Source organism: Quercus robur, chromosome 6, assembly GCF_932294415.1.
Source record: "Quercus robur chromosome 6, dhQueRobu3.1, whole genome shotgun sequence".
NCBI lineage: Eukaryota > Viridiplantae > Streptophyta > Magnoliopsida > Fagales > Fagaceae > Quercus > Quercus robur.
The window spans coordinates 42,291,586-42,435,764 of record NC_065539.1 but is presented as its reverse complement, the minus strand read 5'-3'; the positions used below and the strand labels follow the sequence as shown (position 1 = coordinate 42,435,764).

Here is a 144,179-nt window from a genome sequence, read left to right as displayed (position 1 = left end):
GAATACTATGAAGAATATCTTGATATAAACAAAGTTACTCCGCAGAGTCTACATTTTGTCACTTACAAGGCCAATGAAAAATCGGACAGCTACATCCCCAGAGCGAACAGCCTCATATTGCATCCAAGACCTCCTCAGTGCCATACGACGCTCAAAATTATTTCCCGAAGAGAAAATCCCAATCAACAATATAAGTCGTTTTCTTGAAACTGATGGAGCTTTGAGGTGCTCTACTTCAACAACCAAATCATTATCTTCAGAAACAGGTAAGCCTTTAGCCAAGGCAGATAAGAGATCCAAACCACCCGCCACTTTGACTCTGTTAACTGACCATGGTTCAAGTTTCTGCATTGGTAGAAATTGCATCCAGGGTGGGAGTGATCACTCCTATCAAAATGCATAATTTCAAAGTATTACCCAGCTTCTCACTTTAATATGTATCATATAAGTAATCTCACACCTTACCTCCCTATATGCAAAAGACGTTTCATGCCTTCCATTTACAGTCATATGAAAGCCCTCCAGACCAACCCACAATGTGGCAGTGAAGGGATTCCCTTCAACAAATGGGAAACTCACACTTCCATGGGCACTTTCCCTGGAAACATTTGTAAACATGTCACTTGTAGGATGACTCACATTCAGATTATCTTCCACAGTGCCCCTGGCAATTTGTTCATTGCAAAGAACAAGTCCATCAACTGCAAAATTGTCAACATATGTTAGATATTAATGGCAAGAATCATTCTTTTGAATCTGTTAAAGAACACAAAAGAAAAAGAAAAAGAAAAAAAGAAGATAATTAGTATTGAATATGTGTCTAAATTTTACACTTAGGTACAGGAAACACATGATATGAATGATTCTTCCTATGTGACTTATGTGTTTGTTCTCTGCCAATACAAAGGATGAGAGACTTGAGAGTAAGGCTCAGTCAACAATAAATCTGAAGTAAAGTTTTGAATGCACGCAAGGCTGCAGTATAATTGGTTTGCACTAGTCACACTAGCAGTACTCTGACATGATGCAAATCTGGCTAATAAGAAAATTGTAACGGAACATACCTTTGATGAGGTTAGCAGAACCATGAGCAGGACATCTTTCCTCTTTGCCCCAACCAGCTTCACTAGTCCATGTATTCTGAACTATAAATGGCTCCTCTGTCATATTATCTCCAGGAAGACTGACATTGAAATGCAAGTTAATAGGAGGTGTTGGCTCCCTAGAAAGTTGTGATCCTACGAGTTCAATTTGAAAGCTTCCATTTTGTCCATTGGGAATGCCAACTAAAGTAATTGAAGAATCCCCAACTAGACCACAAGGGAGCTCAAGAATGACTCCATCACTCATTGCTGTCTTATCAAGTGTACTAACAGAGTAAGGACAATTTTTATCGTCGGAGTTGTTACTGTTGCTAAACTTAGAGGCTTTTTCCTTCTCAATTGTGGAGAGTAAATATTTCCATGCTATGGAAGCCTCTTTGACTCCATCAGCTGTTTCAGGAAAAGTGTCATTCCTGGAAAGTAGCATACGCATGTGAGCCCATACAAGCAGGGCCTTTGATTCTTCCTCAGAAATATTTTTAGAAGCATACAGATCACTGAGTCCTTCAATATCTTTAAGAGGGGGCTTTTTTAACGGCTTTGATACTTTTTTCACTTCCATTTTAGAAGACTTAATGGTGCCACTGTCCCTCATTTGAGAATCACTGGTTGGATGGTTTCTAAAGAAATCATATGCTGACTGCTTCTGTGGCTGGATTCCTATAAGGCTGTAACGGAGAACCAAGATCACCGCAAGAGCCATGATACACATGCCTCCAGACCACTTCTTCATTTTCAACAAATTTAAGCTAAATTAAAGTAAGAGGGCTGTAAAACCATAGGACTCTTCTTTTATCCATTTCATAAGGAATAATTGTGACTAAATATGTAGCCCTGTTCATGGATTGTCATCTTCTGTCATTGTCAAATAGTTCGGATCAAAAGGAAGCTGTAAAACAGTTTCAAATGTCAAAACAAAACAATTGGTAACATACAAAAACAAAGCATTTTGGGCCAAGGCTCGGGTAATTGAAGGTGTGGGTGGGACTAGGTTATGTCTTAGGATCAAATCTTACAAATTAAAACTCCCAAAAAAAAGATCAAAAATTTTGAAAAAAAGAGAGGGTAAAATCAACATTAATTGAAAAGCCCCGTAATTTGCAGAGGAAGTATAGAAAAATGAAAGATATCATAAAATTCTTTAACATTTATTATTCATGACCCAAGACACAAAAAATCCTCAACCAAGCTTAATAAATCCATTTGAGTTATTTAAGATGAATCCCAGTTTTGGACTTAAAACACACACACAAAAAGAGTAAAGAACCTAAGCAGCTACGCTTCACTTTTCTTTTCCTTTTGTGTTCTCAATGACCAATTGATCGAAAATTGGAAACTGCACGGCATGGCCAGTGAAACACAACCACAAAGTTATAACAATTTCAGAAGCTACCAAAGGAAATCAAACTAAAAACTTCCTAGCTTCTGTTAAAATAATGATTAATTAATCAAATTCATCCTTTCTAAATAATTTAAGCTTTTATGACTAATGGGAATTTATCGTGTTATCAAAGTAGGTGGTCCTTAATTTGAACAATGTCTCCTCAGTCCTCACTACCTCCCATTTAATAAGTCAAAAATCCCACATGTTAGGCCGATTAATAATCCAATGGTAATGGCATCTTTTGTGCTGCTGGTTCAAATGCACCTCTCCCTCCTATACTATCTACTTATATATATATATATATATATATATATATATTTATATTTTAAATAAATAAAAGAGGAAAGATACTCTTAACCCCACGGATCAAAATTCACCTACTCTCCATGTATGTAAGCAAGCAAGTCCACTAACATTAGCATAGCATTGTCAACAATATTAATTTAATTAACCATTTGAACGATCCAGATCAAAAATAAATCATCCAAGTCCATGTTTGGTACTTAAGAATCATCTTGATGAGTTTCTAATCTTAGCTATAATAGCCAAAGCAATGTACTTAAATATACAACTAAAAAGCTTTAAAACCTTCACAGAAATATAGAATCATGCATACCTTACATGGGTTTTCGTTCTTCAGTGGGAAAGAACTTGAAGATCTCAAATCTGAAAGTGGAGCAACAAAAACTTCTTTGTTTTTGTTTCAGTTCGTTTTAGAACTCAACCAACTAAACTGACCTTTTTTTTTTTTGTCTAAAAATAAAATTTTTAAGCTTCAAGTTTATCTGAAACCTTTGAGGGGAAGAGTTTTTTGAGTTGTGTTTGTTCAGGTGGGAATGAAACGAGGTCGTTTTTGGAAGGTGGTTTGTCAAATCCTAGTCTTTAGCAGTTGATTACTTGATAGTCTTGTTTAATGCTTTGTCGGAACATGGGGGTAGAAAACAGTGACTGGGATGTTGGGATTAGGATCTGGTGCACTACTTACGATATTGCACCGGTGCAATTCACCTTCCTCTCCCTCACAAATTTTGTTTACATTTTACTTTTTAAAATTTTATTTTAACTTTTTTTTTTTTAATCAATGATTGAGATTAAAAGTTACTTTTTACAATTATTAATCTTAATCATTGATAATAATTATATCAGGTGCAATTTCTAAGATATTACACCTGATCTCAATCCGGAATATTGAAGGCTCGTTTGATGGATACGGTTAAGTGTTGATGAGTGCCATTAAAAACACATGTTTAAGGTTTATAAATGTTTAATAATGAGAAGTAATGCATACTAAAAAAAAAAAAAAAAAAAAAAACTTTGTTTGGAAATTCATAAAGTAATGAAAATGAAACAAGTAATGAATATTTTAAAATAAATAAATAAAAATTAATGAAATGTAATAATTTTGTAATTACATTACCATTATACCCCTATTTTAAAATTAAATGCCATATGTTTAGGGGTGTTTTGCGAGAAAGGAATGTATGTTTGAGATTATAACTTTATAAGAAAACATGGAGGCATTAGTGTTCTTTCGATTCCTTTTTATTCATTTTATTCTCTTCTATTTAAATTATCAAATAAAAGAATCAATTTTTTATTCCCTCCATAAGACTCTCAAACAAGGGAATTGAATAAATATTCCCAAAATGTTTTTTTTTTTTTTCATTCTCTCCTTTCAATTGGAGTATTAATGATTTTATCTTACATCCTTACGCACATAAATTTTTTGTGGTTGTGTGTGCTTTATTAGATATACTAATAGTATTTTCTCAAAAAAGAAAAAGATATACTAGTAGTATGTCCCGGCCATGGACATATTTAATTAAAATTTATATATAAAATAAAATATAGATTAAATTATCGAAATGCACACATATATTGAGTTACTTGGTGTAAGGATGGTATGTAATGTGTAAAATTTATTAATTTTTTTTTAAAAAATGATGATAAATAATCAAAATAAATTATGGAAGAAAATTAGATTTCTATAAAAGAGAATCGTGTAAGGCTTTCACAAAAATTCTTGTAGAATCAAGAATGAAGTTTTGCAAGTTATATAAGTTTAGACTTTAGGGTTTGTTTGGTTGGAGGGATGGAAAAGTTGGAGAATAAAAAATGGTGAATGAATAGAAAAGTGAGAGAATATAATAAATAGTTAGTTTTCTCTCATATATGTTTGGTTGGAATGATGGTAAAGTGGAGAAATGGAATTCTCATTTGTTTGGTTGAGAAAAAAAAAAAAAAGAGAATGGAAAATGAAATTGGTATAAATTTACAATTATATCCTTATTAAATAAAACAAAAAGAACACTTTTAAAAAAAAAAATTTGTATATGGATATTTCAATATATATATATATATATATATATTTAAAAGCACAAAGCAAAGAATCCAAAAAAAAAAAAAAAAAAACTGAAATTGATGGGTCATAGGTAGGAAAACTAGAACTGATGGGTTAGGTCAGGTCATGATTTTTTCATCCTTTTGCTTATTTGCCTTTTCCCCTTTAATTTTCTCTCCAATTTGGGAAGAAAATGTTTTGATGTGCTCGTGGAGAAAACTCTCGGACTCCATTAGTTTTCTTTCCACCAATCCACTCAACCAAACACTCCAGTAAATTTCTTTTCCCTCTTATTTTCTTTCCTACTTTTTTCATCCCCTAAAATCCACTCAACCAAACGGAGCATTAGAATATGATTGCACCCTTTATAAAACATGTACTCAATTTTTGAGTATGGTGTGGTTCACCGTGCTTGATTTTCTTCCCAATCTTCGTCGCCCTCAATAATTATTACGAAGACAGATCATTCCTTTAAGGCTTAAGCAACTAAAAATAAAAAAAAAAAAAATAAAAGAAGAAGAAGAAGATCATATCATTCCTTGTCCCGGAACTCGGCATTGGCGCACGTTGTCCATTTGGGCCCTCGAAACAGGCCAAGGCCCATTCGTAACCCAATTGACTGGGATCAACCACACGCCAACCCCTACTGTGGAAAATTCTGTGACACTACGTTTGTGTGTTATGGAAAGTTTTATGAACCAATGAAAGCTGAAGCTGCAGCTTGGAACCTTTCAATATCAAATGGAAGAGAGACCTGCCAATAAATGGTGGATTTTAATTTTTGTGAAGGAGTAACGATTAGAACACAGTTTTTATCTCAACGATTCACTTGAGCTATTTTGATTGGAATGGAGCATATCACTTTCATTTGGGTCCACATGCCAATCACAATAGACCATGTCAACAATTGTGAAAAAATTTTGGAAAAATGTTTTGTTCCAAAGCTTATTATTTATGAAAAATGAATGGTTAATACTAGAGATACGACAAGGTTTACAAAATTTTTCAAGCCCAAGGATTCAAGCCAGCATTGGACAAGATGCGAGACCATCACGTGTTCATTTAGGACATATGTTGTGTGCTAATCAAATACTTTTTTGTGCAACTTACTACTATGACAAGTTATGATTGATGCAACATTACTTTCACATAGAACCATTACAAACACTACTTTTATTGTATTCTCATAACATGTTACTTCAACAATTATTAAAATTTGAGGTATATTAAAATCTGTTACCTCGTCGAATTAGTCCCATGTATCAAATTGTTTTCAAAATTTTATTATTTAGTTTTCAATGACATACAATATCTATCTCATATTCACATGAATCCTACAAGCATGGGACTCACTTCTATGTGAGAGAAGATATTATATTCACATTTGAGCCCTCTTGTACTTAAGGTAATGGCAATAAACACAGTGCCCATGACCAGCACTTTGTTTACAAGTTAAGCATGATCATAGCCTTGGAGGTACTTAATGATTGCCTAAAATTAAATATACTGGAATTACTTACAAGTATGGGCATAACTTATCAATAAAGAACCATATCAATTGAAGATTTCAGTCTATTAAGTGGAGGAGCTATGAACTCTATTATAACAAGATTGTTTTTACATAGTATTATTGGGAGTTTATAATACAAAGGGCAAAATCAGCAAGGCCACCTCAATGGTGCCGTCCCTGTGTAGACCATAGAAATGGGATAACAGATCATGATTCATGATGCTAAATGTAAATAAAGTGCAATAGCAGCAAATCATAACCATCTAGTCTGAAAGAAAAACTTGAATCGATTTCCCTTGATGCTGGAGAGATCTAGTAGTCTGATCCACATCTAATGAGACTAGTCATAACCTTCACCTGTGCTGTACTCATGTATAATTGTATCTGAATACTATAAAGAGACTAAGGGGATTCTAATCTAATAAGATTCGTAAGAGAGATTACTCATTGGGCGTTTATTAAATGGGAGGTCCTCAGTTGTGTGCAGAGATGGCAATATACATTTCTTTGACATGATCAACTCCACAAAAGCACTACGCGTCAAGCTTGACTTGACTTGCACTAAATCGTGCATGTGGGTGCAAATCATAATAACATGCTCAGAATCTCAAAATATGTACATGACCTTGGAATACAAAATGATGCTTGACATAATGTAATTTTAGCTTTACCAAATATACATAAAGGGATTTGACTAGGGTCATTACACAACCGTTATAAGAGACCACAATCATAAACCAAGTTTCAAAATAACTAACCAAAAGACATTCAAAAGCTATATGGTATAATGGCAATGCAATCAAAAGTCACAGACATCATAGGTGATTTGATTCATGCAACCTAACCAACAAGTGAAGAAAATAAAGCATCAGTTCAAGATCTCTGGTAATGCTAAAATGCAAAATCAAGACAGTTGCTGCCTTTTCCAATAGTTCTGTGGCATTGCCTTCACGGGTTAAATAGAACAAAAAGAACTGAAAGATTTATGCTTTTCATACCCTTTTAATCTTCATCTTCATCTTCATCTTCATATGAGTTGCATGAGTTGCTTTGATTCCAACTCCGAGTACACATCAAAGCTCCCATAATATCACGCCCTGAGGACATAAGAGTCCAATCAATCTGCCTTGCTGTTGTATGATACGCATCATACGAAGTGACAATTGAAATGGGGATTGCCAATAGGTCACGAGCCACCCTAGAGAGGATTGGATATTTTGAGCTCGAGGCTCTCCACCAACTAATAATGTCAAAATCCTGAATCCATGGTAGGACAGGTTCTTCCAAATAAAAACCCAGTTCTGACTTTGGGTGCTGACCTTTAGATTGAATGAATTGTTTGTATTCCTGCACCCAATCAAAACCATCTTTAGAACTCCCACAGCCTTCCTCAACACGTCTGATTTTAGGACAAGGACCATCACTACCTTCACACTCAAAAGAAGCTGAAGATTTACTCATAGGCTTCTCATTTTCATCAATAGTGTTTGCATATTCATCGTAAAGGGTCTGCAAGGCATCCAAAACAGCAGCGACCTGAAATTTGCCATCACTGTCCTCATATTTTAAAGAAGAAAATTCAAAATATTTCTTCTTAAAACGAGGATCCAACAGCGTAGTAAGTGCCAATAGCAAAAACATATCATTCCAGTACTTATCAAACTTCTGAAACATTTTCTCAGCTATAGGTTTGATGAACCTATCTGTGCTCATCGATTCATGAATTAAACTTGCTCGAAGCTCTTGAAGATTATGAAGATAATTGTTAGCTGTAGGATATTTTGCTTCAAACAATTTTTTTGCCACATTATAAATGCTTCCTAGAAGTTTAACAAAAGCCTCAGCTTTATGCCATACATCAGCAGGTGGTAGTTGTATCCCATGATACTCATCTCCAAAAAATTCTCCCATGGAATATAACTCTGAAGCCTCTTTTAGCCCCACATATGTTAGATGCCAAAATGGGCTTGGTTTCGCACAAACCGCAAAATCAAGCACTTCATCAATGATGTCTGCTATCTCAGCCAATGCATCCCAAACAATCACACTTAACATGTCAGCACAACAATACACATGAAATAGCCGACCATTGAGCTGGAGCTTTTTCTTTTCTTGAACACGATCTTTAAGTATCTTAACTGTAGCATCATAATCATTACCATTTTTCATAGTGATCGTGAATATCTTGTTCTCAATTTTCCAGTCCGAAAGACACTTCAAAAGCACCTTGGAAGCATAATCTTCCTCCCCCCAAATACGGAAAAGACTAAGAACCCACTTTTTCACTTCCCAACCATCCTCAACAAAATGTGCTGTTAAGCACATATACTCATCACACACTGGAGTATTCAACACATCAACTGAGAGGCTGATTTGACCATTGAAATCAGCTAAAACTTGTTTAATTTTCACTTTCTCTTCCTTGAAGATTTTCAAGCACTCAGCTTTAACCATTTTGACATTGAGAGGATTGGCAAGTGGGTTCAGTGTATGAACAAGATCAAGAAAGCTGGGAACTTCAATGGCCCGAAGTGGCACATCTTCAGCACAGACCCATAATGCAAAAGCTCGGGCTCTTTTTGTGTCATCAAAAACCAGATTCTCACCCACATTTTCATTAGTACCACCAAAACTTTCATTGTCCAAAGAATGGGCTCTCACTTCAGCATCCAAAGCATTCTTTTTTGCATGCTCCCCAGACATTTCTGAAAAAAATATCGCTACCAATTGAATTTTATCATGTAGATAAAGAGCTCAAATAAATTAAAATAATGGCAGATGGAAAGAAAAATAAGATCAATCCCTTTCAAATTTTCTAGAAACTAAATTACAACCATTTAAATTTGAGTGATGTAAACTGAACTCGAACAAATTTTAGGGACAAAATATGTATTTTAGCCGAGAGTAATGCTACAAACACAAACTATTTTATAACATTTTTACAAGCTGATATGGCTTTAGCATTTTCCAAATAATTATTGTAAGTAAAAATGTGATGTTAGTGATGGGCTTATATTAGAACTAGTAAGAATTCGCCACATTAGCAATTTGTAAAAATATTGTAAAATAGTTTGTGTCTGTAGCATTACTCTTTTAGCCAAAACTGTGATTATGATACTCTAGTAACATACAAGTGTTATTGTCTATTAATATGGCTTAAAAATGAAATTAAGCCCGTTGATTCTCTAAAGTACAGCTTTTTAAAATCTGACTTTCATTCAAATCTCAACTTATTTTCAGCTCGCCAAAATAAGTTATACCAAACATATACTAAACATGTCTTGAAAAGTAAACACAAATGTTCTTTAAAAAAATCCTGTTGTCTTTGCTCTTGAGAGAGAAAAAAAAAAAAAAAAAAATCCCAATTAGTGGGCTTTTCCCTTTTTTAAAAGAAGAATGTGACATTTCTTATGAACCAAGGGATAGAAAATGAGGCTTTGATGTTTTTTTCTGTCATTATCTATCACCAAACTGAGACTATTTCAGTTGTTCTCTGTGTTAGAGATATTGACTCATATTTTGAATGGGAATGTAACATTGGTTGGTCTCTAGTCTAGACGCTAGCAGGTTAGGGTTTCTTCAAAGTCATTATAAATAAAGTCATTGTAACCCCTTTATTTTCTGATATTAATGTATTTGGATACCGCTTATTTTGCTGAAAACTGAAAATACTATAGCAAAATAATTTTTAAACATGAGATTAGTGCCGTAGTACTCATTTTTAATGAAAACAATGGCCTTTTCATCAGTATCCAAATGGGTACTAAATTTTGTTGTTGTTGTAGCGTAGCCATACTGCCGAACCATGCCACGTAAATCATTGTGATGCTTTTCTCTCTATTTAATTAAAATATCTTTGAAGAAAAGGAAAATAAAGACAGACCTTCCTTTATACTTCACTTCAGTCCTAAGAAATATTAGTCCCAAATTATCAAGTCCTAAAATATATATTTCTACTTGAAAAAAAAAAATATAACCTTAAATCATTATCCAAACCAAACACCCCATATATAAAGCAAAAACTTTAAGCACATTAGCATAAGAAATAATTTCATCAGAGCGATATTTAACTAGCAAAGAAACTACGTTACATTTTACTTTTACTACTACTTTCTTATTTGATTTTTGTACTTTTTTTTTTCCCAACAACCAAACAGAATCTATTTCAAAGTAATGAAACGACATTGATATTCAGATTAACGTATGACATACCTTATGTCGTCTTCTGAGAGAGAAATGTCTAAGAGGCTCTGCTTCAGAATTCAGACCTTTTCTTTTGGGTTTTGTGGTGTTCTTTGATTCGTTTATACTTTATAGTGACAAAGGAAGTGAGGGAGAGAGAGAGAGAGAGCACCTTGTAAAAACGAGCTGTCGTTTGGTTGTGCGCGGGAAAAACATATCATGGATCACTAATGTTTTCCACGTGGCCTCAAGTATTAAATCGGACGGTTGAGGGTTTTATTAGTGATGGGACTGATGGGCACAAGTACGCACAAGCTTACTTGCTGATATTGTTCAGCTGAAAATTGTTAGTTTTGGGGGTGGAGAAAGTCCACCAACGCCAAATATTTGAAAATTTATTGGTGTAGTTAGAAATAAGTAAAAAAAGAATCACAAAAAAAGAAAAGAAAAGAAGTAAAAGTAAAAAAAGTAATATAAGTAATGAGTTTATATAATATAACCAACTTATCGCGAAAAAAGTTACAAGTTTTTTATGTATATAATATTATTTTTGGGGGTTTTTCAGTATAAAAAGATGCTGCCAACCCACTAACTTGATGATCAAATTCATTTTTCATTAGTTGGATTGGATTTGAGTTGGGTCAAATTCAAATTTATAGTTTTTTTTTCAACTAATTTGGCCTAACTCGACCCATCATATATATAAATTTATTTTATAATCTTACTTTCATTTTCAATTTGATTAATTTTGGTATCTTGATCATTAATTTTCATGAATTTGAAATTTTGAAATATAATTTAGGCAAATTATATGAATGACAATAATTTATTTTTTAAAAAGTACTTAAATAGTTGATGAAAACCTAAATTTTTACAGAGCAAGAAATATATATGCACAACCCTTTGACAATCCAACCTAGGCTTATACACATGTAATAAGTTGAGTTGAGAATTTCTTAATTCAATAACATAGAGCATAAACTTTTGGGATTAGAGTATATATATATTATAACCCCATGAGCTCAAGTAATTGTCTAATAGTAATGACATTCTTTATGGTAGTCATGTATGTAGCTTGAGTCTCATCTCCTCCTCTCTTACTATCTACCTCCAAAAAAAAAAAAAAAAACCCTAACCCCGCATGGTGATCTAGCACTTGCTTCCATCCCACCCCCCTGATTTACTTTCCCCCTTTATGCATTTTGTTTTAGCATCTTGAAATTCCTTGCATGTTGGGATTTTTGTTAAGTAACAAGACTGTTTTGCCCATAAAGAGCTGCTTTTTATATGAGAGATGAACATCTCTTCTCTTCCTATTTGGGTCTTCCTCTGGTTCTAGAGATGGTGTGGGCCCTCCTCTTCTCTTTCTTACGTTAATATTATCCTTGTTTATTACCACACACAAAAGCAAGCAAGTCCAGTAACATAAACATAGCATTGTCAAAAATATTAGCTTTTAATAAACCATTTGAACAACCCAGATCAACAAATTAATCATCCAAGTCCATGTTTGGTACTTATGAATCATCTTGATGAGTTTTTAATCTCAGCAATATTAGCCAAAGCATTGTACTTTAGTACTTATATATACAACAAAAAAGCTTCAAAGCCTACACAGAAATATAGATTCATGCCCTACATGGATCTTCAACCTTTAGTGTGTAAGAACAAAGAACTTGAAGATCTCAAATCTGAAATTGGAGCAACAAAACTTCTTTGCTTTTGTTTCTTTTCTTTTAGAACTCAACCAATTAAAATGACCTCTATGTTTTTTTTTTTTTTTTTTTTTTTTTTTTTTTTTTTTTTTAATTCTTTGGCAAAATATAAATATCAAGCTTCAAGTTTATATATCTTTCTTTTGAGTTGTGTTTGTGTAGGTGGGAGTGAAACGAGGTCGTTTTTGGATGGTTGGCTTGACAAATCCTAGTCTTTGGCAATTGATGAATGCTTTGTCGGCACATGGGGTTGAAACAGTGGCTGGGATGTAGAGTAGGAGGAAAATGCTAAAAGCTTAAAACTACTATAAATTCTATATGCATGTTGGAGAAAAAATATTTCTTAAAATTCTAATATTGATTCTTATATAATTTGATTTAAACTATCTCATCATTCAGAAGATGTAAACAAATATTGATGTGTGTTGTTTTAATTATAACAAGATTTCAGTACGTCAAGTGCAGGAGCTATGAATCCCAGTATTGCCTTCCCTGTATCTATAAGTACACCATAGAAATGGGATAATGCCTCATGATTACCATAAGCACACGAGCATGCACACGCGCGCACACAGTCTGAAAGGAAAACTTCAATCAATTTCCCTTGAAGCTGGAGAGGTCTCGTAGTCGGATCCATGTCTTCTGAGACTAGCCATAACCTTCACCTGTGCTGTACTCATATTATCTGGATGCTATAAAAGATACTATGGGGATCTTAATCTAATTAAAGAGATTGCTCATTCTACTTTTATCAATGGGTAATCTTCACTTGCATGCAGAGATGGCAATTAAAATATTCTGGACATGCTCATCTCCACAAAAGCACTACGCCAACTAGTCAAGCTTCACTCGACTAACACCAAATTGTGCATGTGGGTGCAAATCAATAACATCATGCTCCACGTCTCAGATGAACTAAAAAACATAATGATGCTTGACATAAGTAATTTTAGCTTCACCAAATATGCATAAAGGGATTTGACTAAGGTCATTATGCAACCATTATAAGAGACTACTATCATAAACCAAGTTTCAAAGTACATAATTAAAAGACATTCAAAAGCAAGATATATGGCATAAAGGCAACGCAATCAAAAGTCACAGACATCATAGGTAATTTGATTTATGCAACCTAATTAACAAGTGAAGAAAATAAAGCATCTGTTGAAGATCTCTGGTAATGCTAAAACACAAAATCCAGACAGTTGCTTCCTTTTCAAATAGCTCTGGGCCTTCTGGCATGCCCTCACAGGTTACATAGAACAAAAAGATCTGCAAGATTCATACTTTTAGTACCCCATTAATCTTTGTCTGAGTTGCTTTGGTTCCAACTCCGAGTACACATCAAAGCTCCCATAAGATCACGCCCTGCTGAGATTATATTCCAATCAACCTTCCTTGCTGTTGTATCATACGCGTCATATGAAGTGGCAACTGAAATGGGGATTGCCAATAAGTCACGAGCCACACTAGAGAGGATTGGATATTTTGAGCTAGAGGTTCTCCACCAACTAATAATATCAAAATCCTCAATCCATGGTATGACAGGTTCTTCCAAATAAAAATCCAGTTCTGACTTTGGGCGCCGACCTTTGGATTGAGTGAATTGTTCATATTCTTTCACCCAATCAAAACCATCTTTAGAACTGCCACAGCCTTCCTCAACACGTCTGAATTTAGGACAGGGACCATCACTATCTTCACCTGCAGACAAAGCTGAAGATTTACTCATAGACTTCTCATTTTCATCAATAGTGGTTGCATATTCATCATAAAGGGTCTGAATGGCATCCAAAACAGCAGTGACCTGTAATTTGCTATCACTGTTCTCATATTTTAAAGAAGAAAATTCAAAATATTTCTTCTTAAAACGTGGATCCAACAGTGTAGTTAGTGCCAATAGCAAAAACATATCATTCCAGTACTTATCAAACTTCTGTAACATTTTCTCAGCTATAGGTTTGATGAAACTATCTGAACTCATCGATTCATGAATCAAACTTGCTTGAAGCTCTTGAAGATTATGAAGATAGTTGTTAACTGTTGGATATTTTGTCTCAAACAAACTTTTCGCCACATTATAAATGCTTCCTAGAAGTTTAACGACAGCTTCAGCTTTACTCCATACATCAGCAGGCGGTATTTCTATCACATGATACTCATCTCTAGAAAACTCCCCCATGGAATATAACTCTGAAGCATCTTTTAGTGCCTGATATGTTAGATGCCAAAGTGAGGTTGGTCTCCCACAGGCCACATGATCAAGTACTTCATTAACTTTTATCTCAGCCAATGCATCTAGAACAATTGCACACAACATGTCAGCACAACAATACACATGAAATAGCTGACCCTTCAGCTGGAGCTTCTTCTTTTCTTGAACATGATCTTTAATAATCTTGACTGTAGCAACATAATCACTATCATTTTTCATAGTGATCGCGAATATCTTGTTCTCAATTTTCCAGTCCGTAAGACACTTCAGAATCATCTTGGAAACATCATCTTCCTCTTCCCAAACACGGCAAACACCAAGTACCCACTTTTTCACTTCCCAACCATCATCAACAAAATGTGCTGTTAAGCACATATACTCACTGCACACTGAAGACTTCAACACATCAACCGAGAGGCTGATTTGACCATTGAAATCAGCTAGAGCTTGTTTAATTTTCACTCTCTCTTCCTTGAATATTTTCAAGCACTCAGCCTTAACCAATTTGACATTGCCAGGCTTAGCAAATGGGTTCACTGAATGCACAAAACGAAGAAATAAGGGATCTTCAATGATTCGAAGCGGCACATCTGCGGTGCAGATCCATAAAGCAAGGGCTTGGCTTGCTTTTGCTTCATCAAAAACCAAATTCTCACCCACATTTTCATCAGTGTCACCAAAGTTTTCATTGTCCAAAGAATGGACTCTCGCTTCAGTATCCAAAGCAAGCTCATTTGCTTGTTCCCCAGACATTTCTGAAAAATATACAACCATTTGAATTTTATCATGTAGATAACGAAATAAAATAAATTTAAATAATGGCAGATTGACAGAAAAAAAATAAAAATAAATAATGCCTTCCAAATTTTCAGAAACTAAATTGAAACTTTTAAATTTGTATGGTCAAAATTGAACTCAAACAACCTTCTTTGTGTTACTTTTCTCTCTATTTTCACTAACCTTGCTAAGATCTGAAATATTCAACACTCTGTTTGGTTAATTACAGCATCTTTGAATAAGAGGAAAATAAAGAATAAAACCACTTCTTCAGTACTAAGAAATATTACTCCCAAATTATGAAGGTTTCAAATAAAAAAAAAAAATCATTTTTTTTTTACCTTAATCACCATCCAAATGCACCATATTAAAGAAAAACTTTAGGCACGTTATAGCATAAGATATGTGATTTCATTTCATCATCTGAGCAATGTTTAACTAACAAAGACACACTACGTTTTACTACTACTTTCTTATTTGATTTCTTTGCTTTTTTCTCAGCAACCAAACAGAATCTCTTTTAAAATAATGAAACGACATTGATTATCAGATTAACGTATGACATACCTGGTGTCGTCGTCTTTTGAGAGCGAAACGTCTAAGAGAAGAGGCTCTGCTTCAGAGTTCAGAAACCTCCATTGTTTTTTTGGTTTTGTGGTTTTCTTTGATTCATTTATAAGAAAGAACTCAAAGAAGTTAGGGAGAGAGAGAGAGAGAGAGAGAGAGAGATCCTTGTAAAACGAGCTGTCGTTTGGTTTTGCGCGGGGAAAAAAAAATCATGGGGTCACTATTGAGTTCCACGTGGCCTCAATATTAGATCGGACGATTGAGGGTTTTATTAGTGATGGCCACGACCCACGAGTTTTCATTGACAAATGAGTTACAGTTTTGTTAATGGGCTTTTCATGTTGATTAATCAAACTAAGATCCAATACAGCCCAGAATAAAAATTCGATTTGTTGATAGTAGAGAGAAGTAAATTAATTGTGGTTGTATTTTGATTTTTGCTAAGTTATGTTGATTAACCAAACTGCGATCCAATATAGTGCAAGAATGATTCAATTTGATGATAATATTGTTAGTATAATAGTTACATACTTACATGATCAAATTCTCTCTTTCCTAACCAATTAAACTTTTAAAGCAGTTGATTGTACTAGATTTTAAATGGTAATACTCTCCAAGTCTTTTGCATTGGGTTTGTATTGGTTTTTCCAGCCGAAATACTTTATAATTCAGCTTCTTAATTAATACACACTAACTCTTTGAACAGAAAAACCAATGCATTAATGGTTTAAAGAACCAAGACCACAAATTTTCACACATTTTGTCACAACTATTTTATGTGGCTGACTATGAGTGGTGGAAAAAATGTGACAAGTCTATGTAAAAGTGATAGACAACCAGTCACAGTCTGCCACATAAAATAGTTGTGAAAAATGATATGATAAAAGTGATCTTAAAATAACTCTTCTAGACTTCTAGCACACTGTCAATTTTTGTTGGGAGAATAAATAGGAAACAAGAAAAATACCAACAACATTGTAAACTTATGCAGAGTAATGAAATTTGACAACAGCAGAAGTAAAAAAAGCTCACAAAATACTTGACTTGAGTAACGTGAATCTTCAGCATATTACAGTTGCTCTACCAAATCATTCCGAGTCACTTAGAACAGAACAAATAGCTTACATGACACTAGCAGGACACAACTGTGGACTACACAATAAGGCATTCTTTACTGAGGAAGCCATCACCCTTAAAGTAGTATAATATGCATTCACTAAAGTAACTAGGCATATTAAGTAAACCTTTCAGCAAAAGTAACACAAAAAGTATGAGCCACAAGAACCAACAAAATGCACCCAATTCTAAATTAATTCATCTACCAATTTGATGTCTTCCAGCATTTCCCCAAACCCCAGAGAAGATTCAGCCATGGATTTGAGTTCAGTAGGGACCCAACTCTGAGTACACATTATGGCATTTATCAAGTCTGGTTTGAAGGAAGCATAACGTCGTGGACTGATTCCTCTTTCCATGGTAAAAAATTCATCTATGGAAGTAACAACAGACACAGGAACTGACAAATAATCACGAGCAATCCTGGAAAGGATAGGATACCTTGGGCTTGCAGCTCTCCACCAACTCAAAATGTTAAAATCCTGGGTCCAAGGCAAGACAGGTTCTTCCAAATACAAATCTAGCTCCGACTTCAGAGGTTGATTATTAGATTCAATGAACTGCTGGTAATCTTGTAACCGCTTAGAAGCATCGGAACTAAGGCACCCCCGCTTAACCGGCCTAGGAGTCTCACTTTCTGAATTAGTGGGACATCGGGTATTATAATCATCATAGAGACTGCGAATGGCCATAAGTACGGTAGAAACTTCAGTGTTGCCATCTTTACCACCATATTTTGAGGACGAGAACTCAAAGTACGTTATCTTATACCGAGGATCCATCACTGTAGCAATTGCCAATACCAAGAACATTTTTTTCCAATACTTCTCAAACCTCTTATGCATTTCTGCAGCCACATCTCTAATAAAACTGTCTGAAGAATTAGTCTCCTTGGTCAAAGTAGCCCGTACCTCTTGAAGATTCTGAAAATAGATGCCTGCCGTTGAATCTTTTGTTTCAAAGACAGCTTTTGCTGCATTATATAAGCTCTCTAAGAGTTTACAAATGCCTTCAACTTTCTTCCACTCATCAGCAGATGGCTTGTCCCGGTCATACTCTTCTTTGAACTCTTCCTTAGCCTCACGCTCTAAAGCCATCTTTAGCCTGTCATATACTGCATCCCACCTACTGCCACTGGATGGTTTCCCAAAGTACATTAGAAAATCAAATCTGTGAATTGTCATCTGTATCACTTCAAATGCATCCTGCACCATACGTTTGAAAATGTCAGCACAGCAATACAGACGAAATCGCTGACCATTAAATTGGAGCTTCTTCGTCTCTTGGACATAATCTTTGATCTCATCAATCTCTTTGTTTTCTACTGAGCCAGTTAGAAATGTAATATTGGCTATCTTGTTCCCAATGTCCCAGTCTTTCAGAACCTTCAAAATGGCTTCAACAATGCAATCATCGCCCACTTCACTTATACGATGAAAATTGAGAACCAGATTCATCAAATTCCAATCTTTAACAATAAAATGGGCTTTTAGGCACATATACTCACAAAACTTTCGACAACTCAGTATATCTACTGAGAGGCTAATCTGCCCGTCAAGATTTCTCAATAATGGTTTAAGATTCCCTTTTATGTCCTCGTAAAATTTGAAGCATTCATCTTGTACAGAAGCAAAACGCACTCTCTTAAATACGGGATTACTGCGACACAGTGTCTGCATTAACAACCCCCTTCGAGGCAGCACATCTGTAGTGCATGTCAAAACTGCAAGATACCGGCTTGCATTTCTTTGCTCAGAATCATAATCGTAACCATTAACACTATTTTTATCATCTGAAGAGGATCCATGAGTGTTACCATGACCACTACCATGGTCAAATTCATGACCACAAGCATCACTGTCTCTTTCAACATCATTAGTCTGATAATTTTCATTATCTGCCTCCATATCTAACAAGCAAGTAAAACAACAGTTAATGATAAACACTGATTCAATATGGATCTAAGAAACAACAAATCTCAATTTCTGAATCTTAATGAAGAGGAAAAGAAATACACAAACCACTTTAGAAACCTTAAGGTTGAACACAAGTACCCAATGGATCTTGAACACACGACCTCACCCTCCCCCTAGAATTTATAAGGGGAGGAGGTGCTAGTTGAGCAAGAGTTCATTGGCAAGAACAATTAATAGCATAAATTCCCTTACAATTTTGACAATAGATGATGGATTAAACTCTTCACTCATGTTTGGATTTGAGGATTTAAAACCAAGGATTGGAAGTCCAATTGCTAGTATAAATTCTTTGATGTAAATTTAACAACACAAAGAGATTTGAGCTTTAGAGATTTTGCCCAAACAAAAACACCCATGAAATTATAGATTTGAAATAACTTCTTCCACCTTATCATTTCAAATCCACATATTAATGCAACTTAAATCCATCCATAAATTTCATTAATGAAAAACATTTGCTAGTGATAAATTATCAGTTGTTCCAAAAGCTTAAATAATTAGGAAATAATGAATTTAATCACTTAACCAATATTCTAACAACTATTTCATACTTTATACAAGTCATTTAAACTAAATTGGAAATCCAAAATGTTTCTCTTTAAATACCTCTATCCAAATGTGCAGTTGAGGATTTTCATTCAACAAAACACTTCTGACATATGGATTTGAAATGATATCATTACATTTTATCATTTCAAATCCACATAAATCCACATAAGTAAAATACAAAAGCATACATGAATTTCATCAATAGAACAAATTGTCCTTTCATAGTTCATTCTTTATTTATCTCATTCGACCAAAAATCAAATCCAAATACAACTCCTTCACTTCAAACACTACCAACCAAAAGAACCATAAAAATTCTTGATTAAGGAGCAATGTTGATACAAATTGAAACAACATGTTCAAATTAAGACAGGTTTAAATGACAATCTCTTCTTCAAGAAATATCCCACAGGCACGATTGTTCTACACCATCTTTTCACATAAGGGTGGATCCCATTTGTGAAAGCCACATGCGGGAATTGGGATCCATCCTTATTTAAGAGAAATGTGTAGTACACTAGCTACGCTGAATAATTTCAACTCTAACAAAATCCAAAAAGTTCCACTCTTCTGCTACATTTTTAGTAGCTAAACAAATATATAACTAACTGAAAAAAGTGAGGGGCCAAAAAAAAAAAAGGCATACACCAAAAAACTCATAATCGTAAGTATGTTTGAACTTTTATATAACAATCTATATCCCATTTAGCGTCTACAAACAAAAATGCAGAGAGAGAATAAAAAAACTCCTAAATCTGAACTGAATAAAACAAAATTTCTTATCATTAATAAAGAACCAATAATCATACACTAACAAGTAAAGTTATTTTGATCCTAAATGACGTATTCTTTTTAAAGTAATTTAATGTTGCATACAGACACTATCCATTTGAAACAAAAAATCACAATCAGCAAGTGAAGACAGAAGACCAATCCTGGTTTGTGGGAAGAGTACATGTAATTGGTTTGATGGGATAGAAAGATTGTAAATCAAAATAGAGTATTATAAATGCGTACTCCCTCCTCTCACATGAATGGTGAGTCTCACTAATTAAATTCATGGTACGCATTAATGGTATTCCGGGAGTACCTAATAATTTTCCTAGAACTAGAAACCTTAAATAATATAATGAGAAATAAATATACCACTACCAATTGAATTTTAACATGTAGAAAATGAAATAAAATAAATTTAAATAATGGCAGATGGATGGAAAACAAAATTAATATCTTTCACATTTTCAGAAACTAAATTGCAACTTTTAATTTTGAGTGACCAAAATTGAACTTGAACAAATTTTAGGGATGAAAAACGCATTTTAGGCGAAGTTGTAATTAAAAAACTCTAGCAACATACACGTGTGTCTTTGTTTAATATGGCTTAAAAATGAAATTAAGCCAGTTTATTCTCCTAAGTACAACATTGTAAAATATCAGTTTTGTCCAGCTAAAGTTCAGTCAAATCCCAACTTATTTTCAGCTCGCCAAAATAAATTATTCCAAACATAAACTACATGTCTTGAAAACACAAGGGTCTTTTTATTATTATTTTTTTTTAATATATTAAAGAAGAATTTGACATTTCTTATGAACCAAAGGATTGTGATCTGTGTTAGAGAGAGTGGCTCATATTCTAAATTTCTTTGAAAGTGCTATAAATTAATTGTAAACCCTTTATTTTTTGATAGTAAATTTTTAAGCTGCAGTGTAGGCACACAGCCGAACCACTTAAATCTGTGTGTTGTTTTTCTATATATGTGCACTAACCTTGTTAAGATCTGAATATTCAATGCTCTATTTTGTTAAGGGTCCTATTAACAGTACCCTTAGGAAAATTATTAATAAACCAGAAGATTTTGACTCCACTTTCATGATAAATATAAAAATCGTCAAAAAATTATTTGCTCTTTTCTTTTCCAATAAAAAGTTTCCAAAATTATTTCCTAAATTAATACATTTAGACATCCGTTAACTTTTCCCTTTTGTTAACTACAATATCTTTGAAGAATAGGAAAAGAAAGAATAAAACTTCTACTTCAGTGCTAAGAAATATTAGTACCAAATTATGACGGGCTTCAAATAAAAAATTTCCTTTTTTTTCCCAAAAAAAAAAAAAAAAATCAAACCTTAATCATCATCCAAATAATGCACCATATTAAAGCAAAACTTTACGCACGTTAGCATAAGATATATGGTTTCATCTCATCATCAGAGCAATATTTAACTAACAAACAAAGAAACTTCATGTTTTACTACTACTTTCTTATTTGATTTCTTTATTTTTTTTCTCTGCAACCAAACAGAATCTCTTTTAAAATAATGAAACGACATTGAGATTAATGCATGATATACCTGGTGTCGTCTTTTGAGAGCCAAATGTCTATGAAAAGAGCCTCTGCTTCACAGCTCAGAATTTTTTTTTTTTTTTTTGGGTTATGTGATCATGTGGTGTTCTTTCATCTTTGATTCATTTATAACGAAAAAGGAAGTAAGAGAGAAAGAGAGAGAGAGAGCTCCTTGTAAAACGAGCTGTCGTTTGGTTTTGCGCGGGAAAAATAATAATGAAGGGTCACTAATTGCGTTCCACGTGGCCTCAATATCAAATCGGACGGTTGAGGGTTTTATTAGTGATGGCCACGAGTTACAGTTTTGTTAATGGGATTTTTATGTTAATTAATCAAACTAAGATCCAATATAGCTCAGAATAAAGATTCAATTTGATGTAGTAATGAGAAGTAAATTAATTTTGGTTGTATTTTGATTTTTGCTAAGTTATGTTGATTAACAAAACTACAATCAATATAGTGCAAGAATGATTCAATTTGATAATAATATTGTAAGTATAATGGCTACATGATCAAATTCTCTCTTTCTTTATTACTTGAACTTTTAGAACAATTGATAATTTATCATAGCATCAAAACATATGATCTGGAGCTTTAATTTTGAATCCTAAGCTATGAACAACATTCATTTATTAATAATTCTTTTTCACGGTCAAAAAGGTAATGACTTTCTTTTAAGAGTAGAAGAGAGTTAAATCTCATTTCTTTACCATCTTCAAGACACCAATTTTTATTTGTGTGTGTTCCGTGGTCTTATTTGAGAACAAGAAATTTAACCAATAATAACAAATAAGTTAATTGGAAAATGAGGAGTACCATGTCATCAAAGTATTGAGGCATATATTGATTGAAATACCTGCTCCTTTACATTTGCAACAATATTGTGAAGATAATTACCTAGTCTATAACAACTCCAATGATCTTGGAATGAGTATAAAAAGAATAGCAAGGCTCAAGATTCAGGGTTCTATAATTCAACATCTAAAATATTTTTAATCCTAGGTATAAAGCCTAGAATTTTGAATGATATATACTCTCCCAAGTCTTTTGCATTGGGTTTGTATTGGAGTTTCCGGCCGGAATATTTTATACTTCACCTTTTTAATTATGGGAAATGCTAAATGATGTCCTTATGATAATGATTAACTATCTATTTAAAGAATTTTTTTTAAAAAAAAGAAAAGAAAAAATAATTAATATTTTGATAACTTTTTTCATTTTTTATAAAAGTAATATCAAAATTTTTTTAAAATAAATTGTTAATCATTGTCCTAAGGTAACTGTTAGCATGACCTTTTAATTATTACACATTAACTTATTGTCTGACACACTGAATATTTGTTGGGAGAATAAATAAAAAACAGGGAAGAATACCAACAACATTGTGAACTTATGCAGAGTTAATGAAGTTTCACAAAAGCAGAAGTAAAAAAGTACTCTTAAAATACTAGACTTTAGCATCGTGAATCTTCAGCATATTACAGTTGCTATAACAAATCATTTTGAGTCACTTAGTAAGAACAGAACTAATAGCTGACATGACACTAGCAAGACACAACTGTGGACTACAAAATAAGGCATTTTTACTGAGGAAGCCATCACTCTTTAAAGTAGTATAATATGCATTCACTAAAGTAACTAGGCATATCAAGTAAACCTTTCAGCAAAAGAGAGACACGAAGTCTTAACACAAAAAGTATGAGGCATGAGAACCAACAAAAGCACTCATTCTAAATTAAATCATCTACCAATTCCATGTCTTCCAGCATTTCCCCCAACCCCAGAGAAGATTCAGTCACGGATTTGACTTCAGCAGGGAACCAACTCCGAGTACACATTATGGCATTTATCAAGTCCGGTTTTAAGGAAGCATAACGTCGTCGACTGATTCCTCTTTCCATGGTAAATAATTCATCTACGGAAGTAACAACAGACACAGGAACTGACAAATAATCACAAGCAATCCTGGAAAGGACAGGATACCTTGGGCTTGCAGCTCTCCACCAACTCAATATATTAAAATCCTGGGTCCATGGCAACACATGTTCTTCCAAATACAAATCTAACTCTGACTTCAGAGGTTGAGTAGTAGATTCAATGAATTGCTTGTAATCTTTGAACCGATTAGAAGCATCAGAACTAAGGCACCTTTGCTTAACTGCCCTGGGAGTCTCACTTTCTGAATCAGAAGTAGAATTGCTCACAAGATTCTCATTAATGGGGAATCGGGTATTATAATCATCATAGAGACTGCGAACAGCCATAAGCACGGTAGAAACTTCAGTCTTGCTATCATTACCACCATATTTTGAGGATGAGAACTCAAAGTACGATATCTTATACCGAGGATCCATCACTGTAGCAATTGCCAACACCAAGAACATTTTCTTCCAATACTTCTCAATCCTCTCATGCAATTCAGCAGCCACATCTCTAATAAACTGTCCGAAGAATTAGTCTCCTTCGTCAAAGTTGCCCGTACCTCTTGAAGATTCTGAAAATAGATGCCTGCCGTTGAATCTTTTGTTTCAAAGACAGCTTTTGCTGCATTATATAAGCTCTCTAAGAGTTTACAAATGCCTTCAACTTTCTTCCACTCATCAGCAGATGGCTTGTCCCAGTCATCCTCTTCTTTGAACTCTTCCTTAGCCTAACTCTCTAAAGCCATCTTTAGCCTGTCATAAACAACATCCCACCTATTGGATGGTTTCCCAAAGTACATTAGTCTATCAATTATGTGAATCGTCCTCCATATCACTTCAAATGCATCCTGCACCATACGTTTGAAAATGTCAGCACAGCAATACAGACGAAATGGCTGACCATTAAATTGAAGCTTCTTCGTCTCTTGAACATAATCTTTGACCTCATCAATCTGTTTGTCATCTACTGAGCCAGTTGGAAATGTAATATAGGCTATCTTGTTCCCAATGTCCCAGTCTTTCAGAGCCTTCAAAGTGGCTTCAACGATGTAATCATCCTCCAATTCACTTATACGACGAAAATTGAGAACCCAATTCATCAAATTCCAATCTTCATCAATAAAATGGGCTTTTAGGCACATATACTCAGACAACTTTCGACAACTCAATATATCAACTGAGAGGCTAATATGCCCATCAAAATTTCTCAATTCCTCATAAAGTTTCAAGCAGTCATCTTGAACAGAAGCAAAACACACTCGCTTAAATACTGGATTACTGTGACACAATGTCTGCATAAAAAACCCTTTTCGAGCAGCACATTTATAGTGCATGTCAAAGCTGCAAGATACTGGCTAGCATTTCTTTGCTCAAAATCATAATCGTAATCATTAACACTATGTTCAACATCTGAAGAGCCTTTATGAGAGTTAACATGATCACTGCCCTGGTCAAATTCATCATCGTCTCTTTCAACATCATTAATCTGATAATTTTCATTATCTGCCTCCATATCTAACAAGCAAGCAAAACAACAGTTAATGACAGAAAACCATCAATTCAACACTAGTTCAATAAGGATCAAAGAAACAACAAATCTCAGTATCTGAATCTTAATGAAGAGGATAAGAAATACACAAACCACTTTGGAATCCTTAAGGTTGCATGCATGCACCCAATGGATCTTCAACGCACGACCTCACCCTCCCCTAGAATATGTGAGGGTAGGAGGTGCTGGTTGAGCAAGAGCTCATTGGCAAGAACAATTCCTACCATAAATTCCCTTATTATTTTGACAATAGATGATAGATTAAACTCTTCGCTCATATTTAGATTTGACGATTTAAACTCAAGGGATTTGAAGTCCAAATGCTAGTATAAATTCTTTGATGTAAATTTACAACACACAAAGATTTGAACTTTAGAGATTTTGCTCAAACAAAAACACCTGTTAAATTATAGGTTTGAAATAATTTCTTCCACCTTATCATTTCAAATCCACATATTAATAAAACTTAATCCATCCATAAATTTCATTAATGAAAAAGATTTGCTATTGATAAATTATCAGTTTTCCTCAAAGCTTAAACAATTAAGAAATTGCCAATTTAATCACTTAACCAATATTCTAACAACTACTTCATACTTTATTCAAGTCATTTAAACTAAAATTTGAAATCCAAATTCTTTCTCTTTAAAAAGCACCATCCAAATGTGCCATTGAGGATTTTCATTCAACAAAAATGACTCTGACATATGAATTTGAAATGATTTCTTTGCATTTTATCATTTCAAATCCACATATAAAGTAGATTCAATACCATACATGAATTTCATTGATAGAAAAAATTGCCCTTTCATAGTTCATACTCTATTTATCTCATTCAAACAAAAATCAAATTCAAATACAAATACTTCACTTCAAACACTTCCAACCAAAATAACCATAAAAATTATTGATTAAGGAGCAATGTTGATGCAAATCGAGACAACAAAATGGTCTAATTAAGACAGGTTTGAATGGCAATTCTCTTCTTTATGAAATTATCCAGTAGACTCAATTGTTCTTCACCATCATTTCACATAAAGGCAGATCCCAATTTCCAAAAACCACATGTGGGAATTGGGAACCATCTCTATTTAAGAGAAATGTACAGTACACTAGCTACACTGAATAATTTATAACTCTAACAAAATCCAAAAAGCTGCACACTTCTCTACATTTTTTATTAGCTAAACAAAAAGCACAACAACTAACTGAAAAAAGAGGGAAAAAAAGTAATGCTAGTTTTTTTTTTTTTAGGAAGAAGTAATGCTAGTTAATGACAAGTAATTACTGGTTCTAATCTGGGCCTACTACAATTTTTTTTTTTTTTTTTTTGGCCTAGTAACAGTCAAATATAGTAATTCGAAGAAAAATAAAAAGAAACTCATAATCGTAAGAGTATGTTTGAACTTTTATATATCAAAACCATTAAGGCCCGTTTGGTACTAGTGTTTAAATAATAGTTTTCAGTTTTTTGTGAATAGAAAAGTGTGTAGAAATAAGTGTAATGTTGTTTAAAAACTGAAAACGTGTGTTTGAAATAGCATAATAATGCGTCTACAAATAAAAAAGCATAGAGAAGAGAGAGAGAGAAAAAAAAAACTTAAATCTGGACTTGAAAACAAAAGAAAATTTGTTATCGTTGATAAAGAACTAATAATAATATACTAACAAGTATAGTTATTTTGATCCTAAAAATGACAGGTTTTTTTTTTTTTGGAATGAAGTAAAGAGACTAAGATTATGAAATTTAATGTTACATACAGATACTATACATTTGCTAAGGAACCAAAAAAGCAAAATTAGCAAGTGAAAGACAGAGAACCAAGCCTGGTTCGCGGGAAGAGTACATGCAATTGGTTTGATGAGAAACAAAGATTGTAACTCAAAATATTAGGTTTGTTTGGTACACTCTTCACTCTTCAGAACCAGAACCTTAAATAATGTAATGAGTAAATTTTTTTTTTTTTTTTTTTATGGGAATCGGAATCGATGTCTGTCGCTTTCTCTTTTGGGCGGGAAGGTCATTAGGGCTCTATAGCATTGTGATTTTTATTTTTTAACAATTGCTGATACGACTGTCGTTTTTACTTTTATTTTTTCATTATGACCTACTACAATTGTCATTTGTCCAATAATTTTTATTTTTTTTGAGAGAGTTTCAACCTAGGAAACTTTCTTAAAAAATAAAAATGATCGAAATTATTGAAATATGACACTTTTGAAACATATGATAAAATTATGATTGTTGTATTTGGATTCTCTTTCTATGAATGAATGAAATTTGATTTTTTTTTTATTATTAAAATGAAGTTTGATTTTGGTTTCAAAAAAAAAAAAAAAAAAAAAAATCTTGTGTCATCTAATAAAAAACTTGGGATACACAAAACAAAACATTTAATAAGGGCGACTTTCAAAAATAATTATAGTAAAAGCTCTATCTTTTAGAAAAGTAACAAATGAGGCATTCTAAAGCATGCCAGCTTGCATGCAAGCAAATGACTATTGGTAGTAATAAATAGCTCATTGGGCAATTATTGGTCCTTTAGGGAGTCTTTTATAGTATTTTATAAAGATTATTCATGTCCTTGTTTACGTTTCTGGTTGAAACAAATTATAACATTTCAATTCTATATTTGTTCAAATACAATGCTTAGCTAATTTAATGAGTCTAACAAAAACAAAATTTCTTCCAACCTAACTATTTCCCCATTCATTACCCATGGGCCATTTCATCGCTCCATTGGAAATTCCTTTATTGAGTTTGTACTCCAGCCTGGTAGTTTCTATCGCTCCATCCCGAGCTTGGTGATTAAGATCTATTGTAATGACAATACTTTAGGGGAGATCCTTTGAAAAAATAGCTTGTTGCCTTCTTGCACATGGATTCAGCAACAGTTTGAAAATGTTAAACCTATTTGAAGCAATAGTCCCCTAATTGTTTGTGGCTGCTGGACAAATGTTTTTATGTATAATTATCCTTTGTAATCACTTAATATAATGCCTATTCATCTGCCTTGAGAATCGCCAGATTAATGCCACTTGTCATTTCCCTAGGTTTTTTTTTTTTTTTTTTTTTTTTTTTTTTTTTTTTTTTTTTTTTTTTTTTTTTTCTGGATTTTGTGAGGATTGTTTATCATTGCTCCTTCCACATGGCCTTACCGCATTCTGCCACATGTTCTATTAATAAATTTATTATTTGGCTTAACAAACATAATCTTTATCTTTGGTATAAGCTAACTTAGTCTCCAAAGGGTATTGTAACTTAGAACCTTTCCATTGATTGTATGAGATCTTAAACAATAATACTCTTAAAGTAATAACATAAGTAGAAATGAAAAAAGAAAAAGAGAAAGATAACAATTAAGGAAGTAAAAGATAGTATGACTTCATAGAGTAGAATGGGGAAAAAAAATACGAAAGTAGAATGAAGGGGAAAAAAATATAAATTGACAGTCCCTAATTAATTTGTTGATGATTCATAAAAAGCCTATAATTTTGTGATTTAGTGTTTGTTGTGCTTCTTGTTGTTGTAATACTCGCAAAGTGTTTTGCATTGGGTTAGTATTGGAGTTTCCACTTTCCATTGAGAAGAATTTGTAATTCACCTTATTAATTAATGCAACACCAACTTTTTTGAACAGAAACCAATTCACTAATATTTTCTTATCTAGCACACTGTTAGTATTTGTTGGGAGAACAAATAGGCAACAGGAAGGAATACCAACAACATTGTAATCCCAACTGCGGCAGAGTAGTGAAGTTTCACAAAATAGATGTCAAAAGAACTCTTTAAAATGCATGATTAGTATCATAAATCTTCAGCCTATTACAGTTGCTCGACCAAATCATTCTGAATCACTTAGAAGAGAACAAATAGCTGACTTAACACTAGCAGGACACAACTATGGACTGCACACTGAGGCATTCTTTACTGAGGAAGCCAAGGATCGACCAATCTCTCCTTCAGTAGGATAACATGCATTTACTGAAGTAACTAGAGATAGGAAGTCTAACCCTTCAACAAAAAAGAGAGATGATGTCTAACACAAAAAGTGTGAGCCACAAGAACCAACAAAATTCGTTCGTTCTAATTCTACAAATATAAATCTTCTACAAATTCCATGTCTTCCAGCATTTCCTCATATCCCAGTGCAGAGGCGATTATGGATTTGAATTCATCGGGGAACCAACTCCGAGTACACATTATGGCATTCATCAAGTCTGGTCTTAAGGAAGCATAACGTGGACTAATTTCTCTTTCAATGGTAAAAAATGCATCCATGGAAGTAGCAACAGAAATGGGAACTGGCAAATAATCACGAGCAATCCTGGAAAGGATAGGATACCTTGGGCTTGCAGCTCTCCACCAACTCAATATGTTAAAATCCTGGGTCCAAGGCAAGACAGGTTCTTCCAAATACATATCTAGTTCTGACTTCAGAGGTTGACTAGTAGATTCAATGAACTGCTGGTAATCTTGTAACTGGTTAGAACCATCATCAGAACTAAGACGCTCTCGCTTAACTTGCCTGGAGGATTCACCTCCTGAATCAGAAGAAGGATTACTCACAGGATTCTCAGTCTCAGGAAATTGGATACTATAATCATCATAAAGACTGCGAATGGCCATAACAACAGTAGAAACTTCGGCGGTGTCATCATCAACACCATATTTTGAGGATGAGAACTCAAAGTACGTAATCTTACACCGAGGATCCATCACTGTAGCAATTGCCAACACCAAGAACATATTCTTCCAATACTTCTCAAACTTCTTATGCATTTCTGCAGCCACAGCTCTAATAAAACTGTCTGATGAATTAGCTTCCTTGGTCAAAGTTGCCTTTACCTCTCGAAGATTCTGGAGATAGATGTTTGCTGTTGCATCTTTTGTTTCAAAAAGAGCTTTTGCTGCATTATATAAGCTCTCTAAGAGTTTACAAATTCCGTCAACTTTCTTCCACTCATCGGCAGATGGCTTGTCCCAGTCGTTATACTCTTCTTTGCCAAATTCTTCTTTCTCCTCAAAAGCTGTCTTTAGCCTGTCATATGTAGTATCCCACAGATACGATGGTTTCCCAAAGTACATTAGGTCATCAATTGTGGAAATTGTCCCTGCTATTGCTCCAAATGCAGCCTGCACCATACGTTTGAAAATATCAGCACAGCAATACAGACGAAATAGCTGACCATTAAATTGGAGCTTCTTCGTCTCTTGGACATAATCTTTGACCTCATCAATCCCTTCATAATTTAGAAATGTAATATTGGCTATCTTGTTCCCAATGTCCCAGCCTTTTAGAGCCTTCAAAATAGCTCCAACAAGGCAATCATCCCCCCACGATGCATTTATACGGCGAAAATTGAGAACCCAATTCCTCAAATTCCAATCTTCAGCAATAAAATGGGCTTTTAGGCACATGTACTCATAACCCTTTCGACATCTCAGTATATCTACTGAGAGGCAAATCTGCCCATCAAATTTTCTCAATACTTGTTCAGTATACTCTTTCATTTCCTTGTAAAGTTTCAAGCAGTCATCTTGTACAGAATCAAAACTCACTCTCTTAAATACTGGATCACTGATCTGCAACATATTCATGAACATCCCCTCTAGAGGCAACACATTTCTAGTGCATGTCAAAAGTCCAAGAAATTGGCTAGCATTTCTTTGCTCAAAATCAAAATCATCATCATCATCATCATTAACGCTTCTTTCACCATCCGAAGAGCATCCATGAGAATCACCCTGATCACTACCATGGTCACATTCATCACCACAAGCATCACCGTCACTTTCAACATCGTTGGTCTGATAATTTTCATGATCTGCCTCCATATCTAACAAGCAAAACAACAATTAATGATAGAACATCTCATCAATTCAAACACAAGTTCACTCAGGATCAGAGAACTAAAAAATTTCAATATCCGAATCTTAATCAAGAGGAAAAGAAATACACTGACCAATTTGAAAACCTTAAGGTTGCATTTGGACTTATGACTAGTGTTTGGATTTTGGCAAAATGGTCTAATTAAGACAGTTAAGACTTAAATACACATTCCCCTATATGAATTTTGACAATAGATGATGGATTAGACTCTTGGGTTGCATTTGGATTTGAGGATTTAAAATCAAGATATTTTTAAGGCAATTGCTAGTATAAACTGTTTGATATAAATTTATCAACACATGAAGCCTTAAGCTTTAGAGATTTTGTTCAAACAAAAACTCTTGTGATATCATGAATTTGAAATGACTTCTTACTCGTTATCATTTCAAATTTGCATATTAGTAAAACTTAAATCCATCCATGAATTTTAGTAATGGAATTTTTTTGCTATTTCATACCCTGTCATTTAAACTTCTTCTCAAAAAAAAAAAAAAAAAAAAAAAAAATTTAATTTGAAATTTAAAACCCAAATCCTTATCTTAAAATACCAATCATTAAAGATTTTTCATTCAACAAAAACACTTATGACACATGGATTTAATCACTTCAAATTTACAAATAAGCAAATAAAATCCATACATGAATTTCATCAATAAATAAGGGGGGGGGGGGGGGGGGGAATGTATTTTAACTGCTCATGAGTCATTTAACCCAAAACTCAAATCCAAGTCTTTTCACTTCAAATACTTCCATCCAAATAAACCATAAAAAATTTCTTAAAGAAGCAATATTGATACAGAATGAAACAACAAAATCTAAGAAGTTCCACTCTTCCCCTACATATTTCAGGAGCTAAACAAAAAGCATAACAACTAAAAAAAGGGCATAAACCAAAGAACTCGGAATGGTAGAATATGTTAGCCTTAGAAGCACGCGATTAAATGATTAAATTTACTAAATCTCAATAGTTTAAACTTTTGAAAAAATTGAAAATTTAATACAATAAAAAAGTAGTGGGGTCAGGAGTTCGAACATTTCTATAACAATAAATATATATACCATTTTGAGCCAAGTGAAAAATCCCTTAAATCTAAACTTAAACAAAAGAAAATTTCTTATCATTGATAAAGACCCAATAATAATACCACACACATAAATGTGTATATATTGAAGTAAAGAGTTGATGAAATTTTATGTTACATACAGACAATAGTTTTGCTTGCAAAGGAAGCAAAGTAAGCACAATCAACAAGTGAAGACAGAAGAAAAAGCCTGGTTCGTGGGCAGAGGATATGGAACTGGTTTTGATGAGAAAAATGTAAGATTGTAAAATTATATACTATTATATGCTTGTTTGATACTGCTCCGGACCATGTACTTGTAGGGTTATATAATTACGGGAAAATATTCTTTGGGATTTGGGAGCGAAATATATATTGTTTTATTTTATTTTTCCTTTTGCGCGGGAAGATTATTATTATTTTTTTAGGATGCGCGGGAAGATCATTAGGGCTCCGCAATAGTTTGATACGACTGTTTTTTTTTTTTTTTTTCCCCAAAATTCTATGGCCACATAAAACACCACCACTTGTGCCAAAACTGTTCACCTGCCAGTGTTAGATTTTGAACGGTGAAAAAAAAGTTAGTTTATACTTTAGAAAATGACATGTAGTTAATTATAATCTGACACATAAAATAATTGTGATAAAAATTGTGATATTTTATGTGTTGTTAATTTTTTTTTCAAGTCATGTATGATTGTGATTTGTGAACCATCCGAATAAAGTCTAAAGTCTAAACCCTTTATGAGAAAATAATAAATTTTGTTGACAATTTTTTATATTTTCTATAAAAATAGCCCATCTTTTATTACATCCATCTCTTCAGCCTTAATATGATTTTTTTTGCCCCTAGTTTTATTTTTTATTTTTTATTCCCTAACGTTGGTGTCTAGTGTTTTTCCGAGTACTTGACTATTCTTCTTAATGCTTGTTACTATTCTTCTTAATGCATGTTAATCTCGTCTTGAATGTTAGATAATTACAAGGAAGAATCCCTTAACTCTTGGGGGTGACTCTAAGATATTGACTACAAGTTTTCTTCTTATTAAATGTTAATATGCCATAAAACTACTAATATTATCGAAAGTATTTGATTCTTTCCAAATTGTAATTTTATTTTTTGTCATTTTTATCAACTTAAATTTTAAAATATTAAGAATCTATTTCCTATAACACACTATCCTATGATATGAAGTGTGTGTTTGGATTGCAGCAGCCCAGGGATGAACGCGCGTTTTGCATTTTTTTGGTTGGTCCCATGTCACTGTTCATGGATCAGCCAACCCCCAACAAACGCAGCAACAGTGTTTTATGGTTTAAAAATTATTTTTTTATAGTGTTTTTAGCAATAAATTTTCAGTTTTCAGCAAATAAACAGTAGCTAAACACATCCGAAATAGCTAGCTCCATGTCTATGTTTAGAGATGATAGGAAATTTTCTTATAGATGCTGTAAAATTTGACGTGTGATAGACATTCCATATTATTTACTCTTTATAATTAAGCTAAAATACTAATGAGTTTCTTTTTAGTGTAAAAGTGTGTTTTGATTTCAAGTCCCTTGTTGGATGACCAAGATCTTCATAAGTTGAGCTAATTAGAATTCTCCACCCAAAATTTTAAAAAAAAACTTTGAACTTCCAGCTTCCAACCAATTCAATATGTTGAATGCAAGAAACAATTACAGTTTGAAGAACTTATTCCATACATAATTAAAAAAAAAAAAAAAAAAGTTATGAGCTAATTGCTACAATATTCAACGTGCTCCTAGTGATTATGTAACCAGTTAGAATGGTTAGATTTTGTCTCAAATTTCTATTTTGAATTTATTTAGGTTTTTATGGCGTCAAATAGAGTCAATTCCTTGCCTCCTAAGGAAAGATATTATTTGTCCATCAAGAAAAGTATTACGTAAGATTTCCTTCTAATCAAATGACAAGAAGGCTGCTATAAAGTGTCCAAAGCTCATCGACAGCATCATGACCAGAGTCCAGTATTTTAGCAACGAGCCTCATCTAAGATTATCGTACCCTCACCCGCATAGCTGGTTGCCAAGAAGGCCTTCACACCATAACATAGACCCAAAAACCTACATGTAGAGGACTCTCAAGTTTCTTTACTCTTCCAAAATATAAGCTTTAGAGATTTTCAAAGTGTATAAACCTAAAAGATTAAATATGGTCATTCGCACAGAGAAGTTTGGTTCTAGGAGCTGAACATTGAGTAAACATATCCAGCACAGTAAAACCAAATAGCCCAAAAATTTACAGCAGAAGATTTGATAGGAAACTCTATACAAAAGTAGGAACTAACATAGCTATATTAGAGAAAATGCTTGATTTTAGTATTATAAATCTTCAGCCTGTTACAGTTGCTCTACCAAATCATCCTGCGTCACTTAAAAGGGAACAAAAGAAATAGCTGACTCGACACCAGGACACAACCATGGACAAAACGCCAAGCATTCTTTACAGATAAAGCCAAAGTTCGACCAATCTCTATTCAGTAGTATAATATGCATTTACTAAAGTAACTAGAGTTATGAAGTCTTAACACAAAAAGTGTGAGCCACAAGAACCACCAAAATACTTTCGTTCTAATGCCTCAGGCTCAAATACAAATCTTCTGCAAAATCCATTTCTTCCAGCATTTCCTCAAAACCCAGAGAAGAAACAACTACGGATTTGAGTTCATCAGGGAACCAACTCCGAGTACACATTATGGCATTCATCAAGTCTGGTTTTAAGGAGGCATAACGTGGACTAATTTCTCTTTCAATGGTAAAAAATGCATCCATGGAAGTGACAACAGACATGGGAACTGGCAAATAATCACGAGCAATCCTGGAAAGGATAGGATACCTTGGGCTTGCAGCTCTCCACCAACTCAATATGTTAAAATCCTGGGTCCACGGTAAGACAGGTTCTTCCAAATACATATCTATCTCTGACTTCAGAGGCTGATTAGTAGATTCAATGAACTTCTGGTAATCTTGTAAATGGTTAGAACTATCATCAGAACTAAGACGCCCTCGCTTAACTTGCCTGGGAGACTCACCTCCTGAATCAGAAGAAGTAGGATTGCTTACTCGATTCTCAGTCTCAGGAAATTGGATATTATAATTGTCATAAAGACTGCGGATGGCCAGAATCATGGTAGAAACTTCAGTGTTGTCATCATTACCACCATATTTTGTGGATGAGAACTCAAAGTATGTTATCTTACACCGAGGATCCATCACTGTAGCAATTGCCAACACGAAGAACATATTCTTCCAATACTCCTCAAACCTCTCATGCATTTTTGCAGCCACATCTCTAATAAAACTGTCTGAAGAATTAGCCTCCTTGGTCAAAGTTGCCCGTACCTCTCGAAGATTCTGGAGATAGATGTTTGCCATTGCATCTTTTGTTTCAAATAGAGCTTTTGCTGCATTATATAAGCTCTCTAAGAGTTTACAAATTCCTTCAACTTTCTTCCACTCATCAGCAGATGGCTTGTCGCAGTTGTCATACTCTTCTTTGCCAAATTCTTCCTTAGCCTCACACTCTAAAGCCATCTTTAGCCTGTCATATGCAAGATCCCACAGATAGGATGGTTTCCCAGAGTACATTAGTTCATCAATTGTGCGAATCGTTCCCGATATCACTTTAAATGCATCTTGCACCATAGATTTGAAAATGTCAGCAGAGCAATACAGACGAAATATCTGACCATTAAATTGGAGCTTCTTCATTTCTTGGACATATTCTTTGACATTGTCAATCCCTTCATCATACACCCAGTCAGTTAGAAATGTAATGCTGGCTATCTTGTTCCCAATGTCCCAGCCCCTCAGAGCCTTCAAAATAGCTCCATCAAGGCAATCATCCTCCCACGTTGCATTTATACGACGGAAATTGAGAACCCAATTCCCCAAATTCCAATCTTCAGTAATAAAATGGGCTTTTAGGCACATGTACTCATAAGCCTTTCGACATCTTAGTATATCTACTGAGAGGCTAATCTGCCCATCAAAATTTCTCAATACTTGTTCAGCAGTCTCTTTCATTTTCTCATAATGTATCAAGCAGTCATCTTTTATAGAATCAAAACTCACTCTCTCAAATACTGGATCTCTAATACGCAACGTATGCATAAACATCCCCTCTAGAGGCAACACATCATTAGAGCATGTCAAAAGTCCAAGAAACCGGCTAGCATTTCTTTGCTCAAAATCATAATCATCATCATTAACGCTATTTTCACCATCCGAAGAGGATCCATGAGAGTTTCCATGGTCACATTCATGACCACAAGCATCATTGTCACTTTCAACAACATTAGTCTGATGATTTTCATTATCTGCCTCCATATCTGACAACCAAAACAACAATTCCTGACAAAACATCTCATCAATTCAAACACTAGTTTGATAAGGATAAAAGAAATAAAATATCTCAATATCTGAATCTTAATGAAGAGAAAGAATAAACAGACCAATTTGAAAACCTTAAGGTTGCAATTGGACTTGATGCTATAAATTCAAGGAGTTTGAAGAACATTTAGTAGTATAAATTCCATTATATAATAGATGATGGATTAGACTCTTGGGTTGCTAGTATAATTATTTTGATATAAATTTAACAACACATTTTTTTTTTTTTTTATAAGTACCAATTTAACAACACTTGATGATTTGATCTTCAGAGATTTGTTAGCAAAAACACTAGTGAAATTATGGATTTGAAATGATTTCTTACACCTTATAATTTCAAATCCGAATATTAATAAACTCAAATCCATCCATTAATTTCATTAATGAAATTATTTTTGTTGCTATTTCGTACTCTATTCAAGTCATTTAAACTAAAATTTAAAACCCTTCTCTTAAAACATCTCTATTCAAAAGAACCATTGGAGATTTTCATTCAACAGAAACACTTGTGACACATGGATTTGAAATGACTTCTTTACATTTAATCATTTCAAATTTACAAATAAGTGAAAAAATGAAATCCATACATGAATTTCATTAACAGAAAAAAAAAAAAAAATTGTCTTTTAAATAGTTGACAAGCCAATTAACCAAAAACTCAAATCCAAGCCTTTCACCTCAAATACTTCCATCCAAATAAACCAATAAAAATTCATGATTAAAGAGCAATTTTGATGCGGATTGAAGCAACAAAATCTAAGAAGTTCTTCTATTTCTCCTACATTTTTTAGTAGCTAAACAAAAAGCATAACAAGTAACCGAAAAAAAAAATCCCATTTGGCAAAGAGAGAGAGAGGAAATAATATCCCAAAATCTGAACTTAAATAAAAGAAAATTTCTTATCATTGATAATGACACACTTTGAAGCAATAAAATGAAGTTTACTTTGCCATGGTAATCCAAAATAAGCTCTATTTTTTTCTTTTTTGTTTTTTCTAAAAGAGTAAAATACTTCAAAATAAATATATAAAAAAAAAGTAGAGAATTTATGATTCGTTATGTTCCATACAGACACTACATTTTCTACGGAATCAAAAAAAGCTCAATAACCAAGTGAAGACCAAACCTGGTTCACGGGCAGAGAAAATGGAATTGATTTGATGAGCAAGAAAGATTGTAAAATATAATAAGGTGTGTTTGGTAATGCTTCAGAACCACAAACCTTATATACTATTGGGAATTGGAAGCGTGTAGTTTTTCTTTTTGCACGGCAAGGTAATTATATGACTGTCGTTTTTATGTCACGTACGATTACGAGTCATTTGTCTTTTATTTACTTTTTTTTAAAATTTATTTTTAAGTTGTTCATAAAATACAGCACTTTTGAAAAGTAAATCCTGGTTGTTTTTCTAAAAAGAAGTTTTTTTTTTTTTTTTTTTTTTTTTTTTTTTTTTTTTTTTTAAATTTTTTATAGTTGTTATTGTAAGGACTCAATTTGTAATGATCCCAAACCGATCTTGGGTTCGTACGTTAAAAGACCCAAACAATAAAATTTGTAGAACGTGGGTGTTCAAGAACTAGATTAACTTCTTTAAAAGTAAAAAGATTCAATCTCACATTTATAGATGGACTAGAACCGATATAACAATCTGTTTTCCTTTGAAACAAATACAGTTCTTTGGCTTTCAAGCTTTTTTCCTGAGTGTTCTTTGTGTTTTTCTCTACATTCCGATCCCTTTCTGCATGTTTTTCTTTCATGTTATATACCGCCCTCTTCATACCATCTTCACCACACACGTGTAGGTTGGGTTCAGGAGATCTCTTTTTATCTCATCTAACACCTTCTGGAACCTCATTCTAGCAACTGTAAGACTGCTTCATCACTGTTCAAATATCACTTCCACATTAATGCGGCCAGAGAGTTGGTTGAGAGGCAATTAATGCGGAGGCAGCTGTTGCCATAGATATTTGTTTGCCTTTTCTCTCTTACCTTTGGTCCCTTATCCCACATTTAGTGGTGACGTAGCTCCGAAGTATGTTTGTAACAAAATGGCGTCCTGATCGTCCTCGGACTCATATTGCCGAGAAGGATTTTGTCCTCGGACGAATACTAAACTCACCTTTCGTGATATTCACTCTTCCTTTCGTTTGGTTACCCCTTCAATCTGATATGGGCCTCTTCGGACAGGTTTGCATCCTCGGATGGGCCACAGGCCCGATTAACTTGACTTTAATAATTTTAATGACCTCGCGGCCCCCACAATAGCCCCTCAAAATCTTGCTTTTCGACTCCTCAGGAGAAAAGATGGATTTTGACGTCATAATCCCACACCCACTCATGTTTTGGGGCATGCTTCTGACGCTTCAGCATCCCGATCTTGGCAGCATTAAATTTTGGCGATGCCCTTGTCTCCCACGTTCGATGGTGAGATGTAAATCGAACGGTAGATGGCCTATCTCGTTTAGCAAGCGGGAATTTTACCGCTCACAATTCCTACACGACTACAAAGGCGTTCTCAAATCAATTCTCTTTCTTACGTTCGGTGACCACACAGTTCCAGAGCTCATACACTAAACCTGCCCTTCTCCTTTTTCATCATTTCCTTGGCGTCTACAAACAATTACATCTTGTCTGAGGTCCCTCTTTCAAACCTGTAAGTCTTCTTAAAATCTTTACCACTTTTATTTTAAACTCGTTACTTTTTTCTGCTAAATCCTTTAGAAAAATGAGGAAAAAGAAGAGTTCATTTCGATGTCTAGTTGAGTTCGAGGAAAGTATCAGAAATTTCCGCTCTAAGTATAGGATCCCCTCTACGGTGGGTATGAGGTACGCCGCCCAAGGGGAATGGGTCAATGCTAGACAAACAGAGGAAGTGGTTATTCCCATGATTGCTTTCATAGAAGGTGAGATGACCATCCCCATGGGTAGTATTACTAGGAGCTACCTTAGTTTCTTTAGGTTATCCCCCACCCAGTGTGCCCCAAATATGTTTAGGGTCCTGGGAAGTATAAATGCTCTGAACGAGAGAATGGACCTAAAACTGACCCACCATGACGTGAATTGGGTGTACAATCTCCATCACTTGACCGGGCAGGGGTATTACCTCAGGTCGAGATATCCCGAGGTAAGGCTGATTTAGTACCTTCCCACTTCGAACAAGAATCTAAAGGAGGATTTTTTTATTTTCTCTGGGGAATGGCACAATGGTCTGCCATGCCCCATGGTGGAAGGAGTACCAGGTGGGAGTGTAGTCATAGATTCATAACGTTTGGTTTACGCATACATTTTGTGTTTTTATTTTTTTTTTTTTTTTGGTATTCCTATCTTTAAACGCTTCGCTTCAATTCAATGGTTTTGTAGATAGACGTTACATAAAACCCAACATTAAGTTAATCAATAAGGCGAGCCTAGACAAGGTATTGAAAGTCGAGATATACGTGAATGAAGCTGACAGCCAACTCCGTGCAGCACATTTAATTCTCGGCTATACTCCTCTATCGTTTGCTTTCCAAGCGCCGAAGTGCGTGATTAGAGCCCGCGATCCTCGGCTTCACCGTATCAGTGTTGCCTACAAAGGGTTCGTTGTTCCAGAAGGTATTCCACTTCCCCAATACACATCTCGTACTGAGCCTCTTTTTGTGGCTAGCGTCTCGGCAGGAGCCTCTTCATCCCAGCTTACCCTTAGAGAAGAGGAAGCGGAAGGGAGAGAGGAAGAAGAAGAAGGTGAGGAAGAAGTTGTAGAAGTCTCTGACTCCTCGGACGACTTTGGGATTTTTGATCAATCTATACACTCTGGAGAAGGTCCTGACGAGATGAGGATACAAAGAAAGCCCCAAAGAAGCTTGTTGGAGTTGATGGAAGGTCAACCCGGGAAGATTGTGCCGGCAAAATCAACACAATCCCAAGCTCCATCTCTTCCCACTAGGTCTCCTCCTCCTGCTCCTCGTTAGCCTTCTCGTCAACCTCCTCAGCCAGCCCGTCCTGATGCTGCCGAATTTAAAAGGCGCAAGAAGCAGAAGGGCAAGGAGGTGGTAGACGTTGGCAAGTCTCATCCTACTCACAAGGAGGATGCCCAACGAGCTGCAAAGCAGCAAAAAACCAGGCACCAAGCTCCGCGAGGCCAGGAAAGGTCTGATTCCCAACTTTCTAAGCCACAAGCACGGTTGCCAGCACCTATGCACGGCGGGGAGCCCCCGCGAGATGATGCATCTATAAGGGACTTTAACGACGGCATAGGGTGTCACATAGCCTCGGCCATAGAGGAGGCCTCATTGCTCCCAAAAGATATGGCCGAAATAAAGAATATGAGGAAGAATGAACTCATCCTCAACAATAAAAGATACTTGGGCATGGTAAGAAGCTGACTCTTTTCTTCTTTCTTTTAGCGATCATTACTCACCAATATGTACTTTTCACTGACTATAGTGTTAACCTCTTTCCTACAGATTATCCAAAATACTTTCAAGCTGGATGAGATGCTCAATATCTGCTCCAATCAGCTAGATGATGAAAGGAAGAGACAGGCAACAGCTGCGCAGACCTTGTCCAAATTTGAGCAAGACTTGGCCGATGTGAAGAAAAAATTACTTGCTGAGGAGCAAGCTCGCAAGAGCGCCGAGTCGGCCCTAGAAAGCTATCAAAAGCAAGTCGAGGACCAGGGGAATCGCTTGCGTTAGGCGAATGCCGAACTGAAGAAGGCTCAGGAACAAGTCCTAGCTCTTAAGAAGCACTCGGAGGAAACCCAAAAGCTAAGTGAGCAAGTTGAAAAGTCCAGGAAGGAAGCTGAGAAAGCAAAAACCGAGGCTGAACGAGCAATGAATGAAGCTGAGCAGAGAGGCTATGAGGTTGGTATAACTGAGACTGAGGAGGCTTTGAGAGCCGAGGTTCCAGTGGTGTGCCGTATCTACTGTGCAAAAACTTGGGATGAGGTCCTTAACCGAGCTGGGGTTGAGGCTTCATCTGAGTTATGGAGGCCAGAGAACGCATTCTATCCTGAGGCGATCCGTCCCTCAGCTCCTCCACCCCATCAAGCTGAAGCCCCTCCTTCAATTGTTAATCCCAATGAGGAGGTTTTGCCCCAAAATCTTCCTCCCTCTGGCCAGCCAGAACCAGCTAAAGGGGGTATTGCCCCTCCAGGAGCTTCCTCGGACAAGACTGCAACTGCTTCCGAGGCAGAGACGGCCTCCCAAAGTTTTCAACAGGATTTGGCTTCCACGGTCTTGCCAACTGGGGGAGCTACTAAGGATAAAAAGGAAGTCACTACCTCGGAGGCAGACAAATCAGCCAGCCAGGCCCCGAAGATCCAATTTAAATTGAAAAAGTAGGATTTGTTTTGTAGTCTGACTAGAAATTTTGTAAGGACTCTCATGTTTATTTTCTTACCGCTTTTGCTGCTTTATATTATTTTTGTACTTGTTCACTGTGTTACTGTAATTTGGATGGGTTCATTTTGACTATCCTTTGTTTGCATGGGGAAGTTTTACTTATAAACATCACCAATTGGCAATTAAAAATGGATGATAAGCATTAATACTGCGGGGTCTTAGGGAGACATTTTAGATACGCACTTATTCTTTCCAATCAATCGAAGCTTTATAAAAAGTTCAAAAACTGAATAAAATTGGGCCTTTAATACTTCGATTGTACATTAAATGACGTTCATAGATTCCTCTTTAATACTTCAATAGATGTTATAGGGCATTAATTTCCACTAAGTTTGTGATCCGAGGACCTGACACAACTTAGTTTCTGTTCAACACTTCAATACACATCATAAGGTGTTAATTTCTACTAAATTTGTGGTCCGAGGACCTGACATAACTTAGTTTCTGTTTAACACTTCAATACACATCATAGGGTGTTAATTTCCACTAAGTTTGTGGTCATAGGATGTTAATTTCCACTAAGTTTGTGATCCGAGGACCTGACATAATTTAGTTTCTGTTTAACACTTCAATACATATCATAGGGTGTTAATTTCCACTAAGTTTGTGATCCGAGGACCTGACATAACTTAGTTTCTGTTTAACACTCAATACATATCATAGGGTGTAGGAACACAGGATGTATGGTTAACGTAAACTAAAAAAAAAACCAAAATTGAACTACTTTTATTAATAATAATACCTCTTGAGATTATTTACATTCCAAGGATGAAGTACAGCTTTTTCATCTAGGTATTCTAAATAATAGGCTCCTATTCCGGCTACTGAAGTAATCCGATAAGGTCCTTCCCAATTAGGCCCCAATTTTCCCCAATTTGGATTCTTGGTGGTTCCCAGAACTTTTCTCAGCACCAGATCTCTTACGGTTAACGGTCTCAGCTTCACATTACTATCATAGCCTTGCTTGAGTTTATGCTGGTAGTAAGCCAGTTAAACCATCGCGCTCTCCCTTCGCTCTTCGATCAGGTCCAAACTTTCCTCCAACATTGCGTCGTTATTGTCCGAGGAAAATGTATTGGTCCTTAACGTTGGGAATCCAGTTTCCAGGGGGATGACGGCCTCGGCCCCATAGGTCATGGAAAAGGGAGTCTCCCCCGTTGAACGTCGGGGCGTTGTTCGATATGTCCAGAGAACATGTGGCAATTCTTCCACCCATTTTCCTTTTGTATCATCCAGCTTCTTCTTAAGCCCATTGACTATTACTTTGTTAACAGTTTCAGCTTGCCCATTCCCTTGAGGATAAGCCGGAGTAGAATATCTGTTTCTTATACCCAAGTCCGAATAGTATTGCCTAAAGGCATTGCTATCAAATTGAAGTCCGTTATCCGAGACAAGAGTGCGTGGAGTTCCAAATCGCGTGACAATATTCTGCCAAATAAACTTCTTAACATCTACGTCTCTGATGTTGGCCAAGGGCTCAGCTTCGACCCATTTAGTGAAGTAATCTGTGCCGACCAACAGATACTTTTTGTTTCCTAGAGTTTTAGGAAAAAGGCTAACAATGTCCAGCCCCCATTGAGCAAAAGGCCAAGGGCTGGAGAGAAGGTTAAGAATTCCTCCTGGTTGGTGGATATTTGGAGCGAATCTTTGGCACTGATCACATTTCTTAACATACTCCTGCGCTTCCTTCTGCATATTTGGCCACCGATATCCTTGTGTGATGACTCGATGTGATAGAGACCTTCCCCCTGTATGACTTCCACAAATACCTTCATGCAACTTTTTTAAGATTAACTCTGACGTCTCAGGAGGCACACAGAGCAGGTATGACCCAGAGAAGGACCGTTTGTATAACTTTTTGTCCTCAGATAACCAGTACCGAGGAGCTTTCCTCCGTATTTTCTTAGCTTCTACTTTCTCTTTGGGCAAGATGTCACTTTCAAGGAATTTCAATATGGGATCCATCCAGCTCGGCGCTAGACTGGTTTGATAGACTTGGCAAACGTCCTTTTCTGGTGAGGTGGGGGTACGCAAGTCTTCAATGATGATCAATCGAGGAAAATTCCGTACCGAGGAGGTGGCAAGGGTTGCCAAGGAGTTGGCGTGACTATTTTCACCTCGGGGAATATGCGATAAGTCGAAAGACTCAAACTTCGTTTGCATATGTCTAACTTGGCCCAGATACCCCTGCATTCTTGGATCCCAGGCCTCCAGCTCTCCTCTCACTTGGTCGACTACCAATCTCGAGTCCGAGAATAATTCTGCTATCTTTTTGCCCATTTTTTGGACCATACTCACTCCCATCAACAAAGCTTCATATGCCGCTTCGTTGTTAGTAGCCAAGAATCCTAACCTTAATGACTTCTCGATGATGACCTCTTCGGGAGATATCAAAACTAATCCCAATCCTGCTCCCCGCTGGTTTGCTGCCCCATCCACGTACACCCTCCAAGAGGATCCTCCTTGTGTGGATATTAGGCCAATTGATTTTTCATCCATGTTGTCTTGCTTCATATTAACTTCTTCTGGGCACTCAGCGAACTCGGCCACCAAATCGGCAAGGACGTGGCCTTTCACAGAGGTGCGAGGCATGTACTTGATATCGAAAGCACCTAGAATTGTGCCCCATTTAGCAATTCTTCCGGTGTAGTCTGCACTTCTTAGTATGGACTTGAGAGGTAACTGGGTCAAGATAACCACAGTATGGGCCTGAAAGTAATGCGGAGGTTTGCGTGTTGCATGGACCACCGCCAAGATGGCCTTTTCTAATGACAAGTATCTCACCTCGGCCTCATGAAGGGATTTTCTTACATAGTAAACTGGCCTTTGGACGCCACTGTCCTCTCGTATCAAGACGAAACTAACTGCATGAGGGGCAACTGCTAGATTAGCGAACAATACCTCATCCACCTCAGGACTAGACATGATAGGTGGCGTGGACAGGTATTCTTTCAACTATTGGAATGCCACAGCACACTCCTCAGTCCATTCAAATCCTTGCCACTTATGCAATAGACAGAAAAAGGGACGACACCTCTCGGCTGACCTAGAGATAAACCGGTTCAAAGTAGCAGTCATTCCAGTCAGTTTCTGTACTTCTTTTGGATTCCGAGGTGCTTGTAAATCGTTAATGGCCTTAATCTGATCTAGGTTCACTTCAATTCCTCTATGGGTCACCATGTACCCCAAGAACTTCCCGGAGCCCACATCAAAGGAGCACTTCGAAGCATTCAAGCGTAACTTATGTTTTCTTAGTATCCCAAAGATATTCGTGAGATCTTCCACATGCTCGGACACCACTTTACTCTTCACAACCATGTCATCGATATAAATTTCAATACTTCTACCAAGTTGTGGTTCAAACATTTTAGTCATCATGCGTTGGTAGGTAGATCCAGCGTTTTTTAAACCGAAGGGCATCACCTTGTAATGGTAGTTCCCAATTGGGGTGACAAAAACAGTCTTTTCCTGATCGTCCGCAGCCAGCGGTATTTGGTGATATCCTTGAAAGGCATCCAAGAAACTCATCCTAGGATAACCAATGGTTGCATCCACCAACTGGTCTATCTTCGGCATAGGAAATGGATCCTTGGGGCAAGCCTTATTGAGGTTCGTGAAGTCCACGCACACCCGCCACTTTCCAGTCTTCTTTTTTACCACCACCGTATTGGCCAACCATTGAGGATAAAAAACTTCCTTGATAGCCCTAGCCTGTTTGAGCTTGGCCACCTCACTCCTAACAGCCTTGGCATGCTCCTTCGATGGTCGCCGATGAGGCTGTCTCCTGGGAGTAACGGCGGGATTCACATTGAGTCGATGACAAATGAAATTCGGGTCCACACCTGGGGCTTCATACGGGTTCCATGCAAACACGTCTACATTTGCTCGGAGGAATTCCAGCAACCTTTCCTTCTCTTGCAAAGGCAACTTAGCCCCAACCTGGAAGAATTTTTCCGGATCATCAGCAACAGTTACCCTCTCCAAATCTTCACACTCTACCTCATCGGTTGGTACATCCAAGCGTAATGCTGGGGGCTTTAATTGCTATAATTCATTATCAGCCGTAGTCGAGGTCTCTGCCTTTGGCCGATGTTGTATAACCGCTACTAGGCATTGCCAAGCAGCCGCCTGGCTTCCTACTATCTCCAACACTTGGCTTTGGATGGATACTTCACTTTCTGATGTAGAGTAGACGAGACCGCTTTCAGGGTATGAAGCCAAGGTCTGCCCATAAGAGTCATGTATGGAGAGAAAACGTCTACGACAATAAAGTCCACCTCCACCACATCTGTACCAGCCTACACAGGTCTGATCAATCCTTTGGGAGCGACCATCCTTCCCTCAAAACTTACTAGAGGGGAGTTGTAGGTTGTTAAATCCTCTGGCTTCAGACCTAGCCCTTTATACAAGTCTGGATACATTATATCCACAGCACTACCTTGATCTACCATTACCCTTCTAACATCGTACCCACCAATTCTCAGCGTGACCACTAGAGCATTATCATGGGGCTGTATGGTTCCAACCATGTCCTCATTCGAAAAGCCCAGAATTAGGGGGACATCCACCTTGACTCTCTTCAATGCTTGGGAATGATCCTCGACTGGGGGTCGGAACACCGACAGTACCCTGGAGGGGCAAGATCCAGTCCTCCCTGGGGCAGCAAAAATAACGTTAATCGTACTCAGGGGAAGTCTTGAAGAAGCGTCCCCACGCATCTCTGAGCCTGCTTGACTTGCCCTACCGCTGTAGTGATGCAAAAGTTGCTTTAATTTCCCTTCTCAGACCAACTGTTCCAAGTGGTCCCATAAATTCCTGCAATTTTCCGTCGTGTGCCCATGATCCTGATGATAGTGGCAATATAAGTTCGGGTTGCGTTTCCTAGGCTCTCTCGCCATCTTGTTCGGCCATTTGAAAAAGGGTTCATTCTTTATCTTCTCCAAAACCTGCTGCACCGGCACTCGAAACACTGCATTAACCACCTGGGTGTCCGCAGAACCCGACTGCCCGACGAAGTCCTTCCGAGGTCGGTTATTGTTATAACGATCCGACCTGAAATCCCTCCTCTCCTGAAGGATTACCTTGGCCTTTCCTTTTCCCTGAAGTTGATTCTCCTCTACTCTTCTGTACTTATCTATCCTGTCCATCAACTGGTGTACACTGATAACAGGTTTACCCGTCAGGGATTTCCTTAAATCGTGATCGGCTGGGAGGCCAGCTTTGAAAGTACTTATGGCCACATCATCGTTCTTTCCTTCTATTTCATTAAACATTTCCTAATACCTATCCGAATAAGTGTTGAGAGTCTCGCCCTCTCGCATAGACATAATCAACAAAGATCCCAAAGGCCGAGGAACCCTGCTGCATGTGATAAAGCAAGCACTGAAAGCCCGGGTCAGCTTTTTGAAGGATTTAATAGAATTGACCCTTAAGCCGTTGAACCATCTCATCACCACCGGACCCAAACTTGATGGAAAAACCTTGCACATCAAAGCCTCATCCCTGGAGTAGATAGCCATTTTCTGGCTAAAATAGCTTACATGTTCTACTGGGTTCGACCGGCCATCATATAGGGAGAACGTAGGCTGATGGAATTGCCGAGGAAGGACTGCATCTTCTATATTCCTCGTAAAGGGTGATTTGGAAATTTGGCTCAAGGCTTTGTTCATGGCATTGTTACCTAAGCCCCTGCTAGGCGGACTTCTGTGCCTACATCGATAGCCGTGCTCCTCTTCATAGGAGAAAGTCTCGCTAGGCGGAGATCAAGAACTCCGCCTATAACTAGCTCCATCCGACTCCTCAGATGATGGTTCGGAGCAAGGTGGGGAGCGTTCTCGCCGGGCATGACGCAACTTTCTCTTCAAATCGGCAATCTCACGTTGCAGATTCCCGTCATACTTTGCATGGGAGACGTGACTCTTCCCACGAGAGTGACTTTTAGTGGTATGAGCTGTGCACACACTCCCCTCACGGCCTTCTCTCCGTTCGGAACTCCTATGGGGATCACTATGCTGAGAGCCCCTTGACTCTGCCTGGTACGGGTTGGCATCTTCCTAATGTGGTCCTGCCGCATAATGATGTGGACCTACTTCCTCCATCATAAATGTTGCACCGGAAGTCTTTTAAGTTAAAACAAGCTCTTCCCATAGACGGTGCCAATTGTAAGGACTCAATTTGTAACGATCCCTAACCGGTCTTGGGTTCGTACGCTAAAAGGCCCAAACAATAAAATTTGTAGAGCGTGGGTGTTCAAGAACTAGATTAACTTCTTTAAAAGTAAAAAGATTCAGCCTCACATTTATAGATGGACTAGAACCGATATAACAATCTGTTTTCCTTTGAAACAAATACAGTTCTTTGGCTTTCAAGCTTTTTTCCTGAGTGTTCTTTGTGTTATTCTCTACGTTCCGATCTCTTTCTACATGCTTTTCTTTCATGTTATATACCACCCTCTTTATACCATCTTCACCACACACGTGTAGGTTGGGTTCAGGGGATCTCTTTCTATCCCATCTAACACCTTCTGGAATCTCCTTCTGGCAGCTGTAAGGCTGCTTCATGACTGTTCAGGTATCACTTCCACATTAATGCGGCCAAAGAGTTGGTTGAAAGACAATTAATGCGGAGGCAGCTGTTGTCATAGATATTTGTTTGCCTTCTCTCTCTTACCTTTGGTCCCTTATCCCACCTTTAGTGGTGACGTAGCTCCGAAGTATGTTTGTAACAAGATGGCGTCCTGATCGTCCTTGGACTCATATTGTCGAGAAGGATTTTGTCTTCGGACGAATACTAAACTCACCTTTCGTGATATTCACTCTTCCTTTCGTTTGGTTACCCCTTCAATCTGATATGGGCCTCCTCGGACAGGTTTGCATCATCGGATGGGCCACAGGCCCGATTAACTTGACTTTAATAATTTTAATGACCGATCGGCCCCCACAGTTATATATATAAAAAAATCTATATATATATAAAAGAGAAATGTAGGATTTTTTTCAATTTGCTAAGAGAATCCCTTCTCCCTCCACCAATCTATGTTTTGCTTTGCGCTTTGATCCTCGCTACTTAGGTTTGTTTCTCTCTTCTCCAAATCTGTAACTTGCTTTCTTCTTATTTCTTCTTCTTCTCCAAATTTATAACTCTGGCTTCTTCTTTGTACTTTACACTTTATGGAACTCGAGTCTTAGAGTCTCTAGTTCTCAACTTCCACATAGATAAAAATCCACATCAGCTTTCACCAGAGCATCAAAAACTAGTCTATGAGACTCGAATTCCATACTGGAACTTGAGAGTTTGAGACTCAAGATGCTACATAACTATATATTTGTGATACTTGAGTTCCATGCTAGAACTTGAGTGGTTCCAAATTAGAATTAATAATAACTTGTCACCTAAAATTTATTGTAAAATTATTGTAGAGTAACATTTCTTAAAAAGTAATTAGATTTTCTATCAAGTTTTCAAAGCTACCATAATATCACAATATATTTCAAAGACACTAGAGGTTGTCAACTTTCAACAAAATGCCTCCATGATTGTTTATTGTTGTTTTAATTCTTCGAGTTTTATGAAGCAATATAGGGTTTAGGGTTTAGATAGCATTTCAAATCATTTATCCGACGATAAGAAACCTATTTTGTAAAGTCATGCATGTGTAACTAATTTATTATTTTGAGTAATGACGGCATACAATATCTCATGTTACATTAGGTGACTTTAATCTCATGTGAGAAGGATGAGAGTATATAGTTTTTCTTTTGCGGTGGATACAACTATTATACAAGATACCGCCTTCAAAGAAAAACTATATAAACTGAAAATTTCAGCACATAAATTTTCAATTCGTTTTACAATTTTACATACCGATATTAATGGGAACTTGTTATACAAAACACAACATTAACAGATGATAGACCATTGCATCAGAAAAGGTAAAAAGGTTGGTCAAAGATTTTTTTTTTTTTTAAAGGTAAAAAGTTAAAATGTTAAAAAGTTGACAAATTTTTGTGAGTGATTTAGAAGTATTACAAGTAGGGGTGTCTACGGCAACCCGTAAACCGACCCACCTACCCAAACCGTCCGGACCGATCCGAAAACCGGCCGACCACCGGTGATGGTCGGAGACGGGTCTCCGCCCCTAAAAACCGACCGATGCGGGTCGAATGGCGGGTTTTCTTCTTCAAAACCTGATACACCCGATCCGACCGAGGAAACCCATGAATGAAGGCCGGAGTTATGTAGATCCGTTCAGATTCATCAATATTCCGGTGAAGGTTTGGTAGTTTTTGGGTTGATCCGGTGAAGATCTAGGTTTTATTCCTTAGATCCGACGGTGAGTTGAAGATTGTGCTTCAATTTTCACTTTAGATCCAGAGATAAAGATGATTTTTTCGCTCAAATCTAAGCTTGATGTGGTTTTTGCTTCAATTTTTGCTTAGATCTAGTGATTTTCGCTCAAATCTGGGTTTAATGTGGTGATTTTGAGCTTCGATCCGGCGAAGATTTGGTGCTTGTGCTTCGATTTTCACTTAGATCCGGCGATAGAGAAATTTTTCACTCAAATCTGAGCTTCATGTGATGTTTTTGCTTCGATTTTTGCTTAGATCCGTGATTTTCGCTCAAATCTGGGTTTGATGGGTTGATTTTCAGCTTTGATCCGGCGAAAATCCGGTGATTATAAGTCAGTACAAGGCCGACCAACCCGTCCGTTGTCCACCGGAGTCCGATCCGACTCGACCCGAGGTCGTCTGCGGTCGGCGACGGATCGTTCAGCCGTTCACCCGATGGAAGCGGGTCGGTTGCGGGTTGGGCATAAACCCAACCCGGACCGACCCGTGGACACCCCTAATTACAAGGTGCGTGATTCATGAGAAATTGGGCATGTGGACGTGATTCACGAGATCATGCTCTGCCACTCGTCATACATACGTAAACAAATAACATAATCATGCTTGACCAAAATTCCATAGAGAGCTTTCGACTTCGTTAATTACACATAAAACAACCCCTATTTAAACCAAGTTTCAAACAGTCAAGACCATAGGGTGTGCAAATAACATTGCTAAAGATTTCCCCTTTTCGAAAGGTCCAAAAGTATCTGATTATGTGATATCATAGTGGTAATGACAACCTTTGTGTTATTCCAAATATGTTGTTAAACTCCAGGAGACCACTTTACAATAACAGATGAGAAAGAGAATTATCATTGAATTATCCCACAATGGGAGATACAGCTCTTGATCGGTGAATGTCAATTATCTAAAACAACTTACAGAAAATGCCATAAGAGTAAAAAAGGTGTTACTACTAGGATTTCCTTGCTGATCAGCAAATTAAGGTCTTCCAGACGAACCAATAAGGGCCAACTATATTTCTGCCTTCTCAAAATCCTACATATACAAGGAAAACTATACATGCAAAAATCTTAAAAGCTGTACATTTGTCAAAGCCACTGACAACTGATTGCAGGAGGTATTACTGTACAAGCTTTAGTTTATACAAAGATATTACTAACATGTGACCTAGTATTCAAAAGATCTACAAAGTCCACTAGCAGCGCTCTTCCCAATGGCTTCTGCTAAATCTCCTACAGGAAACAGCCTCCAATACTAATCTTTAACACCTGCAGTGGCACACATCATTTCATAAGGCAAGCTTAATGCAACTTCAATACGGAAATTACACTAGCCACCAAATAGTGCATTGTACAAACAGCAAAAAAGTTCCACTACAAAAAAGGGAAACAAAAAGAAAGATCAATCTTATTTATTATAGGTAAATACAACTCATGCACTTGCATGGAATTCAACACCCTGTTTATGGGCTAGGAGATGCCATTTGGTCCAAGGGTCACATTGGTTTCCCAAAGTTTCAACTCTTCTATAATGTACAAATTTATTTAATCCCTGTTTGCTCTGTTGATGCTAATGTTTCATTTATAAAAGATAACAAAATGGTAAACACAACGGTGGACAGTTCATACAATAATTACCATCATAAGGCCTGATCTGCAGAGATAGAGAGATGATCATTGAAATCCCTTTCTAGGATCATTTCTGCAACCAATCTTTTTCCGATATGTCGACCCACAACTTTCTCCTACCAATCTGACTATTAAATGAAGACATTAACAAAACCAAGGGGCAATGTAGCCATCGGGTAATTGTCATCCTGTTGTTGGAGTTTTAATTAGCATAGCAAAAGCATGTTTACTTAGTTCTAAGCTCAAAGAAGCTTTATTTACTCATTGGTTCAAATTAATCAAATAATGACTTAGGATTCATTTATTTTGTGTGCTTTATTTGTTTTTTACTATTATTTTCTTTTGTGGGGGGTTTTTTGGGGGGGGGGGGGGGGGGGGTGGTGGTGGTGCGGGGAAGAGAGTTCCACAGGGGTCATGATCCACAAAACCTTCTAACTTGCCAGGAAACTATTTGTGCTAGAGAAAGGTGAAGGGCAAGGTCGTGGGTTCAATAACAACCAGATGTGCGTCTAATTACCAAATGAAAAGTGTGCACAATCATGATCATAAATGGAAAATGCAAAGTATTATTCAAACAGTATGAAAACACTAACACAGCTGTTTCTTATGACCTGAAGAGTGCAGAAGGCCATGGGCAATATTTCCCCAAGGGAACAGACTTTTAAATTCAATCAGAACTGCTGCCAAAAGTTGAACTTAGAGGAACTGATGCAGGCACATGTTGGGGGGACCAGGCGCAAATGACTTCCTTCAAAGTAATTTCAGCACTGCCACCATCAGCAATTGGTGAATATGGTTTTGTCACTTTCCTTCTTTTCATTTCCTGAAAAAAATTCAAAAATGAGTTATCATTACATGGAAAAACCTTAATTGTTTATGTAAACTTTCCGTAAGACATGTCTAAAGATGTGTTATCTGGGCTAATATGTTCCCATAATTGAAATGTAAACACTAGTTACACTACCAGATATGCATAATCTAATCCATAGATGACAGGTGAAAGATGATATACTCAAGAGAAACTCACGCACATCTATTTCAGAAATGTTGAGCCCACAAATGCATAGGCACAATTTCTATGCTTTAAAGTTCATTTTCATACATTTGTAGCATTCTAATCAGCTTTGAGGAAGAAAAAAAAAATGATTGACAATGTTTTTGAAGGAAGGTGTAGACCTTGACCACAGTATCACATGCTCTTATGCCAAATGAATGGAATAACATATGGCATTGGAAACCAACCTTTGAAAGGTTTGACCCATAAGTGTTCGCTGCTTGTTCAATTGAAACGTAAACTTCAAAAGCCTGGTTGGTTTCAGGTTTGCATTTTATAACACGAACCTGCTCCTTTAACTCAGTTGCTCTAGTCTTCAGATAAATAATAAGCCGTGAAGGTGGAGCTTTTTGATGGTCTTTCTGTCCCTGTGACAATTCCATTGTCATAAGGTCATTCCACAATACATCCCATAGTACTGAACAAGGATCCCTTGCTGGGCTGAACTTCCTCTGAGCAATTATGTTGGAAGGTTGCTGTAATTGGAAAAGGGGCAAAAAAGAAAAAAGAAAAAAAAGAAGAGGATTTTATCTTTGTTAGTGACATTGGGTATGGAAAAGGTGGAAGGGATGCAGCACCATAAATTGTTCATTTCAAGCTAACTTACTTGCAACAATATGACCCTACGGTGGGTGACCACAAGGATTTTTTCTTTTGGAAGTAAAAAGTGATCTTCATAAGCATCTGACAAGGCAAACTTTCCACGTACTTTAAATAGATCAACCTGGCCAAAAAATGAACCATATTCTGCCAGCTGCAATATAACCTTCATGATGCAAACAATGCAAATAGATTCAGAATCAAGGTCACATTTATAACAATACAAACGAAAACCCTATATGAGCTGTCAACACAATTAAATAAAGGAAGATAGCTATGACAAATTTTGCAAAAAAGAAAAAAGAAAAAAGGAGCTGCTGAAAATGGCCACAGTTGGAAATTAGCTAAAACCTACAGGTCATCACAATATTGGATAATAAAAAAGAAGATATTTACACCTCAAGGCTTAACCATTAAAAAATGGAAAATAATCATAAAAATCATAAGATGCAAGCATAGGCTTCCGAGCTGTTGGCAAAAATGACCATTTTCTATGGCTGCATTAGATTTTATAGAGTAAAAGTGCAGCTCACTTGAGTGTCTAAATTCTAAGTTATATGCCAGGAAACCAAGGCACAAAAGGTATGGACAGGATTGCTACTAATTAACTGATCTTTAGGAAAACAGGATAATTCACCATGTAATTATCAATAAAAGCATAACGCGCTTCTTACCAAAAGGGCTAACTAACCAGTGCTAATTTTGTAAAGAGGGTCCTGAGAGAAATATCTAGATATAACTATAACCTTCAGCATTTTTGCACGAACTGCCAGATCTCCAAACTTATTCCATTTCACACTTAAAATAAAATAATAATCTCTTTACAGCGGGGATATTAAAAAAAAAAAACGCCCAAGTGAAATGTCTAGTTGGTCTTTTAATTAGACAATTATCTCCTTTAAACCAATCATCTCCAAAATACATTGGTCAACCAGATGCCTCATGGAAGTTCAGTCAGCAAATGGGATATTTTCTAAAATTATTATTAGATAAATTACGATTCCCCCACCCCTCTGGCCCTCCCCCAAAAGGTGGGATCTGTTGGTGCTCTCCACAAGGAAAATTATATCATAAATTTGTTAAGTGTACTACTATAAGTTAATTGGATCCACTAAGTTGAGTTTAACTTTTTATATATTCATGTTGCAAGGAAAAAATATAATGATTCGGTCAATTAATGGCATAGGGGAGGTATTTTAAGGACAGTATGGTAAATGAGGGAGGAAGAGCTTGAAGTCATAACAAATGAGTGCTATTTTGCAAACTTGGAGGGAGATCAATGTAATTGCCCTTTTTTTCCTTATATGCCTGCCAATGTCCATATAAAAAGAATCCAATCGTTTATAACAATTTAATCCATTTATCTTGTATAACCATATCTAGACAATGTGAAAATAACACTACTAATGTAAGCAATCCATAGTGTGATGAAAAACTAGTACCTGTCCCTGTGCTTTGTACTCATCATATGGTCGAAGCAAATTATCACCACCAATTACACGAGGCAGTCTCTTGCGGAGGAGTTGTTCATCTGAAGTTATAGCAGATGCTATCTTAACTCTCATAGCATTGGCCCCTTCGGTAGTTTTTGACAAAAGATCTAAAACTCCACTCACTGGTTGTGCAGCTGCACCTATTATTCCTTTTCCAACACCCTGAACAAATCCCTCAACACCAGAATTTTTGGCACCTTCAAGAGGCTTTGTCAATATGCCAGTAACGCCTCTAAATAGGCCTTTTGCAAATGCTCCACCTCCCTCTCTGATAACATCACCAAGGTCCTCCACACCCTTCTTTTCCTGCAGAAAAAAAGTTCATTACACACACACACACACACACGTATATACATATATGTGTACATTTAAGCATTCATATTCAATGACCAGCAGATGATCAATCGGTGAAAAATATCTATGAACATGTCAAGGAGGAAAAGTACTCAGGTAAAGAAACGCTATCATGCACTGTATTTATGCAAGGTCAAAAGGGACAGTTTCATTTACAACGAATGTATCATTATTCTGAATATAAAGGAAATATCCAAGATGGAAGGAATGGGCAAAGTAAATTGTATATAGACTGCACTCATTCATGTGAAGTAGGAACATTGAAAAATCCCCTTTGAGCTTCTCCTACAGCTTATTAGTGTAGAGTAGGCTAAAGAATGAAGGAATGGCCAAAGTATACTGTTAAATAGTCAACTCTTATTAGGGTGCAGTAACCTAAAATACATTTGCTTCCTTTGAGCTTCTTCTACATATTTGGATTGTTTCATTTCAATGAAAAATTATGTATATAGTAAATCACCTATATGCCGCCCAACATAAATACCAGCACATGTATTTTTCGCCACTCAGTATATAGTCACTGTGGTCTACTCTATGCACAACAACAACAACAAAGCCTTAGTCCCAACTTTTTTTAGTCAGCTATGAATTCTCAAAAAGATTAGTCAAGGTTGGTCACATGTATTATTTTCCTCCATTCTATTCTATCCAAAGTCATAGCCTCTGTTACTTCTTTAATTGACATGTCCTTTTTAACCAATTCTACTAATGTTATTTTTGTCTTCCTCTACCTTTTTTAAATATCTCAACTTGAATCAAGTAACTCTTTATTACCGGCGCCTATGGTCTACAATACAAAAACAATAACACGAAGCCTTAATTCCAAAATTTTGAGGTTGGCTATGGATCCTTAACAAATTAGTTAGGGCCGGCCACATTTATTCTTTTCCTCCATTTTGTTCTACTTAAAACAATATTTTCTGTTACTCTCTTAATTGTAAGTCATTTTTTATTACTTCTACTAATGTTATTTTGAGTCTTCCTCTACCTTTATAATTTCCTTCAACTTGGATCAACTCACACTTTCTTACCAGTGCATTAATTGTTATGGTCTAAACATGATCAAACCATCTCAAGTGACTCTCTCTCACCTTTTCATCTATAGGAGCTACCTCTATCTTTAAGTAGATTTTCTTATTTCAAATCCCCTCTTTTTGTGTATTCACAATTTTCACTTATCCATCTTAACATTCTCATTTCAGCTACACTTATTTTATAAATATGTTGATTCTTAACTGCCCAACATTTGGTAATATAAAGCATAACTAATTTTATAGCAACTATTAAATTACCGATTGTCCCAAAAGCTTAAGCGATTGGGATATAGTAAATTTAATCATTTAATCACACAATTCTAACACTTCTCCTCACATGTGGGCCGAAACTACCTTTTAATAGGTGAGACCTAACACATGGGAATTTAAATGAAAGGTAGAGTGGAGGGGACAATGATCAAACTCAGGATCTCATGCTCTAATATCATTTTAAAGATGAGAATAAAATAATATAGAGAAGCGGAAGCAAGAAAGAGCAAAGAACACAAGGGGAATAAAGCCCTAGCTGCTACATTCTTATTGTATACTTGAAACTATTACTATAAACCCTAATAGAGTACATATAGAGACTAGAAGTTATGGTTAGCCCAATATGGGCTTATAACATAACTAGACCTCTTGGGCCAATACATCATCATAAACCCAATATTTTTACAGAAACCTTATAAAACTTTCCCTTTAACTTAATAGGTATTCTACGATTACGCAATACTCTTGATGCACTTCCCCACTTCATCCACCTTGCTCTTATCCTATCCTTACATGTATGGTCTACACTAGATCTTAGAAGTTCATAATGTCCAATTTGCAGCAATTATAAAAAAATGAATGACAAATATGCAATATTTAGTAAACCTGTCTCTGACGGCTTTGAATGAACTTCTTATCCATTGATAATGCAGCTACACCTTTACTCATATGTCCAAGTGCACTACTTGCATTACCCAATATGTCAACACCTGAGAGCAGTTGAAGAGGTTGGCTTAAAAGATCCTTCCGAATGTTTGAAATAGCAATACTAATCATGGAACTCTGTCTCATGCACACATTCTCATGGAACCTTTGATTTATCCTGACCTGAGTAACAAATATAAAAATAAATCAAACTCATATTTTACACTATAATAGAACAATGTATGATGCCTCAAGAAAAAGTAAGTTCCAATATTACAAGAATCACCCACCACTTTCTTTTAAAGAGAGACAAAATCTCAAGAGTAACTCCCAAGATTTATGGAATTGATAGCCTAAGGTTCAAATGACCGAGCTTTATCAAATATTATTTTGAGACTGAAGTGGTAGGCTAGGTGGACAGGCATACTGGAAATAGTTTACATGCAGTGTTATAATCTGATGCTACTACAGACACCATGCTTATGAAAACATTGAAATCATCTAATGGGATGCCGCAATAACAGTCATTGACACTTTGAAAGTCATTTTCTCAAAACAAATTTGGACCAAGCTACCACTTAGTGAAAATAAATTAAATGATAATGCTCTCATCATGAGCCTGTTGTTTACAAATAATATTGAGGGTGGTAATTTAGATTCAGATGGAAAGTTTGAACGTAAAACATCTAAAAAATTTCTCCAAGCTAAGGAATCATATTAAGAAAGATCATAACACATACTGGCATACTCTCGGTGTTGCCCAATGCAGTCATCAAGGATGACCAAAATCCAAGTACACCCTTTGGCCGTTGACTTGGTGACATTGCCATTGAAACTTTGAATCGAACTTCTGAGGTGTTAAAGACTCTGAAATTTTCAAAGATGGTATTATTGGAGCAATTTCAGGAAACCAAATGCATAAAATAACCAGATTTAGAATTACAAGCTTGAAGAGAGGTCCTTGCATACCCAATCTGAATGATTGGATCAACTGAAACAGCAGTGGTTTTAGTATCATATAATTGGCTGAGGTTCACTTGCTGAACCATTTCATGAAGGCGCCAAATAATGGGTTCATGAATGTTCACTAAAAAGGCAGAATTTTCAGGTCCCTGTTATAAAGCAATCAGTATAAATATGATTAACGTATGAAGGAAACAAATCATTATATTTCTGCAAGGTATTTAGAAAATTGACAGCTCACTTGGACTCCAATATATGGATAGACACACAGATCTAATGAGCCATTTGATTGCATTGTCAAGGAAAATTTCAAGATATACTCAGTTCCCTCCCCAACTCTCTGTGGCCGGAAGAGAACTGGCATTGGACTTAGGGGCAACTGGTTATCCACTTGTATTCCATGCATTCTTAATTTGAACCTGTAAAAACAGAGGTTGTGGAAGTTGCTTAGTTGAATGATGGAGATGATTGGATAACCAAAAAGAAAATAAAAGCACACCTGAGTAACCTGACCTGCCAAATTAAGCCGTGTTTCATACAATCATAGAGTAAATTTTCTCTTTAAAAAAAAAAAAAAAAAACAAACAAACAAACAAAAGACGCCACCTATGGCTTAAAAGACATAAGCTCATCAACAACATCTAATCCATCACACCTTTCTTGCCACATGTAAACTTATTATATACCCATCACATTTCAAAATGTTTTTGAATTGCATTTTCCATTTATAAAAAAAAAAAAAAAAAAAGAAGAATTATATGTATATATAAAAAGTTATATCCATCCATGAAAGTGTATTCATGCACTCTGGAGGTATCCTAAACTCTTAAGATGTTTTACCATCCAAAAATGAAGTACTAAATGGAAAGAAAATCCTACCTACTGATCCCAGAGCCCAAGCCAGTTGAATATGCTAGAAGAAGATTCTGCACTGAAAGGTATAATATTTCCTCAGGTGTATGGTCAATGATAGAGATTCCAAGCTCAGCAAGCTCAATGATTACATGAAATTCACAATCTGAGATTGATGATAATTGTTGCTGTTGAAAGTCATTTCCAGAAAGCTGTGATGAAGCAGGTAAATGTCTTCTACTCAAGATTCCTTTAGGCTCATTTTCTGGCATCCAGTCACTGATCTTAATTATATTCATCTTCTCCTCTTTTAGAATTGTAACACGTAGAGCTTTAGCAGGTCCACCCACCATGTGAATTGGTTGGTGATCAAAAGTTTCATCAATATCATACTCCTGAGATTTCAATGGATCAGCCCCGTCTACCAGGAGTTCCAACAAATGTCTTCTACCAAGATCTTCCCACAGAAAAGAAGCAGCTGAGTTAGGTAGAAGAAACTTCCACGAATCACTGGTACCATCCACTTGCCGAAAGTGAATGGGTAAAAACATCGAACGATTTTCAATCCTGCTTGTAGAAAGTTGATTATACTACTGGAGCATGAACCAAAACAACATATGCATAACAAAAATAGAAGAGGAAAATTAGAGAGGAGATTATTTTTTACTAGAACATAATTGTTAAAGGATTGGGTTTATGTTGATGTAATGGCCCAAGAGGCCTAGTTATGTTGTACGCCCATATTGGGCTAACCCTACCTTCTAGTCTCTATACATACCCAGTTAAGGGTTCACTGTAGTTGATTACTTGAGTACACAGTAAAGATGCAGCTACTAGGGCTTTATTTTGTGGATGTAGGCTATTGGCCGAACCATATAATCCCTGTGTTCTCTCTTTCTTGCTTCTGCTTCTTTATATTATTTTATTCTTCTTTAACAATAACATTGCACTCACAATATGTAGAATAGAGAAAAAGAAACAAAATAGTTTGACTTAAAGAAATAAATGGAAGACTCTGCAGGCCTATTTCTACAGTAAGAAGCATGGACATAGGTATGGGTACAACACGACGACACAAGCAATTTCGGAAAAATTATGACATGACAAGGCAAGTACAACATGGGTATGGCACCCCAAATGTAGTGTCTGTGTTTCCTAGAATCTACATTAGTTTTTGTATCCATTTACCGGTTCAAGAAAATTTCACCACAACTTAATGAGAAGAATACTTCACCTATTTTATCATGCCTTCAGCATGTTTTTACGGTTCAGATTGCACTTAAAAAGAGAGAATAGAACAGATACAGAAAGTTTCCTGAAAAAGAAAAAAAGAAAAAAACCTGTAAGTGCTTGATAATGAATTTGGACGGAAAATAACTTCATAGCGCGAGCTCTTTCCTCCACTTCTTACTGCTACCCTTAACTGCATCTGATCATCTCCAATATCCTTCTTCAAACAAATGCACATCACACCTTCATTACAAACACTGAATGGTGTACTCCATTTGTATCCATTTACCCGCATCTGAAATGGGGGAAAAAAATTCACTGTAAGTCACAGATATCATATTATCCAGTAAAGAAAAAAGATGATTCTATTGAACAGACCTTCAAAAGTTCAACTTTGGCAGAAGACTGCCAGCCAAAGGGTTTTGGGGGATCAGAGGGATGAACCCATGCCACTGACTGAGAATCACATTGCTGCAGGCAGAGACTGCAACCAACCCTATTAATGAACAGGGTGTGTGGCTGAAAATGAACCACCTGAACATGAATGAATAAGCAATTGTTAATTACTGAGGAGCAAATAAAAATTCACAATATATATAAATATAATATAGGGAACCTTTTTAAAGAAGAGTCCTTTGGACTTGCGTCTAGCATAAAACCTGCGGGCAACCAACCGCACTCTCTAGAACCAGTTGCTGGGTAATCTAGGGGCTTTCATCCCTGACGGGCTAAGTAGTCATTCACAAATTATCATAGCTTTACTACAATTAAAAATCCTATATACAACAGACCAGCGCATGAAAATTTTCTGTTGTCACCCTAAAGATTTAGATCTAAGGCCTTTGAGCATTTTGGGATTTCCGATTTCCCTATAAATCATATGATGCAGGGATTCTAAGGGGGCTGCTGTTTAGGCTTAGAATTGATTAAGGGAAATGAGAGTTGCTTAGAACAGCGAACAAGGTGCGACAAAACCTTCTTAAGAGAAATCCATCTCTTGAAAATAGCACTAGGCTAATCTATGTAATTGCATTCAAAAACTAATCACAAAGTAACTACAATGTGGTACTTATACTATTTGTTTGGCATTGGAGCCTTCTAGATGCTTGACAAGTGTCTAAAACCTATTGGCTAATGCTTAAGTAATCATCTAACTAACTAACTAACTATTCACAAGAGGATTAGGATGCAACAACTTGAAATGCCCTGCATCATTATAGCCTCTTGTAACATGAATAATCAACAATTTTGGATTAATTTTTATCCTAAGATGTAGAGCTCTGTTTTAGGTATTTCAGAATATCACTTATTTTATTTATTGGTTAATTATTTTTTGGCCCAAAAACAATCATTTCACAGTTTATTTTAATTTTTTCATACAAGACCAGGCAATACAGTCTGCGTCTGGTAAGGTTGTACAGAACAGACCATTATAGTCTATAGCTGTGCATAATAGACCGGATAACCATTTAGGTTTTCTAAAAACCTGTACATATTGGCTGGTACAGGATGAGATTAACAACAGAAGATACACAGCCACCGTGCAATTGAGTGAATTATTAAAAATTATAACATGATAGCAAATGTGAGATCTACATACTGCAATTAATCACAGAAAGAAAACCAAAAAACAAGTACCGAAATTTATTTCAACCTTTGTTCTGTCTGAGGTCATGTTCAGCACTGCTGAAAGCTTGAAGTACGATCCATCTGAATTGTATGCCTTGACTTCAACCCGTTCCTGAGGAGAAGTTTCAAAGTGTATCACATACTATGAAAAATTTCACACATAAGAGGATAAAAAACTATATCTGAAGTCATCATAATCTTGGGAATATTTAACTCTGTATCCAAGTCACCTTGTTTTCCAGCTCATGAAGAGAAATCCCAGGACTGTAAATTTCAGAATTATGAATGGCAACAGCAACGCCCACCCGTGAAGACAGACGTGCATCTTTGTTAGATGTAAATGATATAAGTCCTGTTCTGCTTGCATAGTCTTGTGGAGAAAGCATGCTAGGAACTGGAGTAGTATCTTCAATCACTTCAAGTACTTGAATATTTCTTCTTGGGCCAGAATGCCTCCTGTCCGTGGAGATTGTAGGATGTTTCAAGGCTATTTTTGCAGATTTAACCGCTCTGGAAAGTAACATAGAGTCTGCATCTGATTTCTCCAAAGGCTCCACTTCCACCACTCGATATGCTAAAGGCAGAGATGAATCATTAATAATCCAATATGGAACGTAAAACCTAATGGTTTTAGTAGCAGCACTTGTTCCTCCCAAGTCACGGTCAATGGTCACGCGCAATCTCCTGCACATAGGATAATTATCGACATCACACAGACCATACGAAAAGTTATTCTTCATTTTTTTTTTTTTTAATTGGTTAATTACACATGCATCCACTAGGTCTTGAACCCACTACCTCACCCTCCATCCCATCAAGTAGCAATTGAGCTATAGTTCATTGGTATTCATCATTTTAAATATTACAAGAAAGTAATGTGTTCTATTCATCACCATGCAGATAATTTGTCTAAAATGGAGGAAAAAATTTGTTGACGAGGGCTACAAAATTTCACAAAAGTTCATATATATATTTTCGTTCTATTTCTTTTCCAACACCATCTAAAGCAACATCAAGGTCGTTCACTCTCTCAATGTCCCAAATTTATGTTTTCAAGATTCCTTGTTTGATTTGGGGTATTTGGCGTGAAGAAGCGCTAGAACTTCTAGGTGGTGTGAACGGACTATTTTAGAAGAGAAGCAGCAGTTTTTTAAACATTGTTTTGAGTAGATGCTGATTTCAGGAACATACCCTTTTGCTGAGTATTTAGATGTTACGGATAATTTTAATCTTAGAGCTTAGCTGGGTCATTCATCTAGGATAACCCCTGTGTACTTGATGCAATAGTTTTTTCATCAATCAAAATTTTACTTATAAAATATATATATATATATATATATATGCTTAAAAATCAGGTAGAGAAGCTGTTTTCTGTATAACAGCAAGAATTGAACTCAAATCAAGCTCGACCTCATCATCAAGCTAGATTACATATCCAAGCTTGGTTCATTTTCTTGTCGAAACAAGCTCAAGTTTGTTCATGAGTTAATTGACTAACTTATCCCCATATATAGTAAATACCACAATCAAAATTTTTTACCCCTTAACAAGCCTATGCTAATAATTAATAATTGAATTATAGAAATTGTTATTTGAGATAACCAGATAAAATTATTTTTATTTGTGAACTTATACAAATTAAATTCACCAACCCTGTACTGTTAAAAAATTATATGTAATCATTATCACGAAATGGTCTATTTAAATTATCAATAAATTATAAATAATAATTTGAAATATTATGAGCTTAACTACTAACTTAAACAACCCAATCTCAAGTCTATATAAGTATATTTTTATAAATGTATAAATAATAAAAATATTATATTATATACACTCAAATTGAACCTCAAGTCAATATAAGTATATTTGTTAAAAAAGCGAACATAAAATCAAGCGTTTTCCCATGCCAAGCCCAAGCTTTTTTGTTTATGAATGGCTCAGTTAATTCATAGCCCTAATACCATCACATCACATAAATATAGTACTTGTTCACAGAAGATTCATGTTTCATTTGTTTATTTCTTCCTTTCATTTGTTCAAAGAGAGAAAGAGAGAGAGAGAGGGTACATCCATAGAATGTAACAAGAACAGCTTTCAGAAGTGAAGTGAAACTTCCACACATTGCACAAAAAAGGAAGATGTCTATTCAAACAAGAGGTGTTGACACAACATAAAGACCGAATCTGGTGACTAATACCTAGTGTCCCTAGGAATTCAAATGAGTGATAGCCAAGCCAGATTTTTGAACCACCAGGGTAAAAATGTTGAAATGTATGGCTTTGTGGAAGCCATAAGCAAAGCAATTAGTAATGTTTGCGTTTTCAAAAACCTATTGCTACAGAGGGGAGTAGATGTTTACATTGTATAGGTATAAAAGATCAATTAAGGATGAATCACCTTGAAACAGCAGAGGATCTAGAAAGAGAGGGCCCTCTTAGGTTGAAAAGGCACAACATTGAAATAAAAGAATCAGAGTGCTTTGGAGGTTTCAGTTAAGCCTATATTCATCCACATTTCTTGTAACGAAAAGTTTGATTTAGTCCTGACAAATAATTTGATATTGTACGTAACATAATTTATGCAAAGAGATTAACTTTAGTAGGATTTCTTAGCTCTGGAACTGCAATTAAGAAACTTAAGAACCAGAATGCAAAGAGTTGGCACACCATTGTATAACAGGAAAAAAAAAGGTTCAATTGGAATCACAGACCTTTTACTTTTCTGGTGGACCATCCAGAAAGAGGAAACATGGTTAATGGAAGAAAGATCCAAAATAAGAATAGGGTCCTGCCAAAAGAATAAATAAAGGAAAAGGAAATAATAAGTATCAGAGGTAAATATTCCACGTATAGGAGTTTTTACATACAGAGAACAGTTGCAAGTATATATTTAGACTAAAGTTAATACCTTCTCCAGAACCCAACCACCCTGAACAAATAATGTAAGATATATAGATTTCTGAATATCTGCTGAATATATGTGTACACTCCTGCGTGAAGAGATTATACCATGTTGTCGCTCAACACAACTCCCTTCTTTTGTTTTTTCCCAGATTGTGAACTCAGCTGGACAAGGAAGTCGATTTTCCAACTTCAAAGGAGAATTAATAGATATTCTCCAATCATAAACAGGTGCATTTAGTTCAGTATGAAGAACCGAGGCATCTGCACCTACACTGAGCCAAAATTGTCTGCTTCCAGTGTTAGAACAACACAGAAGTATATCCTTCTTCTCAAGTTGATTCAAATTGAATGTAAAATTGGGCATTTTAGTTTCCTGCTTTTGTCTATAGAGTGAACCTTGATCGATGCAGGGTTGGTCCTTTCCGTATGTATAACCAGAACCAACAGTGACTGCACAACCCCATGAGTAAGGGGGCTCAGGAAGATCAACACAAGGACGGACTAGTAAACACTCATCAGAATCCTTGGACGTACTTCTCCAAGGTAAAACAGCGGAAGCACCAGAAACTATGTTAAAACTACTTGTTCCTGAAGAGCGATTCTGACCATGAATTAAAGACACATGACATATGGAAATATCCAATTTAACATCTGTATCATTTACAACTGTTGCAAGACCCCTGAAAATTACGTGCTTCTTGCCATTTTTCATGACAACTTCCATAGCAAAAAAATCATTCTGTAATGATTTGGGGACCACTGACACTGGAAGCAATGACCGAATACATTCCCATTCATCCTCCGAGCTAAGCCCAACCCAAAATCCTATGTCTCTATCTTTAACATTCTCACTTTCTGCATCTGCTTTTAAGTTTGCAATAGTCTTCCTCTCAAAATAAGTTGTAGATGCCAATAGTAAGCCGTGGTCATGCATGTCTTCGACATTGTTTTGCTGGGCCAGCAAAAAGGAACAATGAAGCCAAAAATTATATCGGAGAAAATGAGTATCAGTAAGCATAAACGAAATGAAATAAAATAGCTCACCATTCTCCTTAAAGGATATGACACAAGATTCTGAGCATTATATGGTTGATTCAACATCCTCACTGAAGCTACCTTCTTCAACATGTTTGCACTATGTCCAACAGAAAAGGAAAGGGACCCAATGACTTCACCTGGTAACAAGACACCAATTATTATATTATATTAAATATAACTAAGAGGAAAATTCTGATGATTTTCCATAACAAGTGCAAAGTAGCGTAAAAGGTAGGGGGAAGAAAACAACGCCAAGACTTGATGCAACACAATCTAAAAACAGAACTCCAAATAAATTTCGACCCTTTCAAAGGTACCACATGAAAGAGATCACTCAAACAATACAGATTCTTGTTTCTATAATAAAGTGAACCTGAATCCCGTGAGAACATTTCAGAGGAAGCATGGTTGAAGATAAACACGCTGGTTTCCATAATCAATACAAGGTAAGGGTTATGCAAGGAGTAAGAATTCACTTGACCAATGAATGCCGCAGTAATCTTAAATTTAATAGAGAATGTGAAGCAGCCCAAGTGCAGAAATGAATAAAATCACAAAGTTTGAAACCATAGATGCCTTAGCAACTTTATTTGAAGAAATTCTAATCCAGAGGTTCATGGTCCAGTAACACATACCTTTTCCAGCTTTTGCTGCAAGGTTTGTCACCTCCACTTCCAACTTAGCTGGGGCCTGCATCATATACATGTTGGGATTCTTTTGAAAAGGTAGAATTGTAGGCAAGTTTACTAAAACTTCATCAAGAATTAAAAATACGAAAAAGTACAAATACAAACGTAGGGAGCATGTAATAAGTGTGGAAACAAAATAAATTTACAGAGATGCAGATGAACTTCTAAAACACCAAATTACATGCAAAAGTCAAATAACAACAGAAGTATGCTGTTCTATAAAACTGAAATGCCCATATGGGGATACATTTATGAAAATAATCTTGCAGTCAAAGAAGCACAAGGAAGCCTGTAAGAAATTTACCCCCAGAAAATTTTCAAATAAAGTTTGAAGAGGGGAGAGAGAGTAAAAAATAAATTTTGTATCATGATGTAGCAAAAAAATATAAGACAAAACAAAATCATACATTTCATGTAAGGAGTTCATAAAATACGGAATAAGAGAGAGAATGATGCAATGAGGAGAAAAAAAACCTCTTCCAAAAGCAGGATTCCACAAAAAATCATTACAATAATTAATCTAAATTGCACCCTCCACTTTGGCTTATAGATACACTTCTGGATTAGCAAACCTTTTGACCAATGAACAGGTTGACATGTCCAAAAATCTGACTAAAATTAGATTGGCACGTCCACAATATCTGTCCAATAAAAAACAATGTATATCTACAGGTTTCTGTAATCCGTTCTTGCTTGATAATTAAAGAATTCTCAAGACTAATTGCTTCATCAAGCCCTTCCAACAAACCCAAAACCTTGGAAATTTGCTCGACTCCATATCCCGCTAGTTTGAAGTAAAAAAGGAAAAATCACCTTCCTTTGATGGTCCAACTATATCCTCCAATACAAAGCTGTCCTCGGATAACAAGAGAATACCTAATATTCTTTTTGATAAGTAAAAAAATTATTGATGAGAAAGAACTACCTAGTGTATACTGGATGTAGACATAAGATAACTTCGAGATAACAATGTATTACAAACAGAATCACAGAGAATCTATGAAATCTAAGATAGAAGACATTTTGTTCGGACTTGAAAAAAGAGAGGGTTCAACAAACCATGGAGGTTTCCACGTCCTCAAAAGTATGCTGATTCCTTCCTCTCCAGTCTCCACAGTATCCCCAATAGACATTGGGGACTAGGTTCAGACAAGAATTTTTTCAAACCAATATGCCAAGCTGTCTTAGGCTAACAAGAGAGTGCTCAATATGTTATACGTTTGGAGGACTTTGAAGGGCAAAGGTTTATAAACTGTGACACTAGTATGAAGATGCCTCAATCCAATCCAATCCAATCTAACAAAGAGGCAAAACGAGATTTTATTTATATATTTATTTTATTTTAAAGATTGCAGCTCAAATGGCCCAAAGAGACAGTGAAAGATAAGCCTTGGCCAAACTAAAGAAAACATTCTAGTGCGCTAGATATTATGATAGATGCTTGCAACCAACACTTAATTTTCTGTATATTTCTATACCCACTGATTATAGTTTAGGTGCAATGTCTCCCTTCTAAGCCATCTAAATTGATAGCTCACAAGTGAAATAAGTTAATTCTAATAATAACATAAAAGCAAAAGAGAATAAGCATAGCACAAATTAAAGCTATCTCATAAGTTTTTTTTTTTTTTTTTTTGGGATAGGTAATAGAAGTTTTATTGACTAAAAAGTACACCGTGTTCATGATGGTCAACACACTGTACTTGAAACAAATAAAAACAAATCCAAGAGCAGAATAAGATACCTTTCGAGGAACTTCAAATATGAAAAGTTCATTCCACTTCACAGTGCCTGTATCAAGCTTATTGATTTTTGAAACTAAAGGCTTAACACATTTGGTCCTTGCACTCTGAGGAAAAAGCTTTTGTTGGTCTGTTGCCTGACTATCAATGACAAGGCGCAAAGCACAGAAAAAGTTATGGCTATTGCCATCATCAATGACAGGTAGACCCTGGAAAATATAGAAAAAGTTATTTTCTTTCAAGAGGCAATAGTGAATATGAAAAAATGAATATCTTGACTAAGAATTTCATAATCTTTAGCCAGATTTACAACCTTAGCTTCAAGAATCTGTACAGCTATATAATAACGTGTATCCCTCGAGTCATCCGCAACATTCAACCTGTCTGAAAACCTTGGAGGTGGAATCCAAACAGAAGCACTGTCACCATGACATATCTGGTCAACTTTATCTGAATTTTGCTCAACTTTTTTCAGATAAATATCACACCCAAGTTTATTTTCTAAAATCACAGTCTGAAAATCATCTTCATCCAATGCAGAAAAAGTTGGATCTTCTCCATGTCTCTGATGATCACCAGCTTCCTGCAAAGATAGTGAGCTAGTAAAGCATTGAAAAAATCTTCTTAACATGAAAATCAGCTCAAGATCAAGACCTCATTTAGCTTTGTTGCTTTCTTTTCAAGTTCTAATTGCCTTCTCCATGAAAGAATGCTCCCTACAAAAGTCTCAAGATTTGCAGCACTGACATTTATGTTCAGCATATTTGTAGCAGCAACACACACTCTCTTCCCAAGTTTTGATGGTTGGTGTATATTGGTATCATAAGTTTCAAACCTTAAAAAAGGTGAAGTAAAATAACATTAATCAAGGGCTAAGAGATTTAAAATTTATAAAAGGAATCAAAAGGCAAACCAAATTTTACTTAAATATTCCATCAAATGGCTCAATCAGGGGCTCCCAGGCTTCTAATTGTGCGTTGAAGGCCGATGAGGCAATAGAGCAAATCAGAACTGCATTCATTGCCTCTAGTTGACCGTGTGTTGCAAGCTTGATATTGGTGATTGTTGTGTCAAATAGTGGTGTCATCTGAAACGGTTAAAATGTATCATAATAGATACATAGATTAGAAGAAACAGAAACAACTTAAACATCAGAATCTAGGTGTTCAGGTCATTTAAAAAACAAACCATTCCACACATGCTGTCAAGAATGGTCAAAGAGAAACGTCTTAGCTTCAATTCAGCAGTTATGTTCTCCTGGGCCTTTGGCTTCACTGAATCACCAATGGTGTAAGCCAAACGACTTGATGGTTTTTTCAGATCAGCACGAGCAAGAAAAGTACAGGCCTACAGAAACAAAAGACTACTATAAACATTATAATTTCCCTCTCTAAGTAAAAGTTTAAAATGAACAATAAGCTATACAGATAACATTGGATCTTATCATCCTTATCCAAAAGTGAAAAGAAAAATCTAAATATAAATAAAAGAAATAGTTAGAAGTATGTAGTGAAATAATTAAATTATCAGTAATTTAACATGGTATCAAAGCAAGAGGTCCTGAGTTCAATCCCTGTCTCCTCCACTCTACCTCCCATTTAAAATCCCACGTATTAGGCCTCACCTATTAAAAGGGAGTCTGAGCCCACACATGAGGGAAAGCGTTAGAAATATATGGTTAAATGATCCTTTTGGGAGAATCGGTAATTTAACATAAACATTTGAGGAAGGAGAGAGAAGTTCAAGATTTACAATTATCATCAAATAGGGAAGCCAAAAAAATCTAGACAACAAGATCAGCGTCCTGGATCAATGAGAATTCATTTTAACCTGATTTTCAACTTTCCAAATGCTCCAGCTTTGAGATGATTTTGAACTTGAAGATCTTGAAATGGGATCGTCAAGAATATTAGCTTGGCTAACAAGATCCATTCTGGGGCAGCAAAATAAATCCAGGCGAGGTGCTTCATCTATTCTGGAGACTACACATCCTAGAGAAGCATAACCAGGAGGAGCAATTGGGTACCAGAAGAAAATGTCATCAAAACCTTTTCCCGTGATATGGGCAACTCTAGTAAACTGCACAGGCTTTGCAGAGATTTCAGGACTATTGGCCTTGAATATTATGCCCAAAGCAGGTGGTTCTAAGCTGAAAGGGATAAAATTTAACTAGACATTGTAAATAGGAACTCATAAAGAGATTAACAGAAATATAGATTAAAAATAACTAAAATATACTATAAAGAAAATTTGCAAGATAGAAAGGTCTCACCCTTCAGTAATGCAGTCACCCAGTATGGCATAACCTGGACGTGCAATAGGTCGCCATATTGAGACTGGACGCCGGAGGTCACTACCCTTGTCCCACCAGATTCGTTCGAAGTTGGGGATTGCAATATAACAATTAGTTGCTTTTGAAATTGATCTAACAATGTCCCATCCAGATGAATTTGCACTCTGTTCATTTGTTTGACTTCTGTAGCCATGATCATCAGTCAAATCTGAGGCTAACTCTTCAGGGGCAGAATGATGCCGATTTGGGTTTACAAGAAGATGATTCAGGTCAAAACTTTTTTCTTTGGTAGGGCATTCAGCTGAAGGATGGGCAAAATATGATCCAACAACATTGTCTAGACGCCAGATGCTAAATCCATTTGTGAAACAAGAATTTGAAGGGGCACTAAGTATACATTCTAAACTCATTGTTGATGTGACTAGGTCCGAACGTATACAATAGACAACATGATTTGGTGGCGGCTGGTTTCCTATATTTACTACACACCCCAATGCTGTGTATCCAAGCGGTGCAACAGGCATCCAAAGAGAGCAATCACTATCAAGATCAGAATGGCCTTTACCTCTATCAAATCCTTGAATACCAGATAACAAACCAATGAGATTGAAACCAATGGGCTTCCTCACACGCCCATATGTATTACTCACCGCCATCACTGCTTGTGAAGGAGGAATTGGCCTGAACATATTATGACAAACCAAATTTATCAAAACATAGCATCTAAAATATATATACATCCACATTAAGTCCACAACCAAGCTATCATACTCACCCCACCCCCCCCCCCCCCCCCAACTAAAAAAATACAACAAATTTCAAAGTCCTCTTTCCTGATATGTTTTTCCTGGTCCACTAAGCATTACAATTTCACCCATATTTGAAGGGGCTGAATGAGAAGGATAAGAGGCTCCAAATTAGGAATCTTATTAGAATATGATGGGTTGATGTCATTTGCCTACAGGAGACAAAGATGGAGCTTATCACTATGGGTTTAATTAGAAATCTTTGGGGTTGTCAACACATTGATTGGGTTTATTTGAGTTCAATAGGTGCTTCAAGTGGGATTTTGGTTATGTGCAATAGGAGAGTGGTGGAGAAGTTAGAAGAAGCTGTAGGTCAATTTTTGGTGTCCTGCAGATTTAGAATATGGGGAATAATTTTGAATGGGCGTTTACCTGTGTATTTTGTCCTAATGTGGATAGGGAGAAAAGGCTGATTTGGGAGGAATTGGCGGGTCTCTATAGTTGGTGAAATTTGCCTCGGTGTGCGGGTGGTGATTTCAATGCTGTTTGCTTTTCTTTCGCTTTTCTTCTGAACGTTTGGGGGCTGAAAACTTCACTCAATTTAAGCACAATTTTTCAGATTTCATTTCCATTAACGGGTTAATGGATATCCCTTTGGAGGGTGGTAATTATTACTTGGTCCAATTCCTTGACTAGATCTAGGATAGATAGTTTTCCCTTTTCACCTGAGTGGTAAGAACACTATCCAAATATCCATAAAAAACGGCTTGTTAGGGTCTAATCAGACCACTTCCCGATTTCTTTGGAGGTGGAAATATTCATAAGGGACGAAGGCCTTTTCGTTTTGAGGACATGTGGCTTTAGGTGGATGGTTTTGTGGGGAAGGTGAAGAATTGGAGGGACTCTTATCATTTTTATGGAACTCCTAGTTACAGGCTAGCTATAAAGTTGAAAGTTCTCAAGGAAGATTTAAAGAAGTGGAATGAAACAAAGTTCAGAAATATAACCATTAAGAGAATGAATTTGTGGAATGATTTGAATTCCTTGGATTCTAAAGAGGAAAGGTTTTCTTTATCTGCTGATGAGAAGCTTGAAAAAGAGAGGATTCGCATGGAAATAGAGAAGACCTCCTTATTGGAAGAAATTAGGTGGCAACAAAAATTGAGGGTGCTATGTTTAAGGGAGGGGGATGGCAATACAAATTTTTTTCACCGAATGGCTAATTCTAATAGAGGAAATAATAGTATTGGCAGCCTCAAGATTGAGGGAGTGTTGACATCAGATCAGGAAGTTATTGACAATGGGATTATTAAGTTTGATAAGATCCTCTACATGGAAGATAGGGTCCATAGCCCCCACCCGGATTTTTCCCAGGAATTCTGAGGATAGGGCTGACTGGTTGGAGTGACATTTTGATGAAGCAGAGATTTTGGGGTGGTCAAGGATTTTAATGGAGATAAAGCTCCTTGACCCAACGGTTTCCCTATGGATTTTTGACTTGTTGGGCCATTCTATTAAAACGGATATTTTGGAAATCTTTTAGTATTTTTTTGATAATGCTTAGTTTGAGAAAAGTTTGAATGCCACTTTCATTTCCTTAATTCCTAAAAAATTTGATGTACTTGAGGTAAGCGATTTTTGGCTTATTAGTTTGATTGGGGGGTGTATAAAATTATTGCTAAAGTTTTAGCTAACAAACTAAAAATGGTGCTTGGGGACATTATTTATGAATCTCAAAATGCATTGTTAAAGACATGCAGATTTTAAATTCCATTCTTATTGCCAATGAATGCTTGGATAGTAGGCTGAAAACAAAAGTTTCTAGGGTGTTGTGTAAGTTGGATGTAGAGAAGGCAATATGATCATGTGAACTAGGGCTTCCTCATTTATATGTTAGATCGTTGTACTTTTCCTAAAAAATGGAGAAGGTGGGTTTCTTTCTGCATCTCTATGGTCAAATTTTCTATTCTTATTAATGGAGCTCCTTGTGGGTTTTTTGAGAGCTCTAGGGCATAAGATAGGGTGATCCGTAATTCCCTTTATTGTTTGTCATTGTTATGAAAGCATTTAGTAAAAAATGTTGGATAAGGCAGCGAAGGATGGTCTCAAGTTTGGAGTTAGTTTGGGTCCCGTGAGTAATTCCTTGCAGGTACCTAACTTCTCTTCGCCGATAATACCTTGGTTTTATGTGATGCTGAACTTGGTCAGATTCTACTTCTCAGGTTGGTGTTTTTTTGGATTGAAGTAGTATCTGGACTGAAAATTAACATGGGAAAGTTAGAATTAGCCCCTGTGGGTGTGGTTCCAAATATAGCAAATTTCGTAGATGTGCTAGGGTGAAAGAAATGCTCATTCCCAATGAAATATTTAGGTCTTCCTTTGGGTACAAATTTCAAAGATAGTTCCATTTGGAACCCTATTATTAAGAAGATGGAGAGGCAATTAGTAGGATGGAAACGGTTGTATCTTTCAAAAGGAAGTAAAGTTACTTTAATTAAGAGTACTTTATCTTATCTAACAACTTATTTCCTATCTTTTTCCTATCCTGGTGGAAGTTGCAAACTATATTGAACAACTTTGACAAAACTTTCTTTGGAGTGGTTTAAACTCACCTGGTGAAATGGGCTATGGTTTGTGCTCCTCTTCAATCAAGAGGCTTGGCTATTAGAAGTTTGAGAAGTTTCAATAAAGCGCTGTTCGGAGATTTGGGAATGAGAAACAAGCTTTGTAGAGGAGAGTGATAGGGATTAAGTATGGTTGTGAAAGGGAAGGTTGGTGCTCTCTTCCCATAACCGGTCCTAATGGAGTGAGTTTGTGGAAGTCTATTAGTCGTGATTGGCCTTCTTTATCTCATCACATCCAGTTTGAAATTGGGGTTGGGCCTACTGTTAAATTCTGGCAGGATGTTTGGCATAGGGACACCCCTTTGAGAAGCTTCTATCCAAAATTATTCACTATAAGTCAAAGTAAGGAGGTTAATGTGGCTGATCTGATGAAATTCCCAAATGGTGTCCGCTTTTGGGATTTGAATTTTGTAAGAGCCATCCAGAATTGGGAATTGAAGTCTTTATCCACTTTCATGGATAGTATTTACGGAGTCTCTTTGAGGGGAGTTGGGAAAGATAAGATTTGTTGGATGCCTGCTAACAAGAGAGATTTTTAGGTTCATTCGTTTTACCAGATATTGACTAAAATATTAGACCAGTCCTTTACTTGGGAGACTATTTGGAAGCCCAAGATCCCTCCTAAAGTTGCTTTTTTTGTTTGGACTGTAACTTTGGGGAATTTTTTCACAATTCATACTCTTCAGAAGCAAAAAATTTGGATTTTAGATTGGTGTTGTATGTGTAAAAGAAATGGGGGGAATCAATAGATCATCTCCTTATCCATTGTCCCATTGCTTTTGACCTGTGGTCTATTGTGTTCACCTTGTTTCGCACTCATTGAGTTATGCCAATGATGGTGGTTGAGCTTTTGGCTTGTTGGCAAGGACAGTTTGGGCGCCATTGGAATGGTGCTATTTGGATGGTGGTCCCTCATTGTTTGATGAGGCACATTTGGCAGGAGAGAAATAACCAGCACTTTTAAGGATTTTGAAAATGTAGTTCCAGATCTTAAAATTTTCTTCTTTAAGATTCTTTTGGACTAGGTTGCAGTGTTAGACTTTTGTTCTATTTTTTCAGTCCATAATTTAATGGACACTTGTACTTTAGGCACTTGACTGTACTTTGTCCCTGATGTATACTTCTTGTATACTCAGGTGACATTTCTTTTCTTTTTTTTCTTTTTCTTTTTTTTAACATCTTTTTCATTACTTATCAAAAATAATAAAAAAACCATTATAAATCCAAAGACCATTCATTAAGAACCAAGTAAAGGTCTCTTTGTCTCTGTCTCTATCTCTATCTTTGGTAAGCAAATTAACTCGCACAACCATTATAAATCCAACTCATGACCCAAACCTCCACCAATTGTTTTTCCCCTAATGGTAAGTCACACATGCACATCGAGTTTAGAACCCACAACCTCACCCTCCAATAGTTGTTTATGAGAAGAGATGCCTTTTGATCCAATGACCATTATATTAACCATATGAACCAACTAAAGGATCATTGAAAAAGCACTTCTATATCTCATCCTTTGAATCTCAATTTAAGTATTGATTAACCATTAAAGTAGGAAACTACAAGAGTAGATGTAGCCACACAAATGTGGAAAGGAAAGAAAAATATAAGGCAGGATGGTTTATGAGAAACTTATAGTCAACAGAAATTACACCAAACTGGAGTAAGAGCCTGAATTTGTCAATCATAAACAAAAGATAAAAAATGGTGACTAGTTCAAACTACTAGAAGGCTGCAAAGGATGTTACTAAGTTATGTCATTTTCTATATTCTGTTTTGTCTTCAAAATAACTAGATGAAAGTACAAGGAACCACAATTTTATTTCAAGTCAAAACAACATCATTGTATCAAAGAATCATAAGCAAGTATGCGGCACATTCCTATCTAAACACTCGTTCTAGTAATATAACATATTATTTTATTAGTCACTGAAATGAAAACTAGAAATTATCATACTAAAAAGAAAAATTTTACAAATCAATTTAATGTAACTCTACCTTGAAGTCACACAATCTCCCAATATAACATAATTTGATGGAGCTCGAGGTCTCCAAAAGGTAAGGTTATTACAGGTCCCATTTTCTGCACAATATACCCCCATATGTATGTAAGAAAAGAGCAGAAAGTCAATTAAGACTCAGAGAACCAGTTCATGAAGCTACAGAGCAAACTACTCTAAAGAACAATCATTAATGTCTAACAAGAATGTAATAATCAATCAAAATTAAATTTACTCTAGCTGATGTGAGGACAACCTTTAGGGGACACCCATAACCGGTCAAAGTTGGTACAGGGAGCAAGGGGTATTGCATTTCCAAATTCTAATGCAGCAGCTGCCTGATTTTGCAGATTGAGAACGACAGAAATGGCACTAAGTGAAAGATGGATACATATATCAGTTGATATCAGAGAAATATTTGTTTTGTCTTTAACAGAAGTATATCCCCCTGAAATATCCACTGGATCAAGAATGATAAAACCAGAACCAGCCTCGACAGTGAGATCTTTCACCAAGGCTCGAATCCAGGTATCATTTTCTTTTGATGCATACCTGTTCAAATAAATAAGTTATCTACTAGTAAAAGCATAAAATTTGTGATAAATGTTTGCATGCACAAAATTGAAATGAAGATATTATTTCTCAAAAATAATGCCATAAGAGTATTAAAATTCCTCCTCTATTAGGCTGAAAGAAAGATACAAATTTCACAAGTAGACCAGACAAAAGAAGAACAGAGGTAACAGAAACAAGTGAAAGGACTTCTGATACAAATATCTCTCAGAAACTCTTCATTTGCTAAAAGGAGATTCTCAAGTGAAAGCCCAAGCAGGATGGAGATATTCACCTCCATAGAGTAATATCAAGTATGGCACACAATACAAGTAGGCTTCCAAGCCAGTCGTGGGCCACGCTATTCTAACAAAAGGTGCAGCTGAACAACAAAGCTTTACTTAGGAGTGCAAAATACAAAACAAAGGATATAACATGTTACACATGCACACATCAACATAAGGCAACAAAATATACCTTCCTATGATCTACAATTATGAAATTTTAGGAGAATGTGTGTTACTCAGGAAATATGGTCGAAACTGTTCTTTAAAAATTTTTCTCTTAGTTATCGTGAGATTTAGCAGTTGAATTCGTCTGATAGAATCCCTGGATCTTTACCATAAGCCTTATCCTGTATACCAATCTTGTGTTTCAAAGAGAGAGAGAGATAGAGATAACTAAGTCTTAATACCAATTATATCAGAGGCATTAATTTCTTGTTAATAATAAATTTTTACTCCATTTATATCTCCTATAAGATACCTCCTGGGAATAGGACAAACTAATTAGCCCATCAGGGGTGAAAAGTCCCTAGATGATGCAGTTAATTTTTTAAGCTAGCATTAATTTTTAAAGCTAGCTGTTACTAGCTTATGTTGTATAATAAGTAGTTTCCTTTTATTTTTTATAGCCTTTATCACTTTTAACAGAAAATTAGTTAGCTGATAGGTTGTTAGTGATAAGTGCTCTAGCCTATTAATTAGTTAGAGAAATTAATTAGGCATTGGCTAATCACATGGCAGCCACATGGTGGGTCATGTAACTAAACTCAGCAGCTTGCATATGTAACTATAAATAAGCAAGGCTGCCATCATTATAACTAGTTGAATTTGAATCCAAGAAATCTCCACCTATAAGGTATTATTCCAAGAGTGTCTCTTGAAGAGCTAGTTCATTCCTTCTTTTCTCTAAGCAACTTAGCTTACTAAAACATCTTTCCTTTTCACAATTTTCCTCAATCACTAGATTAACCGGTAACTGGTTTTTGCAGGCGAGGTCAATTGCTCGTAAGAGTTGATTAATAGTGAGGTTGTACAATATGCTTTGCAACGTGCAAATAATTTGAGCGAAATTCTCCTATGTTATCAAAAACAAAAAGTTATATCCTACAAGGCTATAACCATAGTTGTAAGTATCGAATATGCAATAAGGGCATATCATAAATGCTCATGAATAGCCCGATACATAAGTGCGTATCATATGAATTGTACATACCGTACGATACATAGACATGTGGTTTTATTTGATTTAAACAAGTTGTTGACTTTTTCCTAACACAAAATTATTGGGATACTTAATTAAGTCTAATAAAATAACATATCCATGAGTTTTCTTCCCCCCCACTTCTCTTTCTCCTACAAAATTTAGACTATACACTTCACTTTCATATTTGCAAATTTTTTTTCTATGCTATGAATAATGTATTAAATGAAAATATAATTATTTTTTAATTTGTTATTATTGTTATAAGCCTACGAAGCTAGAATGCCAAGAAAAAATATAAAGAAAAAAATTATTAGAATAATAAAACAAAAAAGAGATAGTAAATGATAATGAAGAAAATGTCAATGAAAAAATAATTTTGCAAGATGAAGAACATGATGATAACAAACTTAGATGGAGATGATTAAGCAAGATGATGGAAAGAAATTATTATTTTGGCTAATTTATCATGTTTTATCACTTCTGAGTTAAAATCAATTTCAATGTGGACCTAGGAAGCACAAGCGCGGATTTGGGCTTGGGAGCGGCAACTCGGCAATTTTTGAAAAAGTGAGGTGCAGGTGCAGCAGGAGCAGGATACGTTTATTAATAAATTATTAAATTTATTTTTATTTTTATTTTCTATATATTGCTAAACATATTTTTTTCATATAATAGTAAACATATACCAATTTAAGAGCAATAGTAGATAATAAAGTGACAAAATTTAGGGTTTGAGATGAGTTTAGGGTTTTTTCTTTAAACTAGGATGTCAAAATTAATGTTATGAATACCGCTTCGAACCTTGTTTTGGTTTCTCTATTGGAATGAAATATTTCGATACCAGCTGATTTTGGCATACCGTTTCAAGGCGTACCGTTTAAAGATTACCGATAATTTTATACCACATCAAATTTCTCAATAATCAACATCAATATTCAATAACTCAAGGCAGACCACATATAAGAACCAAAATATATCACAAATCATACTATATAATTTGTATATTTATATATGTAAAATAATAACTACTCTTAAAATAAAAACTTATAAATTTCATTTAAACAAATGACACAAATTTTATCTAAATTGCTATTTTAAACATAACCTAAAATCCTAGAGTAATGTTATATTCAAAACATTTCTACAAAAAATTCTTAAGTAACAAGTTGTTATAAGTTCTCATTTGAGCCAAATACTATAACATTTTTTTTTTTAACCACCATTACTAGTTTACCACCCCCAATTTATTGTAAAATTATTGTAAAAAATATTGTGTCGTGGAAGTATCATTACATAAATTCCTAATCCAATAAATAAATTAACACCTTTGTCTTTTTCTCTTTATTCACCTGCTAGTGCCAGCCAATGTTTACTCTCATCCACTTTTTTTTTTTTCTTTTTTTTTTCCCAATACACTCCTCTTTCCAAAGTCTAATCTCCATTCTCCACCACATATTCAACAAAATATCTCACACCATATACTTCTTCAGTCTCTTCTTCTTCCTCTTCATTTTCTTCTTCGACCTGTTTATTTTTCTTCATTTGTTTACTTGAACCAGTTGACGCAACAGGCCATCTAGAGACAGGTGAGTGCATGGTTTTCATTTTGTTAATTTCTTTCAGCCCGTTTTGGACTGAATCGGACCGATTTGGTCCCTGTTTCTTTTTCCGTTCCGTTTCGGACTGAATTAGGCCGAATTGGAAAACAACAACCAAAAAAAAAAAAAAAAAACAAAAAAAAAAGGTCACAGACGTGTGTGCAGCCGTGTCCACGACTACACAGCATGTCCGTGCGTATTGGACTCGGGTGCACTAACCCAATCGGCGCACCCGTGCTTTCCAAAGGTGGTTGTTATAAACATATGTTAATTTGATTTATTTAGTTAGTTTTGTTAAGAATATTAGATAAGTAATGATTAAATTGGTCATTAGTTGAAAATATTCCAAATTTATAATGAATATAACTTTTATACATGCATATCTATAATTTTTTTATAATTTTATTAGGTATTTGTGTATCTTACGATATATGATACAATACAATATGATACACGATATAGAAAAATAAAAAATTGATTCACAATACAATTTACGTTTTGACAATTATGGCTATAACATTATACCTTCAATAAAAGTTTTCTCACATTTTTTTTTATAAGTAATAAGAAATTCTATTACAAAAATCTCTAAAAGAAAGGCTTCCTAAAAATTAGACAAGCTTTTGAAATTTATTGTAAATAAGCTTTGCAGACATATATTATTTAGGGAAAGGATTTGCTGCAACCTTGTATGCAACAATTGCTGCATAAAGGGTAAGGTGGCAGTCAAAGAGAAGTGACAAGTGTCCAAGGGTCATGTGCAATGAACATGACTAGCTTAACCCATGATTTGGTGTCACTTCTCATTAGTTGCCACCTTACCCTTTATGTAGCAATTGCTGCATACAAGGTTGCAGCAAATCCTCTCCCTATTATTTAATCCATCAACATCAATGTGTAATCTAGAATATGGGCATACTCATCTCTATTGACCTTCAAACCTCTAACAATAGCATCTTATCTAACCCATCATGTAACATAAAATGTATTAGAATAATAGTTAAATAATTAAATCTAGCATTCTCTAACAGCTTAAGCTTTTGGGACAAGTGATAGTTTATCATGGTATCAAAGCCTCTAATTCCATCTCCACTCTACCTCCCAAATTTAAAATAAATAAAAAAAAAAAAGAAGAAGAAGAAGAAGTTAAAAATCCTACATGTTAAGCCTGGCATATTAAGAGAGAGTTAGGGCCCACATGTGAGAATGAGGTTAGAATAATGATTAAATTTACCATCTATAATAGCATAAAATTTTCAAAAAAGGTAGTTTATCAAACTGCATCCAAGATGACCTAATGGAACTCTTTCTTTTTTCTTTTCTTTTTTCCCTTGGAACTAGAAACTGAAGCCACAACAGCTTTTAGGGAACAAAAATTACAATTTTGCGATTGAAAACTGTTGAGAAGTCACTTAATTAGGGTGTGCACATGTATGTGAACGTGGGGTGTGTGTGTGTGTGTGTGTGAGAGAGAGAGAGAGAGAGAGAGAGAGAGAGAGAGAGAGAGAGAGAGAAGTAGAATAAAATTGGCAATGACATATGGGCAGAAAAGCAAAAGCAGATAAGTTGCATCTGCAGAAGGAAAATTGGCTGCACTTACATGAAACTCAAATCCAATTTTGCACGGAGAAGCTTTTCACCAGGGGTTGAATCATCCAAAGAAGACTTTGTACCATCATAGAAGGTGAACTCAGGAGAAACCACCTAAATGTAGATTTAAGCAATTCAAACAAGAATATCATCAGATTGCTACCCTAAACTAAAAAGAATTCAAGAGAAAGAGGCCCAACTTGATTTTTTTTTAAGGCTCAATTTGAGGAAAATTCAAAGTTTATCATTTTCAATTATTACCATAACTAAGCAAGAACAAACAAAAGTATTAGCAAGGATGAAACCTAAATCGTAGTGTCTACCCAAATTGACAAAACTACACTTAAGTCCAGAGACATGGACATCATCATGTGATTATGTCATGCAATTAGTTAGGATTATGAATAAACAGTGTACAATATTTGATCAACATTAAATTCCATAAGCCAAATCTGTCAGAAGCTTGCTAATAAGCTACAGTGTCTTTCTGTCGGCTAAGTACCAAAGAAGGTTACAACTTGTCTAGGGGAGAATATTTGTAAAGCCATCTGTTTGATATGTCATTTTCACAATATATATCAAGTGCCAAAGAGCAGTTTTTCCAAAATTGTGCAGTGGGACTATGCATAGTGGCAAAGGTATATAAGGTCAATAATAACGTTTGTGCTCCAGTTGAACAAGCTATAGTTTGCAATATGAGAGGCAAATAGGAATTGAATATGTCCACTTTACTCCATGAACTAGATAAACTACTTAGCCCGTCAATGATGAATGCCTCTGGATTACCCAACAACTGGTTCTGGTGGGTAGGGTCAATTGGCTGTAGGTTTTACTAACTAAAGATGAGTCCAAAGGGTTATTCTTTTAAAAAAGTTCCCCATGTTATCAAAAGAATAAAAAAACAAATTACTCTATGAACTAGAATTTTTCTTCTAAAAAATAATAAAAGGACTACAGGAGGACAGCAACGGGGAAGATAACTCACTTAAATTTAACACCACTATGGAGAGGGGATTAGTAGGTTGGAAGAGAATGTATTTATCAAAGGAAGGTAGACTTACTTAGCTCAAAAGTACTCTTTCAAAATTTACCAACATATTTCTTGTCTTTGTTCCCTATTCATGTAGAAGTAGCACATCGAATTGAAAGATTGCAGCGAGAATTTCTAGGCAAAGGCTTGGCTGATGAATCCAAACTCCATTTGGTTAGTTGGGACAAAATTTGTAACCCATATTAGAATGGGGGGTTGGCTGTTCGGAACATGTCTGCTTAATGAAGCCCTACTAGGAAAATGGTTGTGGAGGTATGGTGTGGAGAGGGAGGCTTTGTGGAGGTGGGAAGTAGATTGGAAGTATGGGTCTATGTGGGGGGGGTGTTGGGGTTGTGTTGGTGCTCCAAGGTTGTTTAAGGGACATATGGGGTTAGCTTGTGGAAGTATATCCAACAGGGGTGGAGAACTTTCCATCACTTAATATATGACTTGATGCTTTGTGTGGTAATGAACAATTTAAGGAGTCTTTTCCCTGAGCAGTTTCAAAAGCTCAGGATAAGGAAGCGCTAGTGGCAGATCATATGAAATTACGCAATGGCTCAATTCATTGGGAGTTGGAGTCGTTTTCATTGTTTTTAGAGTTATTTTTGTATTCTGTAGCAATGCGAGGCTATGGAGATGATAGGCAATGCTGGAGGCTAGCTATTCAGAAGCAGAAGTGGATCATTTGTTATTGCACTGCCCTATTGCCAAGAGTGTCTTTGCTCTTTCTAGGGTTCAGTGGGTGATGCCTAGGAGGGTAGTTTATTTACTATTGAGTTGGCAAGGCCGTTTTGGGCGACACTGCGATAAGGAGATTTGGAAAGTCATTCCACATTGCTTCATGTGGTATATTTGGAGATAGACAGATGCAAGAAATTCTGATGGGCGTGAGAGGCCTACTGTAGATCCAAAGACGCATTTTCTGAGGACTTTATTCCAACGGTAACGGCCTCCAGGATCTTTTCTTTCTCAAACTTGATGGAGTTAATTGATTATTGTTCTTTTAAATCGCAGTTTGCATATGCATATGTATACTACCTGTGTACTTGTTTATTTTTCTATAATAAAATTATTACTTATCAAAAAAAAAAAAATTCAACAAACAAAAATATATGGATTTAGATGGAAAGGCAAGAGGCACCTTGGTAGAACTTCATTATGAGAACATCATAAATCTAAGAGACGCAATTCAAAAGAAGTTGACAAAAGTCCAAAGCATAACAAAAACAATTCTAAACTTGTCTAAAGGCTCTTTGCCCATAATGAGAGATCCATTCTCAAAGAATTGTAGTTGTAGGCATAAAATGGATTCATCAACACAGGATATCTGTTTGACTAAAAATTATAAAGAAGGATCAAACTTCAAGGTCTAACAGAAAAAATAAGGCTGTAAGCAATAATACAAACTGTCAACTAAGGGAGCATTTGGTTCACCATGATGTGCCCTTGATGTAATGCACATTACGATAATGTGACATTAAGGTGTTTGGTTCACTTAATTTTTTCTAACATTAAGGTAATGGAAGATTACAAAATATATCACATCACCCTCTTAAATGGGGTGATCTTACATTACTAATGGGTGGGAGATAATAATATAATGAAATGACAAAATTGCCCATAATAATAAATTGTATTTACAAAATTGCCCATATATATTTTCAAACCCTAGCCTCTTTCTCATCAAACTCAAATCCCAGCCTCCTCTCCTTCTTCCAAAACCCTAGCCTCCTCTCTCTATCACCAAATCTCAAGACTTCGGCACCGATGACAAACACCACCGTTGGCATCATCTCTGGCACTCTTCTTTATCAACGTCTCTTTCTCCTCTCCCACGGTATCCACCACCATAGTCTTTGTTGCCCATGGTTACAAATTCAATTTTGTTGGCAAATTTCAATTTCGATTTTTGATTACCTGTGTTGAGCCCTAGAGTTTCGATTTCGTATCCTCCATCTACATTTCACGAAGTGGTGGTGGAGATTGGAGAATATTCTTGAATTTTGGTTTGTTCTTTGTTTGTTTGGTTGGTGAGAAAGTGAACAAAATGACTAAATTTTGTTTGGTTGGTGAGAAAGTGTGGGAAACAGAAACAAAATTGTTTTATTTTCTATGGATTTGAGTTGTTTGGTTAGCGAGAAAGTGTAATAAAAATGTGTCCCGTTATTTTCTGATTTTTAATTAAAAAATAAAATTTTGTTTAGTTAGGTAAAATGGATATGTTTGGAAATTCAAAAGTAAAAATTGTAATGATCCTGTGAATGTTAGGAGCCAACCAAACAAAATAAAGTTATATCATTGTAATGAGAATACATGAATCTAACATCACAAAAATATCACAAGAATGTTACATTACTATAATGTAGCATCATGCAAACCAAATGCCCCCTAACAGTAAACAAAAGGCGAAAACAGTCTAAAAGAAAACTTTATCCGCAAATCAAATCAATGTTGGAAGTTTACTCACCTGGGTTTCGAATGTGAAACTCTGGATCCTATTTGGATCATTTTGAGAATATGAAGAGATATTTGAGGTGTCTGATGATTCATGCAAGTAGTATATACTTTTTTTGTCAGCATCAGATGAGGATTTGTCCAGCAACATAACATCAACACCATCCTCCAATGAGACTGAGTAGCTACTATCATTACTCAAGTATGTATACTTCCTCAAAAGATCGCCATTCTGGATACATGAACAAAAAAATTAGTTTAAATGTTCATAGAGCTAATCCAAAAGAAATGTATGTGGAAGATAGAGCTAATCCAAGAGTTTTTTTTTTTTTTTTTTGGGGGGGGGAATAAATTGGATAGTTGGGAGAGGGGGATTTAAACTTGAACGTTTCCATTAGAAACATCATGAGGTGTCAATTGAGCTACAAGGCTCTTATCATCCTAATAAAACTTGAAATAAGCCAGTGTGGTGTTTTGTGAAGCATAATACCTGATATTCAGCAAAACTGAATTCATATTCATATTTGGATGCCACTAGAAACTAAGATGAAACAACTTAGCACATATAAACAAACACACAACAAAAATGTTCATAAGTAAGCATTCATGGAATCCTTAAAACTTTATTTGTTTCATTGTAAAATGATTTTAAATGTGAAATATTTTCAATGAAACTATTTTACATTTGAAAACATTTTCAATAAAATATTTTTAAGTGTTCAAGTGTGATATGTAAAAAATTTCAAGCACAAACCACTAAAACAAGCGGCTTAGCCACCAATGACCAAAGCCAGCAGTCCAGCAATCCAGTGACCCAACTACTAGATGGGGGAGGAAAGCCACTATGTGTTTTTTTGTAAAATGATTTACCAAGTTTTTAAAGGGAAAACATTTACAAAGGATTTTACGGTCAACGGAAAATATTTTTAAGTTTGACCAAATTTTACAATGAAAAAAACATGGTAAAATGCTGAAGATATTTCCCACAAAACATTTTTCAGCGAAACAAACAGAGTGAGCATTAAGATTTTTATACATTGCAGAATAAAGGTCTAGAATTCAACATTAACAAGAACAGTCCATGTTAGATTAGAATGTCGTTACATGAATAGGGTAAGACTTAGGTAGAGCTTCTTAGGTGTTGTAAATTAGGTTCCCCAGTTAGATTCAAACATATGGTTATACTGAGAATTTAATAATCCTTGGGAAATATAACATTGCTTGTATTACATTGGTTAACAAAAACATGTGTTTGAATTTAATTGGGGAACCTCATTTATAGCACTTAAGGAACTATCCTTAAGTTTTTCCCTGCATGAATTAAGGAGGTACCATGAACATCCTCATACAATGGCTACTTAAAAGAAATAATAATTAAACAAGGTCACATACTTAAACCAATAAAAAGTCAGTATAGACTTTCCATCCATACTCACACAGTTCAGAATTACATGGATTAACATGTTATTGAACTGAATTTGGAATGCTTACATGACAAAAAATACATTAGCTATATGATATCCACTATTTGATTCTACGCATACAAGGACAACTTTTCATTCACATATGGAACATGTTATGTTTATAATTTTCATGCCCAGTTCAAATTGATGTTTAGTAGCTCCTTATTCACTTTTTCTTTTTCTTTTTTCTTTTTTATGATTCAATAGTTACAACAAGGGAGGGGGGATTTAAATCCTGGATGTAATGGACGCGTTAGGAGGTGCCAACTAGTTGAGTTACAAGGCTCTTGGCAACTTTTTTTTTCACTTTCCTTGCAATGAAATTTTTGCCTCCTTCCTTAGCATGAGTTTCCTTACAGTAATCTGTTTTACTTGGATTTTTTTATTCTAAGGCATATTTTTACTCCACATATATAAATATGAAACAAATTTAAGAAATATCACAAATAATCAAAAATAGGTTGGAAGCATTTGTACCTCAATTTTTACATTAACAAACCGCAACCTCTTACCACGTCCAATAATTATAATTGGTCGATATCTGGATGAATGGAATTCCTTCACATCTGTTTTCTCACTTAAACAGATAATCTTTCCACAACCATCATATGTGTATTCATCAATGCCCAAAGAATCAGCAACTAATTGTCTACTTGGGGACAGGTGCACCACATCTTCGCTCTGTTTGTAAACAGGTTCCGAGAGTACAACGCTATTTTTCATACTTATTGGATCGTTTCTAGGATCCATGGTTTCATCCCTTCCTGTTATTGTTCCCAAAGCTGGAACAAAGAACTCACCCACAGCAAGAAGGAAATCAGGTACAACAAGAACTCGAGGCTGCTGAACCCGAACCACAAATGATTGGGATGATATTCGCCATCTATAGTCCATCAAGAACATTGTCGATATTGGCACATCAATGTCTAGTCCAGCTTCAGAATTTGTTCTCCTAGAACTGTCCTTGTTCAAGAAAAACGGAAAATTTCCTGGAGAAGCTTGTTTGGAAGCATCAGTAGATGATCCAAGCATCAGTCGCATCTCAGGTTTTGTATCAGGGCGAATATCTAGAATAGAAAATTTGGGAATGGTCACATAGAGGTCAGTTTCAGACAACGACGTCATCCGATATGATACCCAAAGACCTTCTAGCTGAAAAACCAAACAAACGAGGCAGGTAAGTCATACCAGCCAATGCTAGAAAAAGATATATTGGCATATAATATGAATGTCACTACATATTAAAAAACAATTATTTATTTAATTACATATATAGTCAATCTCAAAATCCATTTGCATTTAAAAGACAAAATTACTCACTGCAATCTGAGCTAAAGGTGATGACTCCTGAATGCCGTTACACAACTCTAACAAAGCATGGTCGACCACAACACCCACTATAGTAACAGTACGAGATAGTAGCATTTGACTATTCGTGTTGACCTTGTCAACCAGAACCTTCATGGCATCCTTTGAATCAGATTTGCTGCCTCGAAAACTTGGAGGAAGCCTAGGCTCTTCACACAAGTTCATTAAACCACAATCCAGAATAACTTTGTATTCTTTGTCAGACATTACACCATGCAATAAACCTACCTGCTTAAAATATCGCCCATCAGTGTCAACTAAAGAATCATACTACACGTACATCCAAAAAATAAATGAATAATACTACAATATAAGATACCATGAAACTAACAAACCAGAAGCATTTAAAATGCACCATAAACCTAAATTTTAAAATAGGACATCTCTGCATTCTCATTCCTCCACCTTTGCCAGGCAGCCCAAAATACCAGTGTCATTCAAGTGGAATCACTCATATTCTGACTCTAGTGTTAGGCAGTCAAAGTAATTTAAATACTAAAAAATATTATCTTTATAATTCATTTATAATACTCATTAATGAGTATTATATTTGAGAAATAATTATATTATAGGTCATTAAAAAATGTGAAAAATTATGATTAATGCAATTCAGCATACAAACATATTGTTTGAATGAACTCACAAATATTTAATTTTTTTGACTAACTTAACTACATAATTATTTTCTATATCTTTGATTGCATGTATTATTAAATTTCCTTTTGTCTTTTGCTGATTTTTGTTTCAATTGTTGCTAAAGCAAATAAATTTGAGCAGGAATGCCATATTCCCAATCAGCTGTTTTTTTATATATAAATCTTAGAAAAATAACCATATAAATCATTAAGATCAGTGCGTTTCAGTGACATTACTTGAAAGAACCCAAATTAAAATCCTCCCTCCCCCCTTAATGTGAGCAAAAAAAATATAAATTCCCTTTTATACTAATAACTAGTCCAACACCTATAAAAAATTAATACTTATAAATGAATTTCATGTACCTCATTAAACACATGACAATAAATTAATATTTTATCATAAAAGAAAAACGTTTTTTTAATAATTAAATAAAAAAATTTTAAAAAATTACTATAAAAAAATAAAAAAAAATAAAAAAAAAAAACCTATTGTTTTGATGAATAGAAAAGAATACTAAAAATATTTAAACAAATAATTAAAAGTTTTGGTAAGGTGGAGGCTAAATAGAGACTAATCTATTTCCTTCTCAAGGAATGCACCACATGGCAAAACCTAAGGCTATTGCAGCTTAGAAGAGCAAAATTATTAGCTGGGAACTTAGGATAATATATAATAGATACCTTTTATTTTGAAGATTTATCAGCCAACGTATTTTTTTTATAGCTAAAATAAATTCATTAAAAAGCAATCACCTTTTATTTTGTATATCAAAAAAAAAAAAAAAAAAAAAAAAAAAAAAGGAAAAAAGAAAGAGAAGTGAGTTTAAGAAACTTCATTTCTCAGGAAAAACCAGCACAGGACCTTACACACTGGTTTCTCAACAAATAAGTCAAAAGAAATCCAAGACAAATCATAAATATGATAAATAAAATTATAATTAGAAACAAACAGCATCTATTGAGCATTTCACTGAAGACAAATACTGCAAGGGCAGCTATTGATGTTATGAAACATATCGCACCAAAAGTTCATATAAACTTACCACAACAAGAACAGACTTGGGTTTAAACTCATTGGAACCAATAGAACTGGGAGAAGTAAGCAAGCAAGCCAAATATATTTTAAATACCTCAAATACAAGTAAGATCTGGCTTGAAATGAGTCAAGGAATATATATCTAGAGCTATAAAGATATCTCAGACAACAAGGGAGATTAATTTTCCTCTATGACAGTATAACAATGTGCATGGTTATTGCCATTGCAGAAACTATTGAGCACAAAGAAACCACGAAAATTTTAACACACATTTTTCTACTATAGTATGAAAACAATCTCTGGAATTTCAAGCACAAAACTTACCTTCACTTCTAGAGAAAATGTTGGGACTTTTCTAAACACATCTCTCAAACTTCGGCGCACATAAACCTCAAATCCTTGGACTTCCCTTATCATTGGCTTACCTATACAGCCATCAATTCCTACAGACATGTTGATCCCCAAAACCTGCAACATTGTGCAGGTGTGAACAATAAGTAATTAAAATTGCAACACTCTAATTTTTTATTTATCTTTTCAAAATACCTACCTCGGCATGAAGAACATCAATATGGACAGCTGAAGGATCTTTCTCTGGGCTACCATGCCAACTAAATTCATTTGTCACATGCAGCTGGCCCAGGTCAAGTTGAATGAAACTGCACAAAATACCAAAAGATTACACTCAAGAACTAAAAACAACACACATTAAGCTTACAAAACATCCAGTCAAAGCAAGAAAATAAAAATTCTATTTGACCACAACCTTTAAAATCAAAAAAAAAAATGAGGAAATTATTACTATTATTATTTTTATATTTAAAAAGATAAAAAGAGGAGGACAAAAGGTTCCATAGCCATATAAATCCATGAGAAAGAGTTTAGTACCAGACTTTGTAGCCCTAATTTTAAAATAAAATAATATAAAATTCACAGCACAGTAAGAAGATGATTTGATTCAATTTCAAAAACCATGCTCCTTTTGAAAACTGAATGTGGTGATGGGCATAATCTTTTAGCCACAACTATGTTTATGTATGTGGTCTTTCAGCAAAATTAGACCTACAAGGGTGCAGTTTGACGAGAAATTGTATGAACTTTGGAATTTCATTGTTGGGTCAATAGAAAAGGATTTCAAGAAATCTTGGAGGAACTTGAGAGGACAGCTATGGAAATCCAAAATCTCACAAAGCAAAATTAGAAAGAGAATAAGGGGGTGTTTTCTATCCAAATATTCCACATAAAAAAGTAATGGTTGCCAACTCCGTCACTCCACTCCCATGATGACCCACCCACACCCACACCCCCACCCCCACCAACATTGCCACCATTATCCAAACACTACTACCATTTTTTCATTGTCAACACCACCATTACTAAGACCTCCACCATCATTGCCACCAACCATTAACATTACCAAAGGTCCAATGCTCCACAGCAAAAGCCACCATGTAGCCACCAGTACCACCACCATTACACAACGCAACACCAAAGCTACCACCATCTCCAATGCCATACCAACCTCACTGCCATCATTCATGACAGTCGCAGCCACACCACCAACACCCATCATGTAGGAACTTCCATCTATTAATACCAACACCACATATTCCAGCCACTGCCACCGTCAACATGGCCAAAACTGTACATAGATTGCCACTATGGCCACCACTAACTCATCACTTCCTCGTAGTTGCCTGCAATACCACCACCACCAAATAGTTATTGCCATTACCACCAATACCATTGCCATCACCACAACCACTACCACCTCTGCCAGCACCACACTCCATAAGAGCAAAACAACTAAATTACTTCAATTAACATAACTTTGGAATGAGTATACTCTTGTAATAAATACCCTTCCCTCTGAGATTCCCAGGTTCCAAATAAGTCATCCAAAAAACTACCTAGAACACAATCAAATCAGCATTATAAAAGAAGATGTAATGTGCAAATCTACGAACTCTTTGCTCTTTGAATTTCTTGGAATTATGATTATTGGAGTGTCAAGTGAAAGGTCCAGCTTTAGAGAAGCAGCTCCATCTATCTCATATTTCTGAATCAACCACTCAAAGTCACCAACTTTATCAGCAAGCTTAATTGCTTCTTCAGTGTGTGGGGTGGTAAGTTCCATAAAGTACGCTGTTATCTGCAGAAAGCATGTGTTCATTAAATTTTTCATACACTTAAATCAGAAAATATCAAAGAAAAAATGAAGATTAAGGAACAAATTTGCATAAGTACTTAAAAGAACCCAAGAGAAAATTAAACAAGGTCAAGAATGGTTAACACAGCTTAACATGTAAATGATAATAAAATTGTTAGAATATTGGTTAAGTGATAAAATTCACCCTTGCCAATCAGCTTAAACTTTTGGGAGTAGTGGTAACCTATCATGGTATCAAAACAAGTGGTTCTAAGTTTGAACCTTATCTCCACTCAACCTCTCATTTATTAGTTAAAAAATACCATGTGTTGGGCCCCACTTATTGAGGTGGAGTGTTAAGTGATTAAATTCACTACTTCCTATTAGTTTTAAGCTTTTAAGACTAGTGGTAATTTATCAAAAACCATGCTAACTCAACTCAAATAATCACAAGTAGTTTTGAAACCTACCTCTTGAACAAACCTATAGAGAAACACAATGCGAACAGCAGAAAGTCGACCACTCAAGCTGTAATCATATCCTTCGTAATCATCATCTTCAGCACAATAAGATTTGAATTGGAACTAGAAAAGAAAGTGAAAAGAATAAGTGTCCAACACAATTAAAAGGAATATAAACATAAAAGAAGAAAACAAAATGAAATCTGCAATGCATTAGTTTCTCATCGAAGAGAGGATAATGTACCTTGATAAGAGATTCAACTCCTGGATTACGTATATCACAAAGCCAACCCCAAAAATTATCCGTTCCAAGAGACATATCACGGAGTCTAAGATTTCCTAATGTGCCTTCAATGTTAAGAGAACTTGGGTGGACCTTTAAAAAAAAAACCAAAAACAAATTACTCATGTCAGAAGAATAAAATATAAAAGATAACAGAGATCTAAAAAAGATCTAACCTTGAACAACATATGAAATTTTAATTCAGTAATGGAGAAAAAATGAAAGAATAGGAAGAAAAAACAGTGGGGCCACACTCATATTAACATCAAACAGTAATAAAACTCACAAAAATAATTCATGTAACAATTCTTTTTTATGGGCAAGCTACACACACACCCGATGGGTCTTGAACCCACCCTCTGCCAAGCACTTACAAGGAAGGATGTGCCAGTTGAGCTATTGCTCACGAGCAATTTATGTTAACAATATTGAAACAGAATAAGTTAAAGGCTGAAAGAAGTTGCTGATAACAAGATTTGCATCACCTTAATATCCAACAGGAAACTTTCTTGCACAAACATGGCAAGCTGGGAACCGTCCTCCTTGTTAAGATACACAGCAACACTGTCAACATTCATGCCTAAGAAAAATACTACACGACCTTTACCAAAACCCAGCAGCCCTTTAACATGGCCACTATCTTCAGTCTTCTCTTTGTTCATCAAAGGTTTATCTTCTGAAGTTTTTGTCATGTCTGTACTACTTGCCGCATAACTCACAGAGCTTATATCCAAGCCAAAACCTATTAAAGCAACAAGAGTGGGTCTGTTGCAAAAGAATTCTAGTTTGGACATGCGAACACTCATCTGAAAAATTTTCAATTGAAAATATTAGCATGGCAAACCAATATTGATTTTATACATGTACACTCAAAGTCCAAGATGCTCATCTTAAGTACCTGTGTATCTACACCATCATAATCAGGTGAAACAGAACTCCTTGTAGAAAAGGTAACAGATACAAAATCTGAATTATCACTGCCTTCTGCCTCATAAAAGATCTCGCCAAAAGTGCCCTTTCCTTTTCCCAGATCTTTTTCATGAGAAAAGTCTTCAGAAGACTCAAACCCAGTAGGTTCACTGATGTCCCCCATCACTCCACAATGAGCCATATCCATTATTTGCGAATAAATACCTGTATCTGATAAAGACATAAACTCTGGCAAAGCATCCTTGAATATATCATCGTCCTCAGGAAGCATAATAGACATCTCCTTCGCAAGAGGATCAAATATGCCAGGGGAAGCAGATGATTTCTCATTCTTCTGCACAGAGCAAGCTAAATACTGTGGGCTCAAAGAGAGACGACCTTGAAGCTCATCTATAATCTTTAAGGAGTGCAGCTTCATCTTGACTCTTAAGTCACCTTCCCGACGAATTAGGTGAACCTATAAAACAAAATGGCCAAATGTTTAATGGAAAAACTACACATGAAGAATGAATGAAGATCCAGCTGCAGATATTTGATTGAACTAAGAAATTTTACTAGAGGAATAGCTAAATGATAAGCAACATAGAAAATCCAGTTGTAGACATCACATATACAGCTAATATATGTTTTCAGAGCTATCTAAACGGAGACTAGCATGCAAGAGGCAGTATCTGATGTAACATGTGAATGTAACCTCTCTTTCACACAGAAGTGGGATCCAAGAATATGGGTCCCGCAAATTTGAGTCCATACATTTATGAAAGGGGGGTTACATACACCCAATGCATAAGCTAATTTCTGTGCATGCACGTGCTGAAAGTACAGATAAAAATCTCAACACAAAAATACCAACAAAGGATTTTGCATATTCTCATACAACCCAAAACAATCGAGCAAAAACTGATTGGTTATTCCCTATGATGACAGGGCAAGTCTATGACAGGGAGCCCAATCTCAATCCCATTACAAAGAGAACTCTCTCCAAAAATATGTCATAGCCAATGCACTGAGGCAGAGACAAATTAATTTGAAAAAAATTGTGATATTCAATATTGTGCATGTCCCGAAGTAAGAATACCTGCATCTGTCATATAAGACTAGCTTGAGTTCAAAGAGGGAAGCTTGTGTTGAGGAATCAAGTCCCTCTTTTCCTATTAAACTTCCATATAGGACGGGGCTTTTCTGTTCTTTTTTCATTATTGTTACTTAGCTTCAAGGAAGCACGGATACGGACACGACAAGATACGGGACACGGTGACATGGCATTTCTAGAAAAACTAGAACATAACAAGGTGGGGATATGGAAACTAATTAAGTAATTAATATATTTTAGGTGTATTTTCTACATTTTAACCATATTTTATGTTTATTATTTCAAGTTTAAGAAATAAGTAAAGCCATAAAAATGTTTGAAATATACCTAAATTAATTTAAAAGTAATAATTGATAATAAAAAAGTATATTGATACAGTTATCATGAATTCCTTTTCTTAATAAACTTTTATTTTGTTTAAGTTCTAATAAGACAAAAACTTGTACATGGTTAATTTGTCAAATCTTTTTTTTTTTTTTTTTTGATGTGTTAATTTATCAAATCTAATACTATATATAAAAGTAGAAGCCTTGCCCTACAATTAAGGCTGTTCTGCCACGTAGAAAAAAAATCCCAGCTAAAAATCCGCCACGCTTACAATTAAAAAGCGAAACATTATACTGTTTCAGCAACACTAAAATACCGTTTAATATCCTCCTAATAAAAAAAGAAAACTAACTGGTTAAAACTTAAAATACGTCCAGAAGGCTTGATAAAGAGATAGAGAAAGATCAAAGTTCGTCGGAACTAAACACAAACCAGGAAAATAAAGTTCACTCCATCGTTTCAATATTCATTCTAACTGCAACAGTGCCCATCTCTTCTCTGCAATTATTAGGAAGGTAAGTATACTCTTTTCCAATTCAACTACTGTTTCTTGATTTTTCTGGAACTTTCAGTAACGGTAACAGTAGATAGTAAATACCATACCAGTAAACATACAAAAACTCAAAACTGGGTGAAAGAACTGAAAATGGGATGAGCTCTTTGCAGCCATACCCATCCAGGAGAGAAAAACATCACCAAAGCTGGCCGAGAGAGACAACCGCCAAGAAGCAATAAGCAGTGGCCAATTAATGCACTGATATGAGGTGGGAGAGTTCCACATACTTGATCAAGTGATGGAGAGAGAGATCTGAAAAACTAGGTGATTTTCTTTTTTTAATTCTAATTATCTAAGTGTCGCAACTGTGTTCCTGCCGTGTTGCGACCATGTCGAAAATCAATACATAATATATCAACAACAACAACAAGCCCTAATTCTAATATATAGCTTAGTTAGGATCAGCCACATGTATTATATATGGCCAACTGCGTGTCGGTACTCCAACACATCAAGGTTTTTGCCACATTCGTGCTTGCCAGCTTAGCTTGCAAAACAATGTCACTATTGTCTAGTATGACTTCCACCATTTTTTAAAGCAGGAAAATACATATTCAGTTAAACAAAAGAATATAACTAACTAAATATGATTGCTGCTCTCTTCATAAAGATTAAAATGCAGAGCTTAGAAACAGGGGAGCACTCCAACTACAATATATTTAAAATAGACACAAAAAGAATGGGAGTTTTCCTGGATCCAGTTTAGCAAATTTACTCTTCTTGAAAACTATTAAATTACTGCTTGTCCCAAAAGCTTAAGCTGATAAGAAATGATGAATTTAATCATTTAATCATAATTCTAACACTCCCCAAAATGTGTGGGCCTAAAATCTCCCTTAATAAGTGGGGCCCCACACATGGGACTTTTAATATTTTTAAAAAGGAGGAAGAGTGGAGAGAGAGATGGAACTTAGGTTCTCCCGGCTTTGATACCATGTTAAATTACTAATTGTCCCAAAACTGAAACTGTTAGGAAATGATAAATTTAATATTTTTCACGGGTCACTTCAGCCAAATTATGTTACATAAGTGAGAAGAGCCACAGAGCCACAGAGCCACATTTTACTTCAATTAAAATTCACAACCAGGAACGGAAGGTACCATAATAGAAAACAAAGTAGCTTATACAAACCTTTCCCCCACCAGCAAGAACCTCAAGAATTAGAGTCTCATCAAGTTTCTTATCAACGTCATCTCCAATCTGGATGATTATATTAGAAACCAAATTGCACAATCAGTAAGCCTTAAAAAACAAAAAGAACTAGGAAAAATAAGTAACAACAACAAAGCCTTAGTCCCAAATTTTTTGGACTCGGTTATAGATCCTCAATAAATTAGTCAAGGTTGGCAAGTAGGGGGTGCCCCAACAAGTATTTGTAGTGGAGTAATTAATAATAGAATGACTAAATTTTATGTTGGTTGTCAAGCCACTGCAATCCACCATTTATTGGGCTAGGGAGTAGCTGTGAACAAAATATATGACACTAAGCACAAGCAAAGGCGGATGTCCCAAAGTTACTAATGACAAGACAACTTTTAAATCTGTAACATTATAAATAAATGCACCCCATCTGACCTTTCCATATATAAATAACTTTGATTCCAACAATGCCCCATTAATGACAAGGTCAGCTGTTTTCAAATTTGTGGTTTGAGGTTCACCAAACTCAGCTACACGATCATTTTCTCCAAGTACATCTACTGATGGAGGTGCCTACATGCAGCATATATACAAATTAACTTTTCCAGTAATAAGAGACAAGAAGATGAATAATTCAAAGATTAATTTAAAAAAAAAAAAGATTTAGACCATACAGATGCTTGATATGTGGCCAGTATTAGTCCTTTCAACCAAGTGGTCTTTTCCTCCTCATCACGAAACTCTACAATCAATGTACTAGAAGATTCTAAAGCCTGGAAAATATATATTTAAAATAAGTTTTTCTTATGCATAGAAGAAAACAAATTCCATGCACACAAATAAAGCATATAGTAGATATAATGATATGTTTTCTCCCCCAACACATTAAGCATTTCACCACACAACGTAAGAAAGCATGCAAAAATTTCAGGACATTGCATATTGAAAAATTGCTAACATTAACTTTCCAAATAAAGTAAATATCCCTCAGAAGCAAAAACTACGTAATTGAAATCTCTCATTAAGTCAAATTAACCAAAATCAGCATCAACTATTGGCCTCCACATAATTGTATTAGTTTTACCCAAGTACGTCGACAAGGAAATAGTGTCGCTCGTGCTTTGGCTAGATGGGCAATTAAGACGCCTAATTTAACTATCTGGATGGAAGATGTACCACCAAACATTCATCATGTTGTTCAGGCTGATTCAGCCTCTTTTGATTAATTAAATGAGTAAGTTTCATTCTCAAAAAAAAAAACAGTTGGCCTCCACAAAATTCAATGCTACTAAAATAGAAAAGTTTAGTGAATATTCGGAAATGAAAGAGAAACATTTGCTAAGAATATTTTATCAGCTGGAGTTGATAGGGGCTTTTCTTCATCAGCTGCAGTCTCATATTCCTCGTAATGAGGATGGAGATTGAGTGAGGTGGATGTTGAAGAAGAATGGAGATTTTGATATTCACCCTTTTTATAATGCTCTGAGAGAATCTTTTTCTGTCATTTTCTCTTGGAAAGGAGTTTGGGCGTGAAAGCCCCATGAAGGGTTTCCTTCTTTGTTTGGACAGGGGGAGAAGATTCGCACAGATGAAAATCTTAGGAGAAGAGGTTTTATAATAGCAGATTGGTGTTGCATGTGCCAGTGTAACAGGGAGGATGTTGACCATCTCTTGATTCATTGTGAGGAAACCTCCCAATTATGGAGTTTTTTTTTTTTAGATCTTTTGGAGTCTCTTGGATCTAACCTAAGAGAGTGCTTGATCTTTTGACTAGATGGAGGAATTGGTTGGGAAGCATTCATAAAATATTTGGAACATGGTACCGCTATGTGTGATGTGGGTTATTTAGAGGGAGTGCAATAAGCGTGTGATAAGGATTTGAAGTATTCAGGGGACCAGCTCATTGCATTGGTTGTGGGCACTCTATTTGATTGGTCTCGTGCTTGATGACTTACTTCTAGTGATTCCATTCCGATGTTCATAGACACTCTTTTCTCCTATACATAATTTATTTTTCTTCTTGTTTGTACATATTTCTTTTGGCTATTTCATCCTTTTGCATGAAGTAGTCCTCTCTTTTCAATAAATTTCATTTATATATATATATATATATATTAGGGGAAAAAAAACATTTGAATATGCAAAGGTGTATGTGTGTGTAATTACCAATTGAAACAGACCGTACTGTTAGTTTTAGTAGTAAGGCATGTACATCAACAACAACAACAACCAAGGCTAAGTCCAAAGTTATTAAGGTAAGCTATGAATCCTCAACAGATTAGTCAAGATCAGCCACATGCATTCTTTTCCGCACTTTATTTTATTTGGGATCATACTTTCTATAACTTCCTTAATTGACATGGGAAGAATTAAAAACAACCCCCTCTTAGACTACCAAATAAAAACTACTGAAAGGAAATAATTATTGTAATCCACATGAAAGAAACAACAAACCACAAACAATATATTACTTTAAAAGAACTAAACTTACCTTCTGAATGTCCATCCCCCTGAAACTCACAGCAAGACAAAATGAAGAACCACCAACACTTGCTGGAGGAACCTCATGCACTTGTCTGCCAGCCATACTGCAATATCCAAATAATTTGAGTATAAAAGAACCTAAATATTGTGATTATTAAATCACTGAGAGCCTAGAAGATTAAATATCCAAGAAATACACGGAAGGAGAAGAGGAAAAGGAAAACCTTGTGCATCGCTGGTAGCTCTGGGACTTTTCTGACTCCAAAACATAAAGATATAAACCTGACAACACAAGGAAACATGGCTGCCAAGTAGCCACAGAATTTCCAATCCCCTGAAATAAGAAATTCATATTAGGAAAGATTAAAAATTTTTTTTTTTTTTTTTTGGGGAGAAACAGGAAAGATTAAAATTAGATACATAAGTACAGTGAACAGCCTGCAAGCTTATTTCCCTTGGAATTAAGAATGCACCTTCCAGAATAGGATTCTAGCATCATTAGCAATATCTGCAGGACTCCAAGGAGCAAGTTCTGCTTGGAAATAATCAACAGTAGACTGACCACGGGCTTCCACTGTACCATATAATATGTTTAACAATTCCATGAGTCTGCTATACCTTGCTGGTGAAAAGTGAATGCCAAGGTTTGGCACTTGAATAGAAATGCACGTTGATGGGTACCTAGGATGAGGTACTTTGATCTTCAATAAACAGTTGCACAAGTGCAATTAGCAAAAATTTCATTACTGGCAAAAACCAAAGTAACACATGTATCAAGCAGCATAAACAAATTATGTGATCATCATAGAAAAAACAAACCTGGTCAACAAGTACTACCATTCCACACCTATCAACTAGAGAACAGAAATTCTCAACTTTTTCTGTCGTAGAAGATACTATTCGCTGACTATTGTAATTTTGTGCGCCTAAAGCACAGTTCTGACAGTTAGAACTAGAATCTGTAAAGAAAGCAGAAATATCTCTTCCAGATATTAAAAAACGAGAATATAGATTCTGCCTCTGGTCATCCAACTGACATTCCTGCAATAATGACTGATCATTTCAGCCAAACCAAACACACATAGAGCAATCGAAAAATTCATAACTCAAGTTGCATACCATGGTGTGCAATGTGAAATGACCAAAATCCAAAAGAAAATGGCTATCACATGTGGAGGAGCCACAAGTTTTGATAGGAATTCTAACTTTAGGGGCATCAAAATCAATGTCAAGAGCAAACCTGAAACACAAATCAGAAATAGAAATGGAATGAATGGATAATTACTAATTCCATTAGAGAGAAATAAAGCACACCAATAAAATGACATGATAAACCGAAAGGCGACAGAATATAGACTTCGACAGGGTAGAAATGAGACACATATCCGACACCAATTAGTTGGAGTTAGGGCTTAGTCAAATTAAATTGAGTGTATAACTACTGATAAAACAAATCACATAAAAAAAATTATAAGAAAGTAAGTTCAAACGATTGATGTGTGCAAGAATTAAATAACCAAATAAATGAACAGAGAAAAAACATTAAGAAAGAAAATTGAGAACGTGTTAACCTGCTCTGTTCTTCTAATACCATATGAAATTGCTCCTGTGCTCTACGAGTAACTTTCTCGATCTTCATCTGCATTTGGCATTGAATAATAGAAGATTAGTTTGACAAAACTTCAGTGCCATATAAAATATTTTGACATACATATTAACATTATTACCTGCAAAACAGTTGCAGTTTCCCAAGCAACAGTAGGACTAACTGCATTACTTCTCTTCAGAAACTCTAGAAAGCGATCACAACTTTCCATCAAAAGCTGCAAAACAGAAGGATTTAGGAAGCTTCATACAATGCAGGAAGCAAAATGGTGGGGGGAAGGACAGGAGAAGGAGAAAAATGTACAAGTAGTTCGCACACATTGCTGCATTGCCCTATTGCTTCAGATCTGTGGTCCATGGTTTTGGGTTTGTTTGGAGTTCATTGGGCGATGCCAAAATCTGTTGTTGAATTATTTGCATGCTGGCAAGGTTGGTTTGGTTGTCATCAGGATGGTTGTGTTTGGATAATTATCCCCCATTGTTTGAGGTGGTGCATTTGGATGGAAAGAAATAACAGGATTTTGGAAGATACAAAGGGAACTATGCCGGATCTCAAGTTATTACTCTTTAGAACTTTATTGTACTGGCTGTCAGCTCTGAAGATTCTTTCTTTATCTTCTGTTGTTGATTTACTAGATTCATGTATTTTTGTAACTTATTGTTTGCCCCAATATACTTTCTGCATACTTGGGTGACTTTTTTATATCAATAAATCTTTATTACCTATCCAAAAAAAAAAAAAAAAAAAGCACCTTAAAAGACTATGAGTAGCGATTACCACTAGTCCCAAAAGGCTTAAAATAATAGGAAATTATAAATTTAATCACTTAACTATTATTCACACTTCCACTCACATGCGGGCTTCAGACTACCTTAATAAGTGGAACCTAAAACATGAAATTTTGAACTTTTAAATAGGGGTAAAGTGGAGACAATGTTCAAACTTAAGATCACCTGTTCTAATACCAAGATAAATTACATAGTCCCAAAAGCTTAACCTTATAGAAAATTGTGAATTTAATCACTTATTAAAATTCTGATAAGTAATCTACAAAAGAAGATAGAGAGATACAACATCAATCATATATACAGCAGGCAAGGAAAATTAACTTTTGGCTACCCAACTATGGTACCATCAAACTAAAAGGAAACAATTGGAAAGGTTAGAGAAAATGTGGATGGCTTTCCATCTTTGTGGATTTAGTCAGGAAAAAGTTCTTTTGCAAGTGCAATTCATAATGAACCTCATATAGTAATTTTCTGGAGTGAGACCCAATACCAAGCATATTCTTAAAGTTGAAAACACAAGCTAGGGTGTATCAAAAAGGCATCTTAAGCAGAGTAAGTAACGACTCCTATATGTATGTTGTTGAAAGCACACATCACTCTCAGTCCCTCTGTCCACAACTACAACTAAGAAATTACCGTAACGTGGCAGGGAGAAATTTTAGCTGAAAGCCTCCAATCAACATTCTCCCCAACTGGTGAGTGTACAAAACTAGCAGCTAATGCATTCACTTTCTGCTCATTACAGACACTCTGCATAATAAATGACAAAAACAATTACAAATAGTACTACAGCACAATTCATAAATTGAAAATAGAGCATCAACTGTATCTCCAGCAAACATAAGAATAAACACCCACCTAATAAAATTAGAAAATGTAGTAAAGTACAATAAATTTGGAAAACAAACATTCAAAATTAGTTCAATTTGTTAAATTTACAAACAAAAATCTATTCTGGAACTCACTCAAATTTTTCAAAATTCCGTCACAATCTAAAACATTTATATTGCATTTGCAACTTAATACCTTCCTTCCATCAAAACCTTGTAATAAAAGGAAACAAACCTGTGCAAGTGAACCTTCAGGCGCCGATAATCCATAGAATCTCAACAACACATCACAGTGAGTACTGCGATGCTTAAACTTGGTAGACACATGAAGTTGTTCAAATCTACCACAAACAATCTCAGTCTGATTTATATTGATGATCCTGGCAGCAGCCTGACCAATTGATACAGTTACCAAAAATTGAATCATATTCTGCATGTCCTTTCCTGAATGTGATGTCAACTCGTCATCCGGCTGATGACTCAGTAAATTATTTATTGCCTGCCATTCCTCTTTAGTTAGTCTTTCCTCTGTTAGCTGTGATCCCTCGGAAGCATCCCCAACAGAGTCATCCTCGGCTTCTGCATGCCTAAGATATAAAGGAAACAAAAATAAATTCCCATGAACACACAAACACAAGCTACAAGCAGAAGTTTCAGAGAAGCCACAGATAAGCAAGAAATTAGGAACGGCTAATAACCAAAGAGACAAAGACAGGGCAACATAATTTATTTCCAAGAAAAGGTAGCAAGATAAGATTCCCCACAAACCATCTAAATGAAAGCCAGCTTCTCTTTTTAAGCCTCCTCTGTTCAGCTGCTTCCTTAGATTTCACAGATTCGACCTTGGCGTGTGCAAGTAACCTACATTATACATGCACTAATCACAAATTAGGACAGATTCTGATAAATTACCTATTGTCCCAAAATCTTAAATTATTAGAAAATGGTAAATTTAATCACTTAACCATAATTCTACACTCCCCTCATGTGTGGGCCTAAACTCCCCATTAATAACTAGGGCCCAACACATGAGATTTTTGACATTTTAAATGGGAGGTAGAGTGAAAACAAGGATCAAACTTAGGACTCCTTGCTTTGATACCATGATAAATTACCGATTGTTACTCAAAAAAAAATACCGATTATTTCAAAAGTTTAAGCGGTCAGGAAATGGTGAATACTTAACCATAATTCTAACAAATTCAAAGACTATATTCTCTATTTAGGTAACAAATTTTTATCAAAAAGGAAAAAAGATCATTTGACTAAAAGAAAATTAAGCAGTAACTAAAGAAGATTAAAAAAAAAAACCTCAAAAGTTCCGAAGAACACTAATTTGCGTACCTCCATAAAAGAATTACTTTGGAATCAAGGTCTTTCTCAATTTCTCTAATTTCTGCACTGTTAACATTTGGCATATGTTGCAGTGAAACAGCATACAACTGAACATAACGACGACGAAGATGACAGAAATGCTGAATTCGGTCCCATGAGAATCGGTAACTGAGTTCGGAAACAGGTGTAAAGTCAGATTCAACTTTAAAAGTGACTCTTCAAAGAGCAAACTTCAAAACACAGGGCATAGCCAATATAGATGTGAAAATATGAACCACATTTTCCAAATTATAGGACATTTTTCTATTATCTATAAGTTTTCTCATTATTGATTTAACAGATATTTAAAGAATAACACATATATTACCACAATTTCTTCTGCTGCAGGCCAGCTTGAGCAGCATACCACCACCACAAATGAGGGCCCTCTGAAACTGGCACAACAGGTCTTAAGTGAGAAACTTCAACATATGCTTTGTATCTTGACACAACCTCCAGTAGTCTTATCCAATCATGATATTGCGCCTATGCAAGGAGAAAAAAAACTCTTAACAAGTTGATTCAGGAATGCCATTTGCATGCCAAGAAAGTACCAAAAAGGAAGAAATTTGCAATCCATTTTCTCTTATAAAATTGGGCAAAAATTATTGAAGGAAGACAACCTCTGTAATTGTTAAAGAGACATCACTTAGGACAAGAGAAGCCTTCTCAAACGGAACCTCTGGATCAGTTCTTTCTTGATTCCCAAGGCGATGATATTTTAGGACTCCATTAATAGGTGACACCACATAGTTACGATTCATTGCCCACTTAGACACCTTTCCATGGTCAGCAGCTGGTTCATTTATACCATCTTCAAATATCTAGTTAAACATCAAACCAAAGAGGTGAACGGAACAAAAAATAACACAAAATGTCTGATTTTACCATGTTACCAAAAGCAAATGCAGTTAATTATTAAAGTACATGGGCTGGTACTTCGATAGTACTGGGAACAAACCTCGATCCACTCTTTTGGACTGAGATCCTCCCATCTCTTGTCTATGTCCCAAGGAAGCCTATCTGAATCATGATACATAGCAAGTCTCTCAAGTTGCAACGACTGTAAGAAGAATAATATGCATTAGTGCAAATACTTTGGTACTAACTTTGGTCATGCATTAACCCAAAAATAACAAGAAAGAAGATCATCCAGAGAGCCTCCATCAACACACAACATACAAACTCTGATAATTTCCCTCTAATAATTTCAAAAGCTTAGTTCCTTAACTACACACAAAAATGTAATCCTAAATCGTGATTCATCATTCACAGGATATAGATGCATCTAGATTTCCTTTGCAAATTCGCCTATGCAATAATTACTTTATGGGGTCCACATGTAAGGGCCAATTGAAGTAAAATTCATATGGTTTTATTAACAGTCTAAGTATGAGTCTTTAGGGTTAAAACAGTTTTTTATTTGGGTTCTTATTTTATTAGTTATGGTCAATTTTATATTCAGGAGAAAATCTGTAATTTCAGCAATTCCCAAGAATTAGTAGTCTTTTTGTAATTTAGTTGAATTAAGAATCTTCTTGGAGATCCTAAATATCTTAGGTTTTATTTTCTTTGGGTCCAAGTTAGTCTTTTATTAGGTTTTACTTTACTAGTCAAACTAGGAGTCCTGGTTCTAGTAGGAGCCCTAATACTACTAGTACAAGAAAGAGTCTTTTACATAAATTGTGCTCAATGTATTCACATAGAGGCAAGTTGGCCTTTGTGAGTTCTTTTCTCCCTTTCTTCTTCTAGGGTACAATTCCAACAGCCCCAAAAACACCATAAAAACCTCTCTTTTCTTCTTCCTTACAACCCCAAATCAACCCCTTTCTATTACCTATCAAAACCCTAAATCTCCACATACTTTTCCTACCAAATAGCCAAACTCATCAAATTGCCTTCTAATTCCTATGACACCCAATTACCCCTTCTTAAACAATTCTAAACCTAGATCTACAAGTTCTCCTAACCCTAAGCCCATCACAAACACACCTAGACATCTTCCGCAATTTGTCCTACGTCATCCCAAGCGTACAAGCTCCTTGGCGGAATTTGATCTATGTGTGCTAAAATAGCAACAAAAATTACTAATCTTTTTTTTAAAAGTAAAAATTTTATTAAAGAAAAATAAACAAGTATGCAGGTAGTATACTAGATGCAAATACAAACTACGATTCAAAAGAACAATAATCAATAAACTCCATCATATTTGACAAAGAAAACTTCCCTGAGGCCAGTAACCATTGGAACAATGTCCTCATAAAATATATCTTTCTCCATTTGTTTATATTTTCAAGTGTTTGTTTGCAGGTAAAATTAAAGTGTGATCAAAGTTGTAAAATATTTTCAGTTGACTGAAAATCCTTTAAAAAAAGTTGTAAAACCTTTTACCTTAAGAATTTGGTAAAACATTTTACAAAAATAAACAGTGGCTTCCCTCATCCCATCTAGTGAGTAGGTCACCAATCTAGTGGGTTGGGCAACTGGTGTCGGCTGTCCTGTGTCTGAAACCATTGTTCCAACAATAGGTACTGGAGATCTGATAAACCGAAGCTGCCATTCCAGCAACCAATTCTGGCGGTCCGATCACCAGATCTCCGACACCAGCAACTCCAGTGGCTGAGCCACCAGCTTTGGTGGTTTGCTTAAAAAATTTTACTTGTCGTACCAAACACCTAAAAAAAATTTACATGTAAAATCTTTTACTTCAAAACAAATGGAGCGTTCATGTCTATAGTTTACCTCTCACACCCATCAAAATTCCTTGCATTTCTCTCCCTCCAAATACACCACATCAAACAAAGAAGAATGGCCTTCCAAATCTCCTTATTGCAATGTCACCCAAAATGGCCATGCCAACTCACTAGTAAATCAACAACCCCCCCCAGGCATACCCCAAAAAGAGCAAAGACCATATCCCGTAACTTCTTGGCAATGAGGCAGTGCAATAACAAATGATCCACTGTCACTCCATAACCCTTACACATGCAACAATAATCACTAGAATAATATTACATTCTCATGTTTTCTACTGTTGTTAAAATTTTCGCAAATGAAGCTGCACAAAGAAAGAGTGCTACTTTTGTTGGTGCCACAGTCATCAGATGTTTTTCCAAGGAAACAACTCATCACCCTTAGGAGCGAACGATCTATAATAAGTTTGGACCTCAAAACCCTTTCAAATAGCCAGCCTCCAGCATAGCCTATCATCTCCACAGCCTCACACTTCTATAGAATACAATAACTCTAAAAACAGTGAAAATTACTCCAACTCCCAATCCTTGAGCCATTGTGTAATCTCATATGATCCGCCACTAATGTATTCTCTTTTTTTTTTTTTTTTCATGAAAATTACTAATCTTAGTTATTTGTGGGTTTATTTTCATGGAATCTATAACATATTCATATCATTTTCCTTTCAAGATATGCAATATCTCTGTACCATATTAAATCATCATGTATCCATGACATATTCACGTCATCATCATTTTAAGATATAATATATCTATGTATCATGTTACAACATATCCATGATATAGAAACTGCTTGTAATTAATAATTGAAGTCAATAATGTCACTTAAACAAGAAGACTCATTAAAATGAATTTTCTCATCCCCACCCCTATCCACCTATAAAGGAGGGAAATAAATATATAAAAAAATCTTCATTTTGATTCTTTTTTTATTCTTTTCTAAAGAAAGAAATTCTTTCTTCACACTTATCAAAAAAAAAAAAAAAATCATTGATGACATCAGCAAGGGGATCATGGCTCAACACAGTTTACCCAAACAATTGAGCCACAAAAATTAATCCTACTTTTAATTGATGACAGCAACGAGGGATAAAGGTTCAATATGTTTAACAAACAATAAGCTTTGAGGGGAGTGGGGAATAGGGATCCTCTAATAAGTAAATGTAACTCAACCCCATACAAGATTGAACCCGTGACCTCACCCTCTGCCCATTACCTATAGAGAATGGAAATGCAATTTAGTCTAAAGACCATCTCATAAGATTACTTAAGTGTGGGATCGGTTCTTTTTCTAATTCTTTTCGAAATCTTATAAAACTTTTTTATGGCACATTTGGTAACGTTATAATAGACCATGTAATGGAATAGCTATTCCTTAGGAATAACCATTCAGTTTTTTGGTTGTCTTTTTATTACAAGGAATAGCAATTCCTAAGGAATGACTACTCTTTAAAATGTAGACTAACAATTCCTATTTTAGAGAAGATGGAGCAAAGACTAGCAGGTTGGAAGAGATTGTATTTATCTAAGGGGGGTAAGCTAACTCTTATTAAAAGTACTCTCTCCTCCTTACCTACTTATTTCCTTTCCATTCTTCCTATACCTAGTAAGGTTGCTAATCGCATGGAGAAATTACAGAGAGATTTTCTTTGGAGTGGTAGTAGTGGTGATTCTAAATTACACCCAGTGAATTGGGCTAAGATTTGTAAGCCAATGCAGGTTGGGGGGTTTGGGGATAAGACAATTGTGAAGCTTTAACTCTGCCTTGTGGGTAAGTGGTTGTGGAGGTATGGTTTAGAGACAGATGCATTATGGAGGGGGGTTATAGAGGCGAAATATGGAAATGCTTGGGGTGGTTGATGCACGAAAAAGGTGACAAATGCTTATGGTGTTAGCCTCTGGAGGTTTATTAGAGGTGGCTGACTTAATTTCTCTAAGCTCCTACGGTATGATGTGGGTGATGGTACTAGAGTGAAGTTTTGACAGCATGTGTGGTGTGGGGATTGTACCCTCAAAAAGGCCTTTCCATATCTTTTTTGTGTTAGTAGGGCAAGGGACTCTTTAGTGGCGGAGGTTATGTGTTGGTTTGGTGGGAGGATGCATTGTAATTTTCAATTTTGTCATCCACTGCAGGATTGGGAGAAAGATTCTTTTGATCGAATTATGGACATTATTTACTCTTCAAAAGTGCAGGGGGTTGGCCTTGACAAGGTTTGGTGGAAGCCAGCAAAGAATAAAGGTTTGGTGCAATTTATAAATTTATGTTGAAAATGATTTTATTTTAGACTAAAATGTTTTTTATTTAAAGATTACTAAACACAATTTTTTTTAGACTTGTTTATGCTTTATTATTTTCTATTAACTTTTTTTTTTATAGATAATAAGAGTTTTATTGATGAAAAAGAACAATGTGTTTACGATTGTAAACACACTGCCCTTGAAACAGATATAGTCAAATCATAAGGAAAGACTAATAGAGTTACGGAAATCAGACAAGGCACTACAATGCGTAAGCCCCCAAATACGAGACCACTCAAACAAAGTCCTAACAAGCAAGGTCTTCAACTTATCTATAGAACTCTCAACGTCCTCAAAAATTCGGGTATTGCGTTCCTTCCATACTAACCACATAAGGCAAGCTGGTACCAAATTCCAAACCTTTGAAGAGTAAGTTCCCAACCAATTCCTCCAAGCAAAAAGAAGAGAAACAATAGTGATCCGGCATCACCCACTGAACCCCAAACATACTAAGGACCTCACTCCACAAAGCAGATGCAAACTTACAATGGATCAAAAGGTGATCCACAGTCTCCTCATCACACCTACATAAACAACACCAATTGACAAGGGGCAAGGTCTTCTTAACTAGATTATCAATAGTAAGAATCCCACCCCTAGCAGCAGTCCATAAAAAGAAAGAGACCCTTTTAGGTACCTTTACACACCAAATGCTCTGCCAAGGGAAAGAAACAGAAGGGGCTTTCAATAAAGCAATATAAAAGGATCGCACATCAAAAACACCATTACGATTCAATTGCCAGATCAAAATGTCCTCCCCCTCCCCACTAGGAATCCTGGCAGAAACATGCCCATAGAAAGAATAAAACCTCCTCAACTCCCCTTCATTAAAATTACGACGGAAACGGAAGTTCCAACTCCTACCTCCCCCGTCTGGTGCAAAGATTAACATGTCAGAAATCAGAGCTTCCTTAACCACAGCACATGCAAACAATTCTGGGTATAATTCCTTCAAAGGAGTAGGACCGCTCCAAGGGTCGTGCCAAAACCGAATACGATTGCCCTCTCCTGCTTCATACATCACATGACTAAAAAAATTGCCTGCACCTTTCCTGATATTCTTCCATAACCCACAACCATGAGTCCCTCTCACAAGTCTAGTGCACCAACCTCCACTATCCTCTCCATATTTGGTGGCTATTACCTGACGCCATAAATGAGTAACTTCCTTCCCAAATCGCCAAAGCCATTTCCCAAGTAGAGCTTGATTGAAAAGCCCAATCTTCCGAATCCCCAAACCCCCTATCTCCACCGGCCAAACAACCTTATCCCAAGCAACAAGCGGATATCTGAAAACATCATCAGAACTCCCCCACAGGAAATTCCTCTGAATCCTCTCCAATCTATTTGCTATGTGTTGCGGAATTGTAAACAGCGATAGATAATAAGTTGGGAGACTCGACAAAGTACTCTTCAATAAAGTAAGCCTACCTCCTTTTGACAAATACAACCTCTTCCAACCAGCAAGCTTTTTCTCCACCCTCTCTAAAATAGGATTCCAGATCGAAGCATCCTTAAAATGAGCCCCAAGAGGCATTCCCAAATAAGACATAGGCAGACGCCCAACCTTACAACATGGAATGCGAGCCAAAGCACCCAAATTCCCAACCTCACCAACTGGCACAACTTCACTCTTGCCAACATTTACTTTTAAGCCTGTAATAGCTTCAAAAAAGATCAACACCATCCTTATATATAATAATTGTTCCCTTGACGCGTCACAGAAAATAATAGTATCATCAGCAAACAATAGATGAGAGATATGCAAACCTCCTCTTGCATTGGGGCTTGCTTGAAACCCCCTAAGAAAGTCACCCTCTTCTGTCCTCCTCAATAACCTGCTCAACACTTCCATCACCAACAAGAACAAAAGAGGAGATAAAGGATCTCCTTGACGAAGACCACGAGAGCTACCAAAAAAGCCAGCCGGGGATCCATTAATAAGCACTGAGAAACGAACTGAAGTGATACAAGCCTTCATCCACCTCCCCCATTTCTCCCCAAAACCCATCCTCTCCATTAAGTAAAACAAAGCATTCCAATTTACATGATCATAAGCCTTCTCTATATCCAACTTAATGATCACACCCGGAACACCACTCTTCAATCTACTATCCAAACATTCATTTGCTATAAGAACAGAATCCAGAATCTGTCTTCCCCCTACAAATGCATTCTGGGAGTTGGAAATAAGTTTGTCCAAAACTCTTCGAAGCCTAGAAGCCAAAACTTTAGACAGAAGTTTGTACAAACTTCCCACAAGGCTAATGGGCCGAAAATCTTTAATATTGACAGCTTTAAACTTCTTAGGTATCAAACAAAGAAAAGTAGCATTCAAAGATTTTTCAAAGATGCATTGGCTATGAAAGTCTGCAAAAAAAGCCATAACATCCTCTTCTATCACACCCCAACACTTTTGGAAGAAAGCTATGGTAAAGCCATAAGGACCAGGAGCCGTATCACCCTCGGCCTCCTGAAGAGCAGCAATGATCTCCTCCCTATCAAACTCCCTTTCAAGAGAAAGCCTATCAAACTCATCCAAGCTAGCAAAATCTAACCCATCAACAGTGGGTCTCCAATCCTCAGGTTCCTGATAAAGACTCTTATAAAACCCCACCACCTGATCCTGAATATCTGATTCATCTTCATACATAATGCCATCAACCTCCACACCCCTCATGGTATTGGCTCGTCTATGTGAATTAGCAAGCCTGTGGAAAAACCTAGTGTTATTGTCCCCCTCCTTTAAGAACAAAGCCCTTGATTTTTGCCTCCAAGAAATCTCCTCCAAAGAAGCTAAAGATTCGATCTCCGCCTTAATCTCACATTTTCTTGCTTTATCTGCCATAGTCAACACTTGCATTCCTTCTCTCAAATCCAGATTCAACAGCTCAGACAACAAACATTTTTTTCTAAAATGTACATCCCCAAAAATATTTTTATTCCAATGCTTCAAGTCTTTTTTAAGAGCCTTGAATTTACAGGCGAGAACGTAACTAGGGGATCCCACAAAATGATAACTGTTCCACCAGCCCCTAACTCGATCCACAAAACCCTCCACTTTTAGCCACATGTTCTCAAATTTAAAGGGACTTTTCCCCCTCACCAAGCCTCCTGCCTCCACCAGAATAGGACAATGATCGGAAACCACCCGAGGAAGAGGCCTTTGAATTACATCCAAGAAGTGTTCCTCCCAATCAGCTGAAACCAAAACTCTATCTATGCGAGACATAGCAGGGTTCGCTGAATCTCTAAACCACGTATACTCACCCCCAACCAAAGGAAGATCAACCAAAAAATTCCTCTCAATAAAGTCTGAAAAATTGAACATGGCTGGACTAAACGAATTACACCCAAGACGCTCTGCCGGGTATCTAATAATATTGAAATCACCCAAAACACACCACGCTGAACTCCACCTCACTCTCACACTATCAAGTTCTGCCCAAAAAGCATCCCTCAAACCGGCTTCATTTGGGCCATAAACTCCCGTGCAAATCCAAACAAAACCATCTGCCACCCCTTTCAACAAGACTGAAACAGAAAAGCTACCCACCACACAATCAATTTTTTCATACACCCTTGTGTCCCAGACCACAAGAATACCTCCCGCTGTGTGAATGGCATCTAAAGCCACCCAGTCCACAAAAGAGCTGCCCCAAAGACTTTTCACAGCAACAGAATTAGTACAGTCCAGTTTGGTTTCCTGAAAACACACAACCTCACACTTCCATTCTTTTAGTAAGTTCTTCACAGTATCCCTCTTATGAGGATTGTTAAATCCTCTCACATTCCAAGATAGAAGTCTCAAATTCATGGACAACCATCAGAGCCCAACCCACTGAATTTCACAATCTCCCCGTTTCGTTTACCAGCTTGACCATCATAATTAACTGTCGAAATTAAATTCCGTAATTCCCTCATACCTTTTGTAGAGGAAGAAGCAGTACGACGAAGACTGCCTGCCTCAGCTTGTTTCTCCCATACTTTCTCAAGTCGTTGAAAAAATTCAACACACTGCCTCTCACAGGAATCTATAGGGAAGCCCACCCACTTACCGAAGCCCTTGACCTTCTTACTTACCCATGCCGAAGGTTCCAAATCATCCTCCATAGAGATATCAACTGGGACAACTTCCTCAGTCATTAACGCTAAACCCCCATTAGGATCCCATTGAGCCAACGGTACATATTCCATCAACTGTAGCTCCTCCTTATCCCTATCCGACTCCGTGGGATTGACCCAATTCAACACCAGCGTCTCTTCATCAAAAGAACCTGAAACTATCTCAGAAATAGGAGAAAACCTGTTATGTTCTAGTAAAGGCTGATGGCAAGACACCTCAGTCCTCTTTTCTGGTATTGTCAAACACTCCGACACAGCCTCAGTTAATCTGGGGTGATCACCGGAGCTCAAAACAGGCGAAACCTCCACAGCCCCACTTATCGGTCCCCCCGTCACTGGATCGCCGGCAACTGATACAACAGAAGTAGCCCCCACCTCGGCGCCACTACCTGAATAGCCCGTTGGAGCAACCACCTTCTGCACTTCCCTATTGGGTTCGCTGGGAATTAATGAAACCCCTCCCATCTCACCGGAAACACCCCTTTGAACAAAACCCAACTGCACCACCGTGTCGGAATCTCCATCGAAGGTTAAAAACTCCTCTCCCACCTCGGCGCCACTACCTGAACAGCCCGTTGAAGCAACCACCTTCTGCACTGCCCTATCGGGTTCGCCGGGAATTAATGAAGCCCCTCCCATCTCGCCGGAAACACCCCTCTGAACAAAACCCAACTGCACCACCGTGTCGGAACCTCCATCGGAGGTTGAAAACTCCTCTCCCATCTCGCCGGAGCCTAAGTTTGACTTCTCGATGCTGACTGGTAAGCCCGATACCTCTCCACTCTCACAGTGTCGTGACAATCCTTGTGATTTCTGCTGGGTTAAGTCACCAAAATGGGCCTCTTGGGCCTGTTTAAAAGAGCCACCATCTGCTTGCTTAACAGGCCCAAGTTCAGTAGATGTTTTATCATTTAAACCAGACTTGGGCTGCACAAAATTGGCCCACTTCACCTCACGTTGACCCCTTCCATCAAGATCCACTGATATGTGTAGAGAAAAATGGGCTCTAGTCCACTTCAAAGTAGACACACGTGTTGGCCTTCCTGAAACAAGGTGAATTGAGATATTTGTTTTTGGGATAAAATCAAATCCCCCAAATCTCTCCTTCTGGTTTAACGTACCAGCTAGTTTAGGAAACTGCTTCTCCAAATCTAAATCACTTCCTAATTTCACGTGATCATTAAAGTCCTTCCAAACTTGGTTTCTTGGATTACCGGTAGGTTTTGCAAACCTACCACCGCCGGCAACCACCTCCTTCCCCGGCCTAGAAACAAGTTTACCAAGGAAAAATTCACATAACTTCCTTTCAAGAAAAGCCCAGCCACCCTTATGAAAACCTTCTGGAACACGCAAGCAGCCACGTCGAGCCCCATTGTGATACTCAGAAATTTCCACAAAACAGCCACCCTTATTCAACCTACTAGAGCACTCCAAAATTTTATAATTCTCATGAAACCGTTTGAAAAAATGTTGCTTGCTAAAATCCCAACTGCGTAACTCAGCCAAGCATGCAATGATCCAGTCCAATCCTGATCTACCTACCCGGATAGAACCATGGTACCTTCCCCGTCTTTCCGTAATGGAGTAAGAATCCATACGTCCTCCATCAAAAGCCAAGAAGAAGGCCTTTGTGTCAATGTGAAAAAAAACAGAATTTCCCCTTTCCCCATGTGAAGGTGAAGGCTTGGATTGTGAAGAAGGTGGCGGCTTAGGAGGATTAGGGTTCAGAGGGGGTAAGGATGGTTGGGTCGGCGTGTGGTGTGGTATGTATTGACCAAACTGACTAGGCCAAAAACAGGGCTGTGGGAAAGGGATTTGAGAAGGAGGGAAGAAAAAAGGAAGGTTAGGGAAGTTAACAAAAGGTGGATTGGCTTGTGTATGTATTAGGGGTGGAGGTGGAGGAAGTTGTTGTTGAGTAGAGGAGTGGTGGGGCGGAGGGGGGAGGGTGGGAGCAATCATGGGGGAGGGGTACTAAGCACTCATAGAAAGGGGGAGATAATTTGATAGTTATTTTCTATTAACTTAACTTTAAAAAAATTGATAAAATTCATTTGAAATTTATTTAAATTTGTTTAGATATTTTTTTAGTAAAATTTTGTTAATTTTTATCATTTTAATACCTATATTTGTATTTTAATTACTATTAAATTAATTTTGACGTCATTATGGTTCAACCTCGGTTGAACCTCAGTCCAACCTTTAAAACCTTGATCCTCTCCTTTTTCCGTTTCTTTGAACGGTCCAAGTCTGAAAAGCATGCTCCCCACTACACCAACTCATACAACACCACCCTACTAACTTATAACCTCACTTAAGGAGATTGTCACACGAGTTCTGTTAGAATTTCTTCTTGATTGCTTGTAATAGATTCAAGTACTTTATGCTCATCAACGTGAACATGAAATACTCTTCTATAAATAAAACTTCTATTACTTATCAAAAAAAAAAGATTCATGAAATACTCTTCTATCAATAAAACTTCTATTTCTTATCAAAAAAAAAAAAACGATTGTCACACATGAGGATCTTCCCCCATGCCACACTCCAAGCAAAAAAAAGAGACCTGCAGTAGGGCCTTAACACTCCAAATACTCTTCCACAGGATGCCAGGGCAATGCCTTGTGACACTCTTCACTTAACTATTTTGGTAAAAGAAGCTTCACAAGAAAAAAGAAAACCTCACCTTTCGCAATTTATCCAAAGCACCACTAGTGTCAAAGGTTTCATTTCCCCGCTCATCCATTGTAACAGCAGCAAGTTTGGCCAAAGTAACACCCGAAGAAAATGGATGCCCGGGATTACTGCAAAACAAACAGTTGTTTTTCAACAGTCAGACAGTGGGTATTTAATCCCATTCATAAACAAATCAGGATAGTAGAAATAAACAAACAGATAAATAAAGATCTCATGCTTCAACAGAAGACAGAAACATTCAGAAAAACATGTGTCCACCAACCTGACAGAATCCTCATATCTAATATGTACATTGCTAATCGATATCTTAAGATTTCCGATAATAGTAGCAATTAGAGAACCTAGCCACGAATTTCCAGGAGGTGGCTGCCAAAAAAAAAAACAACAATATGAATTGGAACACCAAAATGTGAATATATCACCATGTTTTCTCACAAACACTGGAATTTAAGAAGCAAGCTTGAGCAAAACATACTCATGCACTCTGAAAATACAATCATAAAGAAAAGGAAAAAAAAATAAAACAACTTGGCCAAACATCATGCCAAAAATAAACGAGACAGAAAAGTAAAGGTGGACTTAAATAATTTATAATAAAAAATTAGCAGTATATACTGGCTGCCTAAAAGTATGAGTATGATCACTAGTAGTTGGGAATCAATTGCTAAAAAGTTTGAAGAAGCAAAGCTCCTCATGATTATAATGACTTCCAAAAATATCTAATCGGGCCTTATTCAATTGTTCAACCATGCAAATACCATCTTACACCACTTTCCCTTACCTTGTCATAAATTGATGCTACCTCTAGCTTTGTCACAAACCACCCATATCAAATTAACTTGACAAACCATGAACATAGAAAGCTGCATGTACCCCCACAACATACTCCATAACACCTTACTAGACCAAACTATATTTATCCATTACAGATGCAAAAAAGACAAGATCTGAATGCCAACCCTCAATATAATACAGTACAACACAAAATCACACCAAAAATAAAAATAAGAGAACCACAGTGGTATCTCTTCTTTTTGTTTTGCATGACAGAAATAACAAGTGGGTTGCAACCACATTCTTTTCTAACCTGGAAAAGAAATAAAACAAGACAAACAAACTTACAAAAAGACAAGTAGAAAGTATGACAGAGTAATACAAAATTTGGGCAAAAGATTTTGCTTTTAAATTCTAATCTGATTGAGAACTTCTTCATGGCTTCAACAAAAGACGCAACCCAAAATTTTGGCTTCACAATAGCAAATACCATGAACATCAACCAAGACAATCATAGCAGTCTTTGTAGCCAGGATGAGAAATTGTCAATGCAAGTACAAATTAGAAAGTCCGACAATGTAACTATGACAGACAAAATTGAAACATTCATTGACAAATGAAGCAAGATAAACATAAAAAAATAAAATAAAAACCTACCGAAGTATGAAAATCACTGCTAAAAAAATAAATTAAAACTTACTATCTATAAAGTAGCTCTATTAGATCATGATTAATTCCTATACTCATAGGGGCATTAAATTTATAAGCTTACACTTCCCAGCTTTGACCTTGATATTGCTTCCAAGGTTGCTGACTCTGCTTCCTGCATGCAAGAGAGAAAAAAGTATTTAAAAAATAATAATCATCAAGGACAAAGAAGGAAAGTATCTTCCCATATGCAATGGTAATAAAAACACCAACAAACTTACACAAGTATGCCATTTCAACATAAGCATATCACAAAATCCAAATTCTAGGCTAATTACAGAAATTAACAATTTTTATGATTGCAAAACTATGTGTCTGGGAAAAGAATTTACTATATTGACCATATGCTTTTACCTATTTTTCTATGAGTAATGAAAAATTAATTAAATGGAGGAGAGACAACAGTTTGTGTAAAGAATAACAAGAATAAAGAATTACATATGAAATGAAAGAGAATCAATAAAATCTACAACCAAATGTATGTCACATGGGCCAAGGGAGCTAAACCACTCAAACAACATTCTCACAAATGATCATTTTAGCACCATAATTGAGAGCTCCATTCCATTAAAAGTTCAGTTGTTTCAATCCCTACATCAGGAGGTTGGAAATGATAGAGTTTGAAACTTGAGATTTTATAGGGACTTCCACGATTGGGAACAAGAAGCAGTCTTCTCTTTACTTACTTTATTCAATCCCAGATTCCTAGGGGTGTTGGGTGTGACAGTCTTCGTTGATGCCTTAATGGTAATGGTAAGTTTGATACCCGGTCCTATTACCATGAGATTCGGGATGTTCCTAACTCCATTTTCCCTTAGAAGGTTATTTGGAAAGTTAAGGTTCCTAAAAGGGTAGCTTTCTTTTTGTGGACAGTAGCTCATTGTTGGATTCTTAATTTGGATAATCTCATGCTTAGGGGTCTCTCTTTGGCGAATCAGTCTTGTATGTGTGTTGTAATAGGGAATCTATGGACCATATCCTTCTTCATTGTCCTGTAGCACATTCTTTATGGGTGCATTTTTTTTTATAAGTAAGAATGATATATATACGAAATGCTACTCTATGCATGAAAAGCACAAAGCAAACCCAAAAATTACAAGAAAAGGGAAAGAGAAAAGAAACAAAAGAAAACCAAGCAACAGATTAATTACAAAAGAGAAGAGAGCTAAGAAAAGAAGGGAGAGAATCACTAGTTGTGAGTCCCCAAACCCAAGACCAATCAAATTGAGTTCTTCAAAAGTCCGCATATGCTTCAGGTCTTTGGGATTCAATGGGTCATGCCAAGCTCTAGGGAGATTTTGCTGTTTTATTAGAGCCACTGTGCCAGCAAACTCTTTTTGATTGCTCTAGGTGTTGGGGTTCTTTGAATTGTTCTTTTATCATAGAGATTCTTTTTTTCTCTTAGAATAGTCTCTTGAGTTCTTTATTTCTGTCTCTGTTTGTTGTTTTTTCCTGTGTTCATCATCATGAACACCTTGTATTCTCCTTTTCTTTTTTATTATCTTTTATGAATAATATGACTCTTATTACCTATCAAAAAAAAAAAAAGGAACTCCAATGTTTACCAAACCAAGCCCCCACCCCAAGAGGACCACAACCTTCTTGGGCATCACCCGACGAACATAAGAGCCAAACTCTGCAAATCCCAAGCTATCAAATAATGGATTAATAAATGATACACAGTTTCACCACTAGACTTACACGTACAGCAACAACCAACCAAAACAATACTCCAATCCACTAAATGATCCATATGCTTTTACCTATGTATATTTGAAGATGATTCATAAGAGAGGAAAATCATGCATGGAAAACATCTTAAAGTGCCTCTCACAAGGTATAAAGAGATGCATGCACAGACACACATGTATATCAGAATTTTACCTCAATCTGTTGACGTTTGGCTTCAAAAAGTTTTTCCCTGTCCTCCTCCTGAAAAGAGTATTGAAACAAGATAAACCCAGACAAGCCACAGACCTCTCTTTAGTGATAACTGATAATGATATCAATTATTTCCATTAAAGAGAACACCATCCTACCTTAAGAGTTCGACCATCAGGAGCTGGATGAGCAAGAACAAAAACACGATCAATGAGAACAATCACAGGTTCTTTTCCCAAACTTTTCCAAGGAACCTAAAATTAATAAGGCAAAAGGTGAAATGAAAGAAATTATAAAAATTAGAACATAAACAGCATATTTCAAAGCACATTAGGAAACTAAATTATAGTCTGGATTTCCAGTCACTGTGAACATCAAGTGAATTACTATTTTGATGACAATGTTTCAACAATATGTCATCATGTCTCCTACCAACAAAATTTGACACAAATATGCATAACCTAAAAATTATATTTGAAGGCTGATAGTTTCACTTCCCTGACTCTACATATTTAGTACTTTTCAAGTTCCCCACTTAAAATATTTCAATCTATAATTTTTGTATAAATTAGTAATACACTAATAGCAGCAAAAACTTAAAATTTCTAAGTATCATCAGTAATAAGAACAGCCTAAATGGATATTCAATTGGATCCCCTCTTATGGCAGCAGAAAGGGCCATAGAAGACACCTGAAGGATCCTCCCAACTACAACAAAGGCTTTTCTTCACAAGAACAATTCCCTTCTGATGTTCCAAAAAAGGCTACATGAACAATTAATTTTACTAAAACGTTATCAATCAAGATAATAATAATTTCTTTTAAAAAAGGCAAAACATAATGGATCCATATACGAGTAAGGACAAAAATTTGGTCTATTTTATCAAGACATGTAATGAAATGCAGCATACAAACAAACTAGAAAGACCAGACCATGTCTCATCCATCTAAAAGAACAAGAAATAATTCTACCTAATAAAAAAATGATAAAGAAAATAAGATGAAATTGATGGGAAAAAATAAAAAACAAGGGTTAGGATCCAAATGTCAGCCATTGTGCAATAGATACCAAGAAATGCTACCTTTAATGTTATGGTACCAACAAAACCAGCTTTCACAGTAACCGGAAGTTTTAGTGAATTTAGTGCCTCTGCCTTCAATTTCAAATCTTTGAGAACAACATCACCTGTGAAAGATATATATGGAACATTTTAAATGGATACAAAATTCTTTAACTTCATAGAAAGAATTAATCATCACTGATTGTTTTTTAAGTAAAAAAATTATATTCAAAATAAATAAATAATAATAAAAATAGCACCTTGAATACACAATATGTGTACCAAACTACCCCTTAAGAATTACAATCACAAGTCCAAAAAGATATTCTGCCAAAGGCAATAATTCAATCATGCAAGCATCTCAGCACAAATTATTTGAGATTTGACATGATTTTGTCAACCAAGGTCACATCAACAAGTCAAAACACATTTGTACCAATGAACTCCAGTATGTTTCACATATTTAGTAAACATATTGCTTCTAAAGGAAACAACTCAAACAGCTCAAAAAGAGAGGTGCAGGATCAGTACACCACAGCATACAAGCAAGCTAAAGATCAGGGAATAAACCTTTCCAAACACTGATTCTCAAAGCCTCAACTGAGAGTCCATGGACATATTCACCCAAATACCTTCGAAGCAAATGCAGAACCTGCCAACAAGGATCATAACCAACCGCTTTATCCACATGATTTCCAGACAGAATTATTAAAATATAATGAAGTATAACACCATCTCACATCCATAAGCTTTAGAAAAGTAACATAAAACAAGCTCCGAATCAAGGATGTAATAAAAAAAATTGCGCAAATTGTCTTAAAGCACAGTATGATGATAAGGAGGAAGAACAGAGAAAATAAGAAGGGATTAACAAGGACAAGTTCATAGTCCAAATGAAGAGTTCAAACTTCCCATATGAAAGGAAGACCAAGAGTGCGCCAAGCTCTCTTAGATTTTTCCCTTTTTTTTAGAAGTAAATAAATAAGAAAAAAAAATTATAAGTACAATGGTTACAATAGAGTAAGTAAATAAGTATTTTATTGAACACAACTACTACATACACACAAAAGTGAACATTAAGAAGTCTAAAGAATTACATAAAGTTATGTACATAAAGATGATGATTCTAAAAACTTAGGAATTGAGTTGGTATTAATGAAACCCCAAGCCCTAGACCAATCAAACGATGATCTAGAAAACAGCTCTATATTACTTATCAAAAAATTGTAGCTCTGAAGATTCCACAAACTCAAATGTACAGAGATTATGTTCCCGTAGCAGAGTCCACATTAAAAATAATGGGACAAAGTTCCAAATATCCAAAGACTGCTTGCCTACCCAATTTTTCCATCCATCCAAACAAAAGTTCAATGACCTTTTCCAGTAGAAGCCAATGAAACCCAAAGGAACGAAACAAAAAACTCCACAACATAAAAGCAACACTACAGTGTAACAGAAGATGCTCTACTGTCTCCCCACTACAGCGACACATACAGCACCACCCCACTAGTGTGAATCCTCTCTTAATGAGATTATCACAAGCGAGGATCTTCCCCCATGCTGCCTGACTGCAAATGCACAATCAGAATTTTAGAAGGGATATCTACCCCTTGTTTCCACAAATTCTACTACCATTTTTTTGTTAAGTACAAATTTTACTACCTTAGGGCAACCATTAGTCATCCTCATGCATAACCAGGACATTTCAGCCACAATTCTCTTATCCTGCTCCCGTAAGAAAGTACCCCTAAATTTTCAAAAAAAGTATGAATTTCAAACCTATCATCCTTTTTTGTCTTGTCTCTCATCTATCCCAATGTGCTCAATATCATTGTCAACTTATAGATTTTTTTTTTTTTAAATAAGGAATAATTTTATTGAAACGAGACTACTTCATAAAAAAGACACAAAGTAGCCAGAAGAATTACAAATGGAAAAAATATCTACACATGAATTGACACTATGAAAGATTAAACAAAATTACCATCTGTGAAACCCAAAGCAAAAGACCACCCATAAAGAGAACTAATGAAAGATGCTACCCCACATGTACTCCACATGTACTCCACATCTTCAAAAGTATGTCGATTCCCCCCCCCCCCCCCCAATACAGTCCACAGCAAACATAAAGGGAGAAATAATAGTTTTTTTTTTTTTGTTAAAATAATTTCACTCAAAGTAAACAAGAGAAAAAATACATAATACAAGACTTCCCACAAATGGAGATCACAAAGTCAAAAGCATGCTATCTAAGTGGTCTAAGGAACAACAAGACAGGATGTTGCCTAAGACAACCATTTAGTCAAACAAACACCTTAGCAAGGACTACCTCATAACATGAATTGGATGGTCCACAACATCAAAAGTTCTACCATTACGCTCTAGCCAAATTGTCCACAAGATGCACAATGGGACAGAATTCCAATCTTTAAATCTAAGATGACGTTGAAACCTCCATTGCCCACAGCTTAATAATTGTATAACTGTCTTCAGTGTAACCCATGATACTTCAAACAACGAAAATACAAGCAACCATATATCTCTCACCACTGTACAATGACACGAAAAATGATCAACAAATTTGCCACTGATAAATATATTGTGGTTTGAAAAATGGCCCACCATTAAAATTTTGTCCAACCAGATGATTTTGATGTACCATAGTATATAACCTGTGTACTTGAGACAATTTTTCAATTATCAATAATAAATGTTTTTATTTATCCAAAAAAAAAAAAAAATGTCCAATGCTGCTACCCAAGCAAAGAACAAGATTATGAGACCTTCCAAGGCACCTTAACACACCATCAGATGCTTTCCCCCAAGGAAAATTAAGCCTTATAGAACCCTTGAAAACACCATATAAATAGATTTTTTTAAGTGACTTAAACAATAAAGCATGATAGGACCTCTTCTTAATTTTTTATTGGTAAGTAACACAGCCTGTGATTACAAACTTACAATCACCGACGATGTGCCATTTGAACTAGTGCTTACAAAGCACAAACACGATTTGACATACAATTGCCCCGTAAAATTATCCCTTCTGCTATATTGTATCACACTTATCTTGACAAACTTTTTAAAAAAAAAAATGAAAAAGGAGGCAATGAGACACTTGAAAACTAAATCCAAATTCAACAACTTCAACTATTCTCGGTTTGGTTCATTCACCTTCACAACCCTCATTGTGTACGCTAACATTCACTTCCTATTCCACTTAACAGTCTTCAGATACTTAAACTTAGCTCCGAGTACAAAATCACTGCGTATCATACTATCATTATGCTACACCAACTAATTAACAAAGAAGAACGATAACGTGATTTCAAAAACTGAAAGAAAAATGGAATTAGAATGATACATTGCCAATAACACTCCACAAAACACTAACAAAAGTGTAATTCAAAGAAAAATAATCAAAACCATACTACAAAGCAGTAATTCAAGCTTTTTCATCAAATTTTCACAAACTACACAAAAATCAATAAGTTCATAGCCACGAAACGAAAATTTAATAGTTAAAACCCTTACGTGAGCTTCGAACATGTTGAATAACCAAGCCGATTCGAATCGGCCACAACCGGAACGAGCTCTATAGTCCGATCAAACCGCAAATAGACGACGATCGAGGGCGCGAAGCCGCCATGGAATTGCACCAAAGCTGCAGAGAAGATCGTAGCTCGCCGAGAATTTGAAAAACAAAATCGCTAGGGTTTGTTTGTTGAAAGCTATTCAGAGCCTTTCGAATCTGAGAGTCTTTGTGAAGAAATGAGTGAGAAGGAGAGGAATGAAATAGAATGGAATTTATTTATATGTATATATTTGTAGGAAACGGTGTCCGTGCGAGTGAGTGAATGACGAAATGGAATATAGAATAGAGTAGAGCCACAGAGGGATCGCGGTCATTTGCAAAATTCTTTGTGTGTGTGAAATTACGTGAGGGTGCTCGGTTCAGGTGCAATATGTCAGTGCGGTCCCTTTTCTGTTTACTAACTAGTACTGTTCAAAGAGGTCCTTTTGAGTTGTTTCAAACTTTCTGGCTCCATTGTAAGGAGACGGTTTGTCCTCTACGTGTGTAATAATGATAATTTGCTTAGGGATAAAGCAAAATAAATGACAAGATCTTCTCCGAATGGCAATTTGCCGTCCATGACCGTTTAGAGGGGAAAAATAAAGACACAGAAATTACAAATAAACTCCCGTGTTTTTTTTTTTTTTAACAACAACTCCATAATTGGGGAAGGAAATACCAATGTTGAAACTCTACCTTATCTATAAGAAAATATAAATAAATAAAAACTTTATTATAATCCTATAATATTTTCACAATACTTTCGCAACAAATTTAAGGTGATAAGTTGTTACTGGTTAGTAACAATAAATAAAAACTTGTCATTTGAAATTTACTGTGAACATAGCATTTCTCATGTTTTAATTGTAATTATTACATTTTCTCTTATTATTGACTATAAATAGTTCATATCCTTTGTGTGACTTTGATGACCATATAAGGCAATATGATATGGAATACATTTCTCTTCCTTTCATTTGGAATAGATATAATCTATTTTACGGTTTTTATTTTAGATTTAACAATATACAAAATGTCATATTATTTAAAATTTTAAACTATATGATATCACATATATATACATATATATATATATATATATATAACTTTATGTGGGGCCATGGGCCCAGATCATACAATTGGGTTTTGGGCTTAAGGCCCAAGCCGAGGATAAAGGGTCATCCAAGGATGGGTAAGTATAGCCAAGGAAACTCATGCTAGTGGATAAGGAAGACAATATTGAACATAATGGCCTAAGAGTTTGTGCCGAGGATGAATTTGTCCTCGGCTAGCCAAGGCCGAGGTCCGTAAAGGATGTCTGCCATCTAGAGGTGCGATCCATGAAGTTCTGGAAATATGGATAAGCATTGCAGGAACAAAAGACAAAGAAGAATCCCAAAATATCTTGGAAAAAGCTACTATCACCGCATTGAATGCACCCCAGCTAACTCCTTGGCCGCATTAATAAGGAAGTGACCTCTGCACAGTATTATTGCAGCCTTACACCCTGGAAGACTCCTAAAGGGGGCTAATGGGACAAGTATCAGTATAAACCATCAACTATCCATGTGTAGGGTGGAGATGAAGGAAGTTATGTGGTATAAATAAGGGTAGAGACCCCAGAGATCGGGGGGGAGAAAAAGGAGAAGAGAAAGCACTGTAGCAATCTCAACAACTCCTATAACCATTATCATCCAATATATACTAGAACAGAGCTCCTTAGATTGTGCCGAGGACAAACCCTCTTTGATAAACCCGGTTCATCCTTGCTTGACTGTGATAAACACCATGATTAGCTGTTGTCCATGCACTAAAGCCTAGCTCTTCGAGCCACTCTCTTCAAATTTATTGTACCGGGCTCACTAGTCCAAGATCCCATAAATCTTGGGCTTGGGCTGCAAAATGTGACCCTACACTTTAAATAATAATATTTAATCTTAACTATTTTGTTGAAATTCATGATTTTAATTTTTAAATAATGTAGCACCAAATGTACCTTTAAATTTTTATTTTAAATTTAACACTTGTCTCATAATCTAACATTTATTTATTTATGTTGTTAAAGTCCACCAATGTTCACATGGGAGATGCCAACTTAGGTTGCCCCCTATATCCATTTTTTGTTATTAAAAAAAAAGTTAAAGTCTACCAATCAAATTCATTGTCACATTATCAGTTTGTGAACATTTATGGTAAAATTGGTAATAACTTTAGCATTTTCCTTTCAAATAAAGAAAATCATTATATATATATAGTGTTGGGTTCAAGTTACACCTAATGTAACTCTAAGTGATCTTATACCACTTAATATTTTTTTAATTGAATGCAAATTTTGACAAATCCACCATTAGATTGCATTATCTTCGTATATTCTCCATGCTTGCAAATTTTCAAGGTGATCAAAGATTAATAGTCATGTCATCAATCAATTGTTTGAATTCAAGTTTTTGTGGTTTAAAATAATGCATAATAGATGAGTTTATGAATCGAATAGTAAATAACATTTAATTAATATAAAAATTGGCAAAAATGTTAACAATATATAAAACATGTAATTCAACGGTGGAATTTTCGAAATATGAATTCTATAATAAGTTATTGGGTAGTGTAACATTGTTTAGAGTTACGCCATGTGTAACTTGAACCCAACCTATAATATATATATATATATATATATGAGATGGGTTCAAGTTACACATTTTTTAAACCATTGGATTTAAGTAGGTCCAATGGTCAAAAAAATATCCTCATTAATGCTAATATACTAATTGATCTTGTAGGGAAGATAGGCCTAGAAATGTATATTGGGCCACGAGCCCTGTCTGAGGACACTTAGTAGTCCGAGGACAAAGGAATGTTGATATAGAAGTACGGGCTAGTGAATACAGGAAGGAGGTTGGTTATAAGGGTTTGGGAAGGTGGTCTGAGGACAAATGCATCCTCAGCTTAACAAAGCAAAGGTCAAAAAGGCTGACGTGTCGTCAACAGCAACATTCTAGGCAGTTCTAATGAAAAGGACAAGCATCAGGAAGGAATAAAAGAAGAGGGAGGTAAGAAATATCTAGGGGAAAACTGCTACCACCGCATTAAATGTTTTGTAGCTAACTATCTAGCCTCATTAATGTGGAAGTGATACCTGAACAATGATGTTCAGCCTTACAGCTGCCTCTAAAAAGTATCAGAAATGTGCTAATGAGACAAGGATAAGAGCTAGCCATTTGATCTACACGTGGAGGGTTAAGATAGAATAAGGGGAGGTAATATAAAGGAGAAGAATCTCATTACAGAGGGGGATCCGATAATTGAAAGGAAAAAAAAAAAAAAAAAACTGTAGCACTAAGAACTGTAATTGTAACCAAGTCTAAGAGGAATATAGATATCCAAGTATTACTCTCCTCGAACATTGCCGAGGAAGAATTTCTTTTCACAAACTTTTTTTTTTCATTGTTTTTCTCACTTTCTTGGTATCTTTGGTCCATTGTGAGCATTGTTCAATTCATTGAAGTCTAGTTTTTAGCCCACTCTTTACAAATTCATTGTATTGGGCTCTCTAAGCCTTAGTGTGCTTTTGGATACAGCTTATTTTGCTAAAAACTAAAAACTGAAAACAATAAAAAAAAAAAAATTACTGTTTATTACTGTTCAGCACTGTTCATTGGCCTAAAATCACTATTCATGGCCAATGAACAGTGCATAACGTGCTAGACTTAAAAAAAAAACACCCAAAACTTTAAAACGCGAACGCAGCCACACTACCCAAACGCACCTTTAACCCATCTATCTTTTGGGTTGAGGATCCAAAACCCGCCCTTACAGATCTCATTTATTATCCCTTATTTAATACATTTCATACCTATCTCTAAATCCTAAAAAAAAAAAAGTCTACATCTCTCTCTCTCCTCCATAATCACGTTTATCTCTCCTCTCTCTTTCTCCTCCATTGCTTTTCTCCTAGTCAATTCCATTGCATTTCTCTTAATTCCGATCTCACCACCATGCTCCTTTCCTCACCAACATGAACACTCCAGATCTTGTCTCATGAAATAAAACATTAGTAATAATGGCAACGTAGTTCTTTCAACAATATTCTAGACATTTTTGTTGGTGTCTTTTTATGAGCAGCACACATGTTTTTATACTTTAATAGTTAGATTAATTATTTTTCAAGTACAAAAATGGTTATTACTAAAGCTATGAAATGTAATCTAATAGTTACTAAACCCAACTCCGAAACACATTTAATGGTTATTACTAAAGCTAGGTTAAGTCTCACGTGAATCAGTAATCTGATATTTCATAGATTACTATGTTTGATTTATTTTTTCCTTCACCTTAAAATTATAGGTCGCAATCAAACTAATATGTAAAGGTAATAGCTAGTCATCATTTGGCTGGTATTATAATGAAAATTATATATATATATATATATATATATATATATGCGTGGACATTATTATTACCACGACCAGCTCTTTATTAATTGGAATGTGAGGCAGAAAGTCCAATAAAAAATTTCTATAGAGTACCGTTCAATAGCTTCTTTGCGGAGATGTGGGAGGTTGGCTATGGTGGGGTGCTAGCATAGGTAAGGTTTGCAGGTAGTCGAAGGCAATAAATAAGAAGAGTGAAGAAAATGCTAGTATTAATTAGGTTATAAGATGGAAAATATTAATATTTAATGATGTTTTCTCAACCATTAGATCTCTTAGAAATCGATGGCTTAAAAAATGTGTAACTTTTATGGAGTTATACTCACACCAATCAATTTTTTATGTAGGTAATGATTGAACCTCAGATCTCTTATACAACTATCAAAGATTTTACCAGTTGAGTTAACTGGAACTCACAAGTTTCATATCTATATACTAAATAAATAAAAGAGAGAGAAAAATCATTTTTTTAAAGTAAAATGATATTTTATTGAACCTTTTCATGCGTTGCATGAGTTGATGACAAGCATTATATTATTGGTAAGGACAATATTATGTATGGTAGTTAATTATATAAATGGTTACCAAAATGGCCATCAACTAAAATTTGACCATTTCGATGACATAGACAGTTACGTATAAATGCTGAAAATTTGGATCATATGCTTACCAAAAAATGACATTTACATTTGTGGACGCCCCCAAAAAGAATTTTGAAAAATATTTTTTTGGGTTTCATCACACATTAAGAGGCCGTTTGGTCATCCAGTTTAAACACACGCGTTTAGTATTTAAACACTAAACATATGTGTTCAAAAAAAGAAAAACGTGTTTGGTCATCCATTTTCAACACAGGTTGTTTGGAAAACATTGTTCCAAAACCAGTTTTCAAACACACAGTTTTGAAATCACCTTCAGCCTGTTTTTAAACAACAAAACAAGTGTTCTCAATGGCAATTGGGTAATTATCTTGAAAATGGTAAGGGCCCACCTAGACAGGTATGTCTCATCTCTTCTTCTCACAATTATCCCAAAGTCTTTGCACGCCGAATCCCAAAGTCTACCTAGTCAGCTTTTTTTTTAAATCAAACACAAATACCAAACACATATTTCTGTTTTTTGAACACTGAAATATGTTATTTAAACTATGATACCAAACATTTAAAAAAAAAAATACTAAAAACACGTATTTCAACAACACTTTTTAAAACCACAATTTTCACATCATTTTAAACAACAATTTTTGAAATCCATAACCAAACGGGCTCAATGTCTTTGGCGATGTGACTCATGTGCGCTTATTTATTTAAAGTGAGGTGTATGTGTGTGTGTGTGTGTGTGCGAGTTCCTTTTTTCTTTATTTTATTTTAAGAGTCTCCACCAACCATTGGTTTTGTATTAGGTATGATTGGTCACCTAAATGTCTAATTTATTTTAAGGTTACCTAATTAACTAAATCAAAATTTAAAGGTTTGTTAATTAAGGTAAACCAAAAGTCTCTGAACCAAAGATCTTGGACTTGGAAGTTTGGTTACGTGTCAGGAAAGTGTTGAGCACCTCACAACGCCTATCCAAAAATAGTACATCATTTTAATTTATTTCAGACATTAACTCTTTATGAAGAAATAGAATACTTGGCATTTTGATTTTTTTTTTTTTTAAGGTTTTTGCAAACAATATACATACACACACACACACACATATATACACATGAGTAAATATTTATGTATAACTATTATGTGAGTAGTAACTCCAACAAAATATGCACAATCAAAACATGTAAGATATTTACTCCCAAAAAAAAAAAAAATGTAAGATATATACATAAGTACCATGTGAAAAAGCATACAAGTATACTATACAATAATATGTGAGTATCTATTTATTATATAGCTAGCACATGAATACTAAAAACTATACAAAAACAAACACAACATAATGAAAAGAGAGGGTTGGAAGAATAACACCTTGTTGTCATCCACCATTTTCTCTCTCTCTCTCTCTTTTTTTTAAATTTTTTTATCCATGCAAAAAGATGACAAAAAGAAACTAATTAGTGCCAAGAATTGTTAGGGACAATGTAAGCTTACAGGGTGTTCAAGGACTCAAGGGAATGAGTCTTGAACACTAATCCATGTCGAAGGAGAAATTGATGCCTCTATCTAAGATATTGGGAAACCATGCTGAAACTCGACTATGGGCTCTTGAGATGATACCTAAAGGCTTTCGATGTGATGACAAAGCCTATCAAAGCAAGAAACAAAGGCTGCACATGACAAAACAGTAACAAAAGCCCAATGAAAAACACATTACAGTACTTAATTAGTACATTAATGGTCCTGGTCTGATAGTTCAAATCAGTCCTCTAGTGGTACAGTATTATCTCCAACAGTAGGGTAATTTCAAGTTAATAAATGTGTTTACATGGTAAAAATCATATTTTTTCCTTATTATTATTAAGTCAACATGAGGGAGAACTTCCATAGTTTCCAAAACATTATGGACTTCATCATAATAATAAATAAGGATTAAAGGCTCCATAGTTACAAATAAAAGATGAAAAATAGGATGGAATGATGGGAGAGAAAGATCCCCAACTCAGTGCAGCAAGTATTAAACTAAAATTTTGGTGAGTATGTGTGCATAAGGCATGAATTAGGTGAATGTGGGCTGTTTTGAGTGAGTGAGATAGGATTAATATTGAGATTGAAGCTTTTTGTGAGTAATGGGTTGTTTGTGACTAGTTGGGGGACATTTTTAAGCTGTGATTGTGTAAAGGGGGGAGAAGAATATCTGGGATTAGATAAGTGTAGGCTAAAGATGATGAGTGGAGAGCTTAAGGAAAGCTAAACCACTAGCAAAAATGGCAAACAAACCCTAAAGTCTTAGAGGGGAGTGGCTGTCCCTTTGTGGGTTGAGGTGCTTATGCTTTTTATAATGGAGTTTAGAGAAGCATTAATTAACAAGCATCCAAAAAAACATAGGTCTCCTTCAGGGGAGCAGGTTAGCTGAATTAATAACCTGGATTTGGTCTAAAAATTGAAGATTTGCTTTTGGGGCTGTTTTACTTCTTTGGGCAAGGTAGTACAGTAATCTTGCATTAAATGCTAAGATTGCTGAGATTGTGTTCAGCCAATGGGATTAGGCAATTATTAAGGAAGAATCCTAGTGCTGCAACTGAGATTTGGACCCTAGGAAGTAGGATTCAACACCCTAAGCCAGGTGTCAAAATTTAAGCCCACTTTAGAGGATTCCGCTGGAGATCCTTTTATACCCTCCAAACCACATGTTCCCAATATTTTTCCCTTTAGGATTCATGAGCTTGGCACATAAATCACGTCTTGAACGTTTTTAACATTTATAGCATCAATTTGTTGAAGTTTGTATAATTTGGTTTCAGCTCCTCTTTTGTTGGAGGTGCAGTCTTGAGGAAGATGATGGAGTTCCTTCATCCTTTTGACTTCAGCTGATATGATAGCCATTGGGAACTGTTCACGTCAGGTAGAGGGTGGCAGAAAATTGATAGGACAGCCCTTAGTCCATTCTTAAAGGCTTGGTTCCCTTGTATGAGTCTCTAATTGTTTTTTTTTTTTTTTTGTTAGGATTGAACAAGGGCTGTCTGCCCACTCTCCTTTGCCTCCTACTGGTGCTTTTTGCTTGGGCTTGCTCACATTGGTTGGATTGTGTGCACATGTTGCCATGGGTTTTCATTCCTCATGGACATTTATTAGTAAATATTTTTGGTTTTTTCATAAATACTTGCAATGGGCCTTTGGGCAATTAGTTGTAATGTTTGAAACAATAGGATAAGTTTCAAAATACTTTTGTAAATAATATTTGCTTTGATGAATTCCATGTTGCAATAATGTTCATGGTTTCTAATAATCGCATCATAACTTAAATGATGATTTTGTGGGTTTGATTGTTTACCATGAGCGTCGAAGGCATATATTATGGATGCCGCGATGCAAATGATGTCCATGTATTTCATGGGTTTATAATATGAGAACATAATTTTCAAGATAACTCCCAATGAGTTTTTTTATAAGACGATTGCCATGGTTTTTGCCATGGTAATATTTTACCATGATATTTTTTCTTTGTCAAGTACTGATAATCTTGGGCTCTTTTTTTACAAAATAGCGCCAATGAAAATTGGGCTTTGATATTGCCAATGAAAATTGGGCTTTAATGTTGCCAATAAGAATTGAGCTTTGATTTTGCCAATGTGAAATGGACTTTGATGTTGCCAATGAGAATTGGGCTTTGATTTTGCCAATGAGAATTGGGTTTTGATGTTGCCAATGAGAATTGGACTTTTGATATTGTCAATGTGAATTGAGCTTTGATTTTGCCAATAAGAATTGGGCTTTTGGATAGATAAATTGCCATGAGTTTAAATCATAGGCTTTAATTATGGATTTGAATTCCATTGATAGAATTGTTTTGCCAAGGACTTGAATCATAGGCTTTTCAAATATTGCCAAGTATAGATATTCTTAGGCTTTAAATAGAATATGATGTGTGTATTTGAAAATAAATAGGTGGTACTTAAATAAAATTAGGTGTAAAAAAAAGTACCCTAACAATCCACAAACTACAACTATTCTAAGAAAAAGCTTGAGAATAAAAGTTACAATATTAACTTTAATATTCTAGTAAAGCACTCTTTTCTTAGAAAAAATTTTACTGTGAGATTTTGAGGGAAAAAAAAAACATTTTTTTTTCGTGGTAATAGTGTTTTATGAGAACAATTTCTTTTTGAAACCATGTATTTTTTGAAGGATGCATTTTTTTTTTTGAAAACGTTCTTAAAAAAAAAAAAACATTTTTGACATATTTAAGAAGTACCTTTGAATTTTTTTTTGAAGTGAAGCCTTTTTGAAAGCACTTTGGAAGAACATTTTTGAAAACATTTGACAACATTCTTTTTCTTATTTTTATTTTTGTATGTTTTGGCCTTCCTTTTTTTTTTTTTTTTTTAAGAAAACAGATTTTTTCTAAAAAAAAAAAAAGAAGAAATTTTCAGAAAAAACAATGAAAAAACATATTTATATTCCCTTAAAAAAACAGTTTTATATAAAAATATAAAAATAAAAAACAATTTTGGGAAAAAAAAAAACAGATTTTTAATTTTCAAAACAGTTTTTCACAAAAGAATTTTTTTTTTATTAAAACAGTTTTTTTTTTTTTTTTTTTTTAAGATTCTTATAAAAACAGCCCTTTTATGAAAATAGATTTTATAAAAAAATTAAAAAAAAAATATTTTTTATAAAAGTTTCGGGTTTCCCCCTAAAAAAGGATTTTTTTTTTTTTTTATTTGAAAAAACTTTCTTTCTTCTTAAAAAAAAAAAGAAAAAAAGAAAAAGAGAAAAAGCATTTTAAAAAAAGGTTTTGTTTTGAAAAACTTTTAAGAAGAACAAAAGAAGAACATTTTTTTTTTTTTAAAGACCTTCCTTTTTTTTAAAAAAAAGATTTCATTTTTAAACAAAGAGGTGGGAAATTTTTTTAGAAAACGCATTTTCTTAGAATAGTATGTAGGGGAAATGTTTTATCCAAGCATATTTATTTTACGGCACATTATTTATGAGAAAAATAAAGGAACAACAAAAATAAAGTGCGGAAAAATAAATTGCAAGAAAAATAAAGAGCTTGAAATTTAAATGACATAAAAGTAAAGAACCACGGTGCACCTTTGGTGCGGTGGTTACTCTACAAGTATAAATTGCTTATGGGGTGTGGGGGGTAAGGGCTGGGATTCAAGCCTTCATGAGGGAGCTTCACACACATATACATTTAAATTGAATTAGAGTAAAAATGTTATTTTGTATTAAAAAAAAAAGAGCTTGGAATATTTTAAAGATTGATTAATTTTTTTTCTCTCTCTTAAATAGATTTTAATCTCTTTCAAGCCTTGTGGATTCTTCAACATGAAGAAATGAGAGTTCTAAACCATCACCATTCTTACGAGGCATACCAATATTGTGCTCTAATGGAGGTTTAAAAACCATTTAAGAGAGATAGTATAAAATCTTTTTTTAGGTGTTTAGATATAATATACATGCGCGCGTACACACACATAAGTGCAATGAAATAAAAAGGAAGAGGGGATTTGCATGGAATTAAATGGGATGACATAAAATAAAAGGGATGGGGATTGCTTAAAAGTAAATGGGATGACATAAAATTAAAAGGCAACAATAATAAAATCCCTAGATGCATAGGTGGGATGAGATTTCTTCCCCCTAAGGGTACTTCCCATGCCTAGCCTAGGAGATGGTCCAATATCTATCTAGGGATACAAACACAATAATATAAACCAAAAACAATAATATGAACATTGAAATAAAGAGATAGATATATACATAATATGTACAAGAGCATAGTAAAAATAAAGCAACTATGAACAACAAGCAAAATAAAAGAAATGATTTTATATATATGGAATTGATGATTACAATATAGTAAAGGGGTGGGATGGGTTTAGTTATTAAGAAACTAACCCATCCTAGAAGCCTTACCCACAAAGATTACAACAAAGAAAAAAGGATGAGGCTTTTTTATGTAGGGTTTCCTAGAGAGAGAGAGAGAGAGAGATTTTTTTTTTATTTTTTTATTTTCTAAAGCTATTTTTTCAGAATTTTCTCACTAATTCTCTATTTTTCCACACTTTTTCTCCTATTTTCCCATATTTTCTTCTTCTTATTCTTTCACAAAAATTTGGGGGGGGGGGGGGTATTTACACTAGTGCTAGCCTCCTCTTTTTGCCATGTCATTAGCCCTTTTTGTCTTTTTCTGATTTCTAGCCTGATTTTCATGTGGCTGTTTAGAGGCCTTTCTGAGTTCCGTTTTCTTCAAATTTTATATACATAGAAAGCTCTGGATGACCAGCTTCCAAAGGTCCTGGCCTCATTTAATTTGGAGCTACGGTCGTCGAGATATCGCGCTCGGAAGGAAGGTGATGCAAAGCTGAAAAATTCATATCTTCCAATTCGGAGCAAATATCATCGAGCCCTTTAGGTGAAAATTAACTAAGATCTTGTTCTTCAAGATGGTTTAGCCCAATCATTCCAGTTCTTGCCCAATCGATACAGTTTATTACACGAAGTTGGGTAAAAACTGCTAGTTTTCTTGAAAATAACAGTGAAGATTTCATTAGGGCTTCAATATTTTTGTGATATCTCATTCGTTTTAATTTCGATTTTGGCCCGTAAACTATCGTTTCGAAGGAAAAGACATGCCCTACAAGACGGCCTAGAATTCAACATAATCCAACTGTTGGATCAAAATGTCAACTTTTTTACCATACCTGGTTAGGGGTTTGGTCATATTTGCTGTAGAATGGATTTTTCAAATGTTGTGATTTTTTGATTCAACGTTCAAACAAGTTGTTATGATTTTGCACATTTTTTTTTTTTGGGTCTTTGTCTTGACACGTGAATCGGTGCTGGACAAAATACGGTATCGACAACATTAACCAAAAAATAAACATTTGCAATATAATTGTAGGCTTTTGTTAATGAATGTCTTAAAGGCAATGATTAAAGTACATTTACTGTCCATTTGGGAATTGCTTATTTCCGGTAATTTATTTGCATAGTGTTTATAAAAAGATACAACTTTTTGTAACTTTTATTTAAATGTGTTGCAAAAATGTAATAACTAGTTTATTTCAAAAAATTTTTTTTTTGATTATTCATAAAAAAATCTAAAACAAAATGCTAAAAGCTAAGGTTAGGTTTGGTAACAGTTAGAGAGAAGGGGAGAAAGAACATTATTGTAAGCTTTCAAAGGTGTTACTAAAAAAATTAATAAGACCATTAATTCTTTATGTAGTAATTTATTATTGTCATCAAAATTTGGGGATAATTACATAATAATGTATTTGCATATGTTTTATTTGGTATCTATTTAACTAATAAATGTTCATGCAAAAAAAAAAAAAAAAAAAAAATCCTCTCTAGCGAATAACTAAAAAATGTGATGAACATTCCTCTTAAAAAAAAAAAGAAGAACATTATATCATTTTGAGATTTCTTTATATATATATATATATGTGTGTGTGGGGGGGGGGGGGGGGGCGGGCAAAAAGTAAGTAAGGATTATGTTTGGTACAAACTTGCTACTCTTGCTCACACAATTAATTTTTAAAAGGTGGGATGCTCAATCAACCTTAAATGCCCTTAATAAGATGAAAAGATTAAAGTGGAAATGTTTGAATTAATTCCAAGTGTAGATAGATGATATTGGATAAGAAACAGTCTTAGGGTCCGTTTGAATACTGCTTATTTTACCGAAAACAATAAAAAAATAATAAAAAAGTTACTGTTCACGCGCGGGTTACTGTTTATAAGCCTAAATGCATTGTTCATGTCTCATGAACAGCGCAAGAGGTGTTGAAAAAAAAAATAATTTCTATCCAAACGTATACTTAAAATGATTGTATCGGGGGTACTCGAGTTTAGTCTGAGATAGAAATTACAAGTAGTTTTTCAATTTCAAGAAGTCCATCCTCCGATCCAAGAGCTTTTTGGCTTTATATAATCAACCAAGATGTATCTGAACCTTACATTTGGAAGGTCAAGATGGATTTCTTTGATACTTGTCCCGTCAGGGCCATACTAGAAGTCTTCTACACTGAGGTATGAGCGGGGTGGACACTGTTCATAAGTCATTTTCCTCATTAATGCGGTCAGCTAAGTGGTTGCAGTGCATTAAATGCTTTATCCATCCTTTTTCCTTTCTTCCCTGCTTGGCGACAAATTTTTCTCTTTGCCCTTGGTTTGCACCCAACAACTGTTAGCCTTGGTTTTCGGTTCCCTGAGGGCATGTTGGCATCCTCGGAGTTCTTGTCCACTATAGTCTTTCTGCACTTGCATAAGGTCACTTGTATTTTTCTGAGGACATTTTGCTGGTGCCTTTTGGGGTTCGTTTCCTTGACGTTGTCCTTAATCCCTTTGTTTGTATTCTCGGATCCTCGCCCCCCCCCCCACAATATATATACATAACTGAAGTTTTTGACTTTTTATTGACATCTCCAAAGCTTGCCGTATCATTATAATTTTTTTAAAACAAAAATTTTAATTTTTTTAATTAACAATATCAACTTAACAATGAGTGAAACTCTATCTCTCTAACAAGTCTAACTTAAACTTAAACTCAAATGTTGATAATTTATCTCCAAATTTGCGAGGTTAATTTTAAACACTATAAAAGCCGTGCAAACCTTAATATATATATTTTAAAGCCGAGTAGAGGTATGAACTCTTCTTCTGTTATTTTCCTCTCCTCTACTTTGTTAAAAAAAATAATATATATATATGTAGGGACGTAGGCCCGAATATATATTGAGTCTTGGGTCTTGTCCGAGGAGGAACAATGGTTCGAGAATAGATCAACAACAAGAAAGACGTAATACTTCGAACTTCATGAGCAAATTATGACTGTAGAGGCAGGGAAAGGTTATCCGAGGAGGAATGTCCCTTCGACTAAATGCAACGAAGATCAAGATGTGCCTTCTAGCATCCAGGGTGACGTTCCAGGAGGTTCTATTGATAAAGACATGCACCATGATCATACAGGAAGGATGAGAGCTAGGAAATATCTAAGGAAAGGCTGCTGCCACCGCATTAAATACTCTGCAGCTAACTTTCTGGCTGCATTAATATGGAGAAGACCCCTGAACAGTGCTGCCTTGGCTACCCCAACTCATAGAGGGCCTGAGAGGGTGTCCAATAGGACAAACACTCAAGTAGTGGCTTAGATGATTAACAAGTGGAGAGCCAAGATCGTCCAAAAGGAACTATATAATGTAAGAGACCCTTCATGGAAAGGGGATCAAGAAATTAAGAGAAAAATACTGTAGCAATCTGGAACAAAATTTGTAATCAAACTTGTGAGAAATATATAAGCTAATCTTCTCGGATTGTGCCAATGACGATTTTTTTTTAGTTTAAATCAATCTATCTCCCTGTTCTTGTCATTTGAGCCCACTTTACTTGTTGTCCAACTCATTTTTGCCCAGTTTTCCAACTCACTCTCTACAAATTCATTATTTTGGGCTTTTTGGGCCAAGGTCCATCCATCTTTTGAGCTAGGGACTCGAATATGGTCCTTACAATATATATATTTTATAGTTTTTCATGTATTTTTTAAATTTCGTACATGAACCACCAAACCCTACGCTTGTGACTATAAATGATTTTTTTTTCATTGTTTAAAATTTAGACCCGTTAAAATTTAAAACTTATTGCTTTATGGGTTCGTGTACTTTTTGTTTTTTCTTATATTTCCCTTTTGAATAGCGTATATTTTTAAAATTGTTTCAATAACTTATTCTTTAATTATATATCTTTTTTAGCATTTTGAAAGTTTTAACAACTAAATTTTTGTTAGTTTTTGCAATATTTGAACATGTTTAGCTGATTTTTATGACTATACCATATATTATTCTTTTGAAAGTAATCAAATTTTTTTTAATAAATATTTCTCTATTGTGTAATCATATACATTTTGTTTTGTTTCAAAAATTTATAGGAAGTAAATCTTATAATTCTTTAATATTTTTTGGCATTTCAAAAGTTTTAAAATCTGAATTATTCTTTTGATGGTGACACATCTTTCTCTTATATTTTTCCGTTGTGTAGTCACACACACACACACACACACACACATATATATATATTTTATCTATAATTTGTATACTCTAAATCTTTTGATTCATTTCAATAGCTATAGACATGGATTATTCTTTTGAATGTATAACATATTTCTCTTATATTTCTTTATTGTTTAGTTATATATATTTTGTTTTATTTTAATAATTTCTATGTAGTGAATCATCTGATTCTTTAATATTTTTTGGTTTTTCAGAAGTTTTAATATTTGAATTTTTAAGTTATTTTTTTTGCAATATATGAAACTGTCTGACAATTTTTTTGTAAGCCATTGCACGTTCAAACAATAACTTCTTCATTAAATTGTAACACAAATTGAAGTTAATAAGAACAAATCATGCAATGGTGTAGTTTGTTAATCAATGTAAGATTTTATAAAATTATTTTAGTTTACCTCACAAATAGATACGTAGGTTCCCGTGCATAGCACGGATTATCGACTAGTTAATTAATATATCACTCATGACCTTTTATATATATATATATATATATTTTTGAAAGAGACCTTTTATATTTTATATTGATTTCAAGTACATTATATGCTCTAGTGCATATGCATATCTATATGTAAATTTTTTCCCTTCGAAATTTAATCCTAACTCCGAGTGTGCAGATCCATACATTGCGAATGTAACTCTTTTATGTGTCAAATGATAATCTTTTTAAAAGAGTTTATGCTAGTAATTTAAGATACCACTCCATGAAAATTAACACTCTCCACAATCTACATGCACACAACCTCAATGGAATAGGGACATGTTATAATATACGGACCAGGTCACACTTGCGGGTCCAAGAATTGCTTGATTCAAGTCTGGTTCAAGTTGTGCACTTTGCAAAAATGCTTTGTTGCGACATGGATAGTCCTAACGCACCTAGATATGCCACATGCCATGCGTACTACAGGTTCAAGTGGGCCGGGTCAATAATCATATGCGTGAGAATCTTTTTTTTATTATTAAAAAAAAGAAAAAAGAAAAAAAAGAAAAGCTAATGGGGCTTGTTTATATGGTCCAGATCGTGTAAGGTCCCCACACAAGTCACATGTAGCCCAACCTAAGAAGTCCATCCAAATCTTTAGCCCATTTCGTGGAAATTTCTTGCCGAGCAAGTCAGTCAACGTATTAGTTTCTACTTTCTAGTCCTCTATTCACTCTTTGCCATTTGCAAGCTCTCCATGAACTCCCTAGGTTGGCAAATAAAATTTCAGCTATTGGCTGATCTTATCCTATCTTCTCAACGAAAGGAGTGGAACTGCAAAACGTGTCTTGGAAGTCATTTCAAAGGTAAAAGTTTGTGCACAAGCTAGCCATGAGTGCATTATATAGACTTCCATGCTTCACTACTCTCTTTTACTAAGTTTTATATATCTGCGAATTGCCAGGTATGCCAGGCGAGTGCACCAAATGGGTCTAACGTGATCTTATTTTGTGGAAGTTATTCAAACACATTTCCATAAGTGTTCTTCAGATATTTTATGTGCCTAAAGCAATATTCATAATAGGGATTAGTGACGTCAACAGGAGGAAACAGGACAATTTGCAAGCATAATTTATAATTTTCCCTTCCACACTCACCATACATACACTACCGCATGAATTCAAATTGTATTTAAAAATATAATATCAAAATGGAGTGTGTACGAAATGTGCAATAGGGAATATGTAATAAAATTTTATGTTTCCAAATTCTACTGTTTGTCCTTATTCACTATTGCTATTTATTACTACAGGGCCATCAGGCTAAAAAAGAAAAGAAAAGAAAAAAATTAGGATTGCCAACTCTTCAATTTTCCATGGCCTAGTGGCACTAGTGCAATATAATATATATTCATGGTAGTGACTAGTGAGAGAGGAAGGATATTAGGTGATGCGGGAGATGCAAGAAAATTATTATTTAATATTATTTATGTTTGCAAGTCAATTGTATTTTTATGTTTTAGGTCATATTAGTTTATTGGGCCATTAGTATTTTAATTTGGAAGCCGGGTTATTTTCGTAATAAGGCAATTAGGGTTTCCTAGCCAATTAGAATTAGGGTTTAGCAATCTTTTATAAGCAACCTATTGTACTCTTTGAGGAGATAGTTGATATTTTGATGAATGAAAAAATGGCGGTTTGGTCTTTCTTTGATCTGGTGTTGACTCCAATTCTACCCTAGGTGTTGACTCCTAGTGGTTTCCCCGTTTAGTGTTGACTCCAAGTAAGGCCTAAGTGCTGACTCAATTTTGTTTAATTTTATTCTGGTTGTCCTGTATCATTAGGATAACACATTAACACGCAATGCAAACATATTTTGAGTGAACCAGGTTGTCAAAACAGACGCAGAGAACTTATTCTAGTTATCTGTGCTCACAAGATCTACTATATTAAAATTTTCATGCACTTGCCACTAGGTTGTTAATTTGTTCTATTTTTTTATAAGATCTACTTGAAGGAAAGCATGACACAACATGCATCCATGTGGGCTCTGTGACACAGAGACGAAACTAATTTGCATTTAGTCTGATGCATCACGAGCATTTGAGCCTCCACATTCATGGACGATGAGACGATCACGTTTAATGGTACTAAGCATTTTTTTTCCTGGTTTATACACTTAATGGAGAAGACAACAAACCATGTTTTGCATATTCTTATTAAGCACAAGTTTTTTTTTTTTTTTGGGGAACATTAAGCACAAGTTTTCACCCCAAAATCAAGCAAGTATTAGGGCAAATTAGAAATCGTCACCTTCTTATTTAATTTGGATGAAACTCGACAAAGTATTTGGCACAAGATTGCAAGCCTTTGGTGGAAAGAATAACAATTAGCTAAGATCAATTTTTGTATTGTTAACATATGTCCTCTCATTTGCTGGTAGGTTCCAACTTTGTCAGTCGGTTAATTTATATTTTCACTTATGTAATAACCATGGGCGTTGGGCCTGGTCCTAGCTGATGGCATCATTTGCGTAAGATGATCTAATCAATTCTATAACACAAAAATTGTAGGTCATCTCATCTCACAATAATGCATCAAATTTCCACATATATCCCCCTTTAAATATGTCAAAATTTCACTGGGCAAATAACAAAAATAATTCAGAATCTTTGTTAGATTAGATGAATTAAGCTCTTAATGCGAATCTTGAAAATATATAGTCCATTCTCTTTTATGTCCATTGGTAACCATACATGTGGAACCACTTTTGAGCTCCTTCTTTTTTATTGTGTTTGCATCATGAATACCATTCTTGAGGTCTATATTGCAGTAAACTAGAGCAATCATTACACCATATGCAACAAAAAAGGTCTTGAAGAAATGGGATTCGGGATCAATAAAATAAGACCCCCAAATTGCTCCGGGTGATGGTTTCCCAGCCACAAAATTTATGCTGTCCTTTTTAAGTTTGAATAATGTTTTCTAAGTACAAGTTAAGGGTATCAATTGTCAAACGCAAACATTATATAGTACTCCAAATTATCATTTAATATTTTTCTCACCCGTGACATGCAGAAAAACCAACCCGTGAATTCCCAGCTGACACGTGGCGCCACTCCATTATCCCCTTTAGAAGAAGCATCTAGAGATGGCCATCTTCAAAATTCAGCAAAATCAACTTATCGCAGCATGTGAATTTTGCTGTTGGAACTCTGATAAGACAACCTCAACCTAACTTCTCTCTCTCTCTCTCTCTCATAAGTCATAAGGCATGATAGGACCCTACATCTCGATTAGTTTATTTCACTTGAAATGGTTCATTTCAAGATTAAGATTTTCTTGAATGTAAAGCATACGAACTATTTAAGTGATATGATATTTGTAATATTTAATCTAAATCATGAAATGAATTATTTTAAATAAATGATTTTTTTTTTCTTTTTACATTCACTATACTACACAATATTCATGATTGGTGTGCTAAAAATTTGAAATATATGTCCTCATTTCAAAATATGAAAAGAAAATGTTGACATTTAAAAAAGAAAAGTGTTACATTTAAAATATTTTCACAATAAAACCCGATTCAAAGTAATTTCAATTATAAGTCAAATTAAAATTAGTAACAATTTCTCCATGAACGGAGCTATGCTTGGCATTCCCCCCTTCCCCCCAAAATTTTTATTTTATTTAAAATACTAGTATATATTTATGTACTAACTTTAGCAATTTGATTCAATAAAATTACACTTAATCCCCTATTAACACTATCATTGATCCTTTTAAAGGCCATAAAAAAGTTATAGATCTAAAATCTAGAACAAAATTAACAAGCCCAAAAAAATTAGTCCAACAATAAAAATGACAAATAGCAAAGTTAAAAATGATTAAGCTCAATCAACTAATTTTACCCAAAACAAACAACCTAATCTTTTAAAAGATTTTAACAAAATAATTTTTTCATTACCTAGTAGTAAACGTATGCATCAAAGACACATAAACATAAACACAAAAAAAAAAAAAAAAAAAAGAAGCAGCAAACACACGTCAAATTCCATTTTTATAAATAATTGCATTGTAATATATTAAGAAAAAATATTTTTGTATTTTTGTCTTTGTTGACGGTTTGTTAATACTAAATAGATGTCATTTTTAATTTTTTTAGAGGAAGAAGGATGCTTATTTAGAGTTTCATAATGATTTTTTTTATACTTCTATCCCTAACTTTAAATCTTGACTCATCCTTAAACTTATCATCTAAATTTTGATGTGAAAATGTGTACGTAACATTCTATTTAAAAAATTGTCTTTCAAACAAAGAGAACCTATTTTTCTTTGATGCTGCGGACACGGGACCCTCTCAGGTGGACCCATTAGCGCAATAAACCAATAAGAGAGATGGTGTGGGGAGAGCATGAAGCTTAATCCGATGTGTCATATCAGAAAACCATAAACACAAAATTTATCAGGCACAAAAAGTGCACCTCAAACTCTCAATCACTGGTATGAAACAGACTTTTGTGTTTCGAGTTTGATTATGTTCACCCGTGAGAGTCTACACGTGACAGACTAAGACAAACACGTACATCTAACATGCCAAGTTTTAGTTCCCCTGTAAAACCTAACCTCTATAAAAAGCCTCTCTGTGCTCACATTTTTTTACATAGCAACTCATACACTCATACATACCATTTAACGTTGGCCTTGCATGCGTATGGTGACGTCCAAAACTTGCCAAGCTCCCTAATCCAGCGCCTTGATTCAGGTGAATTCAGTTCTTCAATATTAGTACTGTAGTATTGTTAATATATGTTATTGTTTGTGCTGTATAATTGTTTTAATGAGGGGTCACGTGAGAATTACAAGCCGGAATGGTTATTTTATTGTAATCTTTAGGGGCTGTTTGGTAGGGTGTTTTAAGCAATATTGTTCAATGCTTAAACAACAGCGTCAGGCTTAGGTTCAATGTCCAATAGTACTGGACCCGTTGAGATGATGACATGTGTTTCACTTTTAGACATGTGTTATCATCTGACCGGGTCTAGTGCACTGGACCTAAACCAAATTCTAAACAACATTACACATATTTTCATACACTTTTTTTATTTACATGTATTTTCAAAAAATACAAATAATGTTACTAGAACAACATTATCAAACAAACCCTTAATTTCACGAGAGATGGGTTTTTGCAAAAATTGGCTTATATATATGGACAACATAGGGATTTGGATGCACCCGTGACTGGTTTAATTCTGTTGTCGCGCACCTACTACATGGCATGGCTGCCTTGCTTCCTAGTTCTATGGCCACAAGGTGCTAAACAACAACACAGAGTCACGAGCTAGTCCTTTTGCTTTTACATCAAAACCACCATGTTCACCCATTT

At 35.5% G+C, this 144,179-nt stretch overlaps 9 protein-coding genes across 12 annotated transcripts in view; 1 reads left to right on the top strand and 8 right to left on the bottom strand.

The window, feature by feature from the left end:
• Nucleotides 1-3,429, bottom strand: part of LOC126688842 (hydroxyproline O-galactosyltransferase GALT3) — an 8,323-nt gene extending 4,894 nt beyond the window's left edge. The window contains exons 1-4 of one of the 3 annotated variants that reach the window (XM_050383718.1): nucleotides 3,104-3,429; nucleotides 1,065-1,992; nucleotides 466-701; nucleotides 67-345 (exon numbers count right to left, since the gene is read on the bottom strand). In XM_050383718.1, the coding sequence (XP_050239675.1) occupies nucleotides 67-345; nucleotides 466-701; nucleotides 1,065-1,836 (1,287 nt within the window). In that variant the 5' untranslated portion in view covers nucleotides 1,837-1,992; nucleotides 3,104-3,429. The remainder of the gene's footprint in view (nucleotides 1-66; nucleotides 346-465; nucleotides 702-1,064; nucleotides 1,993-3,103) is intronic. The other 2 variants (XM_050383716.1, XM_050383717.1) reach the window with 2 other exon arrangements.
• A 3,386-nt stretch (nucleotides 3,430-6,815) lies between these two features.
• Nucleotides 6,816-10,628, bottom strand: LOC126688841 (zinc finger BED domain-containing protein RICESLEEPER 1-like). Its single transcript, XM_050383715.1, has 2 exons — nucleotides 10,551-10,628; nucleotides 6,816-9,043 (listed from the first exon to the last, which is right to left on the bottom strand). The coding sequence occupies exon 2, from the start codon at nucleotides 9,039-9,041 to the stop codon at nucleotides 7,341-7,343; it is 1,701 nt and encodes a 566-aa protein (XP_050239672.1). The 5' UTR covers nucleotides 9,042-9,043; nucleotides 10,551-10,628; the 3' UTR covers nucleotides 6,816-7,340.
• Nucleotides 10,629-13,218: 2,590 nt separating this feature from the next.
• On the bottom strand, nucleotides 13,219-15,901 carry LOC126688840 (zinc finger BED domain-containing protein RICESLEEPER 2-like). Its single transcript, XM_050383714.1, has 2 exons — nucleotides 15,795-15,901; nucleotides 13,219-15,205 (listed from the first exon to the last, which is right to left on the bottom strand). The coding sequence occupies exon 2, from the start codon at nucleotides 15,201-15,203 to the stop codon at nucleotides 13,536-13,538; it is 1,668 nt and encodes a 555-aa protein (XP_050239671.1). The 5' UTR covers nucleotides 15,204-15,205; nucleotides 15,795-15,901; the 3' UTR covers nucleotides 13,219-13,535.
• A 930-nt stretch (nucleotides 15,902-16,831) lies between these two features.
• On the bottom strand, nucleotides 16,832-21,875 carry LOC126688839 (zinc finger BED domain-containing protein RICESLEEPER 1-like). Its single transcript, XM_050383713.1, has 2 exons — nucleotides 21,788-21,875; nucleotides 16,832-18,819 (listed from the first exon to the last, which is right to left on the bottom strand). The coding sequence occupies exon 2, from the start codon at nucleotides 18,815-18,817 to the stop codon at nucleotides 17,099-17,101; it is 1,719 nt and encodes a 572-aa protein (XP_050239670.1). The 5' UTR covers nucleotides 18,818-18,819; nucleotides 21,788-21,875; the 3' UTR covers nucleotides 16,832-17,098.
• A 1,635-nt stretch (nucleotides 21,876-23,510) lies between these two features.
• On the bottom strand, nucleotides 23,511-25,215 carry LOC126690213 (zinc finger BED domain-containing protein RICESLEEPER 2-like). Its single transcript, XM_050385338.1, has 4 exons — nucleotides 25,008-25,215; nucleotides 24,539-24,939; nucleotides 24,263-24,430; nucleotides 23,511-24,221 (listed from the first exon to the last, which is right to left on the bottom strand). Exons 1-4 carry the CDS (start codon nucleotides 25,213-25,215, stop codon nucleotides 23,511-23,513), a joined length of 1,488 nt encoding a protein of 495 aa, XP_050241295.1.
• Nucleotides 25,216-29,021: 3,806 nt separating this feature from the next.
• Nucleotides 29,022-32,523, bottom strand: LOC126688838 (zinc finger BED domain-containing protein RICESLEEPER 2-like). The gene is made up of 2 exons (XM_050383712.1): nucleotides 32,350-32,523; nucleotides 29,022-31,092 (listed from the first exon to the last, which is right to left on the bottom strand). The coding sequence occupies exon 2, from the start codon at nucleotides 31,088-31,090 to the stop codon at nucleotides 29,345-29,347; it is 1,746 nt and encodes a 581-aa protein (XP_050239669.1). The 5' UTR covers nucleotides 31,091-31,092; nucleotides 32,350-32,523; the 3' UTR covers nucleotides 29,022-29,344.
• A 2,004-nt stretch (nucleotides 32,524-34,527) lies between these two features.
• Nucleotides 34,528-37,867, bottom strand: LOC126688837 (zinc finger BED domain-containing protein RICESLEEPER 2-like). The gene is made up of 2 exons (XM_050383711.1): nucleotides 37,749-37,867; nucleotides 34,528-36,583 (listed from the first exon to the last, which is right to left on the bottom strand). The coding sequence occupies exon 2, from the start codon at nucleotides 36,557-36,559 to the stop codon at nucleotides 34,802-34,804; it is 1,758 nt and encodes a 585-aa protein (XP_050239668.1). The 5' UTR covers nucleotides 36,560-36,583; nucleotides 37,749-37,867; the 3' UTR covers nucleotides 34,528-34,801.
• A 13,325-nt stretch (nucleotides 37,868-51,192) lies between these two features.
• On the bottom strand, nucleotides 51,193-123,611 carry LOC126688836 (uncharacterized). 2 transcript variants are annotated; one of them, XM_050383709.1, is made up of 64 exons: nucleotides 123,223-123,611; nucleotides 120,259-120,340; nucleotides 119,710-119,813; nucleotides 118,786-118,881; nucleotides 118,631-118,678; nucleotides 116,811-116,861; nucleotides 115,527-115,630; nucleotides 115,254-115,371; nucleotides 104,356-104,457; nucleotides 104,018-104,218; nucleotides 103,723-103,880; nucleotides 103,365-103,523; nucleotides 102,789-102,881; nucleotides 102,256-102,607; nucleotides 101,827-101,940; nucleotides 100,524-100,619; nucleotides 100,368-100,435; nucleotides 99,916-100,036; nucleotides 99,616-99,837; nucleotides 99,270-99,497; nucleotides 99,021-99,130; nucleotides 98,804-98,900; nucleotides 96,987-97,085; nucleotides 96,748-96,885; nucleotides 96,304-96,372; nucleotides 93,164-93,652; nucleotides 92,751-93,071; nucleotides 92,227-92,358; nucleotides 91,992-92,105; nucleotides 91,340-91,524; nucleotides 89,923-90,031; nucleotides 89,697-89,840; nucleotides 87,650-87,925; nucleotides 86,807-87,481; nucleotides 84,880-85,098; nucleotides 81,390-81,493; nucleotides 76,408-76,703; nucleotides 76,150-76,234; nucleotides 70,761-71,462; nucleotides 70,319-70,637; nucleotides 69,677-69,835; nucleotides 69,412-69,575; nucleotides 69,143-69,323; nucleotides 68,802-69,071; nucleotides 68,491-68,697; nucleotides 66,693-66,747; nucleotides 66,064-66,194; nucleotides 65,024-65,971; nucleotides 64,827-64,903; nucleotides 62,344-62,797; nucleotides 62,139-62,225; nucleotides 60,863-61,018; nucleotides 60,595-60,779; nucleotides 59,282-59,821; nucleotides 58,644-58,821; nucleotides 58,409-58,551; nucleotides 58,180-58,306; nucleotides 57,401-57,622; nucleotides 55,086-55,442; nucleotides 53,651-53,809; nucleotides 53,232-53,519; nucleotides 52,601-52,812; nucleotides 51,999-52,177; nucleotides 51,193-51,629 (listed from the first exon to the last, which is right to left on the bottom strand). In XM_050383709.1, the coding sequence occupies exons 1-62, from the start codon at nucleotides 123,235-123,237 to the stop codon at nucleotides 52,657-52,659; spliced, it is 12,459 nt and encodes a 4,152-aa protein (XP_050239666.1). In that variant the 5' UTR covers nucleotides 123,238-123,611; the 3' UTR covers nucleotides 51,193-51,629; nucleotides 51,999-52,177; nucleotides 52,601-52,656. The 2 variants fall into 2 exon arrangements, with proteins under 2 accessions (XP_050239666.1, XP_050239665.1); XM_050383708.1 differs by lacking the exon at nucleotides 51,999-52,177 and having other exon boundaries at nucleotides 123,223-123,609.
• A 19,802-nt stretch (nucleotides 123,612-143,413) lies between these two features.
• Nucleotides 143,414-144,179, top strand: part of LOC126688835 (polygalacturonase At1g48100) — a 5,924-nt gene continuing 5,158 nt past the window's right edge. Inside the window, exon 1 of the mRNA XM_050383707.1 lies at nucleotides 143,414-143,555. The gene's annotated coding sequence lies outside the window, so the exon portion shown is untranslated. The remainder of the gene's footprint in view (nucleotides 143,556-144,179) is intronic.

What these genes read in the sequence shown, in the direction of transcription:
- LOC126690213 (XM_050385338.1), bottom strand. Translation starts at nt 25,215, where the DNA reads ATGGAGGCAGATAATGAAAATTATCAGATTAATGATGTTGAAAGAGAC. An exon ending in AAATGTGCTGCTCGAAAAGG is followed by an intron (nt 24,940 to 25,007) that starts GTTTTTTATGCA and finishes CTTCTGTTCAAG; the next exon opens with ATGACTGCTTGAAACTTTAT. An exon ending in ATTTTCAGAATCTTCAAGAG is followed by an intron (nt 24,222 to 24,262) that starts GTACGGGCAACT and finishes TTCTTCGGACAG; the next exon opens with TTTATTAGAGATGTGGCTGC.
- LOC126688840 (XM_050383714.1), bottom strand. Translation starts at nt 15,203, where the DNA reads ATGTCTGGGGAACAAGCAAATGAGCTTGCTTTGGATACTGAAGCGAGA.
- LOC126688836 (XM_050383709.1), bottom strand. An exon ending in CATATCCTTTAAGGAGAATG is followed by an intron (nt 65,972 to 66,063) that starts GTGAGCTATTTT and finishes TTGCTGGCCCAG; the next exon opens with CAAAACAATGTCGAAGACAT. An exon ending in GCAACACCGAGAGTATGCCA is followed by an intron (nt 57,623 to 58,179) that starts GTATGTGTTATG and finishes TTTGTTACTCAG; the next exon opens with GTCAGGATAAATCAAAGGTT.
- LOC126688839 (XM_050383713.1), bottom strand. Translation starts at nt 18,817, where the DNA reads ATGGAGGCAGATAATGAAAATTATCAGACTAATGATGTTGAAAGAGAC.
- LOC126688838 (XM_050383712.1), bottom strand. Translation starts at nt 31,090, where the DNA reads ATGGAGGCAGATCATGAAAATTATCAGACCAACGATGTTGAAAGTGAC.
- LOC126688837 (XM_050383711.1), bottom strand. Translation starts at nt 36,559, where the DNA reads ATGGAGGCAGATAATGAAAATCATCAGACTAATGTTGTTGAAAGTGAC.
- LOC126688841 (XM_050383715.1), bottom strand. Translation starts at nt 9,041, where the DNA reads ATGTCTGGGGAGCATGCAAAAAAGAATGCTTTGGATGCTGAAGTGAGA.